Consider the following 116,346-nt stretch of genomic DNA (forward strand, 5'->3'; position numbering starts at 1 on the left):
GGATCTAGGGTGGAGTTACAAAAAAGGAAGGATGAATCAATGTAGCTTTCTTTAAGGACAATGGAAGGCTGAACTCATCTCAAGAGTATGGAACTGGCTTTTCAGCCTTATCCTAAGTAATAAATTAGAAAGGTAAGTGAACTGTGGGGCCTCTATTTCTAAAGAAGGGGGGAAAACAATATGGGAGGTAAAAGAACTGGCTGGGACTTTTCCAGAGCAGAAAATCCTTGGGTTGGTGTCAGGTGAGACAAGGACACGCACACACACATGTAAAATAGATCTATGTATATATATGCATACATATTTATTTTATTATAATATTATATGCCGTCATATATCTATAACACATATAATAATATAGAAATATTATTATATACATACAGGTATATAAGTAAACATATAATATCAAAATTTTGACACTAGAAAAGAAAGGAAGTAATCTAGAATCACGGAATGCTAGAGCTATAAATAACCTTAAGAGTCCGAACTTTTTGGATCCTTTTATCCTCTTAAAAATTATTGAGGATGCTCCTTGCCCCAGGAGCTTTTATTTATATGGTTTCTCTCTATTGATATTGACAATATTTGTAATTAAAATGTCTTTAATTTAATTTTTATTTTAATGAAAGGATCTTAAGAACCCCCAAGGGACCTGGGACCATAGTTTGAGAGTTGCTCTTGTCTTAGATGTTTCTTGGCATCCTAGAACATCTCGGAAGGTTGAGTAGCTAAGGTTAGGCTGTCAGATCTTATAGCAAGCATGACTACATTTTGTTTTAGCATATTTTTTTTACTTCTGTATTTTTAAATTATTATTTCAAATGTTTACAAAACCAAATGAAAGAAGCCTTTTCCATATGCAAAGAAAAAGAAGATACTGTACAAATGTAGTTACAAATCTTTTATATTTCTTAGCTTACTTTTCTTCATATCTACATAATAGATTCCATCCCAAGGTGTCCCAGCATCTCCCCATCTTCCCCACATCACGTAGGATATCATTGGGGAGGTCAGCATGTCCATGTCTTTCATGTTTTATCTTTCTGTTAATTATCTGGAGGTAACACTCTCAATTTATTCTTCCAGTAATAGTTCTATGACTATACACTCTTTGTTCTACTTGTTGGTAAAAACCAAACTAGATCAATCAACAAGTATTTTTTGCACACTTCCCATGTGGGATGCACTATGGTCAGCCCAAGAATTACCAAGACAAATATGAAACAGTCCTTGTTCTCAAGGTGCTTACATACCGATTGGGGAAACATTATGAATGCATATGAATATGTGTTAAATATATACAAATAAATGAAGGTGGTTTTGGGAGAGCTTGCCCTCATAACTCCAGTATCTTTGCTAAGAGGACCCTAATAAGAGCTACAAAGAGTTAGCCACTACTGAAAACAAATGCTAGAGGCTGACGGGACCAGGAAAAGCTGTTTGAAGTATATAGTGCTTGAACTGAGTCTTAAAGGAAGCCAGGGATTCCAAAAGAGAGAAGAGAGAAGAGAAAATATTCCAGATCTGGGGGACAGCCAGTACAGAGCTGTGAGAGCTGGGAAACTGAGTGCTATGTGTGAGTGGAACCCTGAGGAGGTTAGTATGGCTTGAACTCAGAATTTGAGGAGAAGAATAAGGTATAAGAAGGCTAGAAAGGCAGGAAGGGGATCATGTGGTGAGGAATTTTAAATGTAAAAGGATTTTATATTTGGTCTTAGAGGCAATGGGAAATTCCAGGAATTTATTGAATAAGGGGTGGTACCTCAGATAGAATGTTTGGAGTCAGGAAGCCTCATCATCCTGAGTTGAAATCCAGACTCAGATATTTCCTAGTTGTATGAACCTGGGCAAGTCACTTAATGCCTCAGTTTCCTCATCTGTAACATGAGCTAGAGAAGAAAATGGCAAATCACTAAAGTATCTTTGCCAAGAAAACCCTAAATTAGGTCATAAAATGTTAGATCCTTTTGTCCTCTTAAAACATGACTGAACAACCAAGAGTTCAGACCTTTGTTTTGGGAAAATCACTTTGGTGAGTTGACAGGTAAGGCTTCATACTAATTTCTCAACCACTACTTATTTATAGAATCCATCTCATCCTTCCCCTCCTTGATGATGTGTTTGCTTCTTCATCTCCTCCAACCTCTTCTCATAGGCCCTCTTTGCCAGTTGTCTTTGTCCCCAAAGGCCAAACTGGCGCCTCCTAAGCCACCAGCAGCAGATCTAGCCAGCCCTGCCACCCTCATCTCTGGTCAGGCTTTGCATCTGATTCATATCACTTATCTTTATTCTCCATACCTGTCAGGGTGCTTTAATCACAGCTTTGGCAGCAGACTGCCAGCGGCTTGGTCCAAAGAACCTTCTTATCTCCAGCAGGTATATAGGGATTTCTCCCAAACTTCTATTCCCACCGTATGAGATCCTCCTGAAGAGCAAAAAGGTCTTTGAATGAAAAGGGACTGCAAGTGGTGATAGTAGGGGAAGTGGAGGTAAAGGGAAATTAATGACATTGTAAACCAGCAGCCCTCCTTGTAGACTGAGAACAGGGGTATTCAGGTGAATGTTTAACAACTGGCTCTTCAAAAGAAAAATGTACTCCCAGTATACTTTATCAGTATTTTCTCCATCAATTTCTTAAGTTTAGATAATCAACAAAACAACAAATCAAGCTCTAGTTTATAGGATTTGCCAATTTTCAAGGTGTGAATATGCTCTAGTTGAAAATGAACAACTGGGGCTAGGAAGTGGCTCAATGGATTGAAAGTCATATCTGGAGATGAGAGGACTCAAGTTCAAATCTAGCCTTAGACACTTCCTAGCTGTGTGGGAAAGTCACTTAATCCCAATCACCTAGCCCTTACCACTCTTCTGCCTTGGAACCAAAATTTGTATCAGTTCCAAGATGGAAGGTAAGGGTTTTTAAAAAAAAAGGAAAGAAATAAAATTAAACAATCAGTTCTCAATAGTCTGTAGGAGCCGCTCTAGCATACCACTGGCTGAAAGTTTCTCTTCCCTGCTAAGGTGCCAGTTTTCATTGAATCATGGCCTTATCCTATATCTCTGTCTTTAGGAGTATGGATTTAGAGCTAGAAGGGAATTTAGAGGCATTATAAGTCAATTTTCTCAAATATGAGGAAGCTGAGACTCAAAGATATTAAGTGATTTGTCCAGTGTCACACAGCTAGTAATTATCAGTTAGGATTCTAAATCCAGCTCTTTCTAGGTACAGTTATAGCATTTCATCCTGCATGCCTACTTGATTCCATTCCAGAGAAGGGGGGGGGGGATCCTATACAGTTGTCCCTTGCTATATTGTGGCTTGACTGTATCATGGGTTTAAAAAAAAAATCTAATTCTGCATCATGGGATTTTGTTAAAATTATATAGGTTTAAGAGTGTAAAAAGTGTTTAGGAGCATAGGAAGTGTTTTTAAGAGTGTGGGAAAGGTTAATAAGAGTGTGGAGAAGGCTTCTAGGAGAGTGTGAAGGGTTTATAAAGTCTTAAAATATATATAAATCATAAAATAAATATAATGCTGCTACTTTGCGGATTTTCACCTATCAAAGGGGTCTCTGGAACATAACTCCTATGATAGGTGAGGGATCACTGTATATCTACTTTTTGTGCTTGTTCATGATCCATGTCTCCTTGGGGAATCTGCATCAGTCATCAATAAATATGAATTTATTGATTGTCTACCATATACATAGTAGCTGTGCTAGGTGATAAGGCAGTAGGTTGTAAACTAGGAAAGAACACTGAATTCAGAATGAGTAGATCTGAGTTCAAAGCTCAGACCAGGTTTGACCCAGTGCAACCATGGGTAAGTCATTTAAGTGATGTGAATCTTCTTTTCCCAAGTTACAAAATGGGAATAATAATACTTAAACTAACAGCTTGGCAGAATTGTGAGAAAAACCCCTCATAAGCCTTGAGATTGAATAACTATTTGTTCTTATTATAAGGGACATGAAAGAAGTCAAAATATAAATACAGCCCTAGCCTTCAAAGACCTTAAAATCTCTACAACAGGAATTGGGGTTGATGGAGATGAGACAAACAAAATGAAATGATTAGAGCTCAAGATACTATATCACAAAGGGCTATGTAGTGTCATATAGACAATAAACGTAGAGTTCTATGAATGGCAAGATCATCCTTGGCTAAAGTGCTCTGGAAAGTCATAGAGAAATAGGGCTTATGGACTTTGAAGGATAGATAAAATGGTGATCAGTGGAGGGAAGAGCGTGGCATTCTGGGAAAGGGCATGCCATGAACAAAGGGGAACTAAGCATGGTGGATATTAGCTTTACTAGAGTGAAGCAATTATATTGGGGAGGAGAGAGAAATCAAGTTGTCTGGGTAAGGTGGGGCCAGATCATGTAGAGATGGCCTTGATTCATAGGTGCCCCAGACCTTATGAGCTCATCTCATATAAACAGCTGTTCCCACTGCCTCTCGCGTTCCCAGAGGCCTCATTTGTTCACCTGAAGAAGGTTGGAATGTGGTGTGCTCAGACAAATCAGGCGACTACAGGTGTTTGGAACAGCTACTAGCCACACCCACCATTCTATAGTTTCTACTTCACTGTCACCGCCCTAGTCCAAGCCCTCATCACTTCACTCCTGGGATTGTTGAAATAGCCTCCTAATTGGTCTTCCTGCCTCCATTTTCTCCCTCCCATGACTGTACTGCACCTAAATGAAGTAATGGTACATCTTTCCGTCTTGCATTCCAGTGTCAGATTCACTGGTCTAAGAAAACACTTTCATCCTGTCACTGAACCTCTAAGGGCCCATGATATCAAACCCATATTTCTCAATTCTCTAGCACTGAAAGACTTCATAACCTGGCTCTACGCTGCCTCCATGGCCTTCTATCTCAGTAGATTCCAAAGACAAAAGTTCTATTCTGTAGACTCTTTTCTTGATACCAGCCTCAGCCCAATTCCCAAAACACCCTGATCCCCCTTCTTACTGGTTCCAGCCCCTGGAGTCACCCTGGGCTCTAGTAGGTGAGCTTTACCCTTATCTTGCCTGAACCAGACCTCCGCCTTACTTCTAGGTGACCAATTCCAAATCATACAGCCTTCAAACATCTCCCTTCCAGTTGCCCTCTCTATCTCCCCCCTCTCTCTCTTTATTTCTTTCCCCTACTCTCCCTCCCCCTCTTTCTTTCTCTCCTCCTTCTCTCCCTCTCCCCCTCTCTCTCCCTTTCTCTCCTCTCTTCCTCTCTCTCTTTCTCCCTTTCCTCTACTCTCCCTCACGCCCTCTCTCTGTCTCTGTCTCTGTCTCTGTCTCTGTCTCTCTCTGTCTCTCTCTGTCTCTCTCTGTCTCTCTCTGTCTCTCTCTCTCTCTCTCTCTCTCTCTGTCTCTCTCTCTCTCTCTCTCTCTCTCCCTCCCCTCCTCTCTTTGTCTTTCTCCCTCTCCTCTCTCCACCCTCACCTCTTTCACTCATATCTCTCTCTGTCTTTACTCCTTGATAGTATTATTTCAACAAAATATATTAGCTCATGGTATCAGTGGATAATTGCTATATATCATTTGGTCTAAACATTAAGTGTCTACTATGTGCCGCACACTGTGCTATATGCTGGGAATACAAAAAGAGGCAAAAGATAGTCCCTACCCTATAGGAGCTAACCCTCTAGCAAAGAACACAACAAGCAAACAATTATATATAAACAAGCTACATACAGTTTAACTATGAAATAATTAACCAAGGGAAGGCACTAGAATTCAGAAGGGTTTGGGAAAGCTTTGGGTTAAAGGTAGGATTTTAGCTGAGATTTAAAGGAAGTCAGGAAGATCAGTAGACTGAGTGGAGGTAGAAGAGTGTTCTAGGAATGGGAGACAGTCAGAGGAAATGCTGGAGCTGAGAGATGGAGTCTTTTATTCATGGAACAGCCAGGAGGCGAGTATCACTGAATCAGCATGTATTTAACTACATATATCATTGGGGAAACTAAAATGTCAATTGAAGTGGTCCTCCACCTTCCTAGTACTTTACATCCTGGTCTTAGGGACTCATTAATAATAGACTGGAGGGATTAAAAAAAAAACCCCAACAAAAAGAGCAGTTTGGATTGTGTTATTTCCCCTCCATTGCAAGCCCTTCTCCCTTAGCCGCCTGCTCCTTTTTCTCACATCTCAGGCACAGTGAGTCTCTGCACATGCAGCCTTCTCTAGGATGGAATTTCCATGGCAGAGTCAGTGGTCTCGCCATCTTTGCTGCTATAATTTTGTCCATATTGAGTCATTAGGGTTTTTTTTTTGAAGGTTCAAATTTCATCTCTGACACTTAGTACCTATGTGACCTTAGGTAAGTCACATATTCTCCTAAGCTTCAATTGCATCATCTATAAAATGAAGGGGCTGGTCTGTGAGGTCCTTTTTGGCTTGACATCTATGATCCTTTGATCCCAACTTTTAATTGGACAAGCATTTATTAAGTCTTCCATTGCTAAGACCAAAACAAAATTCCTGCCCTCAAAGAGTTCACATTCCAGCCTTTCTGCTGGCATTGCTGGTATATTGTGTAAGAGCTATTAAATAAGTTTTTTATTTTTCAAATGATTTTCATTTTTCTTGCCTACTCCTTTTAAGTATAGCAAGTAGGTATTCTCTCATGTGTCTGTTGTAGGCCTTCCTCATCTTGTTGTTTTTTTTTAAACCCTTATCTTCTGTCCTAGAATCACTACTAAATACTGATTTCAATGTAGAAGAGTGGCAAGGGGTAGGAGTTGGATTAAGTGACTTGCCCAAGGTCACACAACTAGTAAGAGTCTGGGAACCTCTCACCTCCAGATCTAGCTCTATCCAATGAGCCATCTAGCTGTCCCTCTGTAACCCAGTTCTTAGCAGGATAAGGACAACTGTTTCAAGTGAAGTTATGCAAATCCAGAATACTCTGCAATGGAAAGAAACATTCATTGAGAAACCAATAAGTAGATTTATAGCCTCAAGAGAAAATGCATGTTCAGCACATCCTCTCCAGTGAGGTCACAGGATGCTGGATTTCTAGTGTTTCCCTAGATTTAAGTGAAATATTCACCACCAAGTTTCCTAAACTTGCCACTGTTTCCTCAAGAGCAATCATTGTCAAGAGAGAATGTTGCTAATTTATGATTAATTCAGTCCTAGCCTCCCTGTTGCATTATAGGAAGAGATAATAATGACGGTGTTCAATCTATCAGGCACAGAGGGAATTCCAAGAGAGTTATAATAATGAGCAGCTTCCAATTCCTTTTCCCACACAGACTGTTTCCAAGACAGTATCCATCTCCTTCTCCCAAGTGTTATGTTTTTTAAAAACTTTTTTACATTCTGCACCCCCATTTTAAAAAATATGATGCTTAATAATAACTAACATTTATATAGTACTTATTAGGTACTAGGCACTGTGCTAAGCATTTATATATATTATCTCATTTGATTACATAAATGTGAAATTAATAATAATATCAAACATTTATGTAGTACTATTATGTCTAGCACTTCTGCTCATTCACCTTTGATGTCTGCTTTTCATCCAGTTCTCTCACCTGTGGCTTCACACCCAGCAAAATGATCTTGGCAGATGGACTAAAGCAGGTTGAGGATATTCCATTTTATAGATGAAGAAACCGAAGCAGAGAGGATAGGTGACCTTCCCAGGATCACATAGCTAGTAAGTATCTGAGGCTGGATTTAAATCCTGGTCCTCCTGATTCTAAACTCAGGGTTTTAGTCATAGCATTCTCTAGAGAGTTGAGAAACATTTTGGGTGGAAAGGCCATGATTTAGGTCAGTGATGATGAACCTTTTAGAGACAGAGTACTGTAGAGAATTATTTGTTAATTAAGAATTATTTATTAATTAAGAGTTCATTAGGAAATAGAGTTAAATAACATAAGTTATAAATAATTCTCCACAGCACTTCTCTCCCCCAAGATTGTGTGCTACACCCCTTCCCACCATTGAGTGCCAAGTACCTACCAACTCCCCCCTTAACCCGCACAGGGGAGGGAGAAAGCACTCCCATTGGGCTGCTGGGCAGAGGGATGGGTGAAGTGAAAAAATGTCATCAGGCCTGGTGAAGAGGGTGAAGGGAGCAGCTCCACTAGAGTTCCTCTGCCTTTCTAGTAATGAAGTCTGGGATGTGGGGGAAGGGAGGGTGGTCAGGTACCCACACAGAGTGCTCTGCATGCCATCTTTGGCATTTGTGCCATAGGTTTGACATCACTAATTTAGGTTGTCAACTCATTGAAATAGAGATCAGATTTAGACATGGAAGGGAACTGAGAGCTCATAGATCTAGAAGTAGAAAAAGAGACACCATGGCTTCCCATATTTTACAATTGAGAAAACTGAGTCTTAAAGAGAAGTTAAGTGACTGTCCTGAATCACAGAGGAAGCAATGAGCAGAGCTGAGATTTAAACCCAAAACCTCTGACTCCAGATTCAGTATCCATTCCATTCTGTGAAGCTGAATCTGAAAAATGATTTTTCAGATTCTAGCAAAGTTCTACTTCGCTGTTTTTATTTTCTCAGATTTCAGTTTTCTCATCTATATAATAAAATCCTCTTCTAGCTCCAAAATTCCGTGATTTTTATGACTTCAACATTAGGTGCCCTTTTTAAAAAAAATTGAAAAGATATGCTCAGTCAGCTAGTCAGCTCAATGGGTAAGAAAGCCAGACTTCGAGGTGAGAGGTCTTGGATTCACATCTAGCTTCAGACACTTCCTAGCTGTGTGACCCTGGGCAAGTTGCTTAACTCCTGTTGCCTAGCCCTTACCTCCTCTTCAGCCTTGGAACTGATACTGAGTGTTATTTCTAAGAAGGTAAGGGTTTAAAAGAAGAAGAAGAAAGAGGATTTACTCTGAACCCAAGTGAGATGAAGCTCAACTACAATTAAGTCCCTTTGCATCTTGACTGGTACTGGCAGTCATCCATATTCAGAGCTGTGAGTTTCTCTGGAATGGCAGTGCACAGTACCTCTTTGACCTGGGAACAAAATGATTCCAAGCAGTAATGGCTCACAAGCTAGATAACAGGGACTCCAAACTCCAAGTGTCATTACGAAGCTGCTGCCACAGTACGCTTCTGGTCAGGAGGGGTACGTGACTAATCACAATGTGATTTCAGCTTAGGTTTCCCAGAGTCCCTGGAAGCCAGGAGGGCCTGAGAGAGTGAAGCTGCCAGAAGGGAGAGAGAGGGAGGCAGAGAAAGGGACACGCCTTTGGGTGGGGGGCCCTTCTTAAGTCTTAAGCAGGTGTGAGTCATTGGTGTCTGCTGTCTTAGGAAAGCCACACCTCTTTTGCCCAAGTTCTGAATACCAGATGGAACATTTACCTAAACCAAACTCCTTAGTCAAGTCAGAACTGGTTTCCTTAAGGAAGATTCCTATTAAAATTAATTGAACTGAAATGAGCTACTCTCTCTCTTCCTGAATTTCTTTCTTGATTTTATTTCTCAATGCTGGGAAGGAAGCATATATAAGAAAAGAAAGAGGAAAGACAAAGTAAAATTTGATATCCACAAGAAGTGAAAGGGTCAAGGATTCCTTTCTCCCATTTTAGAAGAGAAGGGGTAGGGACAGTTTAAGAAAAACACTGGATTTAGAATCAGAAGGTCTGTCCTTCCCCTCCCCAACTCCAACTTTACCATTTACTATATAGTTTGGGGCCAGTCACTTGACCTCCCTTGGCCTCAGATTCCCTATTTAGAAAATGATGGACTTGAAGAAGTTTCTCTCTAAGGGCTTTTTTTTTGGGGGGGGGAGGGACCCTTGCCTTTGACCTAGAATCCATAATATATATTGGTTTCAAGGCAAAAGAAAAGGGCTAGACAATGGCTAGATTTGAATCCAAGACCTCCCACCTCAATCCATTGAGATACCTAGCTAACCCCTAAGGTCTTTTTTAAACTCTAAAAATCACATGGTGGTCTAATATAGCTCAAGAGTTTGCCTTTATGATAATCCAGTTTTTCATTCTATATATGTATACAATATATCCTATTTTCACTAGGAATAAGAAAATGCAGAGAGAAGAGAGCTGGAATAAAGGAAGGTGGTTTACAACTTTTCTGGTCCTTTTTTGGTGTTCCACTCTACTGTGAGCTCTGAGGGGGAGATCTATGACATCTAAGCTTTATACTTCTGGGGAGACACTTAGTAAATGCTTATTGTTTAAGAAACAAGTGTGGTCCTGATATTTGCACATATTCAACTGGAATAAGACATGCCATTGGCCTCGGGCAGCTCCATTTTTTCCATTATTCTTCTGATTACATGTCCAAGTCAAATTTGCTAAGACTCCACACATTTTTTTTAATTTTGGAAAATTTTATTTAATTAATTAATTTAGAATATTTTTCCATGGTTACAAGATTCATGTTCTTTCCCTTCCCTCCCTGCCCCTCCCCACCTCCTCCCAGAGCCAATGAGCAATTCTACTGGGTTTTACATGTGATCAAGACTTATTTCCATATTATTGATATTTGCACTAGGGTGATTATTAGAGAAGACTCCACACTTCCAAAGCTAACATTATTTGAAGTTATCATCAGCGACTTAAAATATGTGCTTAGTAAAAAATGACAATGTGACAGGGATTGATATACATTTGAGCTTCCCTGTTTATGATCTGAAAAAAAGCCCACAGTCATCTGAGAGACCTTTAAATAAGTGAGTTGTTATTATTGTTATCATTGCTATCATTATTCAAGAGATTGTTAAGGGTGAGACAGCTGGTGGCACAATAGATAGAGTACTGGGTTTGGAATCAGAAAGATCTAAGTTTATATTTGGTCCTAAACACTTATTAACTGTGTGACCCTGAGCAAATCTCTTAACCTCTGTTTGCCTCAGTTTCCTCAACTGTAAAATTGGGATAACAATGCCATATTACCTCATAGTAAAAAGCACTTAGTGCACAGTTCCTAGAATGTAGTAAAGGCATATTCCCTTTGTTTCTCCAAATACTCATGTTACACAAAAATTATACTTACAGAACCTACTTTTCATCCCTGTTCCTTTCTCTCCCCTATACAGATTATGTGTGTGTTTGGTTAGGGAGAATTGGTTTCCTAGATCTGTGTGTGTGTGTGTGTGTGTGTGTGTGTGTGTGTGTGTGTGTGTGTGTGTGAATTTAGGGATGTTTACTCATCAAGATGGATTAATCTGATTTTGAAGTTATAAGAACTATTCTGTCCCTTGTGTCCTATTACCTTATCCGCTATAGAAGGAGGGAAGTTAAGATAGAACTATTTTGCCTATAATACAGGATTAATATAATACAAAGAATTCTGGACCTAAAGTGGAGAAGACTTTGATTCAAATTCCATTTCTGATACTTACTACCAGTTTGCCCTTGTGTAAGTCATGTAGCCTCTTTGAGATTCAATTTCCACTTCTGTAAAATGGACCTTAGACTCTAAGGTCCCTTCCAGCCCTCCATTTATGACCCTTTGGACAGAAAACAAGAAAAAGTCCTCCATGTCATCAGAAAGCTATCTGATGGGTTGAGAGCAAACCTAGGATGGGAAGAATGGACTGATGACTTTAGTATAGAGAGTGGGGTAAATCCTAATCCCAGACTGGATAATATCCATCTGCAGAGAAGTCATTCTCTTCTGAGCCCACAAGGGGAGCCTATACAGTAGTGCCACTCTGGTCCTGAGGGCAAGAGGGAAATTAGGATGTCTTGGCTAGGCGTAGGGGGATTTTTCACGTAATAATTTAGGAGGTTTAAGATTACCTTGTCAGAGATTACTTAGATTTCTTTTATACTCATTTCTAATTATACACCCTAATGTATAATTTTTGAGTTTGTATATTTTTTTCTCTTGGAAGTAAACTCTTAAAAGGTATTTTTGTAGTCTATGGTGTATGGATGGGAGGGAGAGAGTGGTCTAGAAGGTAAAGAAGTCAGTGTAGATCTAGAAAACACCACAAAGAGGAACAGAGAGAAGAAGGAAAAAAAGATGATAAAAAAAATGACAATAGGGAAGAAAAGTCTACTTTTGTAGGATTTGGAACTTCTTGACCTTTCTATATTTACATGATTAACTTATGAAAATATTCTGCATTGATTTTCTATATGTGGCAAAACATTTTAGCATTTAAGGTTTTAAAATTCTATTTTCAGTAGAAGAGAAAACAAGTTTGGGAGGGAAAGAAGAAAATGCAATGTTGCTATATTCAGCTATTCACCATTGCAGTCTGGGCCTGGGCCTGCTGCTTATCTTGCTCAACATCTAGAAGTTTGTTTAAACATGACTTTCCTTTTAACTTCAAAATCACAGGTACGTATGAGGCAGTTTTGTGGTTTCAGGATCAAGGTGGGAATCAAGGTTTGGAAAAGCTATTTTAAAAAGTAATTACCTGTTTCTCTAAAAAGGCTCAAACCACATTTCCCACATATTCCTAAACTCTTGTTGTTGTTTGATTTTGTCTGATTCTTCTTGACTCCATCTGGGGTTTTCTTGGCAAAGAGACTAGAATGGTTGGCCATTTCTTTCTCCAATTCTTTTTACAGATGAGGAAACTGAGGCCTGCAGGGTTAAGTGACTTGCCCAAGGTCACACAGCTAGTAAGTGTCTGAGGCCAGATTTGAACTCAAGAAGCTGAATTTTCCAGACTCCTAGATACCCTAATAAAACTGAGATCTGATCAAAACAGTTAAGTCACAAAAAGGACCCTTTAGAGTATTTATAATAAGGCATTTCTATAATAGGATGGATGAAGTACTACAAACCATAGTTCAAAGAGGTTATCAAGGGCAGAAGTTCTCCAAGTGTGGTCCCCAGACACTAATTCTTTGAGATCAAAGAAATTTTCATAAAACTACTAAGATGTTATTTAACTACTAAAATGTTCCCTTTTCTAACTATAGATCTCTCTGTGAGGCCAGTTTTCTTCATAAACTTTAATTAATGCAACATATTACAACAGAATGAATGCAGAAGCAGTTATGAGAATCCAATCATCTTCTATTAAGTTAAATATTAAAGAGATTTGCAAAAATATATAAATATCACTCTTCTCACTAAGTTATTTGTTTCAGAAAATTTAGTTTTAAAATTAAAGCTATTTATATCAATGTGTGATAAAATTATTCTTTTAAGATGAAATATTAAATACTCTAAAATTTACCAATTTTCCTTTTCAGTATTGAAAATATTATTAGATATAATGCATATAACAAAAGCTCTGGTGCCCTCAATAATTTTTTAGACTCCAAATGGGTACTGAGACTAAAAAGTTTGAGAATCAGTTGCCTAGAGTATCTAAGGAAAAACTCTTGGACAGATCATTTCTAGTCCTTAAAGTAAGGATCCTCAAAGGGATCCCAAGGATAGACCACAAGGACCTGGATGAAATGAATAAGGTGGAAGTAAAAGAGAAAAGGATAATTGAATGATCATTCACAGGTTCTAAAGGTGAAAGTAAACTTAGAGATGAGTTATTCCAGTCCCCTTAGATTGGAAAACCAAAGTCCAGAGAGTTTAAGGGACTTGCCCAGCTCACAAAAGTAGCAAGGAGTAGAGATGCTATTTAGACACAAGTCCTTTGACAGGGAATCCAGTACTTCATACCATGATACCGCCTAAAAATAAAAGGAAAATGTCTTCCTGAAAAACCAATAATAAAGCGACTTCTTGGTGGAGTCACCATGGATATGAAGTAATTAGTAGCAGGGGAGAAAAGAGGATAGGGGATGAATAAGATTAATATCTCATGTTTATATAGTACTGTGTAAGGTCTTTTCTCAATATCCCTAAGAAGTAGGTTGTACAATTAAAATCACTCTTATCTTTCAGCTGAGGAAATTGAAATTCAGAAAAGTAGCCTGACTTGCCAAAGGAACACAGTTAGCATTTGGCCCAACAGAGTCTCAAGACCCAATTTTCTAATTTGGAGTCTAGTACATATTGTTACCAGGAAGCCACAAATGAAGGAAATTGAGGATTAGGAGTGGGGAAGAGGAAGGATGTTTGGAGGTTGTGGAGGCCCTAGGGGAAGAGAACCTCTGCTGCATTTAGGTTGGATTGTGGCTGTTAATATGTTTGGGAGGATCCTGTGGCCTTATTTTATTAATTCCCATTATGATTTCAAGTAGAACCTCGAAGTATACCTGTGAACACTTGAACTATCCATAAAAATAGTGTATGCATCAGGGGCATCCTTCAGGCCACCCATAAAGGGTTTATTATGACCGGATGATTGTTGGAGACCAACTTTATTTTAATTCTTTTAGAAGAGAAGGCTTATTTTTTATTTTTAAATATTATTTTATTTTTCCCCATCATACATAAAAATAATTTTTTAACATTTAACATCCAACTTCTTTCCCTTCTTCCTACTCTCCCTTCCTCCCTCATTGCTCTCCCTGAGAAGGCAAGCAATCTGATATAAATTGACTTAAGACAAGTCCCTACACATAGGGATTCACAGTCAACCTTTTTGTTTTAAACCCAAAACTTACTCAGTGTGCTTCTTAAGTGCTTTCTATATAAGGTCTAAAACACACACAGAGTTAGAACTCCTTGAGAGTGGGGCTGGGTCCTATCCCATTTTATCTTTGCCTTCTTAGCACCTAACCCAGATTGTTGCCAAAAGTTGAACTTGAGAAATGTATGTAGAATTATAACCCACTTCCATGCCCAGTGGGGCTGGCTACAGATGCACAGCCTGATTGTGGGACTGCAGCTTTGGTCAGTGGCCTTGGGTCCACTCTTGTTTAGGATGATAGATGGGCACCATTACCAGTCTTGCCAAATCCACAGCTGCTGATGAATGCACAAAAGGACCTGCTGAGCTTTCAAACTGTGTGACAAACCTGCTCCACCTTAACCTTAGCACCACAGGAGACACGGATGCTTCCGACAACCACCTCTCAAGTTTGAGCAGGTTTCTTGAAGAGGAAGCAACGTGACCTGCTCAAAACCAGCAAGGTAGAATGATATTTTATGGGAGAAATGCATGGCTGTGTTTGTTACTTCCCTTTTTCAAAACCCATTACATTATTTGCCAATGGTCCTGGACATTTTATTCTATAAGAGATAATAATCTCTGCTTTCCAAGGAAAGTGGTAGGAACATCATTTGAAATTAGTTCAGAATGATTCTGTGTGTGGTGGGTCTAATGAAGGTAGGTCAGTCAATAAACATTAAAAAGAAAAAAAACAATTCGATACTATATACCCATTCCAAGACAATTGAAGTTAAGTGACTCCTCCAGGGTCACACAGCTAGAAAGTGTATGAGGCCAGATTTGAACCTTGGTTCCTCTTAACTCCAGACCTGGCTCTTCGATTCACTGAGCCACCTAGTTGCCTCCCAATAAGCCTTTTAAAGTGTCTACTATGTGGCAGACACATTTTAATCCTCGGGGATACAGACAAAGGTAAAAGACAACCTAATGGGGAAGAGAACATGCAAACAACTATATAAACAAGCTACATGTGAGAAAAATAAGAAATAATCAGCAGAGGAAAGGCACTAAAATGAAGATGAGTTAGGAAAAGTTTCCTGGTGATGGTATGACTTTAGCTGAGACTTGCTTGGGATGATTTATTCACTCTTATAACCATATCCTAGGGGATGAAGCTATCCTAGACATGGAACAGAGACCTCCCCTAGGATTTTTCTAAGAGGCACATGAACTGTATGAAATGAGCTGCCTAAGTAGGCGTTTAGATATGAATATTGGCATAACATTAGCCCATCCTCACTTTGCAACCTGTTTTCCGATGAATTTCAGATTTGAATGTAATCATTGCTTCCTCTATGATTATCATTTCTTGATTTTTGTGTCCCGCATTCCTTCCCATTCACTGTTATTGATCCAGACCTTGAGGGAGCATCTTGTATTAGGAGAAAGAATGCAAGATTTGGAATCAAGAGACTTAGGTAATTCTGAAAACTACTAAATTTTTAACTGTGGGTGAATTACTTTGCTTCATCTACAAAATGGAGATAATGACATTTGCAAGAAAATGGACTAGAAATAGAAAAATAATCAGAAACACATATATATATATGCATATATATGAAACTAGCTACAGCTATGTATTTCTCACTATTTAAATATAAAGCATCATTCATATATATATATATATAAAGTACCATGTTATAACACCAATATATAATATCAAAAGTATTTCTCTAATAAATATACAATCAATGACTTTGAACAATGGCTTTCAAAAGAATTAAAAACTATAAATGATCATATGAAAAAATACTCCAACTTATTACAAGTAAGAGAAATGCAAAGTAATAGAGATCTAACATTTTCCCTCATATCATGCAAATTAACAAAAATGACACAGGATAGGATCAACCACCATTTATTATGCTTCCTGTGAACTTGACAAATGACTGGCATGATGACACAGGCATTTATACCCTACAACTAATTTCTAACAATCTAAGTCTTCCTAAATATTTTATTGCAGTCTTAATTCTGGGTATAACTGCTCTTATTTCAGTGATTGCATCCTTGGCTGCATACACTACTGCTCTTGTTCAAACAGTCCACACTGAACAACATGTAGACAATCTTTCTAAGAATGTTTCACTTGCCCTCTTAACCCAAGAACACATAGATAAGGGGTTAGGGGATCATTTAAATGTCTTAGAAGAAACCATCATTTATATTGGCAATCAGTTACAAAATATAAAAGTGAGATTTAAATCAAAGTACAAATGGATTTGTGTTTCTCCCCTTCCTTATAATCAATCAGATATTCCTTGGGAGAACATACAACAACACATTTTTGGAATTTGGAACCACTCAGAATTTTCTATTGACCTGAAAACACTGCATAAACAAATTATGGGTATTAGCCATTCCAGGACTTCCCTTTATTCAGCCTCATCTATTGCAAGTTCCTTTTATGACAGTGTTTCTTCCTATGTATCCCATAACAGTCTCATTCACACCCTTATTGCCTGTGGATTTGCTCTTGTCTTATTTTTTCTCATTCTTGTTTGCTTTCCAATCATCATCCGATGCCTAGGATTCATCATATGTCAAGTCCAAATCGAGATGAAGTCATTTACTTTAAACAAAAAGGGAGGAGATGCTGGAGGCCATCATACCCTGACTGGCTGAGAAGGTCACAGTCTGGGGAAAAGGGGTCTGCAAAGCAGACCCCCAGATAAGAGCCCCCCACTAACCCCCTCTCTGTGACTTTTCTGCCCAACTTCCCCCACTAATGAACTTGCTATGATTATTATTCTCTCCTCAATACAGGAGAAATAATATGAGAGCAAATACTTATAGGATCAATAAATATATACCCCACTTTAATCCCCCTTGATTAGTACCCCAAAAAGATTTCAATTACAGAATCAAAGCCCAAAGATTATTGCATATAACCCCTCCTTTCTCAAGCACAAAATATGCTTCAAGACTTTACAATAAACACTGGCCAAATGCTTGAGCACCATAATAAATCTTTCCCTACAGTTATCACACTCCAATGAATTTGTTGATGAACAAAAACCAAGCAGCATTGCTAGGGACTTCAAAGTAACATAAGAAAAACAGAATTTGTAAATTTAGGAAAACCCCCAAACTTGTCTGCTTTAAGTCCTCACACCTAGATAGGAAGATGTTTTGTTATTCATCTCCCAAGCAATTGTGATTGATAGTGAAAGCTGACCAAAAGCACAATGATCCTCTCAGCAGGTCAAGGGGTACCAACCTACAAATGGCTTTATTCATATTAATCATATCTATCACAGAGTATTGTAGAAACGTAGTAAATGATCAAAGAATTCTTTGTTGTAGTAACATCACAAGAGTGTTGTTTAGGTGATTTGATAATATACAATCAAAATGTAGAATGTCACATACATAGAGAATTGATTGTGTGTATGTACCTGAAAGCCTATGTAATAAACGAACCACGGCACTATGGCAGATCACTGTGTGTGATGCCTGCATATGTGGGTTGAATGCATGGTGTTTCTGATCTCCTTATTCTGACCAGGCCATCACATCTGGGCAGAGAGTCCTTGGATCCTCAGAGAGGCCTCTGGATGGACTTTGTTAAAAATGGATAAATTTGATTACATTGAATTAAAAAGTTTTGCACAAATAAAAATAATGTAACCAAAATGATAAGGAAAACAGGAAACTGGGGTGGGGGGAGGAATTTAGAGCAAGTTTCTTTGATAAAAGCCTCATTTCCCAACTATATAGGGAACTTAACTAAATTTATAAAGATAGGAGCTATTCTCCAGTTGATATATGAATATAATGGGTCAAAGGATTTGAAATGGGAATTTTTCAGAAGAAAAAAAATCAAAGCTAAAAAGTCACACAAAAATGCTCAAAATCACTACTTATTAGAGAAATGCAAATTAAAACAATACTGTGATAACCATCTCAAACCAATCAGATTGGCTAAAGGAAAATAACAAATACTAGAGGAGATGTGGAAAAATTGAGACACTAATGCATGGTTGGTGGAATTGTGAACTAGTCCAACCATTCTAGAGAACAATTTGGAATGACACTCAAAGGGTTATAAAACTGAGTACTGTCTGGCCTAGTAATGCCACTACTTGGTCTATATCCTGAAGAAATAAAAGAAAATGGAAACGGACCTATTTGCACACAAATATTTATAGTAGCTCTTTTTGTAGTGGTAAAGAATGGCCAATTGAGAGGATGCTCATTAATTGGGGAGCAGCTAAACAAGTTGTGGTATATAATTTGATGGAATACTATTGTGCTATACAAAATGAGGAGCAGGATGGTTTCAGAAGAACCTGGAAAGATTTATATGAACTGAAATGAGCAGATCTAGGAGAACACTGTACACAGTGACAGCAATATTGTATGATGATCAACTGTGAATGATTTAGTTACTCTGAACAAGATGTTAAACCAAGATAATCCCTTAAAGAGTGAGGAGGGGTAGGAAAAAGGGAGAGAATTTGAAACTTACAATTTAAAAAAGTGAATGTTAAATTTTTTTACATGTAATTGGGAAATAAATATTTAACAAAATAAATAAAATATATCTTTTAAAAACAGGGGATAAGGGCCTGAACTTGCGTGGTGGCTGTATCATTGATGGTAGTATGTTTCAGTACAAGTCTTTCCATTGCCCTGTGGGCCCATTGTAATCATGATTATTCTGAGGTAATGATGTTCCATGATTCACAGCATATAGCATCCAGTTCATCACTCTTTTTTGCTTTATTACATTATTTAATCCAATTAAAATTATAAGAGTTAGGCTTATATTTTCCTCAATTTGTCTCTAATATATATTTTTGACAATGTAATTTTCTCCCTCTTTTATAAAAACAATACTTAGTTTCTTAAATTATTTCAGCTTAATTTACTTTAAGATAATCCATTAGATTGAGCTCCTTTAAAATAGAGATTTCCCTGTCCTTTCTTTCTATCTCCAGAACTTTGCATAATGCCTGGCACATGGTAGGTACTTAAAAACTGTTTATGGAATGACTGACTAATGTATTCTTACAAGCTGTCTGCTTTCCCCCTAAAATTTCCTCTTACTTAGATGATATTACTTCTTTCCTGGGCTTGGAGTATTGCTTAGCTTATTTACATATTTAAAGAACTTTATAAATCCTAAAGGACTATATAAACACTGGATATTATTATTGACATCAACATTAAATCCATTTATTCTTTTTATTTTGTTTTCTAATTTTCCCTTCTTTTTCTCTATTAACCATTCAATTAAAATTCCTTTTCTCTACTTGTTTTGTTAGTTTTCTTATTTTTGTGCCTTTTCCTAAAATATTTTTTCTATATTATTTTTCTTCCCTTTCTGAATATTCTAGACTTTTATTCTCTGACTAACAGCCTTTGTGCTTTTTAATTGCTTCTTTAGTCTTTGTATTCCTCATGGAATTAAAGCTTCTAAGGTGCCTATTTTGAGTTCCCTTTTCTCAATAGTTTCTATGTTATTGCCTTGAAGATATAGTCCTCTCCTCCCTTATCTTGTTGTTCCTTACTCTTAGAAATATCAGGACGGGTCCTGTGGACGATGGAAAGGACATGGTATGAATTTTCTTATGTCCCTGATTATGAAGTTTATTACTATCCCTGTCCTACCCCATGATTGTTTCCCCTCATTTAACTTGAGATATTCTCACTGGTCCATGACCTCCCATTTTTCTGAGTTTCAATTGACTCCAGTAGTTTTGATACTTCTACTCCTAAGGCAGAATTAGTGATCTCTCTAAGTATCAAATTCTAACAGATTGTATATACTGTAAGGCTTTTATCTCCCTTTATGGAGTATTTCTTTCCTCTAGGAACATTCTTCAGTGGGATTCTCTTTCATCAATGAAACAAGATTTGCCCTCTCCTTTCCCCCCATTCAATACTTCCCTTCGCCTCCTCACATTTTCTCCTATAGGCTTTCTTTTTCCCTGGGAGAATACATTTCATTTAATTCTATTCATTGTTAATCTCTGACCTAATTATGATGCATCTCTCTATATTCTTTCTTCCTTTACCCCTTTTATTCATTCTCCCATTCTACAGTTTAGTACCACAGAAACTCACTGATTCACCTGGAGGCACAATGTGAGTGTTTCTGTCCGTGATATTTCAAGCCAGTTCCTCTACTATCACTTATTTTATTTGATTTCCACTTTCACCTTTGTCTCCTTGTATGTTTTTAGAAAGAGATTTCTTAATTCTGAGATATTGGCTATCACCTGTTGGATTGGCTAAAATGACAAATGGGTAAAATGACAAATGTTGAAGGGGATGTGGAAAAATAGGGACACTAAAACACCGTAGAACTCTGAAATGATCCAACAATTTTGAAGAGTAATCTGCAATTATACCCAGAAAGTTCTAAAACTATGAATACCCTTAGACCCAGCAATAACATTGTTAGGTATTCTTCTTAAGAAGATCATGGAAAAAGGAAAAATCCTATATATTCCAAAATATTTATAGCATTTCTCTTTGTGGAAGCAAAGGTCTAGAAATTGAGGGTATATCCATCAGTTGAAGAATGGCTAAACAAATTATAGCATACAATTGTGATGGGATTCTACTGTGCTATAAGAAATGATGACCAGTTTAATTTTTTAAAAAACTTGTAAAGATCTACACAAAATAATTAAGAGCAGAAATGAGCAGAACCAATAGAACATTATGTATAACTACAGAATTACCATTTGAAGAATGACTTGTGAATATCCATCTCCAGAGACTGAAAAATGGAAAGATATAATCTATATATACATATTCAGGGAGGTGGGGGATACTTATAAATAAATTATATTAATAAAAAAATGAAAAAGTAGGTTTGGTTTGCATTATATGTCCCTTAAAACTCCTTTGCTTCTTGGAAAATATTATTCTCTTCTGTGGTTTTGGTAGATGGAGAATAGTTAAGTTGAATTTCCTTTCCTTTATATTTAAAGGTATTTTTCCTGGTCACTTGAAAAATTTGTTCTTTGTCATTGGAGTTGTTAAATTTAACCACTATATCTTGGAATTTGTAGTTTAGGGTAGGTTTTGTTATTGTTGTTGTTGAGGAAATCTTCAGATTTTGGATTTGATTAATGAAAAATAATGATTTATCATTAACCTAATGACAAATATGGCCCATACAACTTTAAAAAAAATTTGATTGATGTTCTTTTGTCTTTTTTTTATCATTTCCCTCATTCAATTTGTATTGAACCATCCTTCACAAAAAGAAAAATAATTAAGCAAAAACATCCAGTATAATAACTTTAACAATAATAGTACCCTCCCTTCCAACTTATAGTTTCCTTATAGGAAAGTATTTTTCATTATCTGTTCTGCAGGACATTGCTTATCTACACCAGTACCAGGAAAATGAGAAAATCAGTGTTAGTTAAACTCAATATGGCTTTCATTTACATTGCACTAGTTTATCATCATAATTATAATCTTCAGGTAAGCTCTGTAGATTTAAATGCATAAAATCAAAGAATCCCAGAGCTGGAAAGGACCCAAGAGGTCATCTGGTCCAACTCTTAATCAAGAGCATTAAACTCTTATACAACATACAGTATCTAGCTTCTTCTTAAAGATGTCCAGTGTGACAGAGCCTGGCACTAAGAAAAAGTGCTAGGCTGAAGAGTGTGTGAAACTGATCACCTTGATGGGGGAGGGGCCCCAAGGGATTGGAATCTTGAGGAGGAGAAGACCAGATCTGGCTGATAGAGGAGTTGGGTACTCAGTTGGGAGAAGCTGAAGAGAGAAGGTTGAAAAAAACTTTCTCCTGAAGGTTAACCACTTTTCCTGCTGGTGACTGGAAATCTTCCCCCCCCCCCCCCCCCCCCGCCCCCAACATTTCCAATTGAAAAGACTATTGAAGAAGAAACCTGAGAAAGACATTTTAAATCTCAGTCTGACTTTACTTCAGCTCCTGTTGCCCTGAGTCTAAACTGTGGCCAAGGAGCCAAACCCAGGGTGAGTCAACCTGACTTTCTCTCAGGGGGCTCAGGCTGCTAAGGCCCGAGTTCCCCCCAAACTGGAGAAGGGAGGGAAAAAGGTTTTAGCTCTATCCCCACTTCCTTTTCCCATTCTTTCCCTGTCAGGTTTTCCTTTGTATTATCCTGATTGAGTTAAGTTGACATTAAAATAGTTATCTTTTCCCTAAGCTGTGTGTGAGTGAACAGATCAAGGGGAGACCCTTTGGTCTCGAGTAGTGGAGGGGGGACAAGAGGGACAAGAGCGAATCTGGGAGAGCAGCCTTAGCTAAGGAGGGAAGGCAGAAGGGGAAAATCTTCAAACCTCCTCTCCTCTCTCTGAACCAACCTTAAAACATCAGCTGTCTCCCCTGAACCCTGCTTTGAGAAGGGGGGAAAGTTCTCTCAATCTTTCCCCCTCTGTATACTGAAAGACTGAACCACTTGGTTACAACTAAGCAACCCCTTGAATACACTAGTAGGATTAATAATTAATTCTCTGTTCTAAGCATGATATTTTTTAGATTTGTGCAATTTAAGAATTGTCATTTTTTTCTTGTCACATTCAGTTTTTACTCATCTTGAGCTAGAAATGCACTAAACCTTCCATATCTTTTTAAGACTGAAACTCTTGGACTGTAAGTAAAAGTTAAAATTAAATCTCAATAATAAAAATATTATATTTTAAGAGATTTTTTTGAACATTATGTTATTTGGTCATTTCCAAACATTATTCACTGGAGACAAAGATTATTTTCTTTTCCTCCCCCCTACCCCCTTCCCACCACCTCTCCCATAGCCGACTCGCGATTCCACTGGGTATCACATGTGTTCTTGGTTCGAACCCATTTCCATGTTGTTGGTATTTGCATTAGGGTGTTCATTTAGAGTCTCTCCTCAGTCATATCCCCTCAACCCCTGTAGTTAAGCAGTTGCTTTTCCTCGGTGTTTTTACTCCCATAGTTTATCCTCTGCTTGTGGATAGTGTTTTTTTCTCCTAGATCCCTGCAGATTGTTCAGGGACATTGCATTGACACTAATGGAGAAGTCCATTACGTTCAATTGTACCACAGTGTATCAGTCTCTAAAAGATTTTTTAATGATCATTAGAAATAAAGGAATAAAGAAGATACAAAATAAAGACCACATGCCCATGGCTGATCAGCCATTTCAAACACCTGCCTTACCACCACCAAGCTTAGGACAGAAAGTAAAGAGCTGGGCCCCTTCATGTCCTTGCCTAATATCCCCTATCAACACAGAAAGTCAGTGGGCTCCTGGGAAATGTAGTTTTTTTTTAGGGTAACAGATTTTCAATTATACAATACCCCTCATCCTTTCCTTTTCTAACTGATTTTTGTACCTTCGTGTAAAACTTTATAGTTACCTACTTTAAACTCAATCTTTTTATATTCATGCAGGTTTTAGTCTCTGACTCTGTCATGCAAAGAATTAGCTACATGCCATCATTTTACAAATGAAGAAATTGAGACCTAGAAAAGACAAACAACTTGCCTAAGGTCATTAAAGGTGTGATTAGTAAAGGTTGAAATAGAAATCAATTTCCCTGACTCCTATCCCAATGCCATTCCATTATGGCAGTAGGTGATGGATCCTTCTCTATTATCCTTTCCACAAAATTTAATCTCTAGACCATTTTTACCCCACACCTACTCATCCTGGTTCTTTCATTCTTTCTGTCCTTTCTCATGTATGGTTTATAAATTCTATTTTATCTCTTTCTTCTCTACTCTCCCCAGTTGTATAGTAAAGGCCAGATGATGAGTAGATCTTTTGGCAAATGTCTTACTTGGGGATGGTAAATCATAAAATCAGGATCTGGATGGGCTGTTCTTCACAAATTCTGCTTGATGGAGAATAATTCCTTTTTTAAAAGATGGAGGAATACCACATGTGTATCTTAGTTAATGTATGTATTTCCATGAAAAGAGCTTTATAGCACTTTTCTGAATAAGAGTCAGTTTAGAAGACTGGAGAGAGTATTTATAGATCTGATATCTGGAGAGCAAGAACACCATATCAGAGAGACTTCTTCTTTCTAAAAATAGAATAATAGGGGGCAACTGGATAGCTCAGTGGATTGAGAACCAGGCTTAGAGATGGGAGGTCCTAGGTTCAAATCTGGCCTCAGCCACTTCCTAGACCCCCATTGCCTAACCCTTACCACTCTTCTGCCTTGGAGCCAATACAGAAGATAAGGGTTTAAAATAAATGAATAAATAAATAAATACATAAATAAAAGTAGAATAATGTTGTATCCTAGGCATGATATTGCATACCTATGACATACTTCTAGTAAGTTCTCTCTATATTTTTAGATTTAAATGATGGTAGTATATTTTTATATAAGAAATTTAAAAACTTTCTCTAAGCACTAAAAATTATTTAGGCCAGTATTCTAATTGGAAATTGGGTAAAAAAAATAACTGACCACCCAATATCCTTTAACCTAGCAGTCCCATTATTGAAAGCTATGGCATATGAATATAGAGAATATTATTATGCAGTTAAAAATAACAAACATAAAGAATTCTCAGAAATATAGAAAGATTTATATGAATTGGAGCAGAATGAAACAGGCAGAGTAAGAGAACAACATTTACGTCTACAATAATTCCTTGAATTACAAGTAATTGAAACACTAGTAAAAATATCCTGCAGAACAGATAATGAAACACATTATCCTCATGGTAGAGAGGTAGGAGGCCATTTGGACAGAATATACTATTTATTTTTATAGACCAAGTTATTGAATTGGATGCTTTTGCTTCACTGTTTTTCTTTGTCACAGGTTGGGATTCAATCTAGAGTGGATATGGGAAATGACTACAATGGAAAGACAAAATATTGTCAATAAAATATTTCTTTAAAAGTTATGAAAGTCATATTTACTCCCATAATAAATATACCTGACTGTCATGCTATATTATCTTTGTTGTCATCCACCTCTTATGGTTTGCAAGTTGTTTTATTCTAAATGGCCAGTTTCTTTGTGAGCTAATCATATCTAGCTATTACTTTTTCTTCCTTTCTCTAACAACTTTTAGTAGTTTCTTGGAGGCAGAGACTCTTATTTTTGCCTATTTCTTCAGGGCCTTCCTTTGTGTCTTGTAGTAAATAGGAGTATTTAGTAGTAAATAAATTTAAGAAATATTTTTTTAATTGAATTGAATTGTGGAGAGTTTTTTTTTTTTTTAGGAGTATAATTCAGTAGAATGTTCATTGACAGAATCTAGAGTTCAAAGAGATGTGTTGGAATCTTGACTCTGACCCTTACTGGCTATGTGACTCATAGAAAGGCACAGTCTCTTGGAATCTCAGTTTTCATATTTCGTAGATGGGAATAATGCCCTTACTTTCTACCTCACAAGGTTCCTGTAATAAGAGCATTCTGTAAACTATAATGTATATGTAAAGGCTAAATATTTATGAGAAGAAAAGTAAAGATCCTTCTTACATTAAACTGAAGATTTCATTTTGTGCTTCAAATAATTTCTTCCAGGCTACTCATTAGTGGATGCTCTGAAGTCACTTGTGCTTAATGGAGATGAACGAACTGTAGGGGTAAGCTATAACAAAAAAAGAAGAATATTTCTTTTTTTTATTTTTAGTGGACGGGTGATAATTCAAACAAATAGGTTCCTGAATCTTTTCTCATATACATTAGAGGGAGTTGGGTTGTCAGGAGATAGTTTGCATATATCTGACATAGTTCATAAATGTAGAGTCTCAGTCTACTTCATAAAAATCTGGATTTCTTTAGGCTTTGGATAATAGGATAATAGATTTGGAACTGAAGTGACCTTTGAGACCATCAGCCCTTTCACTCACTACAAAGCTGCCTGGCTCATGTATTTAAAAGCTATCAGATAATTTTCAATAAATCAAAGGGTGGCCTCTTATTATTTCATCAGACTTTATTGAAGAACTTTTTAATATCTCTTAAAGAGTTAAAGAAATGTAAACTCTCCTTTAAACTTCTTTTGTAAGCTCTGAATGTGTCACTCTCAGATTTTCATCCTTTATATTCTTCAAATAAGTTACTCTTTGATTACACATTCATATACATACACATAAGATACACACATTCAATATTTAAAGCTAGAAAAGTCAAAAATAGGCTTTGACCCAAGCCTTGTCAGGCATTAATCTAATTGTTATGAGATATACACAGATTTTACTCAGAAGGCAATGTCTACCCTCACAGAGCATACAGCCTTTTGGGAAACAAGACATCAATAATTAAAAGTTTAATAGCATAACATCAATATAAGAAATGTTATGAGACATTATGTGATCAATTCAATTTAACAAACATTTATTAAGTGTCTATTGTATATAAATATCAAATGAATAATATAAACAATAAGTACAGATAGGGAGAAATATCTACGTGATGGAATGATCAAGGCAGGTTTTCAGAAAGAGTTGAGAATTAAACTGGACCTTGAAATAAGTACAGAATTTAGATAGGTAAGAAGGAAGGTAGGAGGGATATCCCTTTATCAATTCCCATCTATTTTTAACCTTTCTGTGGTCTCTGACCATTTTTGGTCACCTGTTTTTTTTTTTTAAATACTCTTCTTTCTAGTATTCTATGATACAACTCTATCCTGGTTTTCTCCTTATCTGTCTGAGGATTTCTTTTCACTCTTCTTTGCCAGGTCTTCCAGGGAACGCCCACAAGTTATGGATGCTCCCTTGGGCTTTATCCTGAAGCTCCTTTTCTTCTCCCTCAATACAATTTTGCCTGGTGATCTCATCAGATCCTATGGATTCAATGGTTGTTTTAATATCAATGATTCTTAAATCTATTTAGCCATCTCTAATGCCTCTTGTACTCTCCAGTCTTGAATCTCCAAGTGCCTATTTGAACATGTTACTGGAAGGGGTACCATCTTCCTCCCAGTCACCCAAGCTCACAACTTAGTTGTCATTCTTGGCTCCTTACTCTCACCCACCATTTCCAATAGGTTTTCAAGTCCTAAAGAGTGTAATCATTTTAAGAATCATAATGTACCTAGAAGGCTGAGAAAAGACCAGTGTATTTATTATCTTTCTCCTTGAAAAGAAAAAGTAAGTACTCTCAAGCCTAGAAGGAACCATCATATAATTTGGATGCAAGTACTTGCCACATAATGGAACCAATAACTTAAGAAATATGTGCACATCTCCGCAAGGTAAAAGAGTAAGTAAGGGTTTTTATAGGACAAAGATGGACATTTAATAGCTTTTAAACAGAACCACACTAGAAGCCATTCATTGTCATTCTTATCATCATAAGAAGCAGCATAATGTAAGGAAAGAATTTGAGTTTTTACCACAACCAACTCTACTATTTAAAACTATATGGCTAGAGCTTTGTCGAATCAAAGTTTTGGGCCAGATGACTGCTAAAGTCTTTTTTAGTGCTAAATCTAGGATATTCATAACTCATGTTTATATAGCAACTAAATGGTGCAGTAGAAGGAGGGCTGGGTCTATAGTTAAGACCTAAATTCAAATCCAGCCTTAGATACTTCCTGGCTGTATAATCATGGGCAAGTCACTTAACTGGTGTTTGCCTCAGTTTCCTCACCTAAAAAATGAGAATAATAATAACATCTACCTCCCAAGGTTGTTGTGAGGATAAACAGAGATATATTTGTAAAGTGCTTTGCAAACCTTAAAGCATTTGTAAGTGCCAGCTGTTATTATTACATAGTACTTAGCAATTTACAAATTGCTTTCCTCACAACAACCCTGTAAGTCAGGTAGTACAAGTAGTTTTGTCCCTATTTTATAGATGGAGAATACTGAGGCTTAGAAAGATTAAATGATTTGCTGAAGGAAATAAGACTTTTAAGAACTCTAATCTAGGTCCTCTGACTCCATAACTAGTTTTCTTTTGATGAACTGGAGAAATACACTAGATGTGTTATTAGAGTCATGGCTGGAATCTGATAATGTGACCAGATCTGTGTTGCCCCTGCCTTGATGTGTCAGAGCTGTGGAGGACATAGCCCCTGGCTTATATTATAAGCCAGACAGACAAAGTAGCAATTAAACCTCAAAATATGCCAGATCACAAGATGGCTGAATATGAAAGGTATGAAATTGCTTGACTCTTTAATGAATGAATTTGAAGTTTAGTTAAAGTCTCTAAAAGAAAATACCACTAATCAGTGTCAGAGTCCTTTGTGTAGGACTGTTGGGAAGACTTGGGCATGAGTTGTGTAGGTTAAGAAGGCATAAATTGGTCATGATCTATCTACACCAGAGAGAGGGGGAGAGTCAGTATTCACATCTATGAGATCATGGAGTCAAGCCATTTGAATCAGTGTCTCAAATACCAGAGTGGTGGCTAACATCGTGAAAAAAAGAAGTGAAAGTCCAAAAGACTAGGTGTGATTGGAGAAGTGGTCAAGACCAAACAAAATCAAGTATCGCCAAAGACAATATGGAGTTGTATCCTTACAATAGGAAAGCAAAGCTATTTTAATGTCCATAAGATAATGACCAACCGTGTAGGAGAATAGCAGAAAGAGATTAAGATATCATAGTAGATTAAAATCTGACTATAGAACAACCATGAAAAGTACTGGATGAAGTAAGATGGTAAATTCAATGTTTGTCAAAAGAATCTGGCTCGTAAGAAGCATAAGGCAGTATTCCTTTTGTGTCCATTTGCCAGCTTCTTACTAGAATAGTGTTACTAACTTAGGGTTCCACAACTGAGATCAGAGATGAAGAATAAATAAAGAAAGCAAGATAAATGATTCCCTAGTTATGACGGTGACATGGGTTAGAATGACTTAATTTGAGGAAAATAAATGCTGCAGCTAATTTCTAGTATGAGGTTCCAGCTAAAGGAATTTTAGTGCCTGTAGCAAAAATGCTGACCTTGATATGACCTTTGCTCCACCTTTCTTCTATCCTTCTTCCCTGAGATGAGTAAATAAATACTTTCATAGCCACTCTATCAGAGCTGGTTCTGATTCTTCATTGGAAGGGGATGTTAGAGAAAAACAGTAGAGATGTCAGGGGAGAGATAGCATGCTAAGCCCTAAAGTATTTCATCTAAGGCTGTTTGTGTTTTCATTTTCATTTATTTATTGAGTATCCATATTAAATTATGCAATGCAATTAAGTTAGCAGACCACATGATTTAAATTATATTATCTGTACTATCCACATAAATTTAATTGCATAATTCATTATGTTCTTGTTCCGTGTTTTATATTACTTGCTTCCATTACATTTGCTAACTGATCCAAGATTCTTAGAATGACATCAGGCAGGAATGAGTGATGGGCCTGGTGGGCAGATGGTCAGATTCTCTTAATTTACTAGTTCATGGGTTCTGGTGTAATAGGAGGGATAGCAGAGATTAATGTGAGGGACCCCTATTCCATTGAATTCTACAGTCTGATGGATGAAGTTATTGGACAGGAAATTTGTCAGGAAGGAATATTTCCCATGGAGCTAGTCAAAAGCTCTGACCTAAAGCTAAGGGGCATATATTTTACTGGAATGACAGAAATGCTCTTGATGGATTTCCATAATGAAACATTCTGTCAGAAATGGTTGGCCACTGAGAGCCAAGATGACAGACTCCTGTGAATTAAGAAGATGGACCCTAATCAAGCCATAAAGCTGTAGAAATGGCTTTGCCATTCACTTGGCCCTTTTTGGGGGGGGACTTTCTTTTCCTTGACCTTCCAAAATGGTGACTTGCTTGAGGAACACATGGCTATGGCAATCAGTCTGTGCTTTCCTATGAGGTGAACTTAAATTGGGATTGTTGGAGGGAACTCTGGCCACATGTCATATAGGTGAACAATTTTAAATTTTTTACTAAAATTCTCAAGTGATCCTTCTTACAGAGCCAGGGAGGTAAAATCTGGGCCATGGGCTACATGATGGACCCCTGGGATTTTACCTATAGTTTTGTCATACCTACAACTCCTACAGAAAATATAGCTCTATAAAATGTTATTAGAGAAAAACAATCCAATTTTTTTTGTATAGAGATTTTGAAAATTGTAATGGATTGTATTGAAAGATAACTAACTTGAATTCAAGCAAGAAAGCACCTCTTTAGCTTTGGTTACCACAAAAATAAGTTTGTGTCTATATTTTTGTACATTTGTATCCTTTCCTTTTTTTCTTTTAATCCTTTGGGGTATGGTCTTTGTATGTATTGTTGCATTGAGGTGTATATACAAATTGGTAACTTTTTCTACTTGGTCCAAATTGTTTTCCAGAATGGTTGGACCAATTCACTCTTCCACCAGCCATTCACTGGTACTGTACTTGTTTCTTCATATCACCTTCACATTTGTCATTTTCCTCTTTTGTCTTTGCTAGTCTGATAGGTATGAGGTGGAATATCAAAAGTAATTTAATTCACATTTTTTCTAGTTACTAGTGATTTAGAGCATTTCTTCATATGATTGTTGATAACTTCAATTTCCTTGAAAATTTCCTTTTCATATCTTTTTATCTCATGGGGAATGGTTCTTAGTCAAATATCATACACACATACACATACACATATTAGATATGAGAAACCTGATGCAGTTTCCCACCACAACCAATTACCTGTTTCCCTTCTAATTTTTAATACATTCAACTTGTATAATAACCTTAAATTTTTATGAAATCAGAATTGTCCATTTTATTTTATGCGCTCCTTACTACAACTGGTCTAGGCATGAATCTTTCCCCTATCCATAGATCTCATAGGCACTTCTTCCTTGCTCCTCTAATTCTTTATGATGTGGCCTTTTATACCTAGGTCATCTATCATGTATCTATTTGGAGCTTGTCTTGGCGTATAGCATGAGGTTCTGGTTTAGAACTGCAAACTGCTGTCCAGTGTTCCCAGTGGTTTTTATTAAATAATGCTAAATAAAATTAAATAATGAGTCTTTCATCCAGTTAATAGGATCTTTGGATTTAACAGTACTATGTTATTTGTATTCGTTTGCTTCTATATGTTATATACCTGACCTGTTTCACTGACCAACTTCTCTTTTTTCCAAATAGCACAAAATAATTTAAATGATTTCTGCTTGATAGCACAATTTAAAAATTAGGATTTATAGACTTCTTTCTACTTTTTTCTGATATTGCCCATCACATGTCCTTGTTAATCAAATGCAGTTCATTTTGCAGAATCATTTTGCAATCTTTCTTTGCTTACTACAATTCTTAACTGTTTCTTTCTCCACGTGAATTTCATTATCGTCTTTTCTAGGCATAGAAAATATTCGTGTGGGTGTTTGACTGGCATAGCATTAAGTAGGCAAATTAATTTAGGTAGTAGTATAATTTTTGTCATATTGGCTCAACCTATCCATAGTTTCTCAAATTATTTAGCTTTGTCTTTATTTCTGCAAATATGTTTTGTGTTTGGAAACATATAATTCCTGGGTGAATCTTGTTAGATTCATCCCTAAATATTTTTTACCTTTTCTAGTTATTTTGAATGTATTTTCTCTTTTTAATTATTTTGTTGGTAATGTACAAGCATTTTGATTATTTACATGGACTTATAATCTACAACTTTATTGACATTATTTATAATTTAAATTAATTTTTAGTTGTTTCTTTAAGTATTTTATTTTATCATCTGCAAAAGTGATAATTTTATTTCATCTTTCCCTATGCTTATTCCCTCAATTCTTTTTTCTTGTCTTATTACTAGAGTTGCCCTCTTTAGCATCATGTTAAATGGGAGTAATGATGACAAGAATTCTTGTTTTTCTCCTAAACTTTTTGGAAAATATTCTAACTTTTCTCCACTGTACTTAATATTTGCTCTTGGACTTAAACACTATTTACTATAATTTTTTAAATTTTAGTTTATTCCTATGATTTTTATAATTCTGATAAAAATAAATTTTGGATTTTTGTCAAAAGTCATTTTAGCATCTGTTGCATTAATTATATAGTTTTATTATTTATTCTTTGGAACATGGGCTATTAGGTCCCAAAGTCCCCCTCCCCCTTTGGGAAGTTCACCATATAGCAGAATAAGACCAGTATCGAAGTGAAGGAATTTGCCTGACACCTGTGATCTTATAAATGAAATAGCCTGTTTTATCTCCATTTTACTTCTTCTCTTTTCCTTATGCTTTCTCTCACCCCTGTTTTTATTCTTTCTCTCTTTATTTCCTTTTAAATATCTTTTCATGTTCCTCCCCAATAAAAATACCAGACTTGCTGTCAAGAGACAGGTTCTAGTCCCAGCTTTAAAATTTACTAGTTATGTGTATGGGGAAAAAACACTTGACATCTCAAAGCCTCAATTTCCTTATCAGTAGAGGAGATACTATGATAACACCTGTATTACCTATCTAAGAGTGTTATCATGAAGAAAAGTGCTTTGAAAAAATGAAGTGCTTTATAAGCATAAGCTTTTTGCTATGTAGAATGTGAATTCCTTAAGAGTAAGGATTGTCTCATTTTTCTATTTGTACTGGCAATGTTTTGCACATAGTGCTTCATAAGTGTTTTATTCATTTGTTTAATCAATCATTTTTTATCAATCATGTTTAATCAATCACATCAAAGTGATTTAGAGATTGTCTTTATCTAAAAACAGTGTTGTGAATAAAGATAGAGTTGTGGACTTTGTCAAGAATAAATAAAAATAATAGCTAGTATTTTTAAAGTAATTTAAAGTTTATAGAGTATTTTACATTTTTCTCTTTACAATAACCCTGGGAAGTGGGCACTATTAATATTCCTATTTTACAGATGCAGAAACTGAGGCAGATGGAGGGTAAGTGACCCAATTACATTCACACAGTTATGTTGGAGGTCAAATTTGAACTCAAGCTTTCCTGAATTTGGATTCAGGGCGAGCTGAAAACCTGACTTAAAATCATGCCTCAGGTTCTTATCAGCATATTTATGACCCTGGCTAAGTCACCTCTCTGAACCTCAGCATCCTCATTAGTAAAATAGTGGTAATAATAGCATTTATGTCACAGAATTGTTGTGAGGAGAAAATGGAAGGTTGACTGTAACTAAGCTTCTAACCTATGTGGATTGGCAGAGAGAATGCTGAGGCTGTGTACCTGTGTAAGAGCCATAGTTCCTTGGGAGAGATACATGTGGTTCTAGACAGTCTTCTAGAGAGACAGAAGAGGTTTGAAGCTACAGACATGCAAGGGAAACCAGCTTCTCAACATTTTCTTTATTTCCAGTATGTCCCCCAGAGACTTTCTCTGGATGAGATTAAGCCTTTCCTTTGGGTTTGTGCTGAGCTGAGATTTTATCTCACACCTAGCTAAAGAGTTCATTATTCTTGTGTGTTCTTTGACATCTTCTGATAAGAATGATGTCTCCAATTTCTTTTTGCTGTTTGCTTGGGAAAATGGGTTTACACTAGCTGCTGTTTATGATTGTCTCTTGTGGGAATAATTAGCTGGTAAATGTAAACTCAGAGCTACCAAAGCTCATACTTCTTAAGAGAGACCAAGGACTGGAAACTCCTAATTAACATACCCCTAGAGCAGGGAGATTTATATGAGGGAGACAGATAAAATCTAGTTGGATCTTCTCAGAGTCTAGAGAAAAGAATAAACAGTCTCAGGGGGGCTCCTGGAGTCTGTTTGTTCCTCTCCACCCTCTACAGCCCATGTCAGCTTTTCTAAAGTCACCCCGGACTTCTCTCTGGAGAGTGGTGGTCCAGATTCCAGAGATGTCTATCTATGTCATTCATGAGCCATATCAATTCATGAGGACACATAGACATATTTTAGATGGCCACACATATCTTACATGTAGACAAAATATTTGCAAAAATTAAAGTGTCATATAAATATAGGCAATTATTCCATTTCCGACCTCATTCTGTAATCTCTTATGAAAGACTTATTCATGGACATTTCTGGTATCAGGAAATTAATGATCTCCAAAAACCATCTCATTCTCTTTCTAGAAAACTTTTAATTGTTAGAAAATTCTTCTGTAGTATTAAATTTTTTCTTCATGTAAATTGAAACCATTGCTCCATTCAAGATTTAAAGAATCAGTTTAATCTTTCCTCCATGGATAGTTATTCAAATCTTTGAATGCAAATAACACTTTCCCCATCCTCTCACCATTACTAAGTCTTCTCTTCTTCAGGATAAGTTAGGGTTCAAAAAACATTATCTTGACACTGTATTTTTTTTTGGTCATTCTTACAGGAGAGGAGTTAGAAGCATTAGTGAGGCTGAAGACAAAAATATGAAAATAGTTGGAGAAATCAGCAAAATGGTCAAGAAATACTAGGATGTGATTTAATTAGTAGTTCATGATGAATTCAATTCTAAGAAGATACAATGAAGATAGTCAATGAAAGGGAGTCACCTAGAAAACTAAAATGCTGAAAGATCCTAAGGAATGATTGAGTTCAAGTGTGTGGTTTGCATAAGTCCAGAGCAAAACAAAGTGGAAGGGCTATTTTGAGTTGTAGATAATGACTAGTCAATAGCTGTGAATCTTAGAACAAATCCTTTAATTTCTCTAGAGATGCTTCATCTATAAAATGCAGGGAATGAATCTACATGACCTCCAATGTCCCTTCCAGTTCTACATCTATGACCCGAAGATTCTTCGTTCACAAACTTGTTGTATTTAAAATCTGGCTTCATTATTAATCAATTTCTTTATTATTAATCAATTTCTTCTGAATGAGGGATGCATGCCTATCAAATAATATGATTGTTTTATACAAGGTGTGACACTAAGTATAAAAAATGATTTTTGAAAAATCTATCTTGTTTGTACTTCAGTAAGTGTTTTTCTTTAGAAAAGTTGGGAAACTAAAAAGTATATATTATTGTTCTGAGTCATTGCACAAAATAATAATAATATCTAGCATTTATAGTATACTTGGTTTGTATAGCACCTTACAAATATTGTCTCACCCTCACAGCATCTCTAGGAGTTTGGTGTTATTGTTATTTCTCTCTTATAGATGAAGAAACTGAGGTAAAAAGAGACTAAGTGACTTGTCTAGGGTCACAGAGAACAGTTTTGGAATGGTCTTTAGAGGAGAAAACTACATTTGGATTTGGGAGACAAGTGACAACAAGAAAACAAGTTTGATTACTTTATTAATCACATCTCATGTATTGAGCACCTACTGTATGCTGATGGAGGATACAGTTCCTGTCCTCCAGGAACACACAATGTATTTGGGGAAATGATATTGGCACCAAAGAAAAGGAAAGAAACAATCAAAGGAAGTACACTATAAAAACAAGTGTGACAACAAATGATAATCAGAAGATTGGAGTAGGTACCAATTTGCATACAATAAGCCTTGTGGAGCAGAAAAGATTTGAGCTGGACTTTAAGTGGAAGTGGCTTAACATTCTAAACTGAAAGAACCATATGAGGAAAAGCTTGGAGGTAGGAATGATGGTGAAAAAATTAAGACTGGAGTGGAAGGTTCAATTTATAGAGTAGTGGGATAAACAACTGAATAGTTAGCTTGAAGGTTGAATACAAAAATCTAAAATGCCAGGTTGAGAAGTTTGAATTTTATCCTCTAGAGTAGATAATTAGGGAGAATTGTATATATTGGCACAGATGAGTGATACAAAGAAGTTAGTGCTCAAGGAAAAAGTGGGATAGTGTTTAGGATGGACATGCCAAGAGTGATTGGAACTGAGACCGTTAGGATGCCAAAATGTGTAGATTAGAAGAGTGGTAGTGGGTATGTAGAGAAAGAAATGGATGCAGGATACTTTTAGAGAAAATGAAGAGGATTTGGCTACTGATTCTATTTTGACAATTATAATAATTATTATTTATATAATTGAATAACTTTTAAAATTTTACAAAACATTTTGTATCTATTGTTTCATTTGTTACTCACCATAACCTTATGTAGCATATGTTAAAACTATCCCCATTTTGCAAATGAGGGAACTGAGATTCAGCAGGGCTAAGTGACTTTTCTAGGGTCACACAGCTAGTTAATGTTTGAGGCAGAGTTTGAACTCACTTCTAACTCGAGTTATTATATATAATGATTCTATCCACTCTGAAGGGAAAAATTAAATATGATGCTTGTTTTAAAACCAAGTGGTCAAAAAAATGGTGATACTACTGACAGAAATCACGAACTTAGACTGTGTTTGGCATTGGGAGGAAATGAGTTTTTATATCTTTAGGTCTAGAAAAAAATGATTCTCAACTGGAGAAAGTATATAACTGAAATGATTTAAGGGGATGGGTCATTGTTATCATTCAGTCATGTCTGACGCTTCATGTTTCCATTTGAGTTTTTCTTGGCAAAGATACTGTAGTGTTTGCCATTTTCTTCTCCAGCTCATTTTATAGCTAATGGAACTGAGGCAAACAGGGTTAAGTGACTTGCCTAGAGTCACACAGCTAGTATTTGAGGCCAAATCTTGACTCCTGGCCAGATTGATGCCTAATTTTATAGAGCTGTAGGAAAATGGAATTTTGAGAGTCTTGTTAGTTTATTTTACTAATTCCAAGTGGGAGACCTAGATTGTAGGATCTAGAGCAGCATTGGTGAAGGTTTTCAAGTTTGCATGCCCAAACTACAACTTCAAGCTGCCTGTGAGGAGGTAGGAAGTGCTCACTTTGGGTGGCTGGACAGAGGGGTGGGGCATGAAAAAATGTCCTCAGGGGCTGGGGAGCGGGGAATGAAGCAGCTACCCAAGTGTGGGCTTGGCACTCATGCCAATACTTAGCCAATGCTGATCTAGAGCTAGAAGAAACTTGGAAGATAGCACTTTCAGCTCCCTCATTTATAGAGAAGGAAACTGAGGGTCAGTGATGTCAAGTGACTTGTCCAAGGTGATATAATTATTTAACATAAGGGGCAATATTTTAATCCCAAACCTCTGAATGCAGTCATTAATCTTTCCCCTGTATTAGTTCAATTCAATTGAATTGAACTTCAGACATAGACCCATTTCCTATTTTAATAACTTCTAAGAGAAGATTTCCACAAAGGGAAACAGTTTCCCTTTATTCCTTATTCCAGTAACTAAAAAACTTCACTCCTGGGAAATTCTTCCCAGAAAGTATTTTCTGGGCTCACAGTTTCCCACTCAGTGTTCTGAGGATATCCCTGAGAGATTGGGGAATCTTTACTACTATTGTTTAAAGCTCCATTCAAGTTCCATAACAAAAATGTGAGGGAGAAATCATAGTTCTCTTCTTGACAGAAGTCAATACATTGTACCTGAGTTCCACTTAAACAATTAATACAAATTTGGTTTTACAAAATGATATTTTCTTCAAACATTTAGCCAGAACAGAAAAACAAACATTTCTCTCCAACACCTTAGGAGCTTACTATCTCCTATATCACTTCAACGTCTCAGGACAGTGGGTTAAGATAATTGCTATATCGACTGGTTTTGCCAAGTTAAGGTCCAAATGTAGAATTACTGACAGAAAAGTGTTTATTTCAGCTACATTCATCTGGGTCCCAAAGGTTGCTCCTAGATCCTCTGGGCATCAGTGTTGGGCAAGGTGCAAAACTTGTTATGGGAAGAATTTTTAAAAATGGTCAACACGATTCATTGCTTATAAGAGGGTTAAAGGAAGGAAAAGGGCACAGAAGAAGTCATTGGATTTGGCAAATGGAAGATCACTAGTGATGATGAAGAAAGTTTTGGAAGGTTTTGGGATTGGAAGCCATGGGGTTTGATGACAGAATGGGTAATGTGGAAATAGAAATTACAAACCTGCAGTACACTTTCCAGAACTTTTTCATGGAAAGGGAGAACAATTCTAGATTGAAGACCTGAGGGAATGAATGGATTGATTTTTAAAACTAAAAGAGATTCTCTACTGTGGGGAGGGAAAGGAAGGATATACTTGGGAATTTTCATGTAATAGACAAATTAATTCTAAAAACTTAAAGATATATTGTGGCTTTTATATACACTTTCAGAATACCGCTCTAAAATGGAATACTTAAAATTTAAATTTATTTGTTTGTTTGTTACATTGAAACACACAGTTAATTCCTCCCATTAAAGAAAACATATTTTCACAAAAAGATAATCTATGTCTTACTTACTTCTATTTATCAATTCTTTCTCTGGAAATGGACATACGCAAGTCATTCTTCAAAGAATATTTCTGTTGTATTATATAATGGTCTGCTCATTTCACTCTTCATAATTTGATATAGATCTTTCCATGTTTTCCAAAAATTAACCTGCTTGTCATTTTCTTTGGGACCAAGTATATATTTTATCTTAACAAAATGTGGAGAAGTTCCTTTTTAATTATTGGAAATATTAAAAGGGCTCTAATTTCTATTATGTATTTACTTGGGCTTTCATGTTATAGATATATTGATGACTTTTTCAGGAGAAGAGTAATTCCAACAATAAATCACTACCTGTATTTCTTCTTAGTCAAAAGGGCAAAATAAAGAGCTGTTAAGAGATGACAAATAGCTATCCCTGTTTTCCATGGTGGGAGAAGATGAGCTAAATTATTTGACACCACCTGAAGCCAAACTGCTAAGTAGCTGAAACTTCCCTAGGAAGCTGACAATCAGGTTTAGCAAGGCTTCTAGAGTTCCCCACGCCCTCCTCTGCAAGACAGAACATTTCTTTGGCTCACTGAAACTGCTCTCCAGTTAGGACTTTCCCCCCCTGAAATTTGAAAAGTTACTGCCTCATGTCAGTGCAGGCTAAATGTGTCCCTCTGGAATATCCAAGGTACTCACAAATACTGGGATAAACATTTGTTCCTGGCAGAGCTGTTACTGGAGATGATTATCAATTTAGACACTAATCACAGAACATTTCCCTTCCATCTTTCCCCTCCTCATCCTCAGAGATAGAAATGAACATCAACAATTGAAATGCAGAAGCTGAAGTTTTTGGACATGGCACTAATAATATACATATTATGTGTATATATAAATACACACACAGATTTTATGCACATATGTATACATATTTACTTATATATGTTAATAGAATGTGAGCTTCTTGAGGCAGAGACTGTGTTTTTGTCTTTATTTGTATGTCCAATGCTTGTCATAGTGCCTTTAATGTAGTTATGTTCTTAATAAATGCTTGTTAATTGATTTCTCTTGTTTTCTTTTCTTTCTTTTTTTTGATAGAAGATGTAGTTGGGGGGGAGGAAAGGGAGGTAGCAGTGATGACAGAGAGAGAGAGAGAGAGACAGAGAGAGAGAGAGAGACAGAGAGAGAGAGACAGAAGGAGGGAGGAAGAGGGAGAATGATAGAGAGCAAAACAGAGAGACAAAGAGGGAACAAAAGTGGGGGGAAGAAAGAAAAGAGATAGTCAGTGAAAAAACTTCAAAAATTATGAAGAACAAAATAAGCACAACAAGAGAACATTGTATACAACAACAGATATGTTGTTTGAAAAATAATTTGTGTATGCCTAACTCCAGAGAGAGATGTGATAAGTAGAAATAAATAAGATATATAATTCTATATCTTTTTATGAAATGATGCTGCAGGGATTAACTCATTATCTTAATATTTTAAATGTTAAATATAAATAATTTTTTAAAAACCCTTACCTTCTGTCTTGGAGTCAATACTGTGTATTAGCTCTAAGGCAGAATGGTGGTAAGGGCTAGGCAATGGGGGTCAAGTGACTTGCCCAGGGTCACACAGCTGGGAAAATATAAATAATTTTTTAAAAATGCACAGAAAAGATAGATGCACAGACAATTATGACAGTATTTTGAAAGTAATGTGGAATTTGTCATACACCTTTTTGAAAGAGTGAGTGATAAAATGGAGATTCACAGTTCCTTATACCTTTTTTTTTGGGGGGGGTGTTCTGCTTTGTATATGAAAATGCTTGATTTGGAGTGTTTAAGTTCAGAATTAAAAAATAAAATTAGTTCTAAAAAATGTGCAACCTACACAGGGAAAGTAGTTCATCTTTTAATACTTTTAGTAATAATACTAATCTTCATGCCATTTTCCTGGTTTTATTGAGTTCACTGCATTTATACCATATTATCTGTCCATTTACATTCTTCCTTGCATGGAGACCTCTCTAGAAGACATGGGGATACTTCCTTATGGAACAAACAGTGGGATCTTGAGCTGGTGATAATTAGGTCCAGGGAAAAGCTGAAAATTTTAGGAAAGTATCTAAAAGGTGAAAACATGTGCTAAGAGGGCGTAGGTTGTCATCATTGGGCACCTATACACTTCTGAATCTGGTTCAGTAATTGTTTTAAAGGCTCTAATCAGGATGATTGCTGGCTGCCTCACTATTGCCTCAGCCCCTCCCTTTCTCAGGCACCTCACTATATAGTTCTGTGCATACCATTCTCTCACAGGATACCACCATTCCAATGAATCATTGCCCAATTGGGTGGAGATTTTTTGCTTTCTTGCTTTAGGCCCTGGATCTTGTCAGCAGAGCTGTCTTGTTTTGGTGTTGAAGTTCAGAATGAAAAAATAAAATTCATTTTTAAAATTAAAATTAAAACACCAGCAGAATGAAAGCAATTCATCTTTTTTGAACTAAATACATTTTTTAGGTTTTTATGGTTTTTTTGGGGGGGGGAATAGACACACACCTTTGGGCTCTGTGTTCAAAGTACTTATTTGGATATTATTTGACATCTATATTTGCATGCTGAATTCTTAAGCCCCTAATTCCAGGAATAAAAAATACAAATAAAAAAACCAACCACCACCACCACCACCAAAATCATCTGCTGTGACCTGCTGTTTCCAAACCCAATATTAAAAGTATTTTACATAGGGATAAGGAAAAAAGACCTGAAGCTGAAAATAACTATTCAACAGCTCTTACTTCAAGGCATACGCTGCCTGCTCACTATTGAGGCAATTTAGTAAGTAGAAAGAGTATTAAGCTTGGCATCAATATAGGGAGCAGTTGGCCTCTTATTAGCCAGCAGTGTGACCCTGGACAAGTCAAACAGGTAAATCTGAGCCTCAGTATCTTCATCTGTAAAATGGATAATAATACTTTCAATAATATTTACTGGGTGTTTTTCTGAGGATTAAATGAAATAATGTGTACAAAGTATTTAATAAAGTTCTCTATACATCTGAGCTATTATTACACCATAGGTTTATGTTTATCATTTTGTGTCCTATTTTGGTTCATAAGATCATTAAAGGCAGAGACTATGGTTTCTCTGTACTTATCCCTCCTCTTACTAACACCCTCCTTTCTTGTTTCTCTATATTGTTATTTATACTTGCAGTTTCCCGCCCCAATAAATAATCACTGATGTTCATAATAGTAATATTAGTCGATGGAATCCTAATTTCCTACAAATGATGAGGTTCCTGGTTAACAGGTCACTTTGAAGGTAAGCAAGAAGTCCGGCTTATCCTGTTGTGAAAACTCACACAAGTGTGCTGGTCCTTGGATCCTTCAAATCCAAGTACTAAGCAAGTACTGCCTTTATTTCTGATTTTAAGTCATGCAGTCCTGATATTCAGCTCTTTTAGAGAATAGAATGTTTAGCTTTTCAAGAGATAAACTTGAGATTAAAATTAAATAAGTCGCATGAACAGACTTAGGAGAACCACACAAGCTGAAGAGGAAAACCTGTGACTATCTTTGCCCATAGATATAAGTATAAAATGAGTCTGAATCGTCACTGTGGCTTATAAGCAAGTATTTGACCTCTTCACTTTACAGTCAGCTGACCTGTATGTTTCTACACAACTCAACATGCATTTCTTAAGTGTTTGCTATGTGCCTGGCACGGGGCCAGGACCTGGGGATAGAAAGAGAAAAATAAAAGAGTCTGCCTTCAAGAAACTTAGATTTTGCACCAGGCGTTTCAACAGGTATGCTGCTAAGTAAATATAAGGGGTGACTTGAGGAGAAAAAGTCCAAAATTTAGATGGTACAAGAGAAGAAAGAGCACCCCTATCGAGCCCCTAAAGATAAGGATTTTAAGAGGCAGAGATGAGGAAAGAGGTCATTCTAGGCATGGGAGACAGCCTGTGCTAAGGCATTTACAAGAGAGTAATGTGAGATATAGTGCATGGGAAAGGGAAAAGTAATGTGAAAAGAAAGGAAAGACCGGTTAATGGCAACTAGGTGGTTCAGTGGATAGTCAAACCTGGAAATGGGAGGTCCTGGTTCAAATCCCACTTCAGACATTTCTTAGCTGTATGAGCCTGGGTAAATCACTGAACCCCAGATGCCTAGCCCCTACTGCTCTTCTGCCTTGTAATCAATATTTAGTATTGCTTCTAAGACAGAAAGTAGGGGTTTTAAAAAAGATATAGGTTACAGTCAAATAGCAGAATGCTTTAAATGTCAGATTGAGGAGTTTGTATTTTATCTTGGAAGCAACAGGAGTATTGAAAGGTCTTGAGTAGAGGATGGTTAGATCAATGTCTTAGGAAGATTGGCAGTGGAAGAGATTGGAAGCAAGGAGACCAGTGGAGAAGCTATTACAACAGTCCATGCCAGAAGACTTGGATTAGAGTAATAAGCTGTTTATTTTATTTTCCATTAATGCATGACTGCAGTAATTTTTTTTGTAGTATTTGGTAGTTTTTATGACCCTTTTTATAGGAATAAGTATGTGCTTATTTCTTAGCATTTTACAAATGCAAGTGTTATTCTTCACTCTGGTGAATATAAAAGAATTGATTTAGCTCACTAGAAAAATATATACACACATATATGGATTAATCATGACTGACTTCATAATTAGTGCCTTCTTCACCTTGTTAGGGTCTCTGGGAACTGGAAATCTAAACCCCCTCCCCTATAGTACATGAGGTAGCGTTCATATGTAGAAGAATCCCGAGAGCAAAAATCACAAGGGCCTCTATAAAGTCTTTGTTGCTCCCTTGAGCCATCGACCCAAGGCCATTCTTCTGGCTCTGGACAGATGATTTAAGAGGTAGAACTCCCAGAAAGACCCATATTCATGTTAAATGGCTACTATCCAGTATACTTTTGGGGTTTTAATATTTCTTGCTTTCTTTTGCTTTCACCCCAAAACCAGCCTGGAAATTCTCCCCCTAAAGTCAACAATTATAATTGTTCATTTGGATCCCTAAAAGTTCCTAACATCCAAGACCATAGATAAGATTCTCCATAACCCCCTTAATAGACAACCTTGAGTAAATTGTGAAATATTTTAATTGTGTATCCTCATGTTCCTCAACTAATTACTGTACTCAAAGATATTGAAATATAGGGAAGCCAAGGTAATTATAAAAAGGATGGGTTACCTCTAACAAAGGTCAGAGATGAAAATTCCTATTCAAAAGTGAAATCTGGGAAGCCATCTTAGAGATGCTGCCAAATCATTGCATCACCCCACTTTAGATGCAGATTTGCAGGACCAAAGCAGCATCCTCTCCAGTTCCCCAACCAGATGGAAAAAATAACCTCTAATAAATCTCTTTTGGACACATAAATATTAGTGTGGGGTTTTTTTCTTCTCCCCTTTCTAGTATCGACACTGGATTACCACATAATCCCTTCTTTGGAGAGGTATTTGCTGCCAAATGTCGGAATTAAAATAAATGGGGAAAAATTGTGTTCTCATTTTTAAATTCCTAGAACTCATACAGAGAGAGCCTCCCCCCACAGTTACTATAGGGAGTAACCTCAGTTTACTCTGTGAGTGTAGAGGTCAGATATGAGAAGTATTGCTTGTGGAAGAATGTAGTAGCTTCTGAAAGAAGCTAGGTTTCTGTGAGAGGAAAAAGAGGGGGAAAAGGTGAAACAAAGAGATCTAGGATGAAGGGAAATTTGTTCAAAATGAAACAGATATTCCAGAGGCAGAATTCCTAGCTGTTAAGATGCCAATATTAAAAAAAAACTCCATGTCTACCACACTTAATTCTTCAGAAAAAAAAAGTAGCTACTGCTAGATTAGTATCTTTGTTAATAATGGCATTTAATAAACTGGGATTCTGCCATGACCTAGTGTGTAAGTTTCATTGTATTTGAACAAATACATTTCTTAGCAGAGAATTGTTTTGATCCATGGATCATTGAGTTATTGATTGAATGTTTTTCCACTCAATCTTTCTTTTATAGACTCCATCATGTGATGAGAGTGAGGGATAATCAGTGGTTAGCCCCATGCTAAATTGGTACCTCCTTATGTCAAGAAAAAGGTTGCACACTTCAGACTTATGGAAGGATGTGGTCAAGAGTCACACAGAAGGAATAGGCAATCTGTATTGTTTGATGTAACATTCACATTGGTAAGATTGCAGGCATTGAGACAAATCCAAATCCAAATTCTGAACTGTTGCACTTTGGACTAAGTTGCTTAGTATTATCTAAATCCATTGTTTTGTTCTTTGCCTTGGTGACTGGCAATATTTCAAAATCCCAAATAGTTCTGAAATTTGAGTGTAGTCCTAGCAACAAACTTTATCTACTGTCCAAACTCTGTGCTCAGAAGGTCAGCACTATTAGGTTAGGTTGGTGACATAGCCTGTAGGTTCCTCAAGGTCCCACTAAACGTGGAACATTATTTTGATAATTCAGGTTGTTTCAGCAAAGGATTAGCTGATTTGGTTCTTGGGCTGCATTTATGTTTGTATGAGCTCATGATACATTTATCATTAAGATCATAAAATTTGGGGGAGGGGAAGCTAGGTAGCTCAGTGGATTGAGAGCCAGACCTAGAGATGGGAAGTCTTAGGTTCAAATCTGGCCTCAGATACTTCCCAGCTGTGTGACCCTGGGCAAGTCACTTGACCCCCATTGCCTATCCCTTACCACTCTTCTGCCTTGGAGCCAATACATAGTATTGACTCCAAGACGGAAGGTAAGGATTAAAAAAAAAAAGATCATAAAATTTGGGGATGATTGGAGTTTATTGACAATATAATATAGATTATTAAAAATAATTTGGGTTATTTGTTATCTTGATTTGTTATAACTTCGCTAATGAGGCCAAAGCATACAGCAAAGGTAATAGATTTGAGTCCATATGGGCCAGTAAGGGTTAGGGTTTTACAGTCACAACTTTGTCCTTGGGTCCAATCAATCATCTTACTTGGACTATTGGTTGAAAAATAGGTGGGAGAAATTACTATAGCTTAATAGTACAAATCCATGTTTGCTCTATCCATGGTAGATAATTAATATCATCTTTATACAAGGAAGATAGACTATCCTTGCTATATTGGCTTATAGTGTAAGGGATTAAGTTGACTAATGTTGGAGGGGATGTGAAAAAATGAGGAAACTAATATATTGTTGGTGGAACTGTGAACTAATCCAGCCATTTTGGAGGGCAATCTGGAATTGTGCCTAAAGACTTTTAAAATTATTTATACCTTTTGTCCTAGCAATATTAATATTATATTTATTTCTAAGGTGATCAGGGGAAAAGGAAAAGAACCTATATACTCTAAAATAATTATAGCAGCTCACTTTGTTATGGCAAATAATTGGAATTTGAGGGGATGCCCATCAATTGGGGATTGCTCAATAAGTTGTGGCATATGATTGTGATGGAATACTACTACACCATAAAAAATGATGAGTAAGGGTGAGTGAAATGAGTTGAACCAAGAGAACATCATATACAGCAACAGAAATAGTGTTTGAAGAATGACTTGTGTATATCTTTCTCCAGAAAAAGAACTAAGAAATAGAAACAAACAAGATATCTTATATCTTATATACATATATTTTTTTCATCAAATGATGCCTTCTCTCATGTAGGAGGGAGGGAGTTAACTGGGTATTTTAATATAATAAACAAACAAATAAATAGCATTTTAAAAAAGTGATCAGAAGAACCCCTGCTCAGTGTAATAAGTTGCCTAAATCCACTTGAAAAGGTGATAATGGACCTTTGTTAGATGGAAATACTTCCAATGGAATAAACATGCACATTTGGTCCCTTGCTGAAGGATATTTACTTTTGCTCAGAGGGCATTGTGAGAGCCTCATTGATTTGATGAGTCCCCTAAATCTGATGAGGCAGCAGGGAGTGGACTGTTGTCATATTGGAGAACTTCCCATTGAACTGGAATTGGCCCCTTAATGAGGGGTATGTTTCTTACCTTGAGTATGGACTCTCCCCAGTGACTAGAACTGTCTCCTGATGTCTCACAAACAAGCAAACGATGGTTCAGCAAAATCAACTAGCATATTATCTTGTGATTCATGGTTCACTGACATCCATGAAGATAGACTCGGATTGGAGAAACCTGCCCCTCATTGAAAGATCCAAGGAAAACAACTGTGTCCACTGTTGTTCAATTTCTATGGTGGAAAAAATAAATAATTATCCTTAACCAGATATCCAAATTGTACACCGAATGTCTTTTCTAGAGGAAACCCTGTTACTCACATTTAGGGGAAATCACAGACATAAGTTATATTTAAGCCTTATTTTAGAAATTTCTCTGGAGGTACCTTAGGATAATGAGCCAAAGAAAGAGAAACTTGACTCCATCTCTTTTAAGGAATCAATTTCCCAAAGATCAAATCTAGGTCCATTAGTCTAATTATCTTTGGGGAGTCTGTGGACCATAGGGTATATTATGGAGGCTTATCTGGATTTTGACCTTGAAAACAAATACAAGAATTATATGCCTAAACAAATGAATTGAAGATATGTGGAGCCATTTCTCCTTGTCTATCTTACAGGATACAGAGGAAAACCTATGACAAGAATTCCTCTTCCTTGGTCTCAGACATCCAATCAGCAGAAAACAGCTCCAATTACTAAGAACAATCAGAAGAGCTCAAAGTGACCTCCATAAAGGCATACGTTTCTCAATAAGAGGCCAAGTCCAGCTCTACGGAAAGTCCCCATGGTCTCATCAAGTGGATTTGAGGGAATCATCTGATTGATCAGGGAATCTCTAGATTACTCCTGTTACAGGATCCAATGTGACACATTCTTTCCCCAAATGTGTGGGTTTTTTTAAGTACTCTTACTTTCCATCTTAGAATCAATACTGTGTATTGGTTCTAAGACAGAAGAGTGGTGAAGGCTAGGCAATGGGGGTTAAGTGACTTGCCTAGGGTCACACAGCTGGGAAGTATCTGAGGTCATATTTGAACCCAGCACCTCCTGTCTCTAAGCCTGGCTCTTACCAAATATGTTTTATACAAAACTTACACTCTTTGTGAGAGAGTAAAAGGGATAAAGGGATAAAGACAGAGTAAAAGGGATAAAGGGATAAAGACAAGGAAAGGAAAGATTATAGAAATCACTAAAACATCTTTATTTGAATGTTAAGAAATATATATTTAGTCACTTTTCATGATAAACATATTTTAATATTGTACTTGATCACTTGATCACTAAGGGCACTCCAGCCAAAATATCCTTCTGCCACTGACTTCTACATCATATTTAAACTTCCTCTTCTGGGCCTTTGCATAGCCTGTGCCCATTCCTAGAATGATCTCTTCTCCTTACCTCTTCCTTTTTGAAACCCTAACTCCCTTTAAGATTCACCTTAAATGGGAAAGGATCTACTAGTACAAAAATATTTGTAGCTGCTCTTTTTGTGGTGGCAAAGAATTGAAAATTATGGGGGTCTCTGTCAATTGGGAAATGGCTGAACAAATTGTGGTACATGTTGGTAATACAATACGATTGTGCTATAAGAAATGATAAACAAGATGATTAGAAAAAGCTGGAAAGATCTGCAGGAACTGATGCAGAGTGAAATAAGCAGAATTCAGAGAACATGGTACACAGTAATAGCAATATTGGAAGATGATTAGCTCTGGAAACCTGGCTACTCTCAGCAATGCAATGATCTGGGACAATCCTGAAAGACTGATGATGGGGAATGCTATCTGCCTCCACAGTAAGAACTGTTGGAGTCATCTTTCCCATCAGTGTATTTATGGTTTTACTTTGGGGTTTTGGTTATATAAGAGTGTGCTCTTACAATAAAATGACCAATATGGAAGTGTGTTTTACATGATAATAAGAAAGAAAAACAAACAAAAATTCCCCTTAAGTGCTTCAAGAAGCTCCCAGTGATTAATATTACTCCACCACCCCCCTCAATGACATCATATTTGTTTTGGGGGGTTTACTTTGTTTTGTCATTAGATTTTATTAGTACCTTTTGCTTTTATATCATATTTTTCTCTGAATAACACTTCTTTCTCAACCCACTGAGCCTTCCCTTATAACAAAGGTGATTGATTAAACAACAAAAAAAATTCATCTAAGTCAACCAAGACAGAGACAATACCCAACGCCATGTACTATTTATTTTATCATCTCTTCTATATTTACTTATCTCTGAATATATTGTATCCTCCAGTAGAATATAATCTCCTCATGGGAAAGGATTTTGCTTGTGTTTGAGTCCACAGTTACAAAGCTTAGGAATTTCTTATTTAATTCTTGTGAATGGATAATGATGGATATTATATTTTAGACCTGTGATTTCATTAGTGTGGGTCACCTGATCATGCAAATGGGCAGTATGTCAATAATTTATAGTCTTAGAAAGTAACCTAAGTAACTGAGAGTATAAGTGAATTAATCACAGTCACATAAATCTTGAAGTCAAGAGTAACTAGTAAATACAGGATCTGAATTTAGATCTTCCAGAAACCAAAACCAGCCCTTAATCTATTATTCCATGCAGCCAGTCAATGATGGAGGATATTCCTTGATATTATAGGCTTTTGAATAAAAAGGCTTAAGTGCCACTTGAGATCTAGCTTCTTCAAATCTCTAATTGCATTTCATACCTCTCCTATGCAATTATTACATTCCAATTTGTAATATAGTTATATGTGTCCCTCCCTGTCTTATCAACCCTACTATCATTTAAATTCCCTGAAGGCATCTTTGCATCTTTCACAGTATCTCTTGCCCATAGTAAGTGCTGAATAAATATTTGAATTTTATTTTGAACCTTCTATACATAAACCAAAAGACTCAATAACTATATTTAATCCAAAACTTAAAGATTTCTAGGGTGATTTGCCTCAACTATTTAACTTCTAAAGTAACTTAAACAAAATACCACCTTCCTGTTCCTTGAGCTAATCAAAGTTTATAAATATACATATATATATATATATATATATATATTTTTTTTTTAAAGGAAAAAAGGAAGAGCAGCTAGGTAACTCAGGCCTGGAGAAGTGAGGTCCTGCATTCAAATTTGACCTCAGATACTTCCTTGCTGTGTGACCCTGGGAAAGTAACTTAACCTGTTTGCTTAGTCCTTGCCCTTCTGTCTTGGAGTTATTATTAAGACAGAAAGTAAGGGTTTAAAAACAAGAAGAAAAGGATACTTTCCCTTGCTTAAGTTTTATTACTGGTTTTCTGAAAAAAAAAAAACCTTAATAGTTATTGACAAACTTGTTGGCTTATACACAATCCTTTAATTCCAGATTCCTTAATCTTTTTTGTATCATAGACCCCTTTGGCAGTCTGGTAAAGCCTATGGACTTCTCAGAATGTTTTAAAATGAATAAAATAAAAGGTATAGGATTATAAAGGAAACCAATTATACTGGAACATAGTGTAATGGATGGGTTGGTTGGTGGTAAAGAGGAAACAGGATCCAGGAGAGACAGCTGATGTTTAGGTTGGCTCAGAGAGAGAAGAGGGAGTTTTGATTAATTTCCTCCTTCAGCCTTCCCTCCTCAGCTATGGCTGCTCTCACAGATTGGCTCTTGTCCCCCTCCACTACTAGAGTGGAAAAGATTTCTTTTCAGGAAGATGTCTCTTCCCCTTCAAGTTGTCCCACTCACACTTGAGTAAATTTGAGAAATATAATATAAATTAAGTCAACTAGGGTAACACAAAGAAAATGGCTGGCAGGGAAAGAATGGGTGAGGAAAATGGGGAAGGTGTCCTTTCTCTAACTATCCCTTTTCCCTCCCTCCTCAAGTTTGGGAGGGAGGGAACTCAGGTCTTGGCAGCCTGAGCCCCCTGAGGAAAAGTCAGGTTGACTGACCCTGGTCTTTGGCCCCTGGCCACCAGGGCACCAGGAGCTGTGAGGTAAAGTTTTTACAGATGCTTAAATGTCTTCTTCAGATGTTCCTTCATTTGGGAATTGGAGGGGGGGTGGGGAGAATGTCCAGTTGCCAGAAAAGGAAAGAGATGGGTATATCCCAGGAGAAAGGCTTGGCCAGACCTCTCCTCCTAGGCTTCTCAAGGTTGAGAGATCTCAACTGAAATCCCAGCCAGAATCTTCTGGTTTCTCAACATTCCAGACCTCCTGGGACCCCTCCCCCATGGAGGTGAGCAGATCCATCAACTCTTCAGCCTGTCACTCTGCCCAGAGTGCAGACCATCTGTCACAATAGTTACCAGATTAGGGGAAAAAAAGGTTCATGGATCCAAGGTTAAGAACCCTTGCTTTATAATTAGTTTTAGCAATGATAAAATGGACAATTCCTATTTGTTGACATATAAAGCCTAGACTGTCTAATCTCTAGAGCACTTGAATTTATTTATAGCCATGGTAGAATTAGAAAGTGATGAGAACACCAAATGTACTATTAAATTCCTATTGAGTACACTATTCGATTGAATTTAACTCAGCAAACATTTATTAAAATGCTCACTGGAAGCAAAGGCACTGACATTCTATTTTTATTTGGGGGGAAAAAAGGTGAAGACTTTCATCTCATTAGTTGTTTTTTTTCCCTTAAGTTCTACTCCTTTTCCTGTTCTCTGTAATCTTAAAGTTGTGAAAACACTCACCACCAGGCACAATGGTATGCTAGGACCAAAAATTTTCAGTATAGAACAGAGAATATCCTTTACCAACAAAATACAAAACTTTTGTGGAATTTTGAACAGTCAAAGAATTTCTATGACCAAGGTGTTTTGTTTTTATAATAAATCAAAAATGTGCCTGGTTCTTTTCTCCTGACTAGCAAGGTCATTTCTTCAGTCAGTCAGGAGAGAGAGATTTATTTTTATCAGTTCAAGGGGAGGTAACCACAAGTGGGGGAAAATAACTGACTTTTATAGAGAGGCTTGTCAAGAAATGCTCACTCTCAAACTGTGAATCATTAAATTTTCTGTATTGGAATCATTCTAAAACAGAAGAGTGGCAAGGGTTAGAAGAATGGAAGATAAGTAACACACCCAGGGTTACACAGCTAGCAAGTGTCTGAGGCCAAACCTGAATCCAGGTCCTCCCAACTTCAGTCCTTTGGCATTCTATCCACTATGCTACATAGCTTATCTGTTGCATCATTGCCGAGGTGAGAGGCAGTCTGACTTAGCATCTGTCTTGGAATCGGGATCACCTGAATTCAAGTCTGATGTGTGTTACCTACTGGTGTAAATTGCAAAAACAATTAGTAATTGATCTGCATTGCTAAAGACAGCTTCCTCACCTGCCTTGATTAAACCATATGTCCAGACCAGAATCCTAATAAGTCTAATACCTTAAGTGGAGTTTCTGACTACTTTTAGATCATTGATTCCTAAAACCTTGAAGCTGGAAGGATTCTTTCAATTATATATTCTAAAGTTCTTAGTATATAGATTTATAGGCACAGCTGATGGAGTACTAGACCCGGAGTGAGGAAGATGAGTTAAAATCCAACCTTAGATATTGACTAACTGCGTGACCCTGAGCAAGTCACTTAACCTTTCTTGGCCTCAGTTTTTTAATCCATAAAATGGAGGATAATTATAGTAGTGCTGACTTCCTAGAGTTGTTGGGAAGATAAAATGAGAAAATATTTGTAAAGCATTTTGCAAACCTTAAAGCAATATATAAATGATAGCTATTACATTGTTATTACAGATGAAGAAACAGATCCAGAATGAGGCAATTAAATTGGCACTGGCTGGAATGCTGTACCTGGAGTCAAGAAGACTTGAGTTCAAATCCAGCTTTGGACACAGTAGCTGGGTGACTTTGGGCAGATCATTAAACCTCTGTTGGCCTCAGTTTCCCCAAAGTAAGAGGGGAATAACAACTACACTGAACTACCAGGATTATTTAGAAGTTCAAATTAGATATTATTTATAAGACACAGCACAATGCCTAACACATAATACTTAAGAAATACTTCTTTTCTTCCTTCCTACTTAGTAACAGCGAAGATTAGGACTTAGATCTTCTAATTCTTAGGTCAATGTTCTATCTACTATTCCTTTCTGACTCAAAATTAGATTAAATATGGCACACAGAGTGATAAATGTGAAGATCCATGATGCTCTTTGTTTCTTCATATATATATGTGTGTGTTTTTAAAGACTGCATCTTCAGGTGATAATGTCTAGTTAAATGCTTTTAATTTTAATAATTTAATCCAATGAATAAGGGATCTCAGAAGACTGATGTTCAAAAGAAATGCTCATAATTAAGACTCAGGAATGAACATTCTGTTGCATATGATTACATTGAAACGAATGCTTTTTTGAGCTATGTCCATTTTACAGGTCCCACATATTTTTATTTTATTTAATTTTTTATCATTATAATGCTTCTGGTAGGTAGCCTGGGTATTTAATGAAGAAAGCTTCTATGTTGTATTCAGTGGGTGTAAAAACAAAGCCTCAAAGTTTATTCTTGAATAAATTTAGGATATTTTGGTGGAACTAAGGTAAAGAAAGGTAAAGCAAAACAGACAATCCATGACTGCCTGACATTATCAAGCAGAAAACAATACAATACATATTTATTAAGCACCTACAATGTACCAGGCACTGTGTTAAGTACCAGGGATACAAATAAGAAAAAGACAGTCTCTGTCTTCAAGGAGCTTAAATCTAATGGGGAATATGACAGATTAAGGGAAGCTGAAAAGCAGGGGAGAGTGGAGAAAGAAGGTCCTTGGGGCAAAAGGGCAAGATGATGGTATTGTTAAATCCAGAGTCCAGCAGGAAGGAAAGTTGACTGGACTTCTTTACATGAGGACATTGAGAGGAGTTTGGTGCCCCTACCCTCAGAGGGGCAGAGGCTACTGTCGCTGTATTGATGAAGACTGAATACCAAGAACAGATGTAAATGCTTTTTTTATAAATAAAATTCCTTTATAGTTCTAATGTTGAGACCCAGCAGAAGGTGGGGATGAAAGGCACTTTGCCAATTGACCTGTCTCATAAACCCAGCTTTTGCCAGTTTTTAAAGTCTCAAATAACAGTTACAAGAATATACAGGACAGCCTTCACTCATTTGTCTGATGCCAACCTTGGTCTGCTATCGCCTTTTTTCTAGCTCCTCACTAGATTTTAGTCCACAGAAGATATCTAGATGTATTTTTTTCATATTTACTACTCTTCTTTGTTAACTACTGCCTACATGGAGTAGGGGCAGAAGGGATAGTATGGGAGGATTTAAGAAGTATGGTAGGACTGCTGGGTTTGTACCCCAAAGAGCTAATAAGGAAAAAGATTTGTACAAAAATATTCATAGCTGAGCTCTTTGTGGTGGCAAAAAATTGGAAAATGAGGGGATACCCTTCGATTGGGGAATGGCTGAACAAATTGTGGTATATGTAGTGATGGAATACTATTATGCTCAAAGGAATAATGAACTGGAGGAATTCCATGGGAACTAGAAAGACCTCCAGGAATTGATGCAGAGTGAGAGGAGCAGAACCAGGAGAACATTGTATACAGAGACAGTTACACTGTGGCACAATTGAATGTAATGGACTTCTCTACTAGCACCAATGCAATGATCTAGGACAATTCTGAGGGACTTATGAGAAAGAACACTGTCCACATTCAGAGAAAGAACTATGGGAATAGAAACACAAGAAAAACAACTGCTTGATCACATGGTTCGAGGGGGATAGGATTGGGAATATAGACTCTAAATGATCACCCTGGTGCAAATATTAATAATATGGAAATAGGTCTTGATCAATGACACATGTAAAACCCAGTGGAATTTCTCATTGGCTACAGGAGGTAGGTAGGAGGAAGGGAGGGAAAGAACATGAATCATGTAACCACTGAAAAAAATTCTAAATTAATTAAATAAATAAACTTAATTTTAAAAATGAAGTCTGTTAGGATGTGCCTATCAATAGCCTGCCTCAGTATAGATAAATTCAGATGAAATGGTAACTATATGAAATTGTATTAAAAGGTTTGAACTCCATTTTTTGATGTTGCTTATCTCTTTATCTCCTTTTGTTTCTTATACCGCTCTTGGCAGGCATATAACCTTTTCCTAGGATTTTAGGATTCTCAGGAGTGCTTCTGCAGAGTCACATATTAAAGTAGGTTAACCAGTTCTAGTAGAGGCAGATGGAAGTATGATGAGCTTGGGAGGAAGGCTAGATCATATATAATATATAGATTATAGGCAGTGTGGTAAATCGGAACTAGTACTGGACCTGGATTCAGGAGATGGGTTCTTATGCCAATTCTGATACTTGCTAATTGTATAACTTTAAGTAAGTTATTTCACCTCTCTTTTCTAGTTTTTGTTTTTAACTGTTATCTTTCTTCTATTAGATTATAAGCCTCTTGAGGGCAAGGATTGTCTTTTCTTTTTTTCCCACTTGTATTTGTATTCTTGGAGTTTAGCACACAGTGCCTGGTAGATAGTATTGAATAAATAATGCTTTGACTCTGCATCAGTTTCCTTATCTGTAAAATAGAGATGGTATTACCTAGACCCCTGTTGGTGAACCTATGGCATGTCTGCTGGAGGATGCTGCTCCCTTCCCCCTCTCCACCAAGCCTGAGGACATTTTTTTCACATCACCCACCCCTTTGCCCAGTAGCTCAATAGAAGCACTTGCTCTCTCCCGTGTTAGTGTAAGGGGGCTACTCACAATCAGTGTAAGGGTGCAGTTGGGTCATTGGGCTCTAAAAGGTTCACCATCACAGAGTCCTAGACAAATTTCCCCCAGGGTTTTGTGAGGAAAGCATGTGGTAATCGTTAGAGTGGTAAAAAATGTGAATTATTATGTTAAATTAACAAATATTTATTGAATGTCTTCTCTGGGTAAGACAATTCATTATCCTTCCTTACTATTTTTTCTATCAACATACACATATACTTTGAAAATAGACTGAAAAGAGATTTGGTACTAGTAGTGTTGGGGTTATTAGTAGCTATTTTTGGTTGCAAATTAATCATTGTTTGATATCCTAGAATTTTCTAGTGGTAGGCGAGCAAATCACCTATAGTTATAATCTTTTCACCAAGGTGGTATTTTTTTTAAATGGAATTGCCATTGCAGGCAGCTTAGCTAGTACTCTATTTTTCTATCAGAATACTGAATTCAATAAATATAATTTCAACTATTTGATATTTTTGTCAATACTGGCTTACCTGCAGCTATTGGATCTTGCCCCAGTCAGTAACCACATGTCAACATAATTTCTTTATGACTTCTAAACAGTTTGTTTGGAGGTTTCTGTCTGCTTTCAAAACTTTCCTACTAATTTTGTTCTGAGAGTCAGAAAGCAATGGGTGGAAGATGCAAGGGAAGATTTAGGTGTGAATCATATAAAGAAAGTTTTGAATCACATGAAGAAAAGCTTTCTAACAATTAACACTTTCCAAAATTGAGATGAGGTGCTTCAGGAGGCAGTGGTCTACAAATGAAAATCTACAAGATCACTAGAAGTCTTCAAATGAAAGAAAGCTAACCACCTGTTTGGGGATGTTGAGGAAGGGACTATATTGTTCAGGTATGAATTGAACTAGTCAATTCCTGAGATTCATTCGAGTTCTGACTGCTTGTGATCCTGCATTTATCAACCTTACACTTTTTGTTTTTAGGCTGCATCTAGGGAGGGGTTGACCTGAGTGGGTAGTCTATCACTGAAACAAACATTTAAGTAGCATTTTAATGTAATTTTAAAGTAGCTACACTACTCTATAAACATCTTCTGAGATATATTGAAGGATATTATCAGGATTAGTTTTTCATTCAAAGGTGCTCACAAAGGGAAATTATCACCAGGAGAAATAACAAATACCCACCATAGCTATTTTATTCCAAGATTCTCAATATTAACCAATGTTACTTAGGATATAGAAAACATTACCATAAGGATATTTAAATTTAAGCTTTATAACCAGGTGCTTGGGACGTTTTCCAACATCCTAATACTATTAATACTAAATACAATGAAGCAACAACAAAAAAAAATAAAAAGAGTTGCTTGTAGTTTGGAGTATCAGACTATCTTTGGTGAAAGGAAAGGAGGCAACCTGGAATGAAGTAAAGATGACTACATTAGTATAAGGGATAACATTTGTATAACCCAGTGGAAGTGCTTATTGGATCCAGGAGGGGGGAAGGAAGAGAGAAGGGAAAGAAAATGAAATATGTAAACATGGGAAAATATTTTTAAAATAAAAATTAAAAAAAATTTTAAAGATGACTACCTTGTGTAAACCTTAAAATTTCTTAGACTTATAAACGAAAGCCAAGGTTTACACTTGGGTTTCAAAACTGTTAGCAACTACCAGAGTGACATTGGACAAACCATTTAACTTCTCTGGATTTCAGTTTCTTCCTTTGTAAAAATAAAAACTAGAATGAAACAGCCATTGCTCTAAATACTATGGATGCAAATAAGAAAAAAAGGTAGTCCTTATCCTCAAGGAGCTTACAATCTAATGGGGAAGACAATACACAAAAGGAAGTTGAACATCCTAAAGATCCCTATCATAGCACTTTAAAAAGGGAACTATACATCAACCTTTTCCAAGAAGCAGAGGTAGAATCAGATACTTTCTTACTCTAAAATTTTATGAACCCAAGACTATTGCTAGTCCTAGGAATACTTCTGCAGATCACTGTGCTCACACACCATTAAGGAGAAATGGGCTTAGAAATAGACAGCTTTGGATATAGAGGTACTGAGTTAGGGGACGTCTACTCCAGGCATGCAAAGAGATATCTCAACAGAAGGGGAAGATAAGAACAATATTTTCCAATAACTATGAAGGTGGTTGAAGAAAGCATTTTGGAACACTCCAGGCTTGGTTAAACTTCGAAGACACCTAGGCCATCCCTTGAATTGAGAGCCTTCGCCAGTCATTTTGACCTTTGTGTTGCCATTGGACTTGGACGACTCTGAAAGAGAGTGAGGCTGATGACTCAGTGCAACTCGGATTCACTTAAATTCAATTCACAGACAAGTCAAGATATCACCCAGTGATGTCCTGGGTCCTCTGAAAATGAAGGGCAAATAATTACTGATTCCAATAAAAGTGCCATGTGCTTTTTCAAAACTTGAAGTTTTAAAAATTATTTTCTAAGAATGAATCCTTTTTCTACTCCCCATATTATAAGCACTAGTTTGTTCCTTCTTGAAATTAATGTTGTATGTACTTTGTATTTACTTGTCTACCCTATATCCGATCAATAGCATTATAATTCTAGGAGGGTAGAGACAACTTTGTTTTTTATCTTTCTGACCTCAGCTTCCAGGCCAGTGACTAGCACATAATAATTGTTTAGGAAATATAGAATTAAATTGAACATTGCTTATGCTCAGTAGATAACTTGCTTGAAGGATAAAGAAATGAATTGCACTGCATGTTCTTAGTTCGCCTTACTGGGGAAAAAAAAAAGTTGATATTTTTTCAAAGGGAGGTGAATTATTATTGCCCAAACAGATTGACTTCTCCAGGAATTGATGTTTCTCTTTCTAAAATGAGCAAGGAAAAATAGACGCATGAAGGCAGCTACCAGAATAATTTGAGCAGAAGATCCCACCCCTACCTCCAATTTTATAATGACTTCTTGAATTTGCTTGCCCCCGTTTTGGGGAGAGGTAAGCCTCTAAAGCTGGGCCATTCCGTTGACTTATTGGGCTGTGTTTTCCGAAGGGCAGAAGTCCCAGAAGGCGCGCCTTGCCTTCCTTTTCCCCGCCCGCAAAGAGTTTTCTAGTCTTAGGCTTCTTCTGTTCAAGAATCACCAGCTCAAAGGGCGGAGCTTACTTGGGCAGGGCTCAGGTGCTGAAGGGAACGGAAGGAGGGACGCCTGGCCAGACTTGCAGGCTGGGCGGGCCCGGGAGAAACGGTGGGAAGGGACCTAGGCTTCCTACGCGTTGGTGAGACCGCCAGGAGCAGGGGGAGTAGCTGGAAGGAGACTAGAACTCTGGCCGGGTAGGTGGGGGAGGCGCGGCCAGTCTGCTCCACCACACCCGAGTGTGTTCATTTAAAAAAAAAAAAAACCGACGTAGAAGAAAAAGAAACCTGGCAGGTGTGGCTTCGCCTTTCCTGTGCCAGCGGGGAGGAGACTAGCCCTCCACCACAGACCAACACCAACACCCAGCTCGTACCCAGCCTCTCTGCTTCAGCACCCACTCGAGAGCAACAACCTTTTCTCCTCTCTGGACGCCAGCCTTCGCCATCACCACCGCTGGGCGCAGCACCTTTCTCAGACTCTACCCCTTCCCCGACCCGGCCCCCCAGTGGGGCTTTTTTCCCTGTCCCCCATTTGCTTTTTCTTCCCTACTTCAAACCCAGAAGTGTACCCTACACTGCTCCTGGAGCCGCCGAGAGGAGAGAAAGTCAGAGCTGTTTGTCGGTTCCTGTAGGGGTCTCGGGGAAAGTTTTTTTTTTTTTTTAATCCTTAAATTCCTTTGGTTTCTTTCTTATCTGCATAATTTTCGCGTATGCCTCTTAGTCCTAAATTGCTCTATTGATCGTCGACCAAGATGAGTTGCAACGGTGGATCCCATTCGCGGATCAACACCCTGGGCCGGATGACCCGAGCTGAGTCCGGCCCAGACCTTCGCTATGAGATGACCTACGGGGGAGGCGGTGGCGGTGGTGGCGGCGGCGGCGGCGGCGGCGGCGGGGGCGGGGGATCCAACAACAGGATGTGTTACATGCGGAGGTGCACGGTGAACGACCAGAACTCCGACGGCTATTGGTGGGTACCAGCCAGGGCGCACTCGGGCCGGGCATGTCGGGGGTCAGGAAGGAATGTTTCTATGGAGTTAGACTACCAGTTCCAAGAGGGATTGGACACTTTTTACCTAGTCAGAGAACAAGTTACCCCGGGGGTAAATGCTATTATACTTCTAAATGAACATTTTCATTCTCTTGAGGACTCCCTTCAAAGACGTTCTAGATCGTTTCCAAGTCTGAACAGACCGACTTAAACGCCCTTATTTTAAAAATCAGCTTCCTCTTTCACACCTAAAAAAAAAGGGAAATTAAGAATGCCGATAGGAATAAAGGAGGGTCACTTTTCCTGTATATTAGACTAGCGGAGTTTCTGCATGCTGCGTGGATGACTGATGGGAATGGTGTGGGAGGGCGAATACAGTATTTGTATTTCACCTACGAATTTAGAGAGGAGACTGGTTTGGTTAGAGCTCCGCCTTTGCTCAAACACAGTGGGTGTTTAAAATTAGGAGATTAGCTCCCTCCTCACCCACCCGCTAGTGAAGCGCAATATGGGAATTCGTCTTTTATTGTGGTTTAGAGGAGGAAGTTGAAGGGTAGGGGTGGGGAGTGGAAGAGCTGTCATTCATCTAGTCCACCCCCGTACTAAACTAGTTGCTATCCATTAAGGAGGGGGGAGGGGCTGGTAGGAGAGAAGTGGTTTTGCGCCTGGGTTGTGTTTGGAGACAAGCTTATTTATTTAATTTTTGTCATGGTCATTGTGTCCCCAGTGCTTAGTTCGGTGCCTGGCACGTAGGAGGCGCTTAATAAATGATGGTTGGTTGGTTAGGAGAGCAAGGTGTGAGGTTAAAACAAAAATATTCCGTTCTCCCCTAAAATAAGCATTACATTTTAAAAGTTACAGAAGGAAAAGAGATTTCATGGTCTCCCGCATCCCTCCAAATCTGGTGTTTGGACTTGGGGAACTGTAACAGGTCGCTAAATAGCCATGTGCCTAGTCCCAGTGTAACTAAAATTTAGTTTCGTTGTTCACACCAAATATCCAACAAAACCATCCGGAGCAGACAGGGTCTCCACCCCTGCTTTCTCGAAGAGCTGGAGGAGACCAAGATACCGGCGAGTCTCCTCCTCGCTTCCCTTCGGGGAATCCCAGTGTGTCCTCTCCCACCCCTTGGAATGCTCTCATGCCTTCACCTTCCTGGAAGAGAAGAAACTCAGCCTATTCATGGGTGCGGAGGCATGGAGTGTTAAAATTAAGAGGGACTGGAACCTAGAAGGCACTTCCAGGAAAAAGAGGAAACCCCTAAGCCAACCGCACCTTTCACTCCCTACCTACGCCCCATGTTGCTGCAGAGTTCGGCTCTCGATCTCCTAGGCTAGTTGCCAGGTGTCTTTTGACAATCAATGCCCCAGCTACCCCTGGGAAGCTGTGACTTTGCATTCTTTTTTTTTTTTTTTGCAGTGCTGATGAGCCATAAAGCTAGGACGGTAAAGATTTTAATTAGTGAACAGGGTGCCTTTTTTTTTTTAGTGCCATAGGCCCTGTATCATCAAAGAAAGGTTTCCTGGGCTGCTAAGGCTCCCTAAAGTGCAGAGAGTTATAGAGAAATAATTGTAAAAGCTATACATGAGTCGCTGGCTCTTCCCACCCACTTAAAGCGTTGTTGTTAACTTCTGGAATGGCGTCCAGTGACTGAGAGGGCCACTTCCAGAGCTAGAGAGCAGAGAACAAGTCAAATTATTTGTGGGAAAAAAGCTCAGCTAATTTGATATGCACGATCGATTTCTCGGTGTTTCTTGGAACGCGGAGCTGCTGGTGTATTCAACATTCTCTCAGTTTCTTTGATTTTACTAGCTTGCACTACCTATCTTTACCCCTTCTGAGTCTGAGTCTTAGGAAAAGGGGGATATAGGTTACGTTGCTCCTGGTAGCCTCCATTGTGGCCTTAGGCTGGGGTGGAGCTGAACCAACCTGAAAACATTTAAGATTTTGGGTTTGAAAGTACTTTAAAAATGAAGATTATTAAAACTCTTAAACTACTTTCCACTTGGATCTAATTTCTTTTCAAAGTAACTTGGTTCTTCTGGATAGTTCTGTGTCTGGCCAAAGACTGTCAATCATCTTAAAAATTACTCTTGTCTGAACAAAATGGACCAAGGGGGTTTTCCCCAGAAAAAGAAGCCAAGCTGCAGAGGAATAGGGTTGGGATTTTCCTATAGACATTTTTATGTTGATTATTTATTTTTTTAAAGATCACCACCTTTAAAAGTCTGGCTTACTTCCTCCTACCCCATTTTTCCTTTATGTTACCTATAATCAAGATACATATTCTTTTTATATCAAATTCACACAGTCATAATTTACAGAGGTCCTTGAAAATCTTTCAGCATAAGATAGTTTAATATTGAGCAATTGAGCAAAATTTTACTTCTTAAAAGACAGTTCATATTTTAATTTGCTCTTCTAGATCTAAAGCCCTGGATATGCCTTTAAAATAAAAAATAATCAGTCATGTTAATGCAATAATTTATGGCAATTAAAATGTTACAGAGAAATGCTATTTTATGTTGTAAATTTTAAAATAATGATTGATAGCCATTAGTTACTGAAAAATTGTTCTGTGAAAGACAGTATTTTTATAATCCATAACAATTTCTTTTGTTAGGTTTTTCCAATCTTACTCCTACTTAAGAATTTCTTTAATAATAGCAAGACTTAAATATTCTCTTGAAGGGGAATAGACATATGTAAATAAATAACCTAATTTCATGCAACATTGGTTGCATTTTTATTTATCAGTACTGCTTTTTCTTTTAAAAAAGGAATACCTGTGATACAGCCTGGTTTGACATCACTTGGCTCACTGCACACTATCATAGGCTTTATTTGACTTGCATCAGCATGCTCTCATTCTTTTAGACTATGTAATATAATTTTCTTAGACCTGTTCTAGCCTGTATTTGTGAGAATGCTGGTGATGGGATTATCTAGGGGTGGGTGAGTAGATGATGTAAAATAATAATAAAAGTAATAATAATGATAATTCTTACTTTTTATGGATAAAAATTACACTACTGACCCACCATCATACAAGTAAATAGACATTCACTTTAAGTTATTTTTTTCTAATCACGGCAATGGATTGGTGCAGATTTAGACATACATCAATGGCTTGCAAATTTGAGAAAGCTCAGTAAGATGGAAGATGTATATGGTCTAAATCCACTGGAAACTGTAAAACTAGCACATACAAAGGGAAGAAGATCATGTGACCTTAGTGTTTTTAACATTTTATTTCCCATTCAAATTCAAATTAGAAAATCCTTTTGAAAATCCTTCACTTTAGACAGAAAATCCTCCTTGACCCCTCCCTTCTCCCAAAAGAGTAAGGAATAACTTCTTGGAGTCAGATGACCTTGATTAGAGTCCAGAGTCTTTAGAGACTTACCTTTCATGAGTGTCATTATTCATATCCAAACCTTACTATCTTCCTGGAGGATTGTTGTGAGTTAAATGCTTTGCACCATAAAACACTGAATAAATATAAGGTATCATTTTTGTTACAGCATTTTCTGACTATTTTTTGACACAAAATGTTTCTCTAAAGAAAGCTGTTTATATGTGTACAAATCACTTCAAAAACTGGGGACTGAATTTGTTAGACGGTTTATTAGTTAAAGAATTCTAAGTTTCCTGATTGAATTACACTAGTGACTTAAAATAATGAGTAGATTGACAGAATTAAATCTTTCCCCAAAATTGGCTATGAAGAAACAACTGAAATACACCTTCCTTTCCATAATTTGCTATAAAATATTTTCATTTTGTCTTCATTTCATTTTCTAATGTCCAGATCAGATTTTTTTTCTTAAGGCAGTCTATTTAAGTAATAAGCACTTTCTCATTTTTAGGTGGAGTGGATACCTATTCTGCATGTAATCCCTTCTCTGCTCTGTAGTTTAACAGTGCATTGCTATCATGCTCAGTAAATGTTCATTAAAAAGAATTGTGCTAAACCTAGAAAATTCAGCTTCAGATTCCATTTACATAGTGTTGTTTGAGTATTTTCTTCCATTAAAACAGAATAAACATGGCTTTTATGAAAAGAAATCAGAATTATGTGCAATGCAATTTTATTATTATTATTATTTAACAGAAACAAGTTAGTAAAGTGATCACTATACAGGTTAGTGTGAAAGCCCAATCCCACTTAGACTTATCTTTGATGTCAATATGGATTTTCCCAAAGATTTAAAGCAGAACTTTTGAAACATGTGTAGTGTTAATAATTGTTTTGCCCTGTGTGGTACTTTTATATTTCTTCTTTTAATCCCCATGATTTAAAAATCATAAGGCTTTAATTTCAACTGAATCTTTCCTTTTAATGTCAAAAAACAAATTGCTCTTTCTTAGCATGCTATTTAGCTCTTATATGTCATTTTATCCTATTTATGAGGTTTGTATGCATATAGAATCTTAGAATCAAAAGGAGTGACATAGATCATTCATATGCAATTTTCTAATAAAAAAAAGAAAAAACTGAAGTTCAGACTAGTTCAATGATTTATCAATATTTAGTTACCATGATAGTCAGAACTGGCAGAATCATAGGATCATAGATCTAGAACTAGAAGTTACCTTAGAGGTCATCTAGTCCAACTCTTAATTTAATAGATGAGAAAGCACAGTTCCAGAGAACGAATATAAGTGATTTGGCTGAGGTTACTCAGTGGCAGAATCTGGATTCAAACTCAGGTCCCATATAACACCAAGTTAATTTCTCTTTCCATTGTACCACACTGTCTAGCTTAGTACTAACTTTTCTTTATATCATCAGAAAGGCTGTATCTTAAATGCATACATTAAGTGGAATTAGTGAAGTGGTAAAACCATAAACAGGAGAAACAAGAACTTTACTGCTCTAACTCCTCAACTACAAATAAGCAAGCATTATGATTCCATCTGTGTGTGTTCTCTCTCCACTGATGCAGAGAGAAACCCCTCCATGTTTTCCTAGACAGTTTAATGAGTTGCTGTGGTCAAAACTATGGTCAAAACCCTTTCATGATGAGCATGTACCAATTAGATGATTATTAAGTTGAAGCTCAAAATATACTTTCAAAAATCATACTAGTTGTGGATTGTTTTTTTAAAATTGTTTTTGAAAAAGAATGTGTTATTTAACATTACTTTTAGCTCCTGTTTTACCTGTTGTCTTTATCTGGCTACATCCATATTAAATATTTGATTTTTTAAAAAATCCTTTCTGTTCATTCAGTTATCTTCTTCAGTGTCTACTTCTCTAGTCTACTCGACAATAATGCAATTTGTATTTAATGTGGTGTTACACAAGCATACTAAATTATGGATTGGTTCTATCTAATGAGTTCTGCCAATAGCTTTCCCCTCAGTATGGATGTATTCTACTGTAACTCAGATTATTTAAATGTCTTAGAAAGAAAAGAAGGAAAAAAAGATTGCTGATGCTTCAGTGCCAAAATGCTGAGTTTTCAGGGTGGAGTTAAGGAGGGACTGGGTGTGACTAGTATTCCACCTCCCCAAAATGGTAAGCCAACCAGTCTTTCCAGACTAGGAGGTTCTAGATGTATTGTCTTCAAGAGTCTGAGGTGTGATTCTAAGCTAGCCACTGGTGGATTGGAACTTAGTAACCATCGTTCCCTTTTCTACTTTTTTCTGCCAGTATGGGGTGGGGGAGTCTCTAGGCTCAAAAGCAGCAGTATTGGGGCTAAATTCAGTAAACTACAGTGTTAACTCTCAGTGGATCCTTTCTTAAGCACTTGCAAATTATTTGTATTTAAGCTTTTAAAAACTAGAGGTCAAGACTTGCTAACAGACATCTCACTAAAACAAACATTTCCAAGGCTCAGACAGTGGATCATTTATTTCTTGGGATATTGAGTAAAATTTCAATAGTTAACGAATTAAACACCCTCATGTATCTTATCAGAGCTGGAGATCTTAAAGACCTATAGCTCTTTGTAAACTGAATCCAGCTTTCCTTCCCAGGCTTATTGCCCCTCACTCTCCTTCATATAGTTTGGATTCTAGCCAAACTGATTTGCCTGTTCCTCCCAATACATGCTATTTCATTTTCCATCTTTATGCCTTTGTAAAGTCCATTCCCAAATGTGTGGAATGCACTTTCCTTTCTTCTAATTCATAGAAAGCCTCTTAAAAGTTTAACTCAAATGCTACCTCCTGAAGCCTATTCTTATTTTTCCAGTTGCTGGTTGTCCTAAAAGCCTATACAGATTCCTCCAGTTTGGTTTTCCCTGTTCCCCTTCTCCTCCTCCTACCTCAACTCACTTTGTATTCTATTTTTTATGTACAAAAAATTTTATGTACAAAAAAATATTTTTCTTCCCAGTAAGAATGCAAACTTCTTGAGACAGACTAAAAGACTTACTAAAGTTATATTTTCAAGTCTTTGGTTCTTAAGCAAAGGATCTCCCCCCCTTATTTTTCAATGAATAAGCATTTTCCTTCTCTTCTATATCTCACACCCCTGAGACAAGAAAAACAAAACCTTTGTAATGAATATGCATAGTCAGACAAAAGAAACTCCCATCTTGGCCACATCCAACAATGTGTGTCTCTTTTAGTCTGTCACCTCTATCAAGAATTGAGCAGAATTCTCCATTATGATCCTCTGGAATCATTACTGGCTTTTTTATTGATCAGAGTTCTTGGGTTTAACATAAGATCGTTCTAATAATGTACCTGGCACTTATTACAATGTCTTACATATACTCAGTAAATATCTGTTGGATGAAATTAATGCATAGCATCTGAAAAAAAATCAGCTTGCATATAATTGTGTAGGAAGGACTACAGAAAATGGAAGTGTTTGAAAATAATTTAAATTGGTGCCACAGAAGAATTGATCAGAAATAGAAATCCCGGGACAGCTGAATGGCTCAGTGGATAGAGGGCCAGGCCTTGAGAAGAAAGATCTTGGGTTCAAATGTAACCTCAAATACCTCCTCCTTGTGTGGCTGTGGATAAGGTACTTAACCCCAGTTGTCTAGCTCTTAGAATGTTTCTGCCTTGGAACTGATACTGTCAATTCTAAGAGAGAGAAGGAATTAAAAAAGAAACAGAAATCCCAATTTTGGTTGTTTTGGAATTGACAGGCTCAAGTAAATAATTATATAGCACAAAATAAAAGAAAGAAAACTAAGTTTTCAGAGTATTCTCATTTCTTGTTCATGAAAATTCACTTTTACCCTGACACTGAATCAATCACTTTCATTAAATTAGTTGAATAGATTTGTATGCATAGTCAGATGTCTAATAGATAGTCTTGAGAAACAGCTTAGCAAAGTCTACAGAAAGTTAGGAAGAACTGGAATCAAATTTCATCTCTGACACATTATGGCTGTGTGACCTTAGTCAAGTAATTTTAACATTTTAATGCTCTAGGCAGTTCTCTCTAGGGCAGTGGTTCTCAACCTTTCTAATGCTGTGACCCCGCAATACAGTTCCTCGTGTTGCAGTGACCCCAAACCAAAAAATTATTTTGGTGGCTACTTCAAAACTGTAATTTTGCTACAGTTATGATTCGGAATGTAAATACCTGATATGCATTATGTATTCTCATTGCTACAAATTGAGAGGTTGAGAACCGCTGCTCTAGGGCTATAAAATTGCTGAGAAGATGAAGGCCTGAATTGATATGGAGAATTTCCTCATGGGTCCAGTTCCTATTCCTAAATATTCTTAGAAATTCCTGAACCTGTCAAATTACTGGTACTTACTTGTTTTATAATCTCAGAGCAACATTTTCATCTAGGATGGCCTTAAAATCATATATTAAGACAAAGACTATAAATCAAAACAAAAGTGAAAAAATGAAAATAAAAACTTCAGAAACTTACCAAGTATAGGCATATCCTTTAATACTTATTATTGTGATCAACTCTCTCCCTCCCTTCTACCTCTCTCTTCCGCCCTTACCACTAAACCAAGGTAACTCATCAAAAAGTTCCAAGCCATCACCAAACTGTAATTTATCCCTAGTGGAGGGATACATTTTTGGAGCTTTTAGTTTTTTGTTTTTTAATGGTAGAACTTTAGAAAGAGAATCAGATGAAGAAAGTACTTGTGAAAATTGCTTTGGGATTTACAACTCATTAAATAAATATTTTTTATTGATTCACTTTTCAAGAATTTTAATATGTTAATATCGTTATCATGATTTCTATTACCAACAAATATTCATCAACTCTGACCTATGGACTCTGTGCTCGGTTCTTGGGATGTAAAGAGATATGAAACAAGGTCCCTGTGTTCATAGGGTTTACATTGTAACTTGAGGTGTATGCAATAGTGTAATAATAAAACTACTAATTGGAATAGACCAGAGATTAATATTATGTCTACTTAACAGAGAAAAGATCTGTTTTTATGCTTAACTATTTCCATCCAAGGGCAGCTAGGTGGCAAAGGGTCAGAAAGACTCATCTCCCTGAGTTCAAATCTGGCCTCAGACACTTACTAACTCTTTGGCAACTCTTCTAATTGGCAAGTCATTTAGACCTGTTTGCTTCAGTTTTCTCATCTGTAAAATGAGTTGGGGAAGGAAATAGCAAATCACTCTGCTATCTTTGCCTAGAAAACTACAGATAGGGTCATGAGAGTTAGACATAACTGAAATTACTAACTGCTTCCACCTAGAATGCTTTTTGTATCTTATTAAAACAGTTATGCCTTAGTACCCCCAAGTAATACCTTTCTAAGACTTAATTTATAGAAGAATTGATGATCTGTAATAATGGAGGGAATTTGCATATCAGGATAGAATAATTTTTGCAAGTTTGTAGTATTAAATACTTAGGATAAAAAACTCATATTTGAACCAAGAATTAAACTTCTACTAGTCAGACACCATGCTAAGCACTTTACAAATATTTTGTTTGTTTTTAACAACAACCCTAGGAGGTAGGTGCTATTATTATCCCAATTTTGCAGTTAAGGAAACTGAGGCACACAGAGGTTAAATGAGTTGCCTAAGGTCATACAACTATTACTTGTCTGAGATCAATTTGAACTCAGTTCTTCTTGACTCCCAGCCCAGGGCTCTATTCACTGTGCCACCTAATTGCCCTCGCAGCTTAGATAGGGATAATTTTAAAATATTTTAACAATAAACCTTAATTATGAAATAGTTATTATTAGGTTAAAATTTAAAATGAGATAAATGAATAATTAAAAAATTTTAAATTGAGATTTAAAGCTACAAAGAACCTTCCACACACTATCAATCCCTCTTTTTACAGATGAGAAAACTGAGAGGTTAAGTTACTTGTATAAAATCACAAGTGGTAGTAGCAGTCTTTGAACTCCAAATCAGGTGTTCTTTTCCCTATACTCCATTGTCTTTACCAATATGTGAATCTTATTTTCTCAAAACAAAAGGGTGATGCTCAAGAAAGTAAAATCACAAAGTTATAACTTCTGAAGCAGTAAAAATTCACATGCATAATCATATTATTCATCCTGGATATATTTTAGGGAAAGTTTTCCTTTTAGCAATTGTAAAAGGAATTATCATGGAACTGTGTTTAAGCAAGTTTGAAATGAACTTTTAAAAAAATATAAATGTAGTCTGCTTTACTTTTGTGAGTCCAAGGATAAAATAGAATCCAGTTTTTAAAAGAACATTTTTTTAAAAGGGGAAAAATTACTTTCTTTAGGACAAATATATAATGTAATTTTATTTTTTTAAAGAAATTAATACTCTTGTTTTTCCTGCTCAAATTAATGAATAACTTTTCTTTTACTATTAGGAAACTGTATATTTAGAGGAAAAACTTCTGAATTTGGAATCAGAGGATCTGTATCAAAATGACAGTTTTGCTATGATCCTGTAATCTATTATGCAGCTTGTTATTACAAAGTACAAGACAGAATAGTAAATTTTAAAATTGTTTCTCTAACTGCATGGCTTATGGATTTTATTACTTTCATGAATCTTTTATTCCATATTCATTTTAACATGGGGCAAAATTTAATTTAAATAATTATATATATATAAGAGAAAAAATTTAAAACAATTTTCAAAACCATTAGTGTATTTGTGTTGTATAATTTTATTTCTTCAAAGCTTTAGGCATGAATAAGCCATCAAATAGAATTTTTTAGCATCCACATAGAAGTAGCAGTGTAGAATTTTTAGCTATGGACTCTAGGTTTATCAGGTCCATATTCCAACTGGTTAAACTTTTAGAGTAGTCATTCTGTTGTACAGGAAGAACAAACACTACATTTTTAATAGAAAAGGAAGGAATTTTAAAGATTATTTAGTCTAACCATCTTTTTCTACAGATGAGGAAATTTGGACCAAAATTGGGTCCAGAGACTTGCTTATATTATTCAGTAGTTTATTGCAGACTGGGGACCTAAACCAAGTCTCCTTAATCTTTCTACCACATAGAGAACATGCTCTTCTCAATAATGCCAGTCTCTGTAGAGGTTAAAAATTCTAATGGATGATGGCTTGTTGATTCAAAGAATACAAAATGCATAAAGGGCTTATTGTTTTCTCAAACAGTTGAAGCATTTGGTGCCCTTTATCAAAATCCCTCTTCCTGGTTCTTGATTTAATGTAATAGGCTCACAGGTTGTGTATCTGGTTCCCTTCCTCACCTTGAGTTTGCCTTTCCTTTCTTGTATGCCTTTTTTTAGTATACAACCCAAACTACACTGGTATTCTTCAAAACAAAATAGTCACACAGTTGCATCTTCATTTTTTGCAATAGAGTCAATCCTGAAAAGGTGAATATAATTGGAAATTTTGTAAATATGATTATATCTTTTTTGTAGACTTTGTATTACATTTTCAGCAAGTCTTTCCATATACTTCAGCTTTAGGTCTTCTAACCATTAAATTCCTTTCGCCTTTTCCCTATCTCCATCTTCTACCTCCAATCCCTTAAACTAACCATTTATTGATAGGCCCAAACTAAAGCAAACACAAATACTTAAGTATGCCAAAGCAGAGTTAAGGTTACTCATTAATTGAACCAGATGTTCCTACCCTGTTTTGTATCATGGGTCCCTTTGTCAGTCTCATGAAACTTGAGGGTCCCTTCTGAGAATAATATTTTTCAATGTATAAAATAAAATATATTCTATTGAAAAAGGAAAACAATTATGTTGAAACACAGTTGTCAAAATATGTGTTTTTAAGGTTCACAAACTCCAAGTTAAAAACTCATGCTGTAGAAAACTTTTTTTACTCTGAATAATAATAATAATTATTATTAACTATTATCATCATTGATTTTCATAGGGAGATAAGGATGAGGCACATTGTGTTTGGAGTAGAGTAGGGAAGACAGCTATATACAGACACAAATGAGTCTTTTACCACAATAATTAAGCAGTTAAAAAAATAGATCTAGAACCATTACAGTAATTCTAAAAATAGACTGTCTTATGCATGGTAGGTGCACAATTTATATTTGGGGAAAGAGAATAAGCATTTATATAGTGCCTACAATATGTCAGGTACTATACTAAGTACTTTTAAAACTGATATTATCTCATTTCATCCTCATTACAACCCTGGTAGATAGGTGTTATTATTATATCTATTTTACTGGTGAGGAAATGGAGACAGAAGTGACTTGCCCAGGGTTACACAGCTAGTAAATATCTGAGGTAGGATTTGAACTCATGAAGCTGTCATCCTGATTCTAAGCCATGCACTTTGTTCACTGTGTGACCTAATTGCTCAGCTAGATAGTTTTGTCCAATCCTTTTTTTTTTTTTTAACAGATCAGAAAACAGAGGCCTATTCCTTTTTATTATCCTTTTTTCTTTTTTTTTTCTTTATGGAAGGGGATGGAAATATGATGGGGAATAGGTAAAAGGTAACAAAGAAAAGGTCATTGAGATATCTTTCCAAAAAAAAGTTAAGGAACAGAAAGCCAGAAAGAAACAGACAAAAAGGACAGCTTAGGAAACTACCATTTGATTTATCGTATATTTTATTTTTTATGTATTTAAAATTTTTATTTTGCCTTATCATATATTTTAAAAGAAAAGCCAGTTGTATATCATAGAGAACTGCAGTTTCATATCTAACCTTTTTTCCCCCCCTCTTCTACTGTGTTAGTAGATACGCCCATTTTATTTGGTGTTTGTTGTTTCATAATAAAATAAAATTTAAAAGAAATAAAGACAACTGAGGCCCAGAGAGAAGTTGATTGGAAAATTTCTGAGATTGTTAGTAGTAAACCCAACATGAAAATCTCGACCATCTTCCTCTTAATTCAGCCCTCTGTTCATTCATCATCTTGCGTTTGAAAAACATTTTAGCTGTTGCATTTCGGTACTTTACCAGGATTTGCATCCAAGCGAAGTGTTCCTTACATATTTCTCTCAGAAAGGAGATTTTTCTCTGTAACAAAGTATTTTTTATCTACTTTTCCATTCTATGAAAGGTCCCTTTTGTTTCCCAGCTTAATACAGTGGACAAGATTGCAGTACTGGAGTTAGAAGATTGAAGGAGATTCCTTGAAAGTAGTCTGGAGTTGGATGATAAGATGGAAATTTCTTGAGAGGAGTTTGGCATTGGAGGATGCATGGAAACACCTAGAGATGAATCTCAATTTAGACAATATATGGAAACTTCTTAAGAGAAGGGGCTCTTTCTTTTCTTTCTTTCTTTCTTTCTTTCTTTTTTTTTTGTCTTTGTATCGTTAGTCAATGTCTGCCACATAACAGATGCCTAATAAATGCTTGTTGACTGATCAAAGGTGTCCTCTTTGGATGAGTCATTTAGCCTCTCTGCCTTAGTCTCCTTATCTGTAGAATGAGGAATTATACCTCAGAGGTCTCTCATAGCCATGATTGATTATATGGTTAGAAATAGCACTTGTGTTAAAAAAAATAAGGCAAAGAATTTAGAAATAAAGAGATTTCTAAAGGTATTCCTAAAGGATACTACTATTATTTCCTCTTCAATTAGTAATTAATCAACAAACATTTTAAAAACTCCTACTTCATGCCAGGCACTGTACTAGGCATTGGAGATTCAAATACAAAAAGAAACAATTCTTGGACTCAAGGGACTCCTGTTCAACTAAGGAAAGTAAACAAGATGTTCTTTGACATGTGAAATTACATAAATCCTTTTGGATTCTTCCTACCACTGTAGGACAGGTTTCAACAGTTTTCTTTATCTCTATAAGAACTAAAAACATTTTTACATGAAAGACCTATTTTATTTTAAAAAGTAGAAAGCATTATGATTATGAAATCAGTTGGAATTTTGTACAAGTTGAGGCAACAAATGTAGGCTTATTAGCTCAGAACAGTGATAAAAATTTTCCAAGTGGCACACACACACACACACACACACACACACACACACACACAATTAAGAATATAGAAGAATGTGTTAATAATAATAAAAGGATAATATAAAATCTAGTAGGAATAATTGTCTGTTGTATGTCATGGAAAGATGTATAGCTTATGTCTACTCAGGTTTTTCTTGGTAGTTTGGGTTGCTAAAGATAACCATTGTAATTGTGATAAGTTTTTTTTTCAGAAATTTCACTTGATGTGATACATTTTTAGAACTAGTAATTTACTGAGTTATGATGGAATAGTGTTGCATTACAAATTATTTTTTTTTAAATAGCTGATGTTTCCAAGAAAATTGTGCCAACCTATTCATTTTCTGCAGACAGGTAGTGCCAAAGTAGAAATACATGTATGCTTGGTTTGGTATTACCTTAAAGAAAGATATTTACTTTAAAGGGAATCTGGAAGAATATTTCATAACTTTCTCTACATTAGGGACAAATGTAATTGGCTGGTGATTTTCCCTGTGCGCTTCCTATTTTCTTTACCTTTGTTTTTTATTCCTTCCATTGTTTGATGAAAGCATTTACTCAACAGCCAGATTTTCTTTATTTCCTTTTGTCTCTGAAGTTGTCATGCTTATTTAGGATAGTCTAATCTGTTTCTTTAGCAGGATTTGTGATATTATAGATTCTACAGTATGATTCATTATAGGAACAAGTGATATAGAATCTCAAGAAGAGCTGCATGGTGTGGGGATTACATAATTTATAATAGTTTTGTTGCAATTTTTCTTTAATGCAATCATTTTCCCCATACCTCTTTTTTGCTTCATCAGTCAAACTGGAGGCACAATGTCCAGGCACCAGAACCAGAACACAATCCAGGAGCTTCTGCAGAACTGTGCTGACTGCTTGATGCGGGCTGAGCTCATCGTTCAACCTGTGAGTTCTCTTTATCTTTACCAAAGCTAGCAGAGAAACTTCTGTTACTCTGGCCCATTAGGTATTTCTTAACTCTTTTAGAGCCTCTTTATTCAGCTGACCTCTTGCAGATGACCTCATAAAAGGAGATGCCTTTTTATGGAACAGACTTGAGTGGAATTTGTTTGTTCTTACTAAGTTTTTCATGTTAACTCATTAAATTAAATATGAACTAGTTCTAAAAATCGCCTAACAAATATTAGATTAGTTTCAGTTCACAGAATTATAGAACTGGAAAGGAATTTAAATTAAATATTAATTTAGAGAATATTTTGACATTCTGAGTTCATTAGTTTCATTTATTTATTTGAAAAATTCTTCATTCTTACATTATTTCCCACTAATCCATTCAACTTAGTGGAAATAGGTTGCCAGAAACAAGAGTAAAAAGAGTGTGTATTCATTTAGCAGCATAAAATCCTAGAATACAAAGGCAGAAACTATGGGCAAGGTGTTGAGCAGAAGTGTGATTATTTTTTATATCAATAAAAACTGCTCACATAGTTATATGTGTAACTGACAAATCCCCAAATATCCACTAATATGATATTTTAGCAACTATTCTCAACTTTTTCCATGTTTAACTTATTATTCAGTGTGATACGTCTCAATTTAGAAAATTCAATTCAAAATTTATGTTTTCTAACTCATGTTAAATAATAGAAAATACATTTTGACATTAATCTGATTAATTAAATGTTCAAGTAATTTACAAAGTATTTTATTTTTATTAGGCTCTTTTTTTGTTAATAAAAATGTTTGGGCTCTTTTAAAAGTACAGTAAATTAATTACATTATAGGTTTTGGTTTGTTCTTTGATTAGTTTCTTTGGTTTGATGGTTTGAAATATAATACTATGAAATAAAAGTTCACCTGCTGAATGTTTTCCTTCAGAAGGAGGAAATGTCCTTGGGAAGGCATAATAATGAATACACAGAATAGCTTTAAAAATTATTTTCAAATGCCATGACTATAATTGTTATATTTCTGTATTTGGCAAGAAAAATATACCTACTATTATGCCATTAGTACTTTTTAAAAAATACAATTCTTATGGGAGGAATGATTAATAGCTATAGTTACTAATATACTTAAAGTTTGAACTTGGAATAAAAATATAAAATTTAAGGCTTGATTCAAAAAGCATAAAAGAAGTAGAGTCTGAATTATATTCTTTTCATATATCAGGCTATGTATATTTATGATCTCATCTTTCTTTAATAATAACGAGGAAGAGTATACAAGCAAACTGAGATCTCCTTGGATGCCACCAGTGATATTTACTTAGTCTTGAGGAGAAATCAATCACATGTCTTTTGTGACTGTTCTCTTTTCCTTTTATAGATTTTAGGAATTTTATTTCCCTTTTCCTTGTACCCCAAATCTATGAATGACATATGGCCAAAACATCTGAATTAAAATAAGGAAGAGAATATTTTCAAAATAAGATCATGTATGAAACTGAAGTGGCATAACCATCTGCTCTTTTGACTAAGGACAGACAGTTTTCTATTTAAGAAGTAAAATGGCTGGTATAGGTTACACCCTTGCATATTTTTTCCTTATTAAAGCTTATGGGTATAATAAAATGCTGTTTGACTTCTTGATAGAGAGGGAGAAATCACTCAGTAGATGGAATGATTGGAAAATATCAAAATGGAACACAAAAATATACTAAACTGTTTACCCCCATTTGATTTAATATTGATTTTGTATTATAAAATTAGTGAAGCAAACCCACTGGAGTTGATATCAATAAATGTGGCTTACTGGCATTTGGGAAAAAAAAGTGGGAAGATTTTGCCTGCTAAAGAGCCTGTCAATGATGCCTTTTATTCATGCAATAGAAAGAACTCAGGATTTGATGTCAGTAGGTCTGGATTCAAGTGCTGATTTGACCACTAACTTCCTGAGTTATCTTGAACAAGTAATTTGTCCCATTTAACATAATTTTTCTCCCCCTCTGAAATGCTGGAATGGGAATAATTGAGATCTCAGATAACTAAATAAAAATAAATGAATAAATCTTGTGGTTTTCAGCATCTATAGTCATAAGAAGACTTCTTGTCTTTCTCATTCTGTGAGTCATTGCTCCTTGACATGTAGGAGAAACTTCAAGGAGCTCTCTAAAAGTAGCTGGCTCATAAATTTTCATGGTTTAAAATTGGGCTTATTCCTCTTTTTCCACTTATCAGATTAATAAGATTATTTTCTTTTAAGTATTTGGTGTAGTTTGGTGGGGAAATTTTATAGCACTTGTCAATACCTGTAAAAGAAAAAATTAAGGAAAGTATTTTGCTTCAGTTAACAAATACAAAGTTTCCTTTTGGGAAGCAAATGTTTTATATCAGTTATGTGTATTCTTTCTCTCAGGAGCTGAGATATGGAGATGGTGTACAGCTGAGTCGGAGTAGAGAACTGGATGAATGTTTTGCTCAGGCCAATGATCAAATGGAAATCACTGATGGTCTAATCAGAGAGATGCGGCAAATGGGTCAACCATGTGATGCTTATCAGAAAAGGTATTGTAAATATTCAATGTTCAGAAGGGTTAGAATCCATTAAAAAAAAAAAACAAACTTCAGCAAGTTCAGTTATATTGTTAATTTTCCTATGGTACATGTTTTTAGTTAAAAGGTATGCTTTCTCTAAGGAAGCTAAAACCCTCAGTACATAGCTATTCTATGTTGTGTTATGTTATGTTTGTTTGCTTTGGATGTCTTTTGTATATGCATCATCTGAAATGCCTCTAAGACAGACATAGAATGGATCTGTTTTGGGATAGAGTTATAAAACAACTCTGAAGTAGATGTAAAATGACTTCACCAAGAAGAGTAAACGCTTGATTCAGGTACCAGTAGTAAAGTCTAGTTTTTAAATTTGAAAAGTCACAATGACTCTCTTTTTTGGGGGGGGGTTTAACTTTTCAAATAAAACCTTTATTTAGAAGATAGTAGATGTTTACTCTGTACTTGATTTCTTAGTTAAATTATAAAAAAAATTTTATTGATATATTTTTAATTTCCAAATTTATCCCTCTCCCTTTTGCTATCTAAGCAGACATGGTTGGTAGCAAATAATTTTTAAAAAGCGGGAAAAGGGGAACAATATCAGTTCTGAAAAAAACTCATCACCTGAGCAGATACAATGTTTAATACTCATAGTCCTTTTACTCTTCAATGAAGGAATAGAAGTGTATTTTCTCATCTCTTCTTTGTAGTAAAGCTGGATCATTGGTTAAATGGCATTCAGTTTAATTTCCTTCCTTTTATTTACATTGTTATAGTCACTGTGTATGCCATTTTCCTGTTTCTGCTTTCTTTACTTTGTATCGGTTCACGTCTTCCTATGCTTCTTTGTATTCCTCATATTTATCATTTAATATAGCACAATGACATTACAGAACATTCACAAACCACAATTTGTTTATCAGATCTTGAGTTTATGGGAATACACTTTGTTTCTAGGGTTTTGCTCGCCTTCTTGAGACTGAAGTTTAAAAAATGAGACTTTTATTTAAAAAAAGTCATTCCAATGATTTATAAACTGACTTTATATTTCATGAGAACCATTGACCAAAAAATGAGTTTTGGGATTAAAGAGAGAAAAGTTCTACAAGCCTAGCCAATGATTGCTATGTTTTCCATGTTGGTGTTTCATGCTTTAATAATTATCATGAGAGTCAATTGTGCTTTGCTTTGGTCATGATTTAGTTCAAGTGTGTGCTGGTTTTTTTTTTTTTTTTAATCCTTAGCTTCTGTCTTGGAATTGATACTTTGTGTTGATTCCAAGGGAGAAAGGTGGAAAAAACTAGTCAATGGGTATGAAGTGACTTGCCCAGGGTCTCACAGCTAGGAAATGTCTGAGGCTAGATTTGAACCTAGGGCCTCCCATCTCTAGGCTTGGCTGTCTATTCACTGAGCCACCTAGCTGCCCCAGTTCATGTGTTCATGGTGTGGGTGAGCAGATTCAACCATTTTTACTTTGTGTTTTCAAACTTTTCAGAGTCAAAGGAGATTTTAGGACACCTTCCTGACCTTTCATAATTGTTATCTTTTCCTTTCAGATTACTACAGCTTCAGGAGCAAATGCGTGCCCTTTATAAAGCTATCAGTGGTCCCCGAGTAAGAAAAGCCAGCTCCAGGGGTGGTGGAGGATACACTTGTCAGAGTGGCTCTGGGTGGGATGAATATACCAAGCGCCTCACCAGTGAATGCTTGGGATGGATGAGACAGCAAAGGGTAAGCATTTTTCTGATTCACTGATAATCCGGTCCTCATAAACCACAAAGCTAGGACTTCAGACAGTATTCTTTTGGTAAGTGAGATTGAATAGGGTCTGAAAGTACATTATGCATGCATGGCACAAAAGATGCTAAGATCATATAGTAGAGTCAGGATTCCATATTGAAACAGAAATTTTTAGAGTTTATCTCTCATAGTCATCTTATCAGCCACTTATAACTGAGTTTAATTTACTTTCATTAAGAAAAATATATCTGTTGAGATTTATATATAGTTTTACATAGAACAGAGATATCAGATGCAAACCTGATGGGTTTTAAAAATCTCAGTCTTGAATACTCCTATAAAAATGAACTTGTTTGGCTTTTAATGTAGGAGGAGAGTAAACTTCAAGATCTACTTGCTTCAAAGACCTACTTTCCATTTATTTTTATTTACCATTAACTTGTGCTATGTAATGTTACACCTTCTATTAAATCTAGAATTTTTGACTCAAGAATAAAGGCAGGAAATTGTTTTGAAAACTTAGCTACTTAAATAGACCTGGCATTACCCTACATGGTTGCCATTATGTATATGGTATACATGTGCATGGAGAATTGGTCATATACGTCTAACCTCTAACATAACTTGAGAATACTGATTTCTGTGAATTGCTTAGGGAATCTTTGTCATCATTTTATCATCAGACTTAATATCTATTTAGCTACTATAATTTATATGGAAAATTTTTCACATTTGACTCCAATGACTTGTAGGATGCAAAAAATAAATGTCAGAGGAGTTTGCTCACTGATATCATGAGACATTTGTTTTCTTAAGATTTTGCCTTCATATTTGTGATACTTGGGTTTGTTTTTTAAACAGTTGCAGAGGATTGCTTACAATATTAACACATTGGATGAGCTCAGCCTGCATTAAAACCAGATCTTCCAGTTTGGGCCTGTTAGTTGATTACCTTATATTTATGATATGACATTGTCTTTTCATGCAACTATTAGGTCACCAGAGTAGGAATAAAGTAAAATAAGAATTACAAAGCACATTGACCCTTTCTCTAGACCTGGAGTTTCTATGAGTTTTAAACTCTAATTGTTGTTTTGTTTTTTAAAATACCCATTTTGGAGATTTTTTCCTTGGAAATCTACTACTGATGAACTGTAATTCTCAGAAATCATATATATATATGTATATATATATACATATATATATATACATATATATATATATATATATATATATATGAAATCCAGAATTGTGGGTGAAGGGAGAGATTGAGCACTTATAAGAGTAATTGGTCTACATCTGGAAGAGAGTTTTATTAATCAGTGTCATGATAGATTTATAAGAGGTAATATAGTGTGGTGGATAGAAAACTGGCCTCTGAATTATGAAGACCTGAATTCAAGCCCTGCCTCTACCACACAATAACTGTATGACTTTATACAAATCCCTTAACCTCTCAATGCAACCATACAACCCTCTAAAACAGTAAAAAAAAAAAGTCAGCAAATTCTGACCTGCATTGGTAGGGGGCACTTCTTTACCTGAAGTGACCTAAGTCAATGAAGTCACAGGTCCAGTCTCTGTCCCTGTCCCACAACAAACTGAACAGATGTTAACCTGCAACTAGGGCAGCTTCAGGGAACAGTAGAATGCTGGGCCAGAAGTCAGGTAGATTCATCTTTGTGAGTTCTAATCTAGTGTCACACTTATTAGCTGGTGACCCTGGTAAATCACTTAACTCAGTTTGCCTTGGTTTCTTCATCTGTAAAATGAGCTGGAGAAGGAAATGGCAAATCACTCCAGTGCCTTTGCCTTGAAAACCCCAAATGGGGTCATGGAGACTTGGACATGACTGAAATAACTGAATGACAAAAACCTCCAATTGTTTTAAAGTGCTCTGATGTGATGCTCCTAATTGATGAGCTTTTCATCCAGCTGAATCTTTTCCCACTGAATACACATTTTTTTCTTAGCATCTGTAACCTGTATGGCTCAATAAGATACTGTGGGGATTGCTAAGAAGCAAAAGAGGGAATATAAACATGAAAAATTTATAACTAGGTCTGTGGACAGTTCTCTGACTGTTATGGACAAGAAGTACTATATGAATTCAAATGGGGGAGAGAGATATAATGATAAGTTGGAAGAATGATTCAACACTAATGTAATTGGCCTACATCTAGAAGTGCTTTGTTACTAATCAGAGCCATTGAAATAAAGAGTTATGGAATTATAAAGAAAGGCTTCATGGAGATAGATGGCTATCACTTTAAACTTGAAGTCTAAGTCAGGCATTAAGACTATAGACTACAGCAACAATTTTAATGTTTTGATTACAGTTTTAGGCTATAGTCCCTATGAAGCAGATTAATTATTATACTTTTCTTAGACCATAATGGTCAGTAAAAAGAATATAACTGAGAAAATGAGCTTACAAATGAAAGAAACTTGATTTTCCATAATTGTACTTAGCCCAGTTCTTCAGGTTTAAATCAGCAGTAGTTCCTAAGCAAGCTGTTTAATTTAGCTTTATAGATAATATACCTTTGTAGCAAAAAGTCCACCTTTTTAAAATCAGGAGAAACTTGCATTGGTAAATAGTTCCCTCTCTTAAAGTGGCTAATGTCACAAGGGTTATCAGTACTCATCTAATGAACCCATTGGTCTCAGAACAACTATTCAGACTGTTCTCCTCTCCAAGAGAAAGTTATCTTATCATTTACTTGGTGGTTTGCCCCTGCATTCTCTTTTAGCTTTTACCTCCTTGCCTATCTTTTCCCAAGCACACCATTCTGTATTCTGCATTTCAGTCCCTAGAGACCCAATTACAGCTCTGAGTTTGAAAGATCTCTTTTTCTAACAGCACAATCCCTGGGAGATCATAGATGGCTTCTTCACCTTTTTAAGGTTTTTGTTTTGTCTTTCCTTATTTGGTATTCCACTGATGGAAGACTGAGATTCTATGCAGCTGGGTTAAATTCCCTGAGTTTGGCAATTATTGAGAGGATCAGGTTTGGAGTGGTGCCATTGCGTGACCATTTTTGTGTATTGCACATCTAGAATCTGAAAGGCTTGCCCTAGAGAATTGAGAAAGGGTCAGAGTTCTTTGTAATGTTTAAATGTTGGGCTCTGTGAAATGGCTTCACTTTTTGAAAGTTTGCCAGGTCTATTTGAGCACAGGTGTGGCTTAGCCCAGGAGGTAAGGCAGTTGCTGTTACTAAGTCCTGAAAATAGCCCTCAGCAGAAAAATTTTGCATAGGAAATGAGTAATGGTGACTTAACAATTTGCAAATAATATATATGTATGTGCTTATATACATATATTTATTTATACACATTCTATATTGCACACATGTTATATACATATAATAATACACAGAATTTTTATAGTTGTCATGTAATATATAGTATGCACATATGCATATGTATGTGTACACACACATTCATCTGTATGGTAGGGAAATAGATTAGAAAAAATGAACTAAATCCTCGATGATGTGGTCTTCTGTTTTTGGCCTACCACTATTTCAAATATTACAAATATGTAAAGTTATTACCAGAAAGCACCTTAAATTTCATGCTATAAGAGAAAACTTTTTATTGTGCTTCTTGGTAATAACTTCATATATCTATAATATATGAAACAGTAATAATCTAAAAAGAGTAGATTTTAATTAAAAAGACAAACCTATAAGTTCTCTTCCTTGGAGACAAATTCATGAATTATCTCTCTGGGCAATCCCTTGAAGCTATGGCTGTGCTTGTCCTGGGGATTCTTAGGGAGTACCCACAGTACTTGTGGGAAATCTTTAGGAATTCTGGGACATTTGAATATATTAGTTTGAAAAATTATTTTATATTCTAAAGTATCATGCTTCCAAGGATGAAAAAAACTTTTATTTCAAGTTTTTGTAATTCCCCTTTCCCTGCTACTATAATCCACTCCTCCTTGTATTATGGGATTTTGTGTAGTATGGAAGATGTGTCTTTCAGTCAAGGAGCTGCAGACAAAGAGACATGTTTGTTTTTTCTTTCTTAGGCGGAGATGGACTTAGTGATATGGGGCGTCGATTCTGCATCTGTAGAGCAACATATCAATAGCCATAGAGTTGTCCACAATGTGATTGGAGACTATCGGTGGCAGCTGGATAAAATTAAGGCTGATCTGGTATTACCTTTTACATGCTCTCTTTTGAAAATATGTTTATTGGAAGGGTGGGTAATTTCTCTTATTCTAAGAAGTCTTATAAATAATATTAGCTTATAATTATTACCATTTCTGAGCTGGTGGTACAGTTGTATAGTCATTTCACATATAGGGAATTGGAATTATTTATCATCACATGGCACAGATAAAACTTAAGTTGGAATTTTTTTAAATGCCAGACATAGGTGGTTTCTGTTACCTTGGAAAAAAATTAATTTGAAATGCCTTATTTTAACCAGGAACATGAGAGTGATTTCAGGCAAATTATCTGGAGACAACTAATTTAACTGTAGTTGGTTGAAAGATTCATTTACACATTAGAACAGACACTACTTTGGATGGAAAGGATCTGAAGCCAAACCTGAGAAAGAGCTGATCAGGAATAATGCCAGGACTGGGTTGAATTCTCAGGGAGCCCTGAATAGTAACTCCTTTTATTTTCTTCAAGCGTGAGAAATCTGCAATTTATCAGTTGGAGGAAGAATACGAAAACCTTTTGGTAAGTACATAGATTTCTCAAGTACATATAAATCATGCTTATGTTCAGTAAATGGCATTGCTACTAATAACAGTATAAATGTTTTAAAATTCTATTAGATTATAATTTTATATTTATTGAAGAATTTACTTCAGAAATTAAAATGGAGAAAATTGCTCTTAATTCAATCTGATAACAATGTCACACATAATTCTCTTTGTAACTAGTTACTTAATAAATGAATTGTGATGATAAGAATGATTAGAACAGATGTTAACTGGGAAGTAGAATTAAATTGATGAACATTTTCAACCTTTGTATTGTATTCCCTAGTCCTTTTTTGTATAGAAAAGAAAAAATATTGCTAACATTTTACTATCATCATATAATAGTGACAATGTTCCATAACAGTTAAGGGACTGGAAAAAATAGGAAGGAAATGTATTAGCTTTTAGTTAGCTATTGTTCTTATTAAAATTTAGAGCTGTGAGGATCAAATGAGATAAGGCAGATAAAGTGCTTGGCAAACTTTGAAGCACACCATGAGTTTAGCTACTTATTACTATTGATCTCATGATAACTCTTATTGGCAACAGTCTCCACCTCTTTTCATACTTAGCAAACATTGTGATTTTTGTGACACCAGCATCTCCTCTTTAGCTTTGAGAAAGGGTGGTAGAGATGGCCTTAAGTGATTTTGTGACCAGGGCAAACCCTATTCTGTAGCTTATTCATCTTTTCAGTTGTTTAAAACACAGTGTTTATCTGAGCACTGGCAGCTAAATCTAGTTGAGTTAAGAACGATATTACCAAATAGAACATTTTCATAACTTTTAAGACTACAGCATCATTTCTCAGTTGGGTGTTAGTAAGACACCGAGAACCATGATAGCATAATGGATAAAAAATGCCTGAATTCAAATCCTTCCAAGGATATACAATGGCTGTGTGACCCTGGGCAAATCCCAGCGCCAAGGCAACTCTCTAAAGACTCTAAGTCACAGAAAACATACCAACCTGATTTGATAGAGATTTATTCTTCTGAGAGTTTGCTGTGCTAATGAAATCACAGCTCCAGTCCCTAGCCCTGCTATAACATTGCTTAATACATATCAGCTTAAATTTTTTAATTAGGGAGAGAAGTCACAATTCTTTTTTTAGCAGCGCAATGATCTGTTTTATTTAATTAAAATTTTTTTTTGTTACAGTACTCACTTTATTTCCCTCCCTCCCCTCCACCCACCCTTCCCACAGCCAATGCACAATTTCACTGGGTATTACTTGTGTCCTTGAACAGAACCACAATTATTTTTAAATGGGTTTTTGTCCCCAAAGAGCAGCATCAACTGAAAGTTGTAAAATTCTGCATTAGGCTGTTGAATTGATTTGTATTAAAATTTTACAGAAAGCATCCCTTGAGAGAATGGATCACCTTCGCCAACTTCAAAGCATTATCCAGGCTACTTCCCGTGAGATCATGTGGATCAATGACTGTGAGGAAGAGGAGCTACTCTATGATTGGAGTGATAGAAACACAAATATTGCCCAGAAACAGGAGGCTTTCTCGGTAAATGCATTGCCCCTCTCTACATTGCCCCATTCCTCACCCCCCCAATTTTCTCAGTGTTTCAGCCTAGAAACTGCTGAATGGAAGGAAGGATATGATAATAGATAATATTAAATATTAGATACTCTTCCTGACTGGATAAGCTATTTATATTTTGGTCTAGTGGATACCAAACAGCAATTCATTTGATGTGTTTTTTTGGTGAAATTTATGTAGAAAAAACAGTGGTGAACAACATAGTTGTTAGTTGATGGTCAGTTTAAGAGCTAGTTAGATGTGGATAGAGTTCTTGACTTTGTTATGGGGAGGGTTAAAGAAAGGGTTCAAATTACATATAAATATATAATAAAAGTTTATTTAACTAAAGGGAGAAAGGAAGGGAAGGGAATAGGGGAGTAACTTACTTCTAACCCACCCAGATATTAAAACCTTAAACTTTTTAAATTATCTTAACCTAACTAATTAAAGGAACAATTAAAGATAAAGAGGGATTTGTAAAGTCAATAGGGCCCAACATTCTCACACCAGAGTCCTCCTTTGGGTCAAACAGCCTCAGAATGAAGAATCCTCACAGAATTCAAGGGGGAATGAGGATTAACACACACACACTGTCCACCAGAGTGGGTAATCACTCACTCAACCCCTCCTTGAAGATGGTCCAATTCCCTGGCAGCTCCAAAGTTGTTTTCCTTCAGAGAGAGACACCTCCACACCTTCTCTGTCTTCTTCCAGTTCCCAACTGTCAGTCCCCAACTGTCTCTCAGCTACCCAGTGCTTAGAAAGGACCCAGTCCTTGCTCTATGGAATCTTGGTTTGCAGCATCCCATGCTGTCAGCCTGTCTTGTTATACCCTGCTAGAAATCCCTTACTACAACTTGGAATGAAGAAGATGTGAGTTCAAACCTAACCTCAGATACATAAAAGCTGTGTGACATGGAGCAACTCTCTTAATCTCTGTTTGCCATAGTTTCTTCAGCTATAACATAGGGATACTAGCACTTACCTCCCAGAGTTCGAGGGTCAAATGAGATAATATTTATAAAAAAGAACTTAGCACATTCCTTGGTGTGTAGTAAGTGCTATGTAAATGCTATTATTATAAAAATTTAGAAAGAATTTATTAAGAGATCATTGATAACACAAGAACTGTTAAAATGCCAATAAAAATAGTTTGTCTCTACAGTTATTAAAAAACAATGAGAGAAATGGAATGCTAATGGATGACTTGTTTTAAAGGGTTTGTTTATTCTTGGTCTTTTCTTCCCAGATTCGCATGAGCCAGTTAGAAGTTAAGGAAAAAGAACTCAACAAGCTTAAGCAAGAAAGTGACCAGCTTGTTCTCAACCAGCACCCTGCTTCAGACAAAATTGAGGTAGACCTCTTATATGACATTTATATTGTGTGTTTGTCAGGTAATAACTGGCAAAGCTTCCCAAAGGGGAAAGGTGGATATGTGGAACTGTCTTGAACTATCATAAAGCTTCGTTAGACTAGTCTAAATTTTAGTTTTACATCAGTATGTTATGCTTCTTTATCAAGGATTTTAAAAAAACAAACAACTTACTTCAGCTTTGAGCCAGTTCTGCATCAAGCAGTTTTTTTATTTTTTAAGTTTTAGAAGAAGCTCATTTATTTGACTTGGCACTAAAATCATAAACAAATGCCCAAGTTTTCAGTCAAACTGAAAAGTGCTGGTTCCTCTGGCCACCATTAAGGGGAAATAGCTTTAAGCTGCTTAATGACTTTAACAACTCCTGTTTTCTCTAAAGGCATACATGGATACTCTGCAGACACAATGGAGTTGGATTCTTCAGATCACCAAATGCATTGATGTTCATCTCAAGGAAAATGCTGCATACTTTCAGGTGAGATTTTCCTTCTATAATTGAATCTAATTTTAAAGAGCAAAAGCAAAAAAGCCCAATCACAATGTACAAACATGAATTATTCTTGATTTCAAGGAATAGGTATTTCTAGGTCACCAAAAGATTCTTAGGCAAGGAAGGTATCTTGAGATATTAAGAGTAGATAATATAAACAAGAATAAATTTCCTTCTTTGCTAATATTGTTATTTAACTATTTATAAGTTGTTTTTCTTATGATATAAAATGTGGTTATTACCTTATATGGCTTATACATTATTAAATGGAAAGTAATTATTGCATTTTTACTGATGTGCTCTTTAAGAAGTATTTAACTATGATCAATATCCTTTTTGGTAGTTTTTTGAAGAGGCTCAATCAACTGAAGCCTACCTGAAGGGCCTACAAGATTCCATCAGAAAGAAGTATACCTGTGATAAGAATATGTCCTTGCAACGCTTACTGGAACAGATCAAAGAACTTGAGGTATCATCAATATAACATCTTTGTCAATGAAAAAAATGCAATTCAGTAGGACTTTTATTCACTTAGTATACCTCTCCTGATTACTAGATTATAAGTAATATGCAAAAGAATCTGAGGCAAATAAAAGAAGATCCCTAGGTGTACATGGGTTCTTGATTTTTCATAAATTAAATTATGTAAATTTCTCTGCAATTTTCATGCCAAAATGAAAACAAAGAACAGTGATTTCTTGGCCTCAAAAATCCTTTGAAAAAGAAAACTTAGAAGTTTAAACAATTCTTCCACATTTTAAAATTCCTTTTTTGTTCCTTTTATTCACAGGTAATTAGTTTATATAGAGTTTATCTTGAAAGGCTCTCAGACACCCCCCAAATAAATTTGGTGGCTTTATAATGACTCTAACCATAGCAATAAGTATTTTATCAAGTTTTAATAACTATATTTTAAAGCATCTAGAAGATTTTACCAGAAAATTCATAGACTATTGCCTTTTAAAACATAATTTTGAAATACAATTCCAGAAAGAAAGAGAGAAGATCCTTGAATATAAGCGCCAGGTGCAGAACTTGGTAAACAAGTCCAAGAAGATTATCCAGCTGAAACCTCGTAACCCAGACTACAGGAGCAATAAACCCATTATTCTCAGGGCTCTGTGTGATTACAAACAAGACCAGGTAAATACTGACTGTCTATTGTAAAGAATGATTCAAAAGTTCCTTTCCTTACATAAGAGGCCACTATTATCTTAAGTTTCAGGTAGCTCCATAGTGAATGGTTTTACTTTCATATCTCAAAGAGGCATTTATCAAATAGGCTCAATAGTTTCACTTTTCATGCTGATGCACATAATTATTTAACTTTTTTAGGGAACATTAGATTTGAATTTTATGCAATTATTAAATGTATGCATTTTTCTATAGGCTGCTTGGCAAATGTAGATATCAAATATTGAGGGAATCCATGTTTTAATCAATTAGTTAGATAACATCTATTTTTTTTTTGCATGTGAAATGTGGTTATCTAATCTAATATGAAATTTAGTACTAATCTATCGAGCAGAAATATCCTGATAGCAGACAGGGTGATTAATAGGTATGGTGCCCAGGGTGAGGAACCAGAAGGAGTATTGAGAATACTCATTAAAATAAAGCCAGTTATCATTTCTGCTTATGGAACTAGGGCTTCATTTTATGCTGACGTTTGGTTAATAGGGTTTTTTTCCCTAGTGTTCTGACACTAAATGGAATATTTGTTGGGTTTTGCCTTTATAAATTTCAAAGGTTATTGATGTCTTTGACTGATGAAGGAAGCCCACTCTATCCCTCCCCCTTACCACAGATACATACTACAAAACCTATATATAATCTGAAATGTTTTGCATCTTTATCTCTCAACTCCGGAAGGTGTGGTGCCTCCCCTCCCATGGCTTTTACAAGGAGGATCAAAAACCTTGTGTGCTTATAGACTAATCTGAAGTGTAAAACATGTGCCCTGAAACACTTCAGGGCAATCTGAACCAAATTGAAATGTAATATAAATATTTAACAAAAAAAATAATGAAACATGGATAATGTTAATTTGAGGTTTTTCAAGTCAATATATAGAGATCTGATTTTACTTGATTTGACACAGCTGGACAAGATGGCCTTTAAGGTCCAATCCAGCTCTGATTTTCTATTATTTTGTGAATAGAGGCAAAAATACTTTTGTTTTTTTGTTGCAGAAAATAGTACACAAAGGAGATGAATGTATTTTAAAGGACAACAATGAACGGAGCAAGTGGTATGTGACTGGCCCAGGAGGCGTAGACATGCTTGTCCCTTCTGTTGGTCTCATTATCCCTCCTCCAAATCCATTGGCAGTGGATCTTTCTTGCAAGTAAGTTTTCTATGAACCTCTCTTAATAATGGTCATCCCAGGTATTAGCTGGGAGTTGAGAGGGTCTATTTCCTCAAAAGATTGGACATTTTTACAAAGCTATTCTTTAGTTAGGAAAAAAATCCATTGGGCAAAGACAACTCTGCTTTTATCCTTAAGATTGTTTTATATTGAAATTTTACAATATCCACTATAGCAGGGCTCTTTGGAGGAAGATTTGGAAAAGATATTACACTAGTAAAGAAGAAAAAAAAGCCCACAGTCCAGCTGTGAGGGAATAGATGAGGCAGGGACATTTATCATTTATTCTTATCTATGTTTTGAAACTTTATTCTTGATGAAATTACCTATGAATCTTCTCAGCATTTCAATAATTTTGTACTTAGCTACAAATACAAGTGAAATATCAACTTGTTAGTCAACAGCATTTATTGGTATTTACTATGTGCTAGACTCTGTGGCTGAGAGCTGAGAATACAGCAGAAAGACAGTTCCTGCCCTCAAAGAGCTTATATTTTAATGGAGAAAGACAGCACATAAAAGGAAGATGAAAAGGGATGGGGAAAGAACCACGGTGCTCAACTGAGGGGGAACATGGTAGAAAAAGTGCTGAAGTGTAGCCTCATGAGATATGCTTGATCCAGTGGCCCTTCTTAAATGGTGTTTCTGGGAGGAGCTAGCCCATTAAAGGAAACAATCCCAGGGATGGAGGATTTCCAGTACGTGAATTTCAGGACAGGAGTGAGCATGGTAGAAAAATTCCAGAGTGTAGCCTGGAGAGGAATGAGGGTACATGTGCAGTATTCACTTTGATCCAATAAAAGAATGCACATACAGCACTATGTAAACTGGGAATGATATATAAATGTCAACTGCTCTCATTATTTGCGTTCTCCGTGATGGACAGTACAGTATCTTGTACACAATAGCTATTTAACAGATGTTGTTTTGTAGCATTGAAGTTATGGCAAAATTTTAATCTGCTGTTGGCTTCTCTTTGCTGTTTGGAATATATTTCAAGGTCATGTTTTCCCATTGCCAATTAGGAAAATCTGTTGACCAAAATATACATATACAAATACAGATATATCACATATTTCAAATAAAATTGGATTATCCATGCAATGGGTCAACTCCATTAGCATGGATAATTTGATCATTTATATGGCCAAATCCAGTTTAAAAAATTTAAATATTGTCACATTTCCTATTTTGTATAAGATGACATATTTTTGAAAAGTAAACTTCTATTTCACTTTCCAATATAATTTTTATTTGCATCTTACTACATGGTCAGCTATAAGTTATTCCCTCACTTTCTCTGTTGCTATGAAATTTGAAAGTTTAATTTTAAATCTCTTTCCTTTTAATTCTTGTAGGATTGAGCAGTATTATGAAGCTATTTTGGCTCTGTGGAATCAGTTATATATCAATATGAAGAGTCTGGTGTCTTGGCATTACTGTATGATTGATATTGAGAAGATCAGGGCCATGACCATTGCTAAGGTATGTACTTTGGGAGACTGGAATTGGGCCCCAACCCTTTCAAGAGATTACCCATTTTATCAGGCTTGTTGGAGAGCTATGTAAGCCAGTGGATCAGGGTAGATGCAGAAATCTAAGTATATTCTTTATGGGATCTAGGCAACCTGGTACTTATGACAATAGAGAGCTTTAACATAAAGTAATCTGATGAGCTTGAAGTACTAATAGAAAGAGTTTAAAGGCACTCATCTCTGTTATTTTATTATTAAAACCATTGTGCTTGTTGTCCTAAAATTGTTAGGAGACAGGTCAGATGTCTTTTGAGGACTAAATGTTTGGATTCTAAAGTTGTTAACTGACTGACCAAAACAAAGAGTGATTGTAGAATTCTTATTTTTAAAAATATTTTATTAATATCATTAATTTTTATTTCATTTATATTTTTCAATAAATCTCTCTTCTCCCCAATTCATAATACCATTTTCTATAACCAAGAACACAAAAGGGGGGAAAAAAAGTAGTCTAGCAAACTAACCAATACATCATCTAAATCCAACATTATATATATACCAAGTTCCATACCCATGATTTACACTCCCCACCACCTCACCATAGCAAAGCAGGAAGGGAGATGCACCACTCATGTCTCTTTGGGGGGGGGGTCAAACTTTATTATTTTAATTTTTTTAATTTTCCAGTTTTCAATTTTATTTGCTTAATTATTTTTCTTTTCATTTATATCATTGTAGACATTGTGCTTCCTTGGATCCTCTTCATCTTGTATCACTTTTTATATCCTCCTATGCTTCTCTGTACTAATCAGATTCATTTCTTAGATCATAACAGTATTCCATTACAAACATGTACCACAACTTAGCCATTCTCCTATTGGATGGGCATCTGATTTTTTTGCTACTTAAAAAAGTGCTTCCTGATTTTGGAATTTTTCTTTTTGTCATTTTATTCCTTGAGGTATAATCCTAGTGGTAGGATCTCTGGGTCAAAGGATAAGGACATTTTTTTTCCTTAACATAATTTCAAATTGTTTTTCAGAATAGTTGGACCAATTCATGGCTCTACCAGTATTGTGCCTGTCTCTCCACAATCATTCCAATATTAACTATTTCTGACTTTTGTCATTGTTGCCATTTTGCAGGGTATGAGAGGAAACTTTAGAGTTTTTTTGCCTTGCTTTTTCTCTTATTAGTTATGCCTGAGAATAATTATTGTTAATAGTTTGCAATTCTTTTGAGAATCATTTGTTCTTATCCTTCGGCTACTTGTCTTTTGGTCTTATCCATTTGTCTCAGTTCCCTACACATCTTGGATCCTTATCAAATAGAGTTGAAGCAATGATTCCCTTATCTCTAACCTCACTGACCATTTCTTATCCTACATGATTAATTGTGAGATTCTTTAAGAAACATCCAAAGCATTGTGTAGGGTAATAATTGTTCCTTAGGATCAGTTTTATCCACAGAATAAACTCTAGATCACAAAGGACCTCCTTTAAGTAGGCTGAACATACAAAACAAGTGGCCCCTCAGTCATAACTCAAGTGGGGCTGCTTTTTAGCAGTCTCTTTTTTCACTTGGCTGCATGGTAGAGTTGACCATACACTTTATTGCTTGTTTAACAACTTCTTCCTGTTTTTCTTTCAGCTGAAAACAATGCGCCAGGAAGATTACATGAAGACAATATCTGATCTTGAGTTACATTACCAAGAATTCATCAGGAATAGCCAGGGCTCAGAGATGTTTGGAGATGATGACAAACGGAAAATACAGTCTCAGTTTACTGATGCTCAGAAACACTATCAGACCTTGGTTATACAGCTCCCAGGTCACCACCAGCATCAGACAGGTTGGTATTTTTTCTCTCCATGGATTAAATAGTCTGTTCGCAAATGAAATATCTTGAATATCTTAGCCTCTTGGACTCTTGAACTTATTTGGGGACTTTGAAAACTTCTTTGAAAAGATTTTTTTCCAAAAATATTTTTATATATCAATCTCAAAATCAGGCTCTTTTCACTAGCAAAGAGCAGTGGATGTTATGAAGCAAAAAATAAAATCCAGCTGCATCATTGGCTCATGGATTTCGCTTCCTATTTATTTATGTGATGAAAACCAAAGGTTTTTCATTTCTCTTTGCTGGAGAAGGGAAGGAAGAAGTCCCATGATGAAGATATACTTACTTTCTTCAAGTGATTTTATTACTTTTCCCCTCCTCAGAAACGCTTAACGTTTTTAATTCCATGATTTTTTTTTCTTTAAGTCACTGAAGTCACTCATGTTGGCAGTTGCAAAGAGCCAATACAAAACCAAAACCAAGTTATTGAAATCAATAGAGAAAATGACAAGCAAGAAACATGGATACTGCTGGAACTTCAGAAGGTCCGTCGGCAGATAGAGCACTGTGAGAACAGAATGACTATTAAAAATATCCTTCAAGCTGACCAAGGCTCTTCCCACCACATCACAGTGAAAATAAATGAACTAAAGGTATGTGTTGGTTAAATTATATTAAACATTTGTCTTAAATGTTCTGATGAATTCTACTTGTGTTTAGGCTTATTCACAGACCAGGCAGGTCAAGTTTAAGTGATTTTAGTTTTTAAAAAATCATAATTTTGATCTCATCTTAGCTTTGTGTAGGAGGTGGTTTGCATTTTTTTTCTGAAGTACTGAGAAGAAAGAAAAATGTTACAATAAAACTTTTTGTAGAACTGTTCTCTATATTAAATTGCCAGTTGCAGAAAACAATTGGTCTGCAAAACCTGGTAAGCATAATAAAATAGTGGAATTTAGTGCTATTCAAAATGAATGGTTATTTCTTTCAATTATTATTTCATTATTTCAACCACTAATAGATCATCCTGTCACTTCTTCCTTTTATTTGTAGCCTGTTAGGTTTATAAGATGCTAAAGAGGCAAAAGCTCTCTTCTACTCCTTTCCAATCAGTAAATAAAAGTGTGTGTGTGTGTGTGTGTGTGTGTGTGTGTGTGTGTGTGTGTGTAAGTAAGTGTGTAACAAATCTTTGTGTTATGGGGAGAGCAAAGATGTATAATTTGGTCCTTCCCCATAATATAAGACATGCATAAAAACAGACTGAAGGTTGTAGGGCAATATTTAATAAGTTGCGATAGAGAAATGGGAACAATAAGAGCTGACAGGGCATGGAGAAAGGGCAGGTCATTTGGGGCTAGGTTGACCAGGAAAAGCATTGTGGAAGAGGGAAGATTCAAGATAGCTCTTTTAATGAGAGTTGGGATTCAAATAGAGAAGATGGAGAAGGGCATTCTGAGAAGGAGATAGTACAATATTTTCCAACTTGACCCCATTGTAGAATACTCTAATTATTCAGACATATATACTCTGGCTATGCAGATAGTAGGAGAGAGAGGAAAAATAACTAAGCCTCCTTTTCAATTAACACCATCACTCAGCTAGATGGTTTAGTGGATAGAATGTTGGAGTTGGGAAAAAATGAGTTTAAGTCCTGCCTCTGACCGTTACTAGATGTGTGATCCTGAGTAAGTCACTAAACTCTCAGCCTCAGTTTCCTCATGTGTGAAATAGGGATAATAATAGAATCTACCTCACAGGGTTGCTGTGAGGATCAAAAGATATATAATGTATGTAAATGCTTTGCAAACCTTTAAGCACTATATACATGTTAATAATAATTACTATCATTATTAATCTTTATTCTATAGAGTCATTTAGGTAGGGAGAGGGGCTCCATATTAGGAACATTAAATGTCTTACACTGTTCATGAATTGCTTTATGACAGGCTATACAGGAAGGTCATACCCTATTTTAAGGTATATGGTTTGGGGTATATCTGGTTGTAGGGTACATATACTGTGTACCCTTGTATTCATGAGAGCTACATTTTCTTTTCTTTCATTTTATGAAGCCACACAAGGTTATCCCCTGTGTTATTGTACCAGTTCGGATTTGGAGGGCAAAATGGGAAAAATGACATTTTCTAAGTGCCAACCATAATTTATTAATAGAATTAATTTATTCAAAAGAATCATTTTTCCTTTTTCATGTTCCTCAGTTCCTGGGATGGTCTAATTTATGAGAAAGTTGGGATGTTTTCCTCCAAAAAATGCTTGTTATCTAAATTAAAAATAGCAGTCCTTTTGTCATCTAATAAAGATGTCAAATTGCTGTTTCTGAAGAAATCAGTACACTTTTGTCAAATGTGATTCCTGTTTCTGAATTCTGAATTCACTTAATATTACTAGTGGTTTTGAGGCTAGATCTCTCGCCTTTTTTACATTGCTACTTTTCTAGGCATAATGTTATTTTTTGCTGACTAAAATGTACTGTTTAGAAATGCCCTCACTCTTTGGTTGTACTGTAAATTGTAGTTTTATTGTTTAGAGGTCTGCTTTCCATTTCTTGGTCAAAATAATACTTGGCGTCTTTAAGCTTTAGTAGCTTAAAATTCCACTATTCTATATTAATCACATTCCCATTTAAGATTGACAGAATCACTTTTTATACACTTTTTCTTTTGGTCTTAATAGCTTTGTGAAGTAGATACTACAGGTATGAGGAAACTCAAACTCAGAAAGTGTGACTGACTTGCCTATGGTCAGATAACAAGTAAATTTGTCAAGAGGCAGGATTCAGATTAAGTCTTTGCTGATACCCTTTCCAGAACCATTTATAGATATACCATCATGTATATGCCACAGATCTTTACTATGTCCATTTAGCTATCAATGTATTCACCATTCTCAGCACCATCTTGGAAAAACTAGAAAACAGAGCTGTGTTAAGTCCATAGTACTTAAATATGTCTTAGTGTTGTGCAAAAGTTTATACTACCCATCTGGATTCTCTTATTCCAGATCTGTAGGGCACACTTCACAAATGAGGAAATTCAGATTGTGATTGTGACTTGTATATGGGCACAAAGCTAGTGATGGAAATGAGATTAGAACCAGCGTCTTCCAACTCAACTCAAAGCTTCATTGCATTAGTATAACCTCAATTATCTGTAGACCAACACATTTACATGCTACTTTTTATAGTTTTCTGGAAGAAAAGAGATTACAAAATCAACTCTTTCTCTTATTGAATGAATAATATTCAGTGAACTTTCTTTGAAACAAAGATGGGACAAAAACCAGATATAGACACATGAGATATTAACATGGGCATTCCTTCCTTCTTTTTTTGACAGAGTGTACAGAATGATTCACAAGCAATTGCTGAAGTCCTCAACCAGCTCAAAGATATGTTAGCTAACTTCAGAGGTTCTGAAAAATACTGTTATTTGCAGAATGAGATATATGGGCTGTTCCAGAAACTAGAAAACATCAATGGTGTTACAGATGGCTACTTAAATAGGTAAAGAACACGAATTCCATTAATTTACTAGTCCGAGATGTCTTCCTTTTCCAAAATATTCTTTTAACTGTTCTCATTAAATTCTTATTTGCTTCTATGTGTAGCCATTCTCTTTTTTGTTTTTTTAATAGAGGTTTATTTAACATTCCTTAGTATCTTCTGATCATATTTTCAACTTTTTTATTTTTAATTTCTAATGCATCTTGGGAAAAGCCCTCTGACATGCTTCAAGGATTAGGCTTCCTAATTCTTCCTGTGAATATTATATATTAGGTTGAATCATTATAGAGGGAAAAAAAGAATTTAGTGCCTATGTAGTTTGCAAATTGTGTAAAATTTGTTTTTTCCTCCCCATTACATTTCTTATGTATAGTCGGGGAACAATGGAGTATATTGGAAAGAGCTCTAAAGATAGAATTGGGAATAGATTTAGGTTCAAGTTTATGATTCCCTAATTGCAGACTGGGTGACCTTGAGCAAGGCACATCATCTCTGAGCCCCAAATTCCTTATCCACTTCCTGTGCCTAAAAATACTTGTATGATTAAAATAAGAATAAATATAAGTAAAAGTGCTTCATAAACTATAAAGCATTATATAAATTCAACTTTTAGTGATGGTGTAAAGACTGTTCACCATTAAATTGTTTTGTTCCAGACTGATTTTAGCTCTTTTGCTTATTACAGCCTATGCTCAGTGAGAGGACTGCTTCAGGCTATTCTCCAGACAGAAGACACGCTGAAAGTGTATGAATCCCGACTCACTGAAGAGGAAACTGTTTGCCTAGACCTTGATAAAGTGGAGGCTTACCGTTGTGGACTAAAGGTATTTGGTTCTGCTCTATGGAAATGACAAAGGCCCAATGCCGAATTTATAAATGTGCATATGTGTGTGTATATATATAATTATATACTACATAATAAATATGTATATGTACAAATATATCTATGTACATATATGTGTGTGTGTATATTTAAGTATAAATATACACACAGAGAAAGATAATAGAGGTAACTTCAGTAGGTTTCCATATTTTTTTAAGACCATTGGATTCATTTGATCATATTGTCAATTCATTACAGTAGATGGCCTTAGGAAAGAAAAATTAGGAGACTAAATTATTTGAAGTTTTGAGGTATTGGCACAATTGCAAGATTTTTAGAAAGATAATTTTTTAAAAAATTGCTCCATTTGATTTTGTCATTAATGTTCAACAGCGTGGAGGTGAAGGAAGAGATTCACCATTACTCAACTTGTTTTCTTCCAGAAAATAAAAAATGATTTGAACTTGAAGAAGTCATTGTTGGCTACCATGAAGACTGAATTACAGAAAGCACAGCAGATCCACTCCCAGACTTCCCAGCAGTATCCACTTTGTGATTTGGACCTTGGAAAGTTCAGTGACAAAGTCAGCCAGTTGTCAGACCGTTGGCAAAGGATAGATAAACAGATAGATTTCAGGTTGGTTCAGCTTCCTTATAATACCTCCTCCTATTTTGTGTTGTTCTTGAGATATTATCATCCTGAAAATGATGGTTTTAAAAAAAAAGATTCTGCTTTGTGAATGAAATGAGTAAATAGATGCTGAAAATATTTGCTTATTTGTTAGTTTCCTTTCTGTGGCCAGTTTCTTGAAATGGTAAGAAGGGAAGCCACCATAAACAAATATATGTCTAGACAATAAGATCCATGAGGGTTGGGATCCTTTCCTGTCCATGTTTTATATCTCTACTATTTAGCCTAGAACCAGGTACAAAACAGTTGGTTAATCATTGTTTATTGAATAGAATAGAATTGAATGCCATACTTTAGCCTAAAATGACATAAGCCTTTTTCTCCCTCCTGCCTAAATTGATCTAATGCTTGGGAAGACATAATCACTCTCATGCCATGAGATATCACTCAGCATGCCCCAAGTTCTGAGTCTGACTATTGGGACATAACAGGAAACCTGTATAGTTTCTTCCCAAAGCTTGTCTAAATGAAATCTAATGCTAATTCTGTATCTTACTCAAAAGTTATTGGAATTATAACTTAAGAGGCATTTTAATGAGGAATCTTAAAAAATTTAATTATTTCTCTTCTGATCAGATTATGGGATTTAGAGAAACAAATTAAGCAGCTGAGAAATTACCGTGATAATTATCAAGCATTCTGCAAGTGGATTTATGATGCCAAACGTCGCCAGGATTCTTTGGAATCCATGAAATTTGGAGATTCCTGTACAGTCATGAAATTTTTGAATGAACAGAAGGTACATTTTGATGTAATAGTTTTAATCAGTCATCTATTATGGCAGGAGTTAGGGTTCAGGATATTTTATTTGGTTTGAAATAGTAAACCTTTTTATTTGTATTTGTATTTTTAATGTAATTAAAAGATCTTAGGGCAAAATCAGTTGATATAACTTCAAAGAAGTACAAATATCTACTGTGTAAAACATTCTTTCAAGTAAATACTGTAATTCTGAAAATACTAGTAAGAATAGGGTCCAAATGACTTGTTAACTGGAGTACTATTACTTCCTTGGCCACTAATTAGGAAGGCTAGAGAAAGATGGCATCTATTTCAAAATTGCCTCATATTTATTTATTTTTCTTATATAGGCCTTGCACAATGAAATATCTGGTAAACGAGATAAATCAGAAGAAGTACAGAAGATTGCAGAACTCTGTGCACATTCCATTAAGGTATGCTGTTCTTTATGACCATTTTGGTATTTCATTAAGAATGTTAGTCCTGCTACATTTACTTATATATTTAACATATATAAGGTTCTTAGGATAGAGATTGTGGCTTTTATTTGTTCTTTATAGTAGAGAGAAAATTATAAATGTTTATTCATAAACTTGGATACATTTTTCATTGTCTGTTTCCTCGGGAATTATTCAATTTTATTTTGTACACTTTAGAATGAATATGTACTACTTATGAGTAAGCAATGTCATTTCACTTATTTCCATGCTTAGGACCTCATACATTGCCTCTCTTTTGCATTGATTCCTAAGGATGCAAATTGTTAAGGAAATTTAGAACCAAATTATTTTTCAGAGATCCTTCAGAAATTTGTTTCTCTTAACTTTTTTTTTTTCTTTTAGGATTATGAACTTCAGCTTGCCTCATATACTTCAGGACTAGAAACTCTGCTCAATATACCTATAAAGAGAACTATGGTTCAATCCCCTTCAGGGGTCATCCTGCAAGAGGTTTATAATAATCTTTAAAATTTATTACATTAAATTGGGGATGTTTTATAAACAAAGCATGACACATTTATTGCTTTTGCTAATACTTGACTCCTTTAATGTAAATTAACTCCTTTTGTGTAAATCATTTCAGCTAAGCTTGAATCTATCATTCATAATATTGCTATCTTTGAAAAAATATATTTAAATTGTAGTCATAGGAAAGAGTTGAGTAGGCTGTTCAGGGAGACTGGAATCAATGATAATTGGATTGAATCTCTCTTCCTTAAAATCTTAAAGAACATATGTACGAATGCGGACAGTGTAGGAATTCTTGTGCCATAAACCACTTTGGCAGATCTGGTGACAGTTATGGACCCCATCTAGGAATAATGTTTTTAAAGAAATAAAATATGTAGAATTAGAAAAAAAAGCAATTATATCAAAATACAGTTTATGAACCCCATTAAGAACTAGTTTAGCAAAAGCAACCTATGGGGTACAGGGCTATATTATTTGATCCTTAATGGTTCTCTTATAGCCTTTTATTTTTCTACATTTCTTGATTATTGGACTAGTATGCTTACTGTTCTAAAAATTAAAATATGTTATTATTTCAGAAGGCATACTGGTAAACTTTTTTTGTAAGGCTCTTTGGAATATGATGTTTTGTTTTGTTTCCCCTCCGCTTAAGGCTGCAGAAATTCATGCTCGGTACATAGAACTACTTACAAGATCTGGAGACTATTACAGATTCCTGAGTGAAATGTTGAAGAGTTTAGATGACCTAAAGGTAATTTGTTTGGGTGACTTAATACAAATAAGAAAACACAGTAGAACTGTTTAGGGAATTGGATATGCCATGAGTAAAGCCATCTATTCCCCCCAAATGCAGCCAAATATGTAAAGTCTGATAACATTCAGTTCACCTATTAGATAGATGTTAATCTTGTGCTCTTGCACCAGGGTTATAAAGGATATATTACATTTTTTTTATTACTGGTCAAATTTTGGTTGCCTTAAAATACTATTAAGTAGCTGTGTGACCCTGAGCAAGTCACTTAACCCCAACTGCCTAACCCTTACTGCTCTTAATCTCTTAGAATCAATACTAGGATTTTAGAAAAAATAATGCTATTAATACAAATTTTAAAAAATTTGACTTCATGTTATTGATCTCTTTAAAATTCATGGTCAGCATATACTGACTAACAAATTCTTCTTATTGAGTATGTATATAATACATTTCCTTTATTGCTTAGTGATTTTTATCTGCAATGGTAAAGGAAGTTCCTCCCTCTCAAGAGTTCCCTGTCTCAATGAATTCACAGGTCTGCAAATGGATAGCTTTGAAAGTGAAAGAGCAAGTAGTGCCAGAATGGTGTGTGTGCTCTCATTGGCAATCCTTGTGTTCTGTATTCTAATATGCTCATATTATTTATGAGCTCCTTGAGGGCAGAGACTATCTTTTGTCTCTTTTTGTATCCCCAGCACTTAGCACTAGGCCTGGCCTATTAGTAGGCACTTAATAAATGTTGATTGTCTGCTAAGTTCAGAATTTAAAAAGAATGAATTTACCCCTTCCCCAAGTAAGCAAGATTTTGCTTATCAAAAGTGTGACCAATAGTTAATAGTGAAACATTTTTATCACTAAGATAAAACAAAAAACAAAGACACAATTTTCAAAAATCTTTATCTTATAATTTAAAACTACCTGAATGGCTGGAATTCAAAAGAGAAATCTTTACAATGTCAGCTATTGTACATAGCAGTATTATTATTGGTATAAGGAGCTCTTGGTGAGGAAACTGCCTCAACAGAAGCAGATCAGCAACTTTTCAATAATTTCCACTCTGAGAGCGTTGCCAGAAGACCATAAGAAATGAATGGACTTGCCAAGGTGCCACAGTTAGTAGGTGTCAGAGGTGGGATTTGGTTCCTGGTCTTCCTGACTCTGAGACCAGCTCCTTAACCACTGTTCTATGATGTGCCTATGCACACGTATATGTATGCACACACACACACACACACACACACACACACACATCCTGTGTTATGAAAGCAATTACTTCAACATGTTTTGTACTTTCAATCCAACAGCTGAAAAACACCAAAATTGAAGTTTTGGAAGAAGAACTTCGTCTTGCTAGAGATGCCAATTCCGAAAACTGCAATAAGAACAAATTCTTGGATCAGAACCTGCAAAAATACCAGGCAGAGTGCTCCCAATTCAGAGCAAAACTTGTGAGCCTAGAGGAGCTGAAGAGACAAGCCGAGCTGGATGGAAAATCAGCTAAACAAAACCTAGATAAGTGCTATGGGCAGATAAAAGAGCTCAATGAGAAGATCACAAGACTCACTTATGAGATTGAAGATGAAAAGAGGAAAAGAAAGACTGTGGAGGACAGATTTGACCAACAGAAAAATGACTATGACCAGCTGCAGAAAGCAAGGCAATGCGAAAAGGAAAACCTTGGGTGGCAAAGATTAGAATCTGAAAAGACCATCAAGGAGAAGGAGTACGAGATAGAAAGGTTGAGGGTTCTTCTTCAAGAGGAGGGCGCCCGGAAGAGGGAATATGAAAATGAGCTGGCAAAGGTAAGAAACCACTATAATGAGGAGATGAGTAATTTAAGGAACAAGTATGAGACAGAAATTAATATTACGAAGACCACAATCAAGGAAATATCCATGCAAAAGGAAGATGATACCAAAGGTCTCAAAAACCAGGTTGATCGACTCTCGAGAGAAAACCGAGATTTGAAGGATGAAATTGTCAGGCTGAATGACAGCATTTTGCAGACTACAGAGCAGAGGAGGCGTGCAGAAGAAAATGCCATTCAACAAAAAGCGTGTGGGTCTGAACTGATGCAAAAAAAGCAGCAGCTAGAAATAGAGCTTAAACAGGTGATTCAGCAGCGCTCAGAGGACAATACCAGGCACAAGCAGTCCCTTGAGGAGGCTGCAAAGACTATTCAGGATAAGAATAAAGAGATAGAAAGACTAAAAACTGAGTATCAGGAAGAGGCTAAGCGCCGCTGGGACTATGAGAATGAGCTAGGTAAGGTAAGAAACAATTATGATGAGGAAATTATTAGCTTAAAGAACCAGTTTGAAACAGAGATAAACATCACCAAGACCACAATCCACCAGCTTACCAAACAAAAAGAAGAGGACACGAGTGGCTACAGAACTCAGATAGATAACCTAACGAGAGAAAACAGGAGTTTGTCAGAGGAAATTAAGAGACTGAAGAACACTTTGACTCAGACCACAGAGAATCTTAGAAGAGTAGAAGAAAATGTTCAGCAGCAAAAGGCAACTGGCTCTGAGATGTCTCAGAGGAAACAGCAGCTAGAGTTTGAGCTGAAGCAGGTCACTCAAATGCGCTCAGAAGAGAGCATGAGATATAAGCAGTCACTTGATGATGCTGCCAAAACCATTCAGGATAAAAACAAGGAACTTGAAAGACTCAAAAAGTTGATAGAAACTGAAACAAATCAAAGAAAATGCCTGGAGGAGGAAAACTCAAAATTACAAAGAACACAGTATGATCTGCAGAAAGCAAACAGTAATGCCACAGAAACAATAAGCAAACTGAAGATTCATGAACAGGAGCTGACACGCCTGAGAATTGACTATGAAAGAATTTCTCAGGAGAGAACAATAAAGGACCAAGATATTTCAAGGTTCCAAAGTTCTCTAAAAGACCTCCAATTCCAGAAACAGAAAGTAGAAGATGAATTGAACAGACTGAAGAAAACAGCTTCTGATGAATGTTCCAAGAGGAAGAAGCTGGAAGATGAACTGGAGTCCATGAGGAGATCTTTGAAAGAGCAAGCAATCAAAATCACCAACCTGACACAGCAGCTAGAGCAAGCATCCATTACCAAGAAGAGAAGTGAAGATGACCTCAGACAGCAAAGGGATGTGTTGGATGGGCACGTGAGAGAGAAGCAGAGAACTCAGGAGGAGTTGAGAAAACTGGCATCAGAAGTTGAAGCTCTGAGAAGGCAGTTGGTTCAGGAACAAGAAAATGTCAAACAGGCTCACCTGAGAAATGAGCACTTCCAGAAGGCAATTGAAGACAAAAGCAGAAGTCTGAATGAAAGTAAGATAGAAATAGAGAGACTACAATCTCTCACAGAGAACCTGACCAAAGAACATTTGATGCTAGAGGAGGAGTTGCGGAACCTGAGACTGGAATATGATGATCTTCGAAGAGGAAAGAGTGAAGCTGATTGTGATAAAAATGCTACTATCTCTGACCTAAGAAGCCAACTGCAAATCAGCACCAACCGAACCTTGGAACTACAGGGGCTGATTAATGATTTACAGAGAGAAAGGGAAAATTTGAGACAGGAAATTGAAAAATTCCAAAAGCAGGCTATAGAGGTATTCACAAATATTTGATCATGGCTTTACTGTTTCTCAAATAATTCATTCAAATAGTCTTCTAACCTTAATCAGTCTTTCATTGTTCCAACTAATTCTTTGCTTATTTGCTGGGCTTCGACTCTTATCATAACCTGGAAAACTGCTTTACAAAATCTTTTGGCACTGTTTGTCTTTATGTCCTGAATCTTTGCCAAAATTCAATATGTGCGATTTAATGCATGTAGCTCCTTTTGGAGTCCTCAAGAGCAGGTGGGATATTTGGGGTCATTTCCTATGAAGGCAGGACTATATCTGCCTTGCTTTATATTTTAGACAAGAACTTTATTTGAACATGTGCCTTATTATATATTTAGAGGAACTTTAACACATATATGTTTATTTTCACATTTGCTTGAATTAAAATTATCCTCTCAACAAAGCTGTTTTCTATGCAGGTTTTTAATCCTTTTTCTCTTCTTGCTTATTGATTACTGTCTTCTTTTCACCACTTCCCAGCATGTTGCTTTTCTGCATGTCAATTTTAATGTTTCTGGTTTTTTGGTTGGATTTGCCTACTTTAACACCTAATTTAAAATTTTTGATTTCTTTAACTTCTAATATATTTGACTTCCGTAGACAATATTTGTGTGGGAGTAGAACTGTGTCTATATCGGTGAAAGTATATATAATATATATGCATATATATACTCATATATATGGCAATATGCAAATACTGTAAACCTTAAAATTTCTTAGACTTATAAATGTTGAAAATCCAACATTTATAAGTCTAAGAAATTTTAAGGTTTACAATACAAAGTATTTACATTGCTGTATTAAACATTTTAGAATAAATAGGCATGATCAGCTTTAACTAGATTAAAGTTTCTTAAATGCAAATAAAAGGGAAAGGTAAGGTAGTTAGGGTTACAACTTCCTCATTTCCTTTGAGGAGATAAGAATGGTAAGTATGAAGCAATAGATGTTGGGTGGCAATGGAAAAACTATGAAAAAATAAATATGTAGAATAAAAAGCTAAAAATAAACTGAGGACACAGATTGGAAGGGAAAAGGCATGCACATCTAAAATGAAAATGTTAGAACCAAAGAGGTTTAATTATCAGAGATAATCAATTCTGTTCTTTCATTTGTTTTTATTTTTTAATTTTAGGCATCTAATAGGATTCATGAATCCAAGAATCAATGCAGTCAAGTTGTACAAGAAAGGGAGAGCCTGCTAGTAAAAATCAAAGTCCTGGAACAAGACAAGGCACGACTGCAAAGGTTAGAAGATGAGCTGAATCGTGCAAAAGCAACATTGGAGTCAGAGATTAGGGTGAAACAACGACTGGAGAATGAGAAACAGCAAATTCAAAATGACTTAAATCAGTGGAAAAGTCAGTATTCCCGCAAGGAAGAGGCTATGAGAAAGTTTGAATCTGAAAGAGAAAAGAGTGAGAGAGAGAAGAACTGCCTAAGAAGTGAGATTGAAAGGTTGCAAGCCGAGATCAAGAGGATTGAGGACAGATGCAGGCGAAAACTGGAAGATTCTACCAGGGAAACCCAGTCACAGATGGAATCAGAACGTTGTAGAATGCAGAGAGAGATTGATAGGCTTAAACAGCGTCCATATGGATCTCATAGGGAGACACAGACTGAAGAGGAATGGTCTGTTGACCCCTCAAAACTGATATTTGATGGGCTGAGGAAAAAGGTGACAGCAATGCAGCTCTACGAATGTCAACTGATAGACAAAAGCACTTTGGATAAACTGTTGAGGGGGAAAAAGTCTGTAGAAGAAGTTGCTTCTGAAATCCAACCTTTCCTTCGTGGAGCAGGTGCTATTGCTGGGGCTTCTGCTTCCCCTAAAGAAAAATATTCTTTGGTGGAGGCCAAGAGGAAGAAACTCATTACTCCAGAATCCACAGTCATGCTCCTCGAGGCCCAGGCAGCTACAGGAGGTGTGATTGACCCCCACAGGAATGAGAAGCTGACTGTTGACAACGCCATTGCTCGGGACCTCATTGACTTTGATGACCGGCAGCAGATCTATACCGCAGAAAAGGCTGTTACTGGCTTTGATGATCCATTTTCGGGCAAGACAGTATCTGTTTCTGAAGCTATCAAGAAAAATCTAATTGATAGAGAAACAGGAATGCGCCTACTAGAAGCTCAGATTGCCTCCGGGGGTGTGATAGATCCAATTAACAGTGTCTTTTTGCCCAAAGATGTTGCCTTATCCCGTGGGCTAATTGACCGAGACTTGTATAGGTCCCTAAATGATCCTCGAGACAGTCAGAAAAACTTTGTGGATCCCATCAACAAAAAGAAGGTCAGTTACGTGCAGCTGAGAGAAAGATGTAGAATCGAACCCCACACTGGCTTGCTTTTACTGCTCGTCCAGAAGAGGAGCATGTCATTCCAAGGTATCAGGCAACCTGTCACAGTCACTGAACTGGTGGATTCTGGAATTTTACGGCCATCCACTGTAAATGAACTGGAATCAGGCCAGATTTCCTATGATGAGGTTGGTGAGAGAATTAAGGATTTCCTCCAGGGTTCCAGCTGTATAGCAGGCATCTACAATGAGACCACAAAACAAAAGCTTGGCATTTATGAGGCCATGAAAATTGGTTTGGTCAGACCTGGTACTGCCCTGGAACTTCTAGAAGCTCAAGCAGCCACCGGTTTTATTGTGGATCCTGTCAGCAACCTGAGGCTACCAGTGGAAGAAGCCCACAAAAGAGGGTTAGTGGGCATTGAATTTAAAGAGAAACTCCTGTCAGCTGAACGGGCAGTTACTGGGTATAAAGATCCAGAAACAGGAAACATCATCTCCTTGTTCCAAGCCATGAACAAAGAGCTTATTGAGAAGGGTCATGGAATTCGTTTATTGGAGGCTCAGATTGCAACAGGTGGAATCATTGACCCCAAAGAGAGCCATCGTTTACCAGTTGACATGGCTTACAAGAGGGGTTATTTTAATGAAGAGTTGAATGAAATCTTGTCAGACCCCAGCGATGACACAAAGGGATTTTTTGATCCCAACACAGAAGAAAATCTCACCTACTTGCAATTGAAAGAAAGATGCATGAAGGATGAGGAAACGGGACTCTGTCTTTTGCCCTTAAAAGAAAAGAAGAAACCAATACAGACATCACAAAAGAATACACTTAGGAAACGCAGAGTAGTCATAGTAGACCCAGAAACCAACAAGGAAATGTCTGTTCAAGAGGCTTACAAGAAGGGTCTTATTGATTATGACACTTTTGTAGAACTCTGTGAGCAAGAGTGTGAGTGGGAAGAAATAACCATCACTGGATCAGATGGTTCCACCAGGGTAGTCCTAGTTGACAGAAAAACAGGCAGTCAGTATGATATTCAAGATGCTATTGACAAGGGCTTTGTTGACAGAAAATTCTTTGATCAGTACCGCTCTGGCAGCCTTAGCCTCACACAATTTGCTGATATGATTTCCTTAAAAAATGGCGGCAGCAGTGTTGGCAGTGGTAGTGGTGGAGATGATGTTTTCAGTAGCACTCGACATGATTCTATAACTAAGACCTCCAGTATTTCTAGCATCAGAAATTTGACCATCCGGAGCAGTTCTTTGTCTGACCCATTAGAGGAGACGAGCCCCATTGCCGCCATCTTTGACACAGAAAACTTAGAAAAAATTTCCATTACAGAAGGTATAGAGAGAGGAATTGTAGATAGCATCACAGGTCAGAGGCTGCTGGAAGCTCAAGCCTGTACAGGAGGCATCATCAATCCCACCACAGGTCAGAGGCTTTCACTACAAGATGCAGTCTCCCAGGGCCTCATTGACCAAGATATGGCCACCAGACTGAAGCCAGCACAGAAAGCATTCATTGGTTTTGAAGGTGTGAAGGGCAAGAAGAAGATGTCAGCAGCAGAGGCAGTTAAGGAGAAATGGCTACCCTATGAGGCAGGTCAACGTTTTCTGGAATTCCAGTACCTCACTGGAGGCCTTGTTGATCCAGAGGTTCATGGAAGAATAAGTTCTGAAGAAGCTATCAGAAAAGGGCTAATCGATGGCCGAGGAGCTCAGAGGCTTCATGACACTAGCAACTATGCCAAGATCTTGACCTGCCCCAAAACCAAACTGAAAATATCTTACAAAGATGCCATGAATCGGTCCATGGTGGAGGACATCACTGGGTTACGTCTGCTGGAAGCAGCTTTAGTTTCGTCCAAGGGTTTGCCAAGCCCTTATAATGTATCTTCTGCTCCAGGGTCCCGTTCAGGGTCTCGATCTGGATCACGTTCTGGTTCGCGCAGTGGATCCAGGAGAGGAAGCTTCGATGCATCTGGGAATTCGTCATACTCTTCTTATTCCTACACATTCAGCAGTAGCTCTATTGGGCATTAGTAATCAGTTGGCAGTAGTTGCTAGATCTTGTCTTTATATGAAACTACACTTTTATTAAATAAAAAGTTAAAAAAGAAAAAGAAAGCATATCTGTAGTGGTGAGAATATAGTTTGCTTTTATGGTGATGGCCTACTAGAAAATGAAGCCTTGTTTAAATCAAATAGTGAAGCCTTTCCCTGGCTACATATCTTCTCCGCTTATCTCGAACATAATTTGCTTTGGGTATACTGTATAGGTAGTAGTAATCATTTGTAAGAATATCACAAATTAGGAGTTTAGAGTAATTTTTTTTCCTTTTGCTTCCCATTTAAAATTTTGAGTCATTTCTGAAAAAGGGATTGTTATTGTTGCATATACCTTACACTGCTACTCATCTTAGGAATAAAAAAAGTAAACTGATAAGATTATTAAATATCGCAGTTTATTCCATCGTTTATCTAAATTTTTTCAATTTATTGAGTAAAGACCTCTAACCTGAACATACTGACAATTGCAAAATAAAATTAAAAAAAATAGCCCAAGCACTGTGGAATGTTTTCTATATTTTTCAGTATGGGCTCTGACCCTAAAATGAGATACTTTGAGTTTTTTGTCACATGTATTTGGGTGTACTTTAAATATATTTGTTACTGCTGTAACTCGACAGGAAGTGCATGATTATCAGTAGTCTTTGCTTTTTGTTAGCTCACTTGAAGTCTGTTAATCTTGTCTTTTCCCATGTAATCTTAAAAAGGGGTCTGCAGAAAGTTTGCTATTCTGGCAATAAACTTTTGAACTTTTAAAGTGTTTTGTATTTTCATTTAAAAAAACTCATCATACACCTAAGGAAAATTAAAAGCTTTTTGTTCACTTAAAATATATCTAAAAGTGAACTATTTAGAAAAATGATTAGTGATTTCTGTTCTTTCTCTCTGAAAGCTTATCTTTTATTAGAGTCCAGCCTTTTAAAGGTAAAAGCTCATATAGTAACATTTCACAACCAGGTGATTTTTTTTGAGGTTAATATTAAAAGGAAGCTGGGAAGGGAAGAAGTATTTATTAATTACAATGTGCCAGACATTGCATTAAGTGCTTCCTATCTCATATGATAAATCATAATAACTCTGTGAGGTAGATGGTATGTTTTCCCCATTTTACAGTTGAGGAAACTGGAAACAGAGAATTTTTCCTGGTGTTACACAACTGTTAAAGTGTTGGAAGCTGGATTTGAACCTGAGTCTTCTTGATTACAGGCCTTGATTACAGGATAGATTACTCTATCCCTGTGCCATCTAGCTGCCATAGAGGGGAAATATTTGGTACAGATGGTAGAGCACAAAAGGGATGAGAAGGATTTTAATGCTCTTTCATTGTTGATTTTATAAATGGGAAGATAATTTATTTAAGTAGGGAATTCTTATTGAATAGTAATACTTTATAGTAATAAGTATTTTCACCTGAAGAATTTTAAGACTTTCTAAATTGTATACTAATTTCTCAGAATATCTATTTTAAATATATTCTGGTGTAACCGTTAAAATATGGTTTTCCAAGACTGTGAATTGCCAAACTGTAAAGATAATTTTTAGTGTCTTGATTTATATTAAAAATAAGTGGGAAAATTCACAAATATGAAAATACCCAAGTCAGCTGGGTTTTATGGAGATTTTAATTAATACAAATGAAGGAATTAAGGGAAGAGAGAGAGAGAGAGAAAGAGAAAATAGAAAGGGCCTAGGCCATTTGGCCTAGGCCTAAGCCTTAAGGGAGAGAGAGAGAGAGAGAGAGAGAGAGAGCCAGTCTTTATCACTCACCACAAGATCATCCCAAGCAAGCTCCAATCCTTCACTGAAATTCTCAACTCCTGAACTGAGCTCAGAGACCCAATTCAGCTTCCAAACTGAACTGAATTCTCCTTTTAAAGAAATTTTCTCTTATTTCACCTCCTCTAAATTTTCACATCTACCAATTACAGTAGACACTTTTCCCCAGGACTGCCCATTCTTAGTTCTCACCACTCTTTAGTTCTCATCTTCTCTGGGTACTTCACACCTCTTTTGTTAAAAGCTTGCCTTTTGTAAGTTGCTTGACCTTTTAGTGATTAATTTAGCCTTTATAGGTACTTAGTACCCTTTTGTATTAGATCTAAAAATAGACAACCTAGCTTAAGGTTTTTGCTTCACTTTAAGTATAAGTTGGGGACTTTCATTGTTCCATCAGGAGTTTACAATTTTATTTTCCCCTAAGGCACTGTCTAAGTAGGGTGGAGTAATTTTTAAAAGTTCTCAATACATTCCTGACCAGTACCTCCATTGTTAAAAATGGGGAATAGCTTAATCAAATCTTCTGAAGCAGAGTCTGAGCAGTTTTAAGATTCACACTGGGCAAGAGGGAACAAGTTGTATTTCTTTCAATTAAAAAAAAAAGTCCTTTGATAAATAACTCCAAGTGATTGGACTCTTTTAGGTCTTTTCAATTTCTGTTGCCTACTCAGGGGTATGGATTAGTTTTTACTGACATAGGCAGCAGGGAAAAAAAAAGAATGCTTTCTCTCCTACCTCCACCCCACACCAACCCGACAACAATCTAAATCTGGCCTTCCCCAAGCAAGCAGCTATTTGTAATTTGTCTTATAATTATGTGTGTTTATAGAATCATGAATTTTGAGTTGTAGAGACTTTGACAGCTTATCTACTGCAGTGGTGTCAAATTAAAGTACACATAAAGGTCTTTGCAGGCCACATGACCTCATAGGCTTTAGCACATCAGACCCTTCTGTCTACCACTATTTCCCGAAGTTTGTCCAAACTTATGTTCTTGCAGGCCACATAGTGATTTAGAAAACCACATATTAATATTATCTATATACTATTCTATTTTTATTTTTAATTAAATATTTCCTAATTACTTTTAATCTGGTTGGGCAGCACCAGGGAGTGTTCAGCTCCTTGTTTGATACCTCTGACTAGATTTCAGTCCAGCCTTTCATTGAATAGATGAGGAAGCTGAAATCCAGAGAGGTACAAGCCAAGATCTCTGGCACAAATGACAGAACTGGGATATGGACCAAGATACTCTGACTTAGAATTTCTGATCTTCCAAGTTAAACCGCTTTTTATCAGTAAGCTCCTTGAAGGCAGGCATTCTTTTAAAAAATTTTGCACTGCCTTATTGCACCTACCAGGCACTGGGCTTGATCAGCTTTTGTTGGTTACATTTATTTACACCAGGGAATAGATTATAGTCATTGAATCCTCTACTGAAATTGGTTCTTTGACACACACAAAAAAATGGATGCATGAAAACTTACAATCATTCATGGGGGCATCCACAGCCTCAGATTGATCTCCTAAATCAGGTCAAGAGGAGAGAAAGAGGGTGAAGACCTCAACACCAGCTACAATAATAATGTCTGGCATTTATTCAACACATTTATACTTTTTTTTTTCAATTTGTACTTTTCAAAATGCTTTCACATCCATAATCACGCTTAAATTTTTTGAAGGGGGTGATTTCCCTGGTGTTCAAGCTTCCCACAAGGAACTTCCTCTACCAAGGCAGAATGACACCTTTTGGTTAAATCAGTTTTAGAGAGTGGCTTAGAAATCTGGTCACACAGTCAATATCTCAGTCCCTGTAAGAATATTCCAAATATTTATATTAAACACCTACTACTATAACCAGACACTATACTAGGTATGGATCATTCAAAGACAAGAATGTATAAATGAAACATTTATTATGCTTGCTATGTGCAGAGCATTCTGCCAAGTGCTGGGAATACAAACAGAAAAGTGAGATAATCCTTGTCCTCTAAGAGCTCACCTTCTAAAAGGGGAGAAAACTATATAAATGATTTTCACTGCAAGTTAGACATAAAGGTCTCAAGGCCCTTAAGAGTGTAGCAAAGCAGATGATAATACCTTTAATGTCATTTCCACTGATAAAATCCTACCTGTTTCTGATTTTAAATCATTTGACAGTGCCAAGGATCTTGGTGGCGAGAACTTTCCTTTCAGTGTCTTCGGTACCTGTGGCTATAGCTGTGTTTTCTGAATGAAGTCTAAGGGCACTGGGATGGAAGCAATAGATCCTGAGCTTTCTTCCTTGAGGTCTGAAGGAAGGTGGTGGCCAAGGGGTGAACATTTGACTCGCCCGGCACATGCTGCTTCCTGTCCCTGCTTCAGTGTGATTTGCTGTTTTAGTCCATAAGTCCATCTAGTTCAAATCACCATCAGTAGCTCTATTCAATATATCTTGAGTCATAATGTAATATCATTAAACATGATCATGCCACAAAGGACTGCCATGAGCAATGAATGAACAACATCATCAAAGTCTCCAATCAAACTGTATTGTGAGCCAGTTTCCATTCTTAGAAACCATTAAAACCAAATAGAAAAATGAAAGTCTCTGTTGTCCAGAAGCTGACTTTCTACAGGTAGAGACATCATTTACTCATTCACAATTTATACAAAATAATTATCAGGTAATCTCAGGGTGGAGGCAATAGCAGCTAGGAAGATCATTAAAGTCCTAAGTAGAAGGATCAAAGGAAATGAAGAATTTTAAGTGGTTTATATATGCATATATATAATATTTAATGTAATATGTAGATCTCCTTTTGTCAAATGATGCCTTCTCTAATGCAGGGAGAGGAGGGAAGGAAACATGTGGGGATTTTAATATAACAAACAAAAAGAAAAAGCAGAGGAAGTGAAGAGGCAATACAATCCGGGGCAGGGAACAGTCCATGCAAAAGAATGGAAATCAGAAATATGGCCAGTTTAGTTGGAACATAAGACTTTATGAATATGTACATATTCATATATATAACAAAAAGTATATAATAAGCTTTAGAAAGATAAGCTGAAGCCATGTTGTATATGTTATGCCAAACATAGGCATTTGCATTTAGTCTTAGACAAGGAACCACTCAGGTTTATTGAACTAGGGAATAATATGAACAGACCTATACTTTAGGCCTGATCATTTTGGCAGCTATGTGGAAGATGGATTGGAGAGAGGGAGGGACTTGAGACAGGGAAATCTATTAAAAGGTTATTATAATTGTTTTGGCAAGAGGTGATAAGGACCTTAACTAGGGGTAATGGCCATGTGAGCAGAGAAAATGGTGATATGAGATATTATTTCAGTAAAATTGATGACTTAGTAAATTGTATGTGGGATGAAGGAAGCTGAGGAATCAAAGATGCTAATAAGATTGCAAACCTGGGTTACTGAAAGGATGTTGATATCCTCAAAAGAAAATAGAAAAGTTTGGGAAAAGGTAGAGTTTGGGGAAGAGAAAATGTCTTTTTTTGGATATGTTGAATCCATGATGCCCACCGGACATCCAGTTAAAAAATTCTAATAGGCAGATTCTAACAGGCTCAGAGATCAGAAAAGAGTAGGGCTGGATATGTAAATCTGGAAGTCATTTATATAGAGATGATGAATGATAAATGAGGTCATAGAGCTGATAAAGTCATTGAGAGAAGGTTTAACAATGATCCTTTGGTACTCTTGCAGTTAAGGTTCAGAAGTTGGATGATGATCAACCAAAGGAGAACCAAGAGAGAACAATATCCCCAAAACCTAGAGAAAAGGGAATATATAGAAGGAATGAGTAGTCACCAGGGCCATTCTACATGCGAGAAAAGGGAAACAGAGGTCAAGTCTTGCCATAGAGGACAAGACTGGAATCTAAATGTTCTGACTCCCAGTTCTTTCCAGAATACTAAACTACCTCCACTCTCCTGGCTCAGGATTGTCAGGGTTTCCTTCTTGATTGTCCCCCAAGTCAAGGGTCTTGATATCCCCACGTTCTTGGAAGGAGATAAAAAAGGTTATCTGAAATGCTTCATATTACCATAAAAATGAACAAGAATTTTTTTAGCTGATGAAGTATCAGAAGCAGATGCTCACCAAAAACTTTAAAACTATAAACACATTCTGATGTTAGGCTCTTTGAAGTATGGAATTCAAAAAGCCTTCAAGGGGGTCATTTGGTTCAGTGCCCTGGGTATATGAATTACTAACCTACCTAAAATAAATGGTTGTTTATTTTCCTGAACCTTGCCCTGGCTGAATCTTAGATCTGGAGAGACAATAAATTTCCTGCCTCTCTAGAATTGGAAGTGGGAGAGTTGCGACACCGGGAGTTATGTTATCACTGTGTAAAGTTATATGTTTTGCTTATGTAGTGTAATAAATAATAATAAGGGACTATATTGATTGGTAATTGATAACTAACATCAGGCAGTTATCTTATTTCTTCTGTCTTTCCCTCCTCCCTCTATACCTCCCTTCCTCCTTCTTCCCTTCAGCCTCCCCTTCCCTCTTTTTTCTTCTCTCTTCTTCTTCTAAATCAACTCAGGATGAGTTTATGATGTTTCAAATGAAATACTCTCTCTTCTTTATCTTACGTAAGGGGTTTATTTGGGGAAAACAGGAAAGGATAAGGAATGGAGGTAAGAGGGTTGGGCATTTCCCTAATGCTACAGTGAGTCTTAGATTGGAGAATGTTGGAATATAGTTCAATTGAGAGGAATGGTTGATAGGTCTGGAAGTTTAGTTACTATCATCAACACAGCAAGACAGAAAGATAACAAGGCTATCGTCCTTTTTTCTTCTGCCTACAAAGTCACCAGGCCACCTCCAGCTTGAGTCTCCAAAGTCCAAGAGAGAAAAAAAAAACTTCTTCTTTCTGTCGATACAAGGCAACAAGGTAACCAGGGTCCAGCCAGCAGTTGGTTTTGCCTCCAACTGTTTCTCCTGGTAACATTCCAAATCAGAATACTTTCATTTGATTAACAGGTCATCAGTCTCAGCTGTTCCATGTCTTGTTGCATGCTTTTCCAATTTCTCTCTTCCACAGTAGTAAAGGTATTTTGCAAAGCTGGATGCATGAGAGGTTGCCTCTGTGTCTAGTCTCTGCTCCTGGGAGAGTTCTAAGTGGAATGTTGGCCCGGCCAACCTCTCATGCATCCAGCTTTGCAAAATCCCTTTACTACACGTAACTATTTGTGTGTGTGTGTGTGTGTGTGTGTGTGACAAAGAAGAGGCAACCTGAGGGAAGTCTACATGTTATAGGCAATGTTGCCATTGTTGTTGAGTTGTTTTAGTTGTATCCAATTCTTTTGTGACCACTTTTTGAGGGGCTTTCTTGGCAGAGGTATTGGAGTGGTTTGCCATTTCCTTCTCTAGTTCACTTTCTGGGTATGGAAACTGCATGTAATAACTGTGGCATTAAAAAAGGCATTAATTTAAACAAAGAAAAAAAAGTGTCCCCAGGCTTGAAATCTGGCATCTACTTTTGGTAGTTCATTTCAGTAATTGTATTTTTCTAGATATATCTTTTATCTTTCCCAAAAAGCAGTTGTAGCCATTAGGCAGTAGACTACAACTCCTCAAAGTATGACAGAGTTGACAATCTAGAGAAAAGAACAGAATCTGTTTCCTTATGGGACTAAAGCTAGTTAGTTAAGAATCTTCCCTCCTAAAGAATGACCCTAGAAAATTTATAAGATACTTATTCCACACTTTTTATAGAGGTCTGAGGGTCACAGATGTGGAACTATATATTTCTCTATATATAACATAAAATCATGTTTTTTGTTGTATTGCCTAGTTTTGCCAATTTTTTTTCTTTTTAAAAATAATTATAAGGGATAACTTCATTGGAGGGGAGAGCGGAAAGGATACTGGGAGAAATTCTAGCAATTAACAAAAGATAACAACAAAACTTTATTTTACAAGAAAAAAGTTGAAGAGTTGTAGTTTTCCTGAAGTCTCAGAAAAGATACACTTAAGAATAAGGTTGTCAGTGAAAGAAGGCCTGGACAAACATTCTGGTCTGTGCTTGATCTTTTTCTACAGAGACTAGCTGAGACAGGTAACTGGGACCTAGAGAGTGATTTGCCTATGGTGCCCAAAAAACTAGTCTTGTTGTGGGAAAATATACTCAAGTTTGTAGTGGGGACTTGCCTCAAGAAAAGGAAACTCAAATTCTGTTCAACCCAGAAGTAAGAAAATAATTTTATTTGAAGAAAAAGAGGTTTTTAGATAACACAATAACCTAGGCTGGTGAAATTACCTAGGGGCTAGTAGAGTAGCCTCTTGAGCTAATGGAGTAATAACCTCCAAGTCTTGGGCTGATGAATGAAGTATTAGATGATGGAATAGCCTGGGGCTGCTGGTGCATAGTTATTTAGGGCCCTGGACTGTGGGAAAGAATATTCTTGGTTCTCTTTGTCTATTTTTAGTTTATATCATGAAAACGGAATCCTTTATTCTCTTTGCCTAGCTGGAGTTAAAATTTTGGTTAACACTAACTTAAGTACCTCCCTAGATTGTGAAGACAGGATTAACTCTCCTTTGTATACCTTTTGATTGAATCAACACAAGCTTGAACTAGGTAGAGGAGCTGGAAAACCACTTAGTGAATTCACACCATATTTAGTGCTAGGTGAGAAGCCTGCAAGATACTTGGAGAACTCCATCCTTCTTTCTAAATCAAATAGCTAGAAACTTTTGAATTCTTTTAAGAGTTCAGAGACTCAGAAACGGGTGAATCCAAACTGGGTGACAACTCAGAAAAACAATTTGGAAACTGTGATTGGCCCCTGTGAAAAGGGGCAGGGCCAGGAAACCACCATAAAAGCCATGAAATATACTTTGGCTAGGACAGTTTGGGGAATTGTGACTTCAACTTAGATTAACTCCTGGACTACTTCGTTGGGTGAGTGAAAAGATTGACTCTCTTCCTAGTTTCCTAAAGACTTGCTTCCATCTTGGAGGAGGCCTCCTGGTTACTCACTACTGGCCCTCCTGCCTGAGGACTAGAATAGGTATTTTCTCTAACCTCTTTCACATTTCTCTACTTTATTGTTTCCCCTCTATTTTGGTAAAAAAAAACCTCTGACTTGAGATATAATAATTTTGGCACCAGTTATTTCATATAATTTAAGTCCAACCATTACATTTAACCTTTACAATTGCCAGAGCTCTTAGTGTATATGTTTTCTCCCATGGAACAATGCAAGTGGTTAATAATAAAGTCTAATAATTCAGAACTACAGTAAATACAGAACAGTTAACAGTACAGATCAGGCATAGAACTGGTGCACAGAACAGCCTAACGCTTCAGAACTAAAATACAGAACAGCAGAAAACCATTATGAATGATTAATAATACAGAATGGTTAACTCATTAATAATACAATAATCCAGTTTTGCAGTTTAGGCTTAGGTAGTG

At 36.3% G+C, this 116,346-nt stretch overlaps 1 protein-coding gene and 2 long non-coding RNA genes across 4 annotated transcripts; 2 read left to right on the forward strand and 1 right to left on the reverse strand.

Annotated features, from left to right (window-relative positions):
- Nucleotides 1-25,679: 25,679 nt before the first annotated feature.
- On the reverse strand, nt 25,680-50,597 carry LOC103100633 (uncharacterized). Its single transcript, XR_465097.3, has 3 exons — nt 50,391-50,597; nt 46,500-46,701; nt 25,680-26,037 (listed from the first exon to the last, which is right to left on the reverse strand). It is a non-coding gene; the product is annotated as an uncharacterized LOC103100633 (long non-coding RNA).
- On the forward strand, nt 33,373-35,125 carry LOC130458363 (uncharacterized). Its single transcript, XR_008917607.1, has 2 exons — nt 33,373-33,665; nt 34,654-35,125. It is a non-coding gene; the product is annotated as an uncharacterized LOC130458363 (long non-coding RNA).
- A 7,853-nt stretch (nt 50,598-58,450) lies between the features above and the next one.
- Nucleotides 58,451-107,891, forward strand: DSP (desmoplakin). 2 transcript variants are annotated; one of them, XM_001377941.5, is made up of 24 exons: nt 58,451-59,265; nt 73,421-73,526; nt 75,939-76,087; nt 77,632-77,806; nt 81,855-81,983; nt 82,471-82,521; nt 83,906-84,067; nt 85,335-85,439; nt 85,837-85,932; nt 86,291-86,416; nt 86,938-87,090; nt 88,140-88,294; nt 89,674-89,800; nt 91,441-91,642; nt 92,057-92,283; nt 94,987-95,153; nt 95,839-95,977; nt 96,420-96,613; nt 97,244-97,406; nt 97,759-97,842; nt 98,251-98,358; nt 99,032-99,130; nt 100,438-102,732; nt 103,886-107,891. In XM_001377941.5, exons 1-24 carry the CDS (start codon nt 59,048-59,050, stop codon nt 107,105-107,107), a joined length of 8,652 nt encoding a protein of 2,883 aa, XP_001377978.1. In that variant the 5' UTR covers nt 58,451-59,047; the 3' UTR covers nt 107,108-107,891. The 2 variants fall into 2 exon arrangements, with proteins under 2 accessions (XP_001377978.1, XP_007488049.1); XM_007487987.3 differs by having other exon boundaries at nt 58,455-59,265; nt 100,438-100,935.
- Nucleotides 107,892-116,346: the final 8,455 nt, after the last annotated feature.

Source organism: Monodelphis domestica, chromosome 3 (assembly GCF_027887165.1).
Source record: "Monodelphis domestica isolate mMonDom1 chromosome 3, mMonDom1.pri, whole genome shotgun sequence".
Classification (NCBI taxonomy): Eukaryota; Metazoa; Chordata; class Mammalia; order Didelphimorphia; family Didelphidae; genus Monodelphis; species Monodelphis domestica.

Excerpts from the sequence above, each read along its gene's own strand:
- DSP (XM_001377941.5), top strand. The coding sequence starts at position 59,048 with ATGAGTTGCAACGGTGGATCCCATTCGCGGATCAACACCCTGGGCCGG. Across the intron at positions 73,527-75,938 it reads CTGAGCTCATCGTTCAACCT|GAGCTGAGATATGGAGATGG; the intron begins GTGAGTTCTCTT and ends TCTTTCTCTCAG. Across the intron at positions 81,984-82,470 it reads ATAAAATTAAGGCTGATCTG|CGTGAGAAATCTGCAATTTA; the intron begins GTATTACCTTTT and ends ATTTTCTTCAAG.